The sequence below is a fragment of the Ipomoea nil genome, unplaced genomic scaffold, assembly GCF_001879475.1.
Source record: "Ipomoea nil cultivar Tokyo-kokei standard unplaced genomic scaffold, Asagao_1.1 scaffold0418, whole genome shotgun sequence".
In the NCBI taxonomy this organism is placed as follows: Eukaryota; Viridiplantae; Streptophyta; class Magnoliopsida; order Solanales; family Convolvulaceae; genus Ipomoea; species Ipomoea nil.
In genome coordinates, this window is record NW_017616846.1 from 1,566,765 (window position 1) to 1,710,943 (window position 144,179).

General features: G+C 34.7%; 11 protein-coding genes and 1 long non-coding RNA gene across 17 annotated transcripts in view; 5 read left to right on the forward strand and 7 right to left on the reverse strand.

Annotated features, from left to right (window-relative positions):
* The first annotated feature begins 17,046 nt into the window (after nt 1-17,046).
* On the forward strand, nt 17,047-22,995 carry LOC109172733. The gene is made up of 9 exons (XM_019321971.1): nt 17,047-17,550; nt 18,100-18,186; nt 18,644-18,733; nt 18,845-18,931; nt 19,067-19,264; nt 19,461-21,527; nt 21,618-21,764; nt 21,936-22,336; nt 22,777-22,995. Exons 1-9 carry the CDS (start codon nt 17,500-17,502, stop codon nt 22,886-22,888), a joined length of 3,240 nt encoding a protein of 1,079 aa, XP_019177516.1. The 5' UTR covers nt 17,047-17,499; the 3' UTR covers nt 22,889-22,995.
* A 10,534-nt stretch (nt 22,996-33,529) lies between these two features.
* On the forward strand, nt 33,530-39,098 carry LOC109172734 (NAC domain-containing protein 86). Of its 2 annotated transcripts, XM_019321973.1 has the most exons (7): nt 33,530-33,595; nt 33,696-34,018; nt 36,426-36,703; nt 36,817-37,188; nt 37,333-37,794; nt 37,910-37,986; nt 38,281-39,098. In XM_019321973.1, the coding sequence occupies exons 2-7, from the start codon at nt 33,862-33,864 to the stop codon at nt 38,951-38,953; spliced, it is 2,019 nt and encodes a 672-aa protein (XP_019177518.1). In that variant the 5' UTR covers nt 33,530-33,595; nt 33,696-33,861; the 3' UTR covers nt 38,954-39,098. The 2 variants fall into 2 exon arrangements, with proteins under 2 accessions (XP_019177518.1, XP_019177519.1); XM_019321974.1 differs by lacking the exon at nt 33,530-33,595 and having other exon boundaries at nt 33,613-34,018; nt 37,910-37,985; nt 38,283-39,098.
* A 601-nt stretch (nt 39,099-39,699) lies between these two features.
* Nucleotides 39,700-42,703, reverse strand: LOC109172491 (ATP-dependent DNA helicase pif1-like). The gene is made up of 3 exons (XM_019321647.1): nt 42,480-42,703; nt 41,465-41,559; nt 39,700-41,357 (listed from the first exon to the last, which is right to left on the reverse strand). Exons 1-3 carry the CDS (start codon nt 42,701-42,703, stop codon nt 39,700-39,702), a joined length of 1,977 nt encoding a protein of 658 aa, XP_019177192.1.
* A 2,385-nt stretch (nt 42,704-45,088) lies between these two features.
* Nucleotides 45,089-48,752, forward strand: LOC109172735 (protein ROOT PRIMORDIUM DEFECTIVE 1-like). 3 transcript variants are annotated; one of them, XR_002052784.1, is made up of 2 exons: nt 45,089-45,425; nt 46,057-46,274. XR_002052784.1 is itself a non-coding variant. In XM_019321976.1 (2 exons), the coding sequence occupies exon 2, from the start codon at nt 47,570-47,572 to the stop codon at nt 48,719-48,721; it is 1,152 nt and encodes a 383-aa protein (XP_019177521.1). In that variant the 5' UTR covers nt 46,972-47,007; nt 47,503-47,569; the 3' UTR covers nt 48,722-48,752. The 3 variants fall into 3 exon arrangements, 2 of the variants coding, with proteins under 2 accessions (XP_019177521.1, XP_019177520.1); XM_019321976.1 differs by lacking the exons at nt 45,089-45,425; nt 46,057-46,274 and adding exons at nt 46,972-47,007; nt 47,503-48,752; XM_019321975.1 differs by lacking the exons at nt 45,089-45,425; nt 46,057-46,274 and adding exons at nt 46,978-47,007; nt 47,384-48,752.
* A 7,598-nt stretch (nt 48,753-56,350) lies between these two features.
* LOC109172638 lies at nt 56,351-60,214 on the forward strand. The gene is made up of 11 exons (XM_019321837.1): nt 56,351-56,657; nt 57,822-57,927; nt 58,024-58,037; nt 58,404-58,622; nt 58,736-58,807; nt 58,943-59,032; nt 59,167-59,208; nt 59,303-59,407; nt 59,497-59,662; nt 59,773-59,882; nt 59,983-60,214. The coding sequence occupies exons 1-11, from the start codon at nt 56,409-56,411 to the stop codon at nt 60,067-60,069; spliced, it is 1,260 nt and encodes a 419-aa protein (XP_019177382.1). The 5' UTR covers nt 56,351-56,408; the 3' UTR covers nt 60,070-60,214.
* LOC109172636 (sucrose synthase 7-like) lies at nt 60,091-65,494 on the reverse strand. Its single transcript, XM_019321835.1, has 15 exons — nt 64,884-65,494; nt 64,413-64,567; nt 64,112-64,304; nt 63,892-64,010; nt 63,598-63,814; nt 63,235-63,330; nt 62,979-63,152; nt 62,770-62,886; nt 62,496-62,662; nt 61,785-62,009; nt 61,134-61,700; nt 60,809-60,947; nt 60,653-60,732; nt 60,478-60,522; nt 60,091-60,397 (listed from the first exon to the last, which is right to left on the reverse strand). Exons 1-14 carry the CDS (start codon nt 65,121-65,123, stop codon nt 60,507-60,509), a joined length of 2,505 nt encoding a protein of 834 aa, XP_019177380.1. The 5' UTR covers nt 65,124-65,494; the 3' UTR covers nt 60,091-60,397; nt 60,478-60,506.
* A 2,319-nt stretch (nt 65,495-67,813) lies between these two features.
* LOC109172639 (ras-related protein RHN1-like) lies at nt 67,814-71,026 on the reverse strand. Of its 2 annotated transcripts, none has more exons than XM_019321838.1 (8): nt 70,809-71,026; nt 70,615-70,692; nt 70,309-70,476; nt 69,352-69,400; nt 69,055-69,128; nt 68,852-68,945; nt 68,428-68,525; nt 67,814-68,064 (listed from the first exon to the last, which is right to left on the reverse strand). In XM_019321838.1, the coding sequence occupies exons 1-7, from the start codon at nt 70,845-70,847 to the stop codon at nt 68,428-68,430; spliced, it is 600 nt and encodes a 199-aa protein (XP_019177383.1). In that variant the 5' UTR covers nt 70,848-71,026; the 3' UTR covers nt 67,814-68,064. The 2 variants fall into 2 exon arrangements, with proteins under 2 accessions (XP_019177383.1, XP_019177384.1); XM_019321839.1 differs by having other exon boundaries at nt 67,814-68,029; nt 68,426-68,525.
* Nucleotides 71,027-72,982: 1,956 nt separating this feature from the next.
* On the reverse strand, nt 72,983-78,682 carry LOC109172637 (probable polyamine oxidase 4). The gene is made up of 10 exons (XM_019321836.1): nt 78,107-78,682; nt 77,195-77,310; nt 77,022-77,110; nt 75,877-75,990; nt 75,429-75,516; nt 75,244-75,329; nt 75,050-75,152; nt 74,609-74,706; nt 73,613-74,042; nt 72,983-73,468 (listed from the first exon to the last, which is right to left on the reverse strand). The coding sequence occupies exons 1-10, from the start codon at nt 78,150-78,152 to the stop codon at nt 73,151-73,153; spliced, it is 1,488 nt and encodes a 495-aa protein (XP_019177381.1). The 5' UTR covers nt 78,153-78,682; the 3' UTR covers nt 72,983-73,150.
* A 7,146-nt stretch (nt 78,683-85,828) lies between these two features.
* On the reverse strand, nt 85,829-88,024 carry LOC109172765. Its single transcript, XM_019322025.1, has 3 exons — nt 87,958-88,024; nt 87,810-87,916; nt 85,829-86,905 (listed from the first exon to the last, which is right to left on the reverse strand). Exons 2-3 carry the CDS (start codon nt 87,904-87,906, stop codon nt 86,148-86,150), a joined length of 855 nt encoding a protein of 284 aa, XP_019177570.1. The 5' UTR covers nt 87,907-87,916; nt 87,958-88,024; the 3' UTR covers nt 85,829-86,147.
* Nucleotides 88,025-88,909: 885 nt separating this feature from the next.
* Nucleotides 88,910-91,525, reverse strand: LOC109172746. 2 transcript variants are annotated; one of them, XM_019321991.1, is made up of 3 exons: nt 90,746-91,525; nt 89,350-90,685; nt 88,910-89,211 (listed from the first exon to the last, which is right to left on the reverse strand). In XM_019321991.1, the coding sequence occupies exons 1-3, from the start codon at nt 91,386-91,388 to the stop codon at nt 89,142-89,144; spliced, it is 2,049 nt and encodes a 682-aa protein (XP_019177536.1). In that variant the 5' UTR covers nt 91,389-91,525; the 3' UTR covers nt 88,910-89,141. The 2 variants fall into 2 exon arrangements, with proteins under 2 accessions (XP_019177536.1, XP_019177535.1); XM_019321990.1 differs by having other exon boundaries at nt 89,350-91,525.
* A 35,510-nt stretch (nt 91,526-127,035) lies between these two features.
* LOC109172440 (importin-5-like) lies at nt 127,036-136,114 on the reverse strand. Its single transcript, XM_019321595.1, has 15 exons — nt 134,193-136,114; nt 133,904-134,107; nt 133,542-133,646; nt 133,368-133,433; nt 133,092-133,250; nt 132,913-132,984; nt 132,720-132,835; nt 132,398-132,506; nt 132,253-132,322; nt 132,035-132,162; nt 131,873-131,929; nt 127,913-128,089; nt 127,724-127,807; nt 127,457-127,609; nt 127,036-127,358 (listed from the first exon to the last, which is right to left on the reverse strand). The coding sequence occupies exons 1-15, from the start codon at nt 135,417-135,419 to the stop codon at nt 127,059-127,061; spliced, it is 3,027 nt and encodes a 1,008-aa protein (XP_019177140.1). The 5' UTR covers nt 135,420-136,114; the 3' UTR covers nt 127,036-127,058.
* Nucleotides 136,115-143,886: 7,772 nt separating this feature from the next.
* LOC109172442 overlaps nt 143,887-144,179 on the forward strand; it is a 2,310-nt gene continuing 2,017 nt past the window's right edge. Inside the window, exon 1 of the long non-coding RNA XR_002052749.1 lies at nt 143,887-144,078. This is a non-coding gene — a long non-coding RNA (uncharacterized LOC109172442). The remainder of the gene's footprint in view (nt 144,079-144,179) is intronic.

The following is a 144,179-nucleotide window of genomic DNA, read 5'->3' on the forward strand; positions in this document are numbered from 1 at the left end:
ATAGGAGCATATATTCACAGCTTTGTGTTCATAATTTCATAACTGTACATTCATAATTTCATAACTGTACATTCATAATTCTATAACTGTACATTCATAATTCCGTAACTGTACATTCATAATTCAATAACTGTAAATTCATAATTTTCGAAGCTCTATGTTCATAATTGTAAGTTCATAATGTCAGAGTTCTATGTTCATAATTTCATAACTGTACATTCATAATTCCATACTGTATATTCATAATTCCATACCGAACATTCATAATTTTCGAAGCTCTATGTTCATAATTGTAAGTTCATAATTCCATAAGTATACATTCAGAATTCTATAACTGTACATTCATAATGTCATAACTGTATATTCATAATTTCATAACGAATATGCCGTTAACGCCGTTAACGGCGTTTCGAACAATTTTTTTTTTTTTTAGTTAAAACAGCGTCATTTTCACGGAAAACAACGCCGTTTTAGCGCTATGCGCACCTTGCAAGGTGCGCACGTGCGCATAGCATAATTTGCCCACAATAACGACAACTGTTTCTTTTAAATTAAAAGAAATGGCGCCTTATTGGACCATGATCGATCGTATAACAATTGGCTTGGTATAACGCAGCCCAGACGTTATGCCATGGAACCGTGTTCACCATTCATGGTGAACACGGTTCTAACGGTGTTAGTACACTGTTATCTTTTTTTTTTTTTTTTTTTTTTAATTAATTGCGTGACTTTTCTTCTTTATTTTCACATTTTGCGGTTTCACTTTAATTTGAGGTGAACAAAGATTTCGGACATTCATAAATTATGAATTCATGCGAGCATATTCACTTTGGAACCATGCCTACACATTCCCGTCCGAAATCACGGACATTCATAAATTATGAATCCATGGCTGCACATTCACTTTGGAACCATGCCTACACATTCACTTTGGAACCATGAGATTATGAATTTTCTGTTATAAGATTATGAATTTTCTGTTATGAGATTATGAATTTTCAGTTATGAGATTATGAATTTTCAGTTATGAGATTATGAATTTTCTGTTATGAGATTATGAATTTTCATTACATTCATAATTTCGGACATTCATAAATTATGAATTCATGCCTGCACATTCACTTTGGAACCATGCCTACATATTCCCGTCCGAAATCACGGACATTCATAAATTATGAATCCATGCCTGCACATTCACTTTGGAACCATGCCTACACATTCACTTTGGAACCGATGAGATTATGAATTTTCTGTTATAAGATTATGAGTTTTCTGTTATGAGATTATGAATTTTCAGTTGTGAGATTATAAATTTTCTGTTATGCGATTATGAATTTTCTGTTATGAGATTATGAATTTTCATAAAATTCATAATCTCATAACAGAAAATTCATAATTTGATCAAACGCGCGCCGTTAACTCCACATCCGCGATTTTTTTTTTTTGGCCTAAAAACGACGTCGTTTTGCCTTGTGTTCACCATTCTCGGTGAACACGATTCCATGGCATAATTTGCGAACGCAGCCTAAGGGATATGGGCCTTGGCTTGTAGCAAAAGTAACCCTTCTACTGGTATTGACATAAGCCTAACTGGGCCTGAGCTAAGGTTCCTACGGCCCAATCTTGTATCAAGGAAAATAAAAGTAAAAAAAAAAAAAAAAAATTGAAAGAAGAAATTTGGGCATTATGTCAGTATGTTTTTTGGTGACTATAATTTTTTTTTTTTTTTTTTGAAAGCTGGTGACTAAAATTATATACGGAGTATTTTATGTTCTTAAATTCAATAACTCAAACTTTGGCATTATTGGATTTTAAAAACATCTATGTTTTTTCCCTATTAGAGGCGACAAATTATTGTGTGGTCCATACAGTGCTGTGTGGATCATAGTAAAAATACATTTTTAATATATTAAACGTACATCTTTCAGTATTCAAATAATGTATTTTTCTTGAATACAATTTATATTTTTAATATACTAGAAGCATATTGTTTGTGTATTAAATGTACATTATTGGCTAGTATGATCTACACAATAATGATTTGGTATGTCAAAATTTATTGTGGACCATGGTCCATGTAACAACGTTGACCATATAAAGTAAAATGCATTGTTTGATTTTATTTTAAAAAAAAAAAATTGTTATCGTTTTCCTAGCTCGTTACCGTTGTATGAACTTTGTTTTTTAGTTTTATTTTTCTCACACACTGATTTCATTATAGTAACGCCGAAGTATCATTTTAATTACACTTCATGTCTCTGCTATCCAGTTTCATTTTATACCCACAATATGATCATTATAACAATAATAAAATATATATCATTTTAATTCTACTGCATATTCATTTGACAATATACATACATGTATAAACTTTGCTATTCAATTTCATTTTATACACACAATATATTCATTACAATAATACTAAAATATCATTTAATTATAGTATATGTTTATTCTATAATATACATATTTCTAGCGTGATCACAATATAACAATAGCCATTTCTTTTAATTACTTTATTGGACTATGATACCTTATAATGATTGACTTGCTATAAAGCAGCCTAAGGGACCATGGCTTGTAGAGTTGTAGCAAAAGTAACCCTTCTACTAGTATTGAGCATTTGAGCATAGACCCAGACGTAATGCCATGGAACCGTGTTCACCATTCTTTCATGGTGAACACGGTTCCAATGGTGTTAGTGCACCGTTTTTTTTTTTTTTCTTTTAATTAATTACGTGACTGCCTACACATTCACTTTGGAATCATGCCTACACATTCACTTTGGAACCATGAGATTATGAATTTTCTGTTATGAGATTATGAATTTTCAGTTATGAGATTATGAATTTTCTGTTATGCGATTATGAATTTTCTGTTATGAGATTATGAATTTTCATTACATTCATAATTTCGGAGTTTCGGACATTCATAAATTATGAATTCATGCATGCACATTCACTTTGGAACCATGCCTACATATTCCCGTCCGAAATCACGGACATTCATAAATTATGAATCCATGCCTGCACATTCACTTTGGAACCATGCCTACACATTCACTTTGGAACCATGAGATTATGAATTTTTTGTTATAAGATTATGAATTTTCTGTTATGAGATTATGAATTTTCAGTTGTGAGATTATGAATTTTCTGTTATGCGATTATGAATTTTCTGTTATGAGATTATGAATTTTCATAAAATTCATAATCTCATAACAGAAAATTCATAATTTGATCAGTAACGCGCCATTAACTTCACATCCGCGATTTTTTTTTTTTTTTGCCTAAAAACGACGTCGTTTTGACTTGTGTTCACCATTCTCGGTGAACACGATTCCACGGCATAATTTGCGGCATAGACCCAACTGGGCCTGTGTTAAGGTTCATACAGGCCCAATCTTGTATTAAGGAAAAGAAAATAAAAATAAAAATAAAAACTTGAGAGAAGAAATTTGGGCATGATGTCACTATGTCAGTCTGAGGCAGTCGGAGTTGGTCCAACTGGTTGACAGAATGACAGGCAAAAGTTTTTCTTTATGCTTTTAAGGAAATTTTAGTGCAATTTCAAATTCAAATATTGTATGGGTTAGTTTTGTGATTCGAAGTAATTACTCAGCGGCCTAGTATAACTAATCGAATGAGAAATAAAATATAAAAAAATAAATAGAGACAAAAATTTTAATGTGAAAATTAAAAAATAAAAATAACAGATTTTTTTGGACGATCTCAAGCCAAAAATTTACTATTTCATCGATAGTTTTTGCATATATTGTTTTGTTATTTTCTACATAAAAATGGAAGCCCCCTTTCTTGTTATTGACTACTCTCTTTTATAGTAGAAACTATAAAATACGTAGTGTACATGGTGAGTAGCCTATAGTAATTGCATTTATGGTAGATAATTAATGGGATTTATGGGTAATAAATATGATTTATGAATGAAATATTTATGAGTAATTAATGGGAGGATATGGAAGGATAATTAGGGAGCCAAGATTGACTGGTTGGTTGGTCACTTGGTTACGTCTCAAATGCCGACTGTTGAGTCCGAATGTCACGCCTAACTGCTTGTTAGGTGGTACCGATGGGTACCTATGCTAGGTATCCATCAGTACGATTTTAAAATATATTGTAAATTTTCAAAATAGATTGTTGACTGTGTAAAATATGGTTTTCATATTTAAAAATTACGAGTTTGATTCTTGTTAAAATTCGCTTTTGTGAGCTAATATACCAGCTATAGATTTATCTCGTCACCAAAATATTACTTGTGAAAAGTAATTCATAGTGCTTATAGTTGATTGCACAATTTTAGAGCTTATAATGCTTCAATTGCACATTTTTAATTTAGTGACCCAATTATATTTTCATTACAACTAGAGAGACCAACCTTATCCCCATCTAAGTATTTCAATATAATGGACTCTCATTTTAGGTTAGATGTTATTTAGATTATTCGAATTAAAACTTCAAATTTGAATCAATTTTTTAATTTAAATAAAACTTGATAGATTATTAATTCGAATATTTTTAGTTATGAAATATCTTGATATAAATTTAGTTTTGACATTAAATGTTAAAATTTCTCGTATATTATAATCAATGTAAATCTAGAAATTATAATTCATAAATATATAGTTAGAATTATATATTAAATAAATATGTAACCAAGCTATTTTCATGCAAATCATACATATCCAAAATAAAATATCATTCAAAATAAAATCTGAATATTACCATGACATGCACACATGCCCTAACAACTTGATATTATTATCAGTTATTATTAACATTTGTATTTTAATATATGAAGAAAATAATTGAATTTCAAATAACCATGGATTTTAAAAATTGAAAAATAGCTAAATTGAATATATTCTATAGTTTTGAATAGAGAACTGCAATATTGTATAGTGGTTGGGGTTTAATTACTTTATTTTGAATTTAGTTGTGTGATCTGGGGACTGTGTATAGATCAGTAATGCCAACTAACTATACACAACTCTAAATAGTGTTTGGTTATATATTATGAATTCAATCATGTGATGCCATACCAAAAACCAACTACTCTAACTGCAGAGAATGAATTAGGAAAATGGAAATTAATTTGAAAATGTTTATGATTACTTGAAACCAACTTGTCACTTCCCATAAAAATTGTGAACTGAAATTATTTCAGACATGACGAACTCTCAGTCAAGCTCAAACCCAGATAAAAGAACGTATTTCGTTACGTAAAATCTTATAATTTATCGATATGATATCCCGAGTGCAGATCGATGGGCAGGCAATTCATTCAAATCCGATGAGTGGAAAAGATAGATTTAGAGTATGATGGGGCCAAGGAAGGTGTTGTCTACAAGTAAATGACAAGACTTATAAATGGGAAGGACACAATTTTATCATTTTGACCATACACCAAGCATATGGACGGTTGGCAAGCTAAGGCAATAGGTGAGGCAAGTATGTAGGATGCCTCCTTCCTATTGTCCATTAGGGACACCCCCAATGTTTTGTGGCATACTTCCAACAACAAGTGGACATCACACCCTCCCACCACACCTCTGCCAATGCCTTTTAAGTCTTTCATGTGCCCACTCTCCAGAAAACTATACCTACTCTCATCTGGTCAGCACATCCATACAGATATAATGTAGATGGATTAGCTAGCTAGATAGGGTGCTCATACTCTTTTCAATTCTCCACTATTATGATCAATATGTAATTTCGATATTTTTGGTATCTTTTGTATCAGATACAATAATGTACTCGGTATGTTTTAGGGTTATCGTTAATTTTTGTTTTTTGTGAATATAGCCACATCTCAGGCCCAGGCTTGGTTTATAGTAAATCAGGACCAGTTCACTTTTTGTTTTCAAATTCTGGCCAATGTTTATTTTATTTTATTAAAAATTTTTTTAAAAAAAATTACGGACCGACACCTTATAAATTCCCTAAAAATACATTACTAATTTGCCTAGTATGCCGATGCATACGGATGGTTAGTAGGGTGGTCATATATAATAGGTTCTGGAGTACTAAACATTCATTACTCACTTCATCACTTTTTCTGAACAACTTTTGCTGTTCTTTCATCACTTCTCTTCTCATTAGAGGACATGTTTTTTAGGTTTTTCTGTGACAATATTATGTCACGCTTACAAGTCAAACTAGAGTTGGAGTGACAATAATTCACAGTGAAGAGGATTCATAATTCATACTTACATTCAGACATATAGTAGCTACAACAGTTTTGGTTAGTGTTGTTACTAGTTCAGGTAGCTGTGTGTCTGTGTCTATACATCACTTATTAGATAGCCTTGTCAGCTATGCAGATAACTAAGGATGCCCCTATCATGTGTATATGTCCCTCACTGTTTTCATGTATATGTCTGACCATTTTTTTTAAATACAACACTCATTATCATTATATAATTATTAAAATTTTAAATATAATTACAATAACTAATAACCGCAGAGACTAATAACATTCACAACAGTCAAGGTTTTTATTTGTCACATGCTAAACGGGCACGCGCTAAGAGTTGTTGGCCTTGTTTTAACCATGGGACTCACCAAATGACAGAAAAAAAAAAAATCTGTCTTTTACAAGCAACACTTACCCTCTCTCTCTACCAACACATTAAAAATTGACAAAAAAAAAAACCCTCCAAAAACCTAACCCTCTTAAAGTTGCTCTAACATTTTTTGTACATATGTTACAAATTGCAATTGGGTAAAAAATGCTGGCGAAATCTTGACCTTAAATTGTTTATCTATATCTAAATGAAAAACCATCCACATGCTCTTATTTCATCTCAAACTGTTGTATGAAATGTGGAGGGATCAAAATAATAGGGAAGGGTGCAAGTACTAATGACAAATCTGGTTTTTGGAAGGAGATCAGTATATATATATATATATATATATATATATATATATATATATATATATATATATATATATATATATGTGCTTTCAATCAGAAGAGAGAGATATATGCATGATTAGCTCTTTTTGTCACTGCCCATTTAGATCTAAAATTCTGTTATATATATATATATTTTCAAAATATTAATATAAACAATGTTTTCTTGATGATTCCTCTTTGGTCTATAGTTCTATACACACACACACACATATATATATGTGTGTGTGTGTATGTATATCCAACAATAGACAATAGAATCAAGCAAGGGGATATGATATATCCCCTGTGTATGCTAAAACAAAGATAAACAAGAATTCTTGGAATTTAGTAGGTTGTCTACTACAGCTCCCAGTCTGAAAAAAAAGGTGCAGGAAGTTTCATTGACATCTATACTGTTAACATACCCCTTTCAATCTTTTGTGGGGAATGGGATGCATGGACCTCCCACATACACCATGCATATTGTCAGCTGCAACTTGAAATTAAATTACAATTTAATTAACTAATTAATTACCTGGCCTGCTGGTCCCTACTCTTTGTCATATACCTCTGCCTGGAGGGAATTCTTTCAAATTTTAACCTTCCACCACTCCACAACAAGAGTTATTTTGAAAATTTTACTGACTAATCCTAAGCCTTTAGAACCCCTGCCCAAGAGCCACTGGAGAAGGTAAATCACGAGTCGGCAGTCGCTCGTCAGTTCTCAGGTCCTACCTCTTGCTTGTACACTCTACACAGAAAAGGGATCTTCATCACCTATGATCGATCAAAATCTCCCAATGACCCCCAGATCTCCCGTGGGATTCAAACCCCCACGTTGTCGTTGGAGCAAGCTAAGGCTTTAGAGTGATCGGTCGAACCAACTATTTAGATTTTGGAAGATTGATAATCAAATTGTAGTTTAGCCTAAAATTTGATGTGTAAGCAATTGAAAAGGATGTCTACAACTAGTTAGTTGGGCAGAAGTCTAAAGAGTCAAGCTAGTCCAGTAGTCAGGGAAATGTGGTGATGGCTAGATTGATTGTTATGTAAGTATACAGAAATAAATTTGTGTCTTTTGTTACTAGTTATGTATCATTTTTGGTGCAATAGTATGTAATTGATCATGTGTTGTTGATGTTTGTAACATCCGACAATTGAAATATAATTTTTTATATAGTCTTTAAGTGTTACATCATGACAATATTGAAGAAATGATGTTTACATATGTCCATCCATAAGCACACAATTTACATATTTTAATATAATTATATTCTAATCCATCTTGTCCCTATTGGGAATGCATTGCATAGAGTCACAAGGCAGCTATTCAGATAAAATCCTAATCTTGCAATATCATTATTGACATACAAAATTTAGTTTGTAATTTTCGACACATAACGTCATAAATATGTGATAACTATACCCGTATAATATTATTAACATACAATAGTGCATACTTATGGGTGACGGGTGTGAATGAGACGATGAGATGGGTCTAATCACTTCACTTTAATAAGAAATATTGACTTTGAGTTTTAGAAATGTAGCTACCTTAAAATTTATGAGGAAATAATCTCACTATCTAAGATCTTACCCAACACGAACATGATTAGTCTTGGTATGTAAGGTCCTAAGTATACTTTGTAATTGGACAAAAAAAAAATAAAAATAGTGCATACATATATTACTTGCGTAAACATTGACACAATACAAATAAGCACTTGTGTCCTTCTAAATTGAAGGAATAATTTCAATTCCACCGTTCAATTTATAGTGCATGATATGATATTTAATTTAATTTTTTTTTTTTTTGGCACCAACCATGAATTGAATTTGGACAAAAATATTTCAAATTATTGTGAACCTAAAGAAATGGCATGGTCATTTCTTAGGGTTTGTTAATAACTAATAGAACTAGCATTTTGACCAATTTTTATCATTGTCAAAAGAGTATTGTCCATTAAACCAAATATTATTGTCCATTTTGTGAACTAAAATCAAAATTAATTATAAATAAAACTAGAATACTTTTTATATAGTTGTTTTTGTTTAGTAACGATGAAAACTCATGACCATTAATTATTCAAGGATGTGCAGTGGATAAGTCCCACTGAAAGTGGAACTTGTAACATTGTAATTAACAAGTCAACAGTCTGATCAATTTAATTGGAGTTAAATCCAATAAAACTAGAATAATACTCATATATATTATTGTTTTCATTTTAGGGCAGGTGCCATGTAACAAAAAACCACTACGTACTACATAAATTTCATTTTCATGATCCCCCTCACAAGGAGACCAAAACCTGAAAATTAATTAAAATTTCCTTTGATATAGGACCACTACCATATACTCCATGAAATAGAAGAAGAAAATGACCCTATACTATAGCTCGTTATCTATCCTCTCACTCTCATCGCTCTTTCAACTTCGAATGACATTTCCAACTTGATGTTGTTTGTTTTCAACTTTTAGTCATTTGTTTTCTTTACTTTATATTACATCATGTACTGTGCTCTATGATTTGATCAAAATCTTGGACCATTGTGTAAGTCAGCTTCTAAGCCCCACATACCCACTGGAAAGTAGAGATTGTCTTTACTTTCCAAGTGCCTAATTAATCACCCCTCACCCAATTAAAATAAAGGCCAAGGTTTTTACTAATTTTAAGTTGATTCATATCTAATTAAGTGTGGCTTTTGACATATATGAGACCAAACAAAGGATTATTGGTTTTTACAAAGAGTAATGTTTAATTGGAGGACGTGTAATTAGCCGTTATTGATGGGTTATATATAAATCAGCATTCTGGATTTAATTAAAAACATGTTTGAAGCCTCGATGGTTACTAAGTCCAATGACTGAGAGGGACTAATAACGTCTAAGTCTTGAGACTTGAGAGGCCATGTAACTATGTAAGTGACAAACAAATTAAATTAGGGATCTTGATTAATACGGATCGTAGTCTCAAATGTTAATATCTAGTTTCATGGATTCAGTGAATAGCCCAACTTGGGATATCGACTTCGGTGATTGGTTATAGATACCTAGCTTGCAAGATGCTATCGTTACTATTGACACACAATTACTAATTGTCTCATCGTGTTGTTTATACTAAGTATAAAGTCGTAACACGTCAACTTAAAATATAAGTGTCATTATATTACTGATAGATATTTCATAATATAAATGTCTTATCTCAATCTATATCTTTGAAAGACCAATAGTTACATGCATACTAAAATTGGAGCTTCTTGATTCACCATGCTCAAGTGCCCAATCCACCCAACATTATTCTTGCTCATATATGTGTATCTGTATTAATGGTATTATGCTATTGTGTATGTGCTAGTGATACTCTCCTAACTATCCCTCTACCTGGTGGCTGGTGCATTTAATTTGTCCCTCTAGATAGTCAACATCCCCTCCACAACATAAGTCCACTTTTGGGCCTAGCTAAGTAATTAAATCAATTTACACCATCGATTATTATAAAAGTTAATATACTTTTAATCTCTTAATTATTATAGGAGTAGGCAAAAATAAATAAATAAATAATTGACCAACTAAATAACTGCATTGGCCAATATTTTTTATTTTCGAACAATTATCGATTATAAAGTTAATATATATATATATATATATATATATATATATATATATATAGGTTTTTCAATTAGTTATAACATAAGAATTCAAGAGGTTGGCATTTAAACATAGAGATGTGTAATAGTAAGTTATCAATCAATTATCATTATGAAGTTAAAATATACATATATTTGTTATTTTTGTTAAATTTTTTGGTTATTTCAGTCATTAACTGAAAATCGATAGTTACACACCCTTTTTAATTATATTGACATTTTCATTTTTAACTCTCGACTATTAATTTTGTCAAATTTACTATTTTTATTGTTTGAATCAAGTACGACCCCACTTTCTTTTTTATATTTCACCAAGCTTCACTATTTTTAATATACAAATATTTTTTTTATTAAAAAGTATAACGATTAAATTTAGTTAAATTAATAGTTAATGACTAAAAGTAAAAATATCACTATAACCAATGATTTAAAATGATATTAACTCTTATTATAATGAAATAATTATCATTATTATAGAGATACAATACTTTAGGTTTCAATGCCTTTTTGTAATTAAAAAAAAAAACAATTATACATTTTAGTCACATGTTACTTTTTCAGTTTTTCTTTATTTTTTTACAATATATTGATATGACTAAAATACTAGCCTTTTCATTTTAAAAATACCTTATAAAACTAATATATAATTATTATTAAATCTTTAATAATTATATTTATTAAATATTCATTATGAATAACATTTATAATTAAATTCATAAATTGTATTACTCGGTCATCTTAAACAATAATAATAATAAGGAATAAGGGTCAAATAGGCCATCGAATTGCACACAATAATGCAATTAGGCCACTGAACCTAAAAAACCAACAATTAGGTCCCTAAACTAACCAATTTCAAACAATTCTTTCAATTTATAGGTTTCCAACAAGTTAACAGGTCATCCTCCCAAATTAATTATTTTTAAAAAAATAAAATTTAAAAATTAATTATTTAAATAATTAAAAAAAAACAGAATTCAGCCGATCTGTTTTTTTTTTTTTTAAATAATAATTAATTTTTAAATTTTATTTTTAAAAAAATAATTAATTTGGAGGATAACATGTTGACTTGTTGGAAACCTTCAAATTGGAAAAATTGTTATGAATTGATAAGTTTATGGACTCAATTGTTGGTTTTTTGGGTTCAGTGGCCTAATTGTATTATCATGTGCAGTTGGATGGCCTATTTGACCCTTATTCCTAATAATAATAATAATAATAATAATAATAATAATAATAATAATAATAATAAAGCATAAAGTATAAAGTATAAATTATTATTACTAGTCACGTTACATCATTCTTCTTCTTCTTTATCCAAATACTGTTTACTGAATTAGTGAGTTTATCCAAATACTGTTTACTGAATTAGTGAGTTAAGCCCGTGCGAACACATATTTCATCAGTCTTTTAAAAGTGAGCGAGTGAATGAATCATCAAAAAGATTCATGTCCTAATTAATTAGTCGTCCAAGACTAATCAGGCATCATGTGAAATTAACATTGTTTCATGTCCCTAGCTAGTAAAAGTACAAGAAGTCTCGTGGACCCCCCAAATGTTTGTTTCTTGTCTTCTTAGCTTGTTGTTAATTATAAGCATTTCATTAATTATGGGAGTAATTAGTTTTAGCTAACAATTAAAAAGCTGGGTCCACAGCAACCATTACAAATTGCTCTCCATCTTATTATGGATATTAATTGTGATTATTTCATGGCATGAAATCATTTACTTTCACATGTGATGGATTTAATTTTTATTTTTAAATTTCCAGCTAATAGGTTGGGTGGAATGATGCAAATGCTTATTGATGAATGCACCTTTTGACTTATTGTTTTTCATATATGGGAGCTTTGGTCCATTTTACTCCATAGCAATTAACACACAACTCAATATGAAATTGTTGAATTATTAGAAATATAAAAATATAAAACCATTATAATTAAGAGATCAATAATAATAAACTCTTTAAATATTCGAATATGGTGCATCATGTACATCACACTAGCTTGAACTCAACAATACCTAAAAATGAAAGGAAACAAAAAAAGAAATAGAACATGAATATTATATTTGCCTGTTTGGTAAAATAGTTAGTCTATCAAATAATTTTGACTTGTTCGACCACTATTAATTGTTTGATTTGGTTAAACAATCAATATAAGTGTTTGGTTAATTAGTTTGTTCGACTAACTTTTTGAGAAAGTAACTTTGCATATAATCAACTATTAGCTAATAATTAATTTACTAAACATTTTTCTACAGTCAGCTAATACTACTAACTAATCAAACATAACCATTAACCCAATCAACTAATAGCTATTTACCAAACATCTAAATTATTATTTTTTTATATAACATTCGTTATTTAGTAAAATTAATCTGAATTTGACTAGGATTGTATCTACAAAATGTAACTCTTTCACAAAAGGTTTTGCCCAAAATTCTTTAGCATTATACATTTTATATATATAATGTTGGAACATTTGATATTACACTTGTATTAATTTAATTAATATATGTGATAGATAGGAATGCCACATTTATTAATTGATTAACATATGGGGTTGTGGTGTGCACATGCAAGTTAATTGAAATTCCAACCCTGCCCATCTAAGCAAGCCAATGATAAAACCTATATATTGTGGTCTACCCTGATATAACCTAACTCTTGGTAGCTCGCAATTACTTGAGCACTTAAATCAGTTCCTAAGTGTTCATCTACTTTAGTGCCAAACTATATAAATAATTTATCTGCCACTCCAAGAAACAATGCAGCTAACTAATTAATCAAATCATTCAATATAATAATATATACTTTATTATTTACTATATGTACGTTGCCGAAATTTTTGACAAATTCAACTCGCTGGCTTCACATAATCACATGTGCATCAAACTGTATATATGTGTGAGAAAAATTTTAGAAGCTTCTAATAATTACAATTCATTTCCCTTTTAATTCCTTCCTTCCAATCAAACATTCTAACCATTGAAATTTCAACTCTCTTTTTAATTTTTGATCCATTTGACTTTATTACAGCCTATCTTTACAAATAAGAAATGTTTGTTAGCTGTTGTTCTTTACCTGGGGTGAAGACGTTAGTTGAACGTGAATGCATCGATATTACTCAATAAAGATGTCTTGGAGCTATACTAATTCAAAGAAAATTTGTGAGTTTGTTCGTCATACATAAAAGTCAATTTTAAATAAATGTTACAAATTTCTTTAGCTAACATGCTTCTGTTGAAAAATTTATAGAGAAATTAATATTCATTTTCTATATGCACGTGATCTAATATTCCTGTGATTATTTGGTGTGGTAGAGTATATAAATAATTACATTCAATGTAAGATGATGAATACTATTATTAATCGTGAACTAATGTTTATAACATTTGGTGTATGTTATATATATATATATATATATATATATATATATATATATATATATATATAATGTGTGCGTGTGTGTGCGCGTGCGCGCATATATGTATGTACAAGTAATTAATTCAAAAATATTTGTCTATTTCGAACTAAATACATACATAGCAAATTAAACAAATTAAATGTCAATCTGGACATTAAATTTGAAATAAAAATTGGATAAATTTGAAATAAAAATTGGATACATATATATGTGGGGGGGGGGGGGGAGATTGTTAATGGATAAGCATTATCCATGAGGCAAACAAATTTATAAAAGTAATATGTGGCATAATTTTTCAAAAAATTAACTGATGTAATAACAGTTTTAGAGAGAAACATCATCATTGGATAGTATACAAGTATAATTTTTGCAACACAAAATTCTATTAATTAGCGTGATTAATGCTTCTTCTTGTTACCACTTCCGCTAGAAATTATCGATTTAAGATAGTCACCTAGTGTGTTGCATTGCAATTGGTGAACACAAATTGTTTGTTACTTATAATGAAAAATATCATACTTTTGATAAAAAAAAAAGTAATGCTTTTAAATAAAAATATAATATTTAGGGGTTAAAAGTTACTTATGAGAAAGTATTTAATACTAATCGTGAATAAAATTGAGTGATTATTACTTATGAGAGAAAATGTAATAATTATGATGAAAAATGTAATGCTTTTAAATTAAAATGTAATACTAAGAGTTGAATAGTTACTTATGAAGGAATATGTAATACTTATGACGGAAAACGAAATAGTTATGAAAAATCAAACCCGTCTCACAAATTTCTCAATGAGATTTTGCCATAAAATAATTGTCTCAACCAATGTTGCAAAAAACGTTAGCCGCCCCCTAGGCGCCGGTTTTTTTTTTTTTTTTTTTTTAAAAAATTTAAAATAAAATTAAAAATTAAAAATTAAAAATTTTCAAAATTTAGTAATAAAACATAAAGTTTTCATAGTTATTTCTTAGAAACTATTTACGAAAGTGGTTGTAAAATTGTTCAAAAGATTGTTTAAACCATCTAAATACATAAAAAATTAAAATTAAGAGTTAACGAAGCATTTTTTTTTGAGAAATTAGTGGACCAAGTCGCCTTTGGCTGTTTACAGTGTATAGATTTCGAAAAAATACGCGATTTGAAAAAAAATTTGTCCAAATCAAACAACCGAGTCAAAAGTTATACCTTCCGTAACTTTTCCCACATTTTCAACAAAAAAAAAAATAAATAAAAAAAAAATCTCCGAACCGGCCGGTTAAGCGGTCTAGGCGGCCGCCTAGCCGGTCGACCGCGGAGGAGGCTGCCGAGGCCATTCCTCGCGGCGGCCTCCCACCGTCTAGCGCCTAGGCGCGATTTTTCCAACACTGGTCTCAACTCTCAATCCCTCATTTTATTTGAAAAAAAGAAACTTTTACTTTTATATATATATATATATATATATATATATATATATATATATATATATATAATGGTATTAACAATTATATACCAAATATCATTTTATTAATTTAAAAATATTTTTTTAATATTAACATTAGTGTTGAAAAATCACTCAATTATTTCTAGTTATTTTGTGAGTTTGTTATATTTTTAAAACTAAACCTAAGTACCAGGACTATGTAGTCTAATAGTACCCGGGTTGGACTTTCATTTAAAAGATTATGAGTTCGAGCCTCAGTGGAGGCGTTATTGGTTCAAAAGCTCGAACGATCAACCACAAAAGTGTACCTGTACCCGAAACCGACACAGGTGGGTAGGTAGAGAATACCTAGGGGCGCGAGACAACTCTCTCTAAGGAACTCGGCAAAATAGCCCCGTAACTTCAGGAGAAGGGGTGCCTCCTCACAAAGGGGGTTGCCCTGACCCACAGGGCGCCGGTTGCAGTGACCACAGGTGGGTAGGTAGAGAATACCTAGGGGCGCCAAACTTCAGGAGAAGGGTTGCCTCCTCACAAAGGGGGTTGCAGTGACCACAGGTGGGTAGGTAGAGAATACCTAGAGAATTCAGGAGAAGGGGTGCCTCCTCACAAAGGGGGTTGCAGTGACCACAGGTGGGTAGGTAGAGAATACCTAGAGAATACCTAGGGGCGCCACCGCCACCAAAAACACAGGTGGTGCCGGAAGGTTAAGGAAGTTGGTGACCTGATGACAGGGGAGCCGGCGACCGTAAGAGCCGATAGCTTTCAAAAAAAAATAAACCTAAGTATTTATGAATTAAAATATATAAGTACTTCAAAAATATTTTAAAACTAAATATATAAGCATTTCTTAAAGTATATGTATTTGTAAGGTAAAATATTTTCTAAAATTATTGTAATCATTCCTAAAATATATTTAGGAAATTAAATGCTTATATATTCCAAGTTCGACTCTATGGAGGAGTGGTCAATTATCCTTCTAGGTTTGAGCTAGTCATCATCTATAAGTGACTTATATTTATTTACTTTCTTGTGGTCTTTTGCGGACTAGGATCACAAGGTGAGATTTACCAATGATACTTTCGAATAGTGATGACGGGTTTTCTTCGTCACGAAGTTTATTTACTTTTTTTTTTTTTTTTTAAACCTATGTTGATTTACTTACTTGTGATCTTTTATTATTTACATTTAAAACATAAATATTACTAAATATATGTAGTTAAACATTATAAAAAGAAATTACCAAGTTATATTAGGAATAAAATTTAAAATTTAATATTTAAAAATTTTATTTGTAAAAAGTTTGGGATTAATATAAACAAAAGAATTGCAATATTAATGAATTGATTGATATGGTAGGAGTGTGGATAAATTTAGGATGAATCCTTAAATTATGCACGTAAAAATGTAACGGAAACATGAGATAAAGATTAAGGTATGTTTTAAGGGGAGATTAGATTTTCCAAATCCAAAATAAAAGGAAAAGAATGCATAAATTATGGACGTAATGAAGAAGAAGAAGAAGAAGAAGCAGAAGAAGAAAAAGAAGAAAAAGCTTTAGCACACGTGCGATGGTCACAGTGTTCACACCATATATTGCGTTTCAGTAACTTATATCACATCATCATCTCTCTCTCTCACTCTCAGTCTCTTTCTCTCTCTATCTCTCACTGCACGGCACACGAAGTGAACAATAGTCATCATGGAACTATAGAATCTCTCAAACAACAATCGGAAGAAGAAAAAAAAAAAAAAGAGAAAAAAAGGAAAGACAGAATGGGGAATCAATCATCCAACAGAAGCTGTGATTCCTCTCTCTAAACCTTGGAATTCATTCCCTTCTCTGCCCCATGCTCTGAGGAGAAAGAAGAAGAAGAAGAAGAACTGAAGAAGCATATCCCTCTGCCTCTGCCACTGCCATTCTACTGTTCTTAGTTCATGTTTTCTTGGATAATAATAAGGTTCCCTTGCTAGGAAACCAAACCCTTGTTCCTCTGCTCCAGTTGTCTCCCCCCGTTTTTTGTTTTTCTCCAAGATTGCATTTTTATTTTGTTTGGGTAGTGTACTGTTAACACTATCCTTCTCTGAGAAATGGGCGAGGAGCATTTGGCTTTAGGCCCTTCTGACAGAGCTGTTGAGCAGGTTTTTGCCTCTTCTCTCAACCCATTTTTGGCTTTTCATTTTCCGTGTAATTTCTTCAGTATTTGTAGTTTGCTTTTGGGTTTTTAAGTTTTCATTTTCTGGGGTTCCATGTATGTATGAGTGGTGAGTATTTGGGAGAATTTGAGGCAAAAATTGGGAAATTCTGGTAGTCATGGGTGTTCCTGTTCCTAGGTTGTCTATTAAGATTTAACATGGTTTTTTGGTTTGTTGATTCTTGATGTTGTTGCAAGCACTGGATTTTTACTTACATTTTAGTTTATTCCTGACATTGAGTATTAGAGTAATAGTTTTTGTTCTTCATTGATTTAATTAATTCCTCTGTTCTTGACACAAACATCCCAAAAGTGAATTATTTTATAGTTGTTTTCGGTTTCATAATGCAGACCATACAATGTTGTGTTTCACTGCATTTGCTAATGTTAAAGTAAATGAATGACCTAGGATTCTAGGAAGCTGCAATGTGTACTTGCTAAGAAGAAGAGACAGCAGTATCCTTACATATGATTTTTTCTTTTTAACCTTGTGCAGGCAATTGTTGTGTTAAAGAAGGGTGCACATCTTTTGAAGTATGGCAGGATAGGGAAGCCCAAATTCTGTCCTTTCAGGTTATCCCAGGTAGAGGATTTTAAGGATGATGGACTTCGCTTTTGAATTACTTAATAATATTGCTGTTTTCCTGAGGAACTTTTTCAAAGTATTATGAACTTTCAAGAGGAAACCATGATGGAATTTCAAAAGTTTGGGAGCATTTTGTGTGTGGATCTGTTGATTACTGTCATTTGAGCTTCTGCCTTATCCATCAAAGCTGTTATGATAGTATATCGACACCATAGTTTCATTTCTGGCTTAGGTTCTTTCTGTTAACTGTTAAGTAAATCGGGAATTTCATTGAGCTTTAGTTAAATAAAAATATACTTTTATACAATAAGTGGGAGTGAAATCATTGGGTTTTTTCTAGTTTAATTAAAGATGAAATCTTCATTTTCAATGGCTGCATATCATCCGTTTTCGGTTCTTGAAAGTCGCTGTTTTTATTTTCTCATCTTAGTTCCATCTTTCGAATGAACTCCAGGACGAGAAATATTTGATTTGGTACTCTGGTGAAAAGGAAAAACAACTGAGGCTGAGTTCAGTCACAAATATAATTCACGGCCAAAATCCTGTAAGGAAGCTTTTTCTCGTTTATCTGTAACCACTACCTTATCGAAAAATCCATGCCCAACCTTTTTTGTTTTCCTGTACATTCATGAGGATTTTGTTTTGGTTTATTAAGGTAAATCTTCAGAAGCTGCTAAAACCGGAAAGAGAAAGTCAGTGCATTTCACTTGTATATGCAAATGGGCAGCGATCCCTTGATCTGGTAATTTTTTTAATTGGTATCAAGCCGTTAATTGAAGGGTGCTTTCTAGAATACGTTTCATTTTCTCCATTACGTTAATCTTGTCAAGATTTATGCTTTTCTTCCTTTCTCACTTTTTATATATATTCTATATAGATATGCAAGGACAAAATGCAGGCTGAGTCCTGGTTTTTGGGGTTGAGAGCTGTAATATCAAGTAGTCACCATAAACGATTTCTGGGAACTCCCAAAAGCAAAAGAGGAGTTCAAAGTTGTATCAGCAGTCCAGCTAGTTATATGCGGAGAAGACAGAATCTTGGACTTTATCCAATGGATTCCACAAAATTATCTAAGGTACTTGCTGCCTGGTTTCCTTGTTTTCTTTATCCATACTTTTAGATGCAAGTATTAAGTAGTATATTGGTTTGATTTGATGGGTATTGATAAAGCCTAGTTAGCTTTGCGTATTATTCTATTTGGTGAAAAGCATTAACATTTTATTCTTACCCTTGCCATTGCCCTGGGAAATACGTTCCCTTATTAATTGAAGGTCCGGAGCTTGGCAGGAAGTCCTGATCGGTCATTTTCCGAGAGGGGATGTTCTGATGGTTTATCGTGTTCTTCTGACAGCTTCTTTTCTGAATTAAGTATGTCAAGTATGCATAATGCATTGGATGCAATAAACTCGGGTTCTCCATATGTCGGACCGGATGATTTAAACAAGAGGACTGTAGATTTTGGTCAGGGAGAAACTCAAGCCAATATGCTTAATCTGCTCGAGACATCTGTCTATGAGTCAACACAATCAGCAAATTATGCGCTGAGAGATGTTTTTATTTGGGGAGAAGGGGTAGAAGGCGGGTTTTTGGAGGGAGGGGGCACGAAATTAGATGCACTATTACCCAAAGTTCTAGATTCGACAGTGATGCTTGATGTACAAATGATATCTCTAGGCCGAAATCATGCCTGCTTAGCTACCAAACAAGGCGAAGTCTTTTCCTGGGGTGAAGCGAAGCATGGGAGGCTGGGGCATAAAGTCGATATCGATTCTCCCCACCCGAAAATTGTTGATTCCCTTGACGGGATTCATGTGAAATCTGTTTCTTGTAGCGAGTATCAAACGTGTGCTCTGACAGCTTCCGGTGAAATTTATACGTGGGGCGACGATTTTTCGAATGCCGATTATGCGAGCAAAGATAGGAAGAGAAGCCATTGGTTGCCACATAAGGTTTTGGGTTTGCTGGACGGTGTAAAAATATCGTCCGTTGCTTGTGGGGAATGGCATACCGCAATGGTCTCGACGTCCGGGCAATTGTTTACTTACGGAGATGGAACTTTCGGGGCGCTTGGCCATGGAAACAACAAAAGCGTTGTGTACCCAAAAGAGGTTAAATCCCTCGAGGGCTTAAGGGTGAAGTCCGTCGCATGTGGATCATGGCATACGGCTGCAATTGTCGAAATCATGGCGGGTCATTTCGAATCCAATAACTCGGTCGGGAAGCTGTTTACATGGGGCGATGGCGATAAAGGTAGACTAGGCCATTCGGATCAAGATAATCGACTCGTTCCAACATGTGTTGCGAGGCTAGTGGAGCAAGACTTCGTTCAAGTTTCTTGTGGAAGAACTTTAACCGTCGTGCTATCTAGCACGGGAAAGGTTTACACGGTCGGGAGTGCCGTGCACGGGCAAATGGGTAGTCCACAAGCCAAAGATAAATCAATAACGGTCGTACAAGGGAAACTTCGAGACGAGTTTGTTAGAGAGATTTCTGCTGGATCTTATCATGTATCTGCCTTAACATCAAAGGGTAATGTCTATGCTTGGGGGAAAGGCGGAAATGGACAGTTAGGGTTAGGTGACAGGAAAGACCGAAGCTCTCCAACTTTGGTCGATGCTCTAAGAGACCGACAGGTCGAACACATTCGTTGTGGCCCGAGTTCTACAGCCGCAATTTGCTTGCACAAGTCGATATCGAGCAACGACCAATCTACCTGCCGGGGATGCAACATGGCTTTTGGGATCACTCGAAAGAAGCATAATTGCTATAATTGTGGACTATTATTATGCCGTACGTGCTGCAACAAGAAAAGTACGAATGCATCTTTAGCGCCCAATAAAAGTAAACCTTTCCGAGTGTGTGATCAATGTTTCAACCAACTTCAGAGGATTACTACTCATTTAGGGCCATCATCCGAGCTCGAAATATATACCCCGAGACCACTTTTTATTAATACAAGGTCATATATCGAGGAAAATGACGAGAGGGATCAGGTGAATACTACGTGTAGAATTCCAACATCTAGCAGAAGAAAATTGCACGAAAAGAAGATGATGAATAATCAAGAAAAGGATCAGAATTTAAATCCAGTTTCTTCTGGGCCTGATTTTCCAAGATGGGGACAAGTCCCTTGCCCTCAAAGCTTCGAAACAAATCTAATAGAACACGAAAAAGCCCAGGTTCCCGAGAAGGATCCAATAGTTTCCACTTCCCCGGTTTGTTTGCTCAAGTTCCAAACAGAACCAAACAATACGCCTTCTCCTCCATTAATGCAGCAGCCAGACTGCTCAAAATCAGATGATCTTCTCCTTGAAGAGGTTCAGTCACTAAGAAATCAGGTAATTTCTTGTACTCTTCATTCAAGTATGAATTTTGCAATGAACTCTGGTTAAATTCGATACTTCTTGCTTTTGCTTAAATAATAATAGGTCGAGAGTCTTAAAAAGATATGTCAGTCGAGAAATGAGAAAATTCAAGAATGTCAACAAAAACTCGAGGAAGTTTGGTTATTCGCAAAAGCAGAAGCAACCAGGAGGAAAGCAGCACAGGAAGTTATAAAAGCTTTGTCATCAAGGGTAATCTTTCTGTTTAATATTTTCTCGTGATACAAGCTCATTTAAGAAAATTATCACTAGAATCCATTAATTATTTATTGATGCGGGGAAACATAATTCTCGTTAATTAACCTCAAAGCTTAGTAGCAAAAGAAAACAAGCAATCTCTGATGTACATCCGATTTCTTGCAGCTTCAGTCAATGTCAGAGGGTCTCTCTGTGGGAAGAGAAACTAAAGATCAGGATAGCGGAAACTCGTTGTCTGATCTGAGAGGTGGACATTCAACGGTTGATGATGCTAGTGGGAATTCGTTGCCTACTAAAATATTGCGAATAGATGCAAGGAAAACGGATAGTCTTTGTAATTCTCCAATTATTTTCTCGAGTACTTCAAGATCCTTGCGTAACAAGGACAACTATGGACAGTCTATATCGGGGGAGGAGTCGTGTCTAACCGAGGCAGATTTTGGACAAGCTGAAGGAATGGTATCATCCACACCCGAATGGGTGGAACAATATCAACCCGGTGTCTATATTACACTTAGAACTTCGCCAACTGAAGAGAAGACGATTCTCAAGCGAGTTAGATTTAGGTACATTTCTAAGCACATCTAATTTATATATTTATATCTTCCCTGTTAGGTAGAAGAACATCCTTTTATGTGAAACATAGTTTTATGGTCTTGATTTTTTCAAAGCTAGGTAGTTTTTTTTTTTGGATGACAAGGGAAACTTGCCATCGCTACCCTAGGGTGTGCACTGGGTAAATCCTGCCTTTTGACCCTAACCGGCAAAAGACTATAAGGAGGGAAACCAGTTAGGTTGTTTATAGTTGATCGGCTCAAACCAAGAAGGCCAATAGGCCACTCCCACTGTGAGTCAAAATTATAGCCTTGTATTTAACTATTTATAAGTCAACAGTCTAACCAACTTGGCTGGGGTTGCCTCCAACCTTGGTAGTTTTGTGCATGTTTTATGGAGATTTTAAGTTTTTGTGCATATGTTGATGATGTTGCCGGATGGTGTTTTGCAGCCGGAAAAAGTTCACGGAGAAGGAAGCGCAAAGGTGGTGGAATGAGAACCAGCTAATTGTATACCAGAAGTACAATGCTGATAGATATTCAGAATTGAACCAACGTATATAGGTTTTTTTTTTTATTAATTTTTTTTTTAAAAAAGTTACACTATTTACCAATGTAATTAAGTTCACTTCTGAATTATGCACGTGAATGGATGATTATTCATTATGACTTATTTTTTTGAAATATAAAGATCATCTTCATCAACTTGTATCCGAACATAATACAATGGGGAGGGAGAAAGTATGGTGTTAAACTAATGTTCGGATACATATAGTTATATCATGTATGTGGATATTGGAGAAGGGGAATAATCTAGTTGATCCAAACCTGAGTAATATAAAGTGCCCAAAGTTTTAAGATGATCGATCAAGGTCTCTCATTGAACTCTCAAAGTTATTACTTTGATCGGTCAAGGTATCTCATTGAACTCCTAAGGTTTTAAGATGATCGATCGAACTAATTGAGTTAGCCATGCGAGGCAAAAATTCTAATTTTAGAGACAAACACAATCTAAGTTAGATATAGAAATTTCAATCTGTTCCACGGATATATATAAACCAAAATTCACCTCGCATGGATCAAGTTCTTTTGGATGATATCGGGTGGTGGTTTGAGAGTAGGTCTTAAAAAAATTAAATTTGCAGTCCGTGGAGTTGGTTGTGAGTTTTATATTATTTATTAATATATATAATTATAATTAATAGTAAATTAAAATAAGTACTAGTATGTATTTGATTCTAACAACTTCTATAACTCTTGTTAAATTTTTACTATTTTTAATTCTAAACTAATACGGAATAAGTTTTTTGAAGAAAATTAACAATGTAATTATTATATTTGAATATTTTATATTTTAATATAACTATTATTATTTTATTATATGTAAGTAATTTAAAAATTATTACTATCATTTTTGAAAATTTTTAATAAGTTAATAAGCCGTAGATACCTGCATTGATCTATCTGGAGCCTGGAGGTGGGGTGAGTTTTGAAAAAGTTCACTAGTAATATATGAGTTGCGAATAAGAATGAAAAGTGAAAATATAAAGTGGATTGAGTGACAAATATAGTCACCCCCAACTTATTGTCATCGTACCTTGTCTAAGTTTTGATATTCCATTCAATGGATTGAAATTTGGACATCTACTAGAAGCAATATAATTTGTATTTGCCAAATTGGAGTCTAATGTTTCTTTCACACCTGACCTGCCCCAACCCACACTCACTTTTTTGTTTTTGTGTTTTGGGAAATGAAATAAGTGGTCTTCAAGTGATGAAATCTGAGTCAAAGCTAGCAGGATCATTGATAAAAGCAATAAGGGAATTGAAATGAAGATGTAAGTTGCAACTTTATATCCATTACTATTGTGAAGCTCAGCTCAGATCAGCTGGCTTTTAATTTATTGACTTTAAATGCGTGTAAATTAAAAAGCCCCCAAACCCAGTCAATAATTACCCATTTTATGTCTACATATAAAGTGGGAAAAGTAGTCTATTAGCTTTATGCATGAAAGACAATTCTGCTTAATCATTATCATCCAACACATAACACTTACTAGTTTCATTCTACCCTCACACATTTTAATCATGAAAGAATACCATGCATTATTTCCTTTTTAAAATTTATTTATTTTTTTCTTATTTTTCGTCTCACCACATATTACGAACATAATATAAGCACTCCCTTATGAGTTATAAGATAAATGCATTCCAAAGATTCAGATTCAAGATCTTTTGTTAAATTGAAAGAGACCTAGCCGCGCCATTTGGTTCAACTGTGCAAGTGTAGCTGTTGTACTAAGTAATGTTGCCACCCATGCATAATAACAAATTAAAGAAATAAAGGGAGTTTGGATTTGGATTTCACTCCTTGTATGTATAAGTGTATAATTTAATGTTAAAGTTTTAAAACTAGATCTGCTTGATTTACCTTATCATGGGCTTGGGGCGAGTCCATAGAGTCTAGGATATAGTTCAACGAAGGCGAGAAACTTGAATTATCAAAAGAAAAAAAAATAGAGGGGCAACAAATTTAATCCCTTACTCTCTCGGACGGTTAGGAAATTTTTTTAATATATAACTAAATAATAAACCGAAAGAATGGTATAGGTCCAATAGCAGTAGACAGATTTTGTAACAATAGTTACTATGCTTTTATGGTTAAAGAAAAGTAAATATATATGTTTTGTGGTTTATTCCCAAAGCTCTTTTGGGCTGTAGATTCATGTGACGTCCGTCTTTTCCATTCAGACACAAAAAGAAGAGTTCCAACCCATTCTTTCGGCATATGTTTCTATTTTGGTTGGCACTGAAAGAATTAAAGCTATTAATTAATTGTTTAATCGATTATTTCAATATTATATTATATGATGAATAATATATTTTTTGAATATTATTGACTCTATTAGAACGTAGTATTTGTCCTATATTTTTTCTAAGTACTGTAGCTCAAAGAGTCAATACCCCATCACCGGAATTGGTCATGTGGCCTTCCCTCAAGAGAGCCATTTGAACACAAGGTGCTTGGTATATGATGAATAATATAATATATATTATATAACAAATAAAAATTATTATTATTATTATTAATTATTAATAATTAAGTTAATTATGAAAATCGTTGTTCAAACTTCTTTTCCTTTTCTCAGAAGTGGAAACTCTTTTTGGACCTTCTGATTGTTTCTTCGAGTTTTCCCATTTCAATTGTTTAATCCAATGCAATCATTAGTGATTTTAAAGAATTGGGAATGAATTGAAGATTGTATAATTATATTCAAAATGTGTGTGAATAGTGAGACTACTTTAATATCTCTATGATTTTGCAATCTCTTTTCATGTTTTGAATGCCCATTCAATTTAAAATTATTAGATTTGAGAATCACAAAAGAAAAAAAAAATCAAATAATTATTCGGTGCAATTCATTTATTTTTAGTGTGTAAAAATCCTTTCAATACTGTCGAGACGACTAATTTATCTATTATGTGAGAAAATTAATTTTGAACTAATAATAATTTAAACTTTCATAATGAGATCTTATATGAATCGCTTAAATTAATTTGGGTTGATTGAGTATTTGAGTATTCTCAATATTATTAAAACATACAATTAGCTTAATTATCTGATACATCGGGCAATATAATGAATTTTGAACTAGTAAAGTAGAAAGTTATGAGATTTTATATAAACTCCTTTAGACATCGTCCCACATATATAAGATCAGCTATCTCTAAAAAAATTACACGTATCGATATAATTTCATGCATGTAAGACGATCTCATACAAAATCAACCACGAAATGTTTTATGAATCATGATTGGTGAAACTAAGAATGAATTGAACTTGAAAACATTAAGTATATGTACGTATATAATAAGATTAAGGAGAACCCAAGAAAAGGGAAAAGCACAAAAAGATTGATTGATGAAAAGGAAAAGAGGAGGAAGAATTTTGGCATCTAAATTATATTATATTATAAATATATGTACGTATATTATACGTATACTATACATCAAGTATATATACAGTGAGATAGAAGGGATCATATATTATATTGAGAAATTAAAGACTGCAAGCCTAGGTAGAGACTTGATCCTGTCCCACCTATCCATGCCACCTTGGCACTTTATATCACGTGGCAAAAGTAGGCCCCATCGTGACTGCCCCTATATTTACTGCTTTTCTTTTCTTTTCTTTTTCCTCGCCGATTTCGATCTGTCAGTTAATCTGTCCCAATCCACCACCCTAGCTTCATGTATCTTTCAAGACTTCAATTCAACCTAATCTACTAACATGGCTTCTTTCATGCTCCGATCCTATATATACATTCATTAATGCTTTTATTTCTTCATTTTTGCTTTCATAAGAAATCGAGCACCATTTCAATATATATATATATATATATATATATATATATATATATAAGAATGAATAAACGCATTCATCCATTTGAGTTGATAAAATTAGCTTAAAAAATAAAGAAAAAATGAAAAAAAAAATCATAATGCGTTTTTGAAATTACTATGATGTACTGGGCAAATTTTTACGGTGCATTTACTAATATATTATGATGTATCAAATTTGAGTACTCTTTTACAAATTATGAAGGAATTGCCACATATTAGTTGGTGCATTCTAAAATTTTACATAATGCAATGTAATAATAACTGTGAAAATGTTACTATATTTTTCTCAATTTTCATGATTTTTTCAGCCATAAGATACATTATGAATGGTATTATTTCACATTTTTATACAACGCATTATTCTCATTTTAACCTACCCGTGTGTGTGTGTGAGAATGATCAAATGAGAACTGCTTTCCAGTAATAACTGTATATTAAATAATCTAACTGTCAATCTGTTTTGATCAAAGAGCTATAAAATAAGGGGAAAAAAAAGCAATGATATTTTGATAAATATTTCAAACTTAAAGTGCTCGCACGCAGCGCGTAACAACAAATTAAATAGTACAATCACTAATATGTAATCGTGCAATGCATCATATCGTATAAGTCATTGCACCTATTAGTTGTTGCATGTTCGCGGTTCTCATGGGAAGCATGGTTCTCACCGGACCAACTTGCCCGTATATGTATAATGAATGAGATCTTATGAGAATAATGATTGGCGTGAGAAATATGAAAATATCTTGACTATCCATCTTAAAATACAAATTGAGAAAAATATAGGCTCAAAAAAAGGGATTGATATTTTTGTAATAAAACATGCTATTTTCCCAAAAATATATATGTTTAGATTTTTTTGTCTTTTCAATTGTATCAAACAATTTTAAACTCTTGTATTAAATAGAAAATGACAGGTTTGGTTTCGTTCGAACTCAAAACTGGGGGTAAGAAAAGCAGCAAAGATGAATAAATAAAGTAGATACTCGGCGATGAATTGTCGGTTGATCGGCGTGGGAATTGAATTAGCATGTGAAAGGAACATTTGGTGCAGATTGGCAGTTAAGAAAGCCGCCAATTCTCGTTACACAACAGTTATTAATTCCTCACAAGGTTGGTTAACGTAGGGCAACACATTAAGAGATCCTGACGTACGTAGGACGGTCATGCATGCATCAAATCAGGTATCTCCACGTGGAATAAGCAACCTTTGATTCCCACAAAGGATAACTCCCAAGCATCGAATTTCCTTATTTCTCATATCTATATCATATTTTACTACTAATAACAATACTTTACTATTTAAAAATTAATATAAAAACATCACATGGTTATTTCAGGAAATATATCTAATTTAGGAATTAAATAATTATGTGCCAAAAACATGTACTAATTTGGTCATAAATTTTAAATATGAAAATTATATTTTATTAATAACACTAGTAAATGTTTCGTGCGACGCATAGACTATTATTAATTTAACAAATGAGTAAATTATACTTTTGGTTCTATGACTATAGGGGGCGTGTTAATTTCGCTCCATGACTTTTAAAACAACTTGTTCAATTGGAGTCAATGGGATGCAACATTGTAAATTCTTTGGAAAGTAGTCCTATCGTTTTAGAGTCCAAATGTAATCGGTATTCATGATCAACAATGTTGTAGTTAGGTTGCGCATGTCTGACAATGGTGTAAGAACAATTTTGTCCGATAATAAATAGTGTAATATTTGTAAAATAATGTACAATTATACCGTTATAAAATACATACAAAATATATTAATACTATAATGACCTAAATTTTTCCAATAATGCAAAAGGATAATTGAAATATTGAGTTTTGTTCTACATAATCAAAAGAAGATTAATTAAACGAAAAAAAAAACTTAACCTAATTGTTTTTTTTTTTTAAATGCAAGAAAATGATTTTCAAAGTTCATGATTTATAATCTTTGATACTCAACTTTGAATGCTATGTATTTTTTTGAATGCTATGTATTTAATCGGGCTAATTATTTGACCAAAGTTTATGTTAAATTTTATATTGTATTTATTTTTAAAAATATATTTTAACATATTCGTAGTATATGTTCAACAATTATGCCAACTCTGCTTGGGATGAGGTTTGAACCTAAGACCTTTCTTATAGTAATTAATGAGTAAGTTAATAATATATAATAAATAGCTAATGGAATATTCTGTTATTAAGTTTATACTAACGAAATTCAGGGTTATTTAGGGAAGAAAATAATATATTAGAGGGTAAATAAAGAATTTTTAAAAAAATACTAAAATCAAAATAATATGTACCATTCATTTTAAAAAAATAATTACGCCAACATTTTTGTGTTGCAGTTAAGAGCCTAACATTATTGGTTCTTATTAGATTTGTATGTGGATGTAAATTGTAGGTATACTGTTTTGAACGTACAATTTCATAGGTTCATATGAGATTAGGTTGTAATTTGTACCAATTCCTAATATATATACTAGAGGTGTATCCCAATGGTAATCAATGTCTTCTCATAGGAAACTTTCTGGTTCACGTGCACCCAAGCTATCATCCTGGACAACTCTTTTGATGTCTAAAGGCAGCTTCTCAAACTCATTCCAATCATGGAGTGCATGATTAGCAAGAAGGTCTGCCACAATATTTTGTTTCGTACAATGGATGTTAGTAACCCAGATGTTCCAAGAAGCTTCGCATATACACATACGTTACGAGGGGGGAGGGGGGGAGTGATTTTGAAAATAAAGGTCCGTTTGGAAATTCAGAAAATGACTTCTGAAAAATGTTTTTCGAGTGTTCAGAGTTTGGATACAATAAGAAAATTCAATCAACAAAAAAATATTTTTCGCTGATTGAGAAAAATGTAGGCATTTTTACGAAAAATAACTTACACCAAATTTTGGCGTAAGTCATTTTCCGCAAAACACTAAAAATGTGGTTGTCTCCGCTGCCATCGTTGCCTTCGATTCCTCAGTTTCCATCCATTCTTATATTTTCCAGAATGTAACCAAACATGGGAAATGAAAATATTTTTCGAAAAATGAGTCATTTCCTGAAAAATATTTTTCAAAAGTTATTTTCCTGTTTTCCAAACGGACTCTAATTCTGAATAGGATGACTGTCAGGTTAGCCATAACCAGAGGAACAAGTCAATTTTTAGTTGAATTGCAAAATTTTGGATATTTTAGAGACCTAATTATAATTTTTTAGTTGGATGATCTAATTGCATTTACACCTGTAGTTCGGTGACTAGTTTGAACATTTTTCTTTTCATTTTTATATCCAATTTAATTAATGACACTATGATCTAAAATTATTTATGATTTATTTTTTTTATATTAATTAATTTAGATTTAATGAATAAAATTTATCTATTGGTGCCTTGTTTCAAGTTTGTAAATAAATTCATATATTTTCAATGAACAAAACAAGAAGGATCTGTCAAAATTCTCACCAGATTGGTGGTTTTATATAAACTAATAACAATGATAATAATACAAATTATATACTGAAAAACTAAATAATAATTAATACTTTCAAATGAGAATCTATGACACACATTATCTCTCTCCCTTTTTATTCTTACATGTACCTGCAAAACTCAAGGAAAAAACTCAACAAACTGAGAAGACTACTTAGGGTGTGTTTGGTTGGTTGGTTTTGCACATAGGAATGTGTATGAAAGTGATTGTTGTTGTTTGGTTGATGGATTTTTAGAACACTACTATGGGTTTCGAATACCCATCAATTGAAAAACTCATACCCAAATACAATAAGGGTTTCATTCCCTTGTTCATTCTCAAACACTACTAATAGTAACCATTCCCATTCCACCCTACTACCAAACATGTTAAATACTTTCACCAAAACCCATTACCATTACCAAGTATTTGATACCCATTCTGATTCCGATTCCTATGTGCGAACCAAACACACATTAGTTTTGTGCAATACTTTGATTTTTCCGATTTTATTTGTGTGTCTTTTCATAGGTTACTTGAATTCCGGAGGATATTTTGGTGAAAAAGGGAGCTTATTTATAATGGGGAAGAAGAGTTTTGATTCTTTTTTACGAATTTTCATCAGGAACCCAATGATTAGCGTGGCTTGATTTCATCTAACTTTTCTAATTTTTATGATAATACTTTGTAAATTTTCCCGTTATAAAGTGTATAAGTAGTGAGTCAATGGGTTTTTTTTTGTTTTTGTTTTTGTTTTTTTTTTTTTGGTCTTTTTGTTTTTTCATTGTACTCTCCCTATCCAGAACAAACACTCAAAACTCCAATCATGGTAGATATAAGTAATACTAGTTTTTTACGCGCATTGCGCGATTGGGATAATGCCCAATATTTTTTTTTTAAATAAGTACTTTAAAGTATATTAAGGCAAAATTATATTGAAATTGTTCATGCATAGATAATTGAAGGTTGAATTTGCGTATTTAAAAAGGTAATTCTTCTCCCAAAGGTTGAGTCCCCAATCCCAAGGGCCCCCCACACTCCGACCCGACAGAGCATTGTGGGAAGTTGTAAATCACGGTGACTCAATGGTTCAGCAAACAGAGCATTGTGGGAAGTTGTAAATCACGGTGACTCAATGGTTCAGCAAACAGGGCCAAATGCTGATACGCACAAGGAATCTGCCCACTTTGGACATAATTCCCGCATTGCCGCCGCCGAGGTTCAAACCTTGGTCTCTTCTCCCAAATACTACCCACTAAACCATTGAGCTAAGCCCGTGCGGGTTAAATAGGTAATTCTAAGTTTACAAATGCAATATAATATAGTCAATATTGATTATAATTGTCAATAAAATAATTGTATAGGTATGGTTGAAACCAAATACAAGACATAAGGGAGAACAAATAAAAATTAGGGCATAAAATATTAAATATATACTAATATTGTTTGAGGAGATTCCGACATTAGGATTTGTGGTTAAGTTCTATTAAGACTTTAATATTAGAATTAGATTAATGGTGTAGTTATAATTCTATATTAGACTTTAATATTAGAATTAGACTAACGGTGAATTAACGGAAAAGTTAAATGGATAATCATATAATTAAGGATAAATTAGAAAATCTTAAAAGAAAAAAATTAAAACCTGAACAATATGAACCATTCATTTGATTTAATAATTTGGCGGTCATTTTTTCTACCCAATGTTAATAATTAAATAAATTCGCTGGTCAAATCCGCTAGTATAATCCGCTAATGCTAACCGCTAACTGCTGATTGTCAAACAAGGACATTGCGAGGTAGTTCTCACTTCAATTTGTTGTGTGATTTGAATACTCTCTTTGTCACAAAATCTCTCAAGTAGTTAATATGGTTGGCTTTATTAATTATATTTTTTAATTTTTTCATGGTATTAATAAAATACTTGGTAAATAAATATATAGCATTATTTTATGTTATAACTTTGATATTTAATTAGAAAAATAGTGCACAAAAAAGATAATAGATAATGTAATGAATATAATCAATTGATGAATTTGAATGTAAAAATTTTTACATTTGAGAAAAATAAAGACAATATAACTAATGAAAATATTTATTTTAATTAATTTATTGATAATTAATAATTTGTTTTTCACTGAATAAAGACATTGTAAAGACAATGTAGCGAATATAATCAATTAATAAATTTGAATATAAAGAATTTTTATATTGAAGAAAAATAAAGACAATATAACTAATAAAATTATTTATCTTATTTAATTTATTGATAATGAATAATTTTTTTTTTGAATAAAGACATTGTGGACACATAATTCTAAATTAAAAAAATGCATATGTATTATTTTTTGTTGTAAATACTAACTTATTATTTATATAATTTAATAAGAGTAAAATAGAGTACTAATTATGCCAACTTTGATTGGGATGAGGTTAGAAGTTTAGAACCTAAGATCTTTTTTTATTGAAATCAATGAGTAAGTTAATGGTGAACTAACGACAATTCTTAAAATTTTAATGGAATTAGTAACGGTGTGTGGGTATTTTAGGAAATTTTAGTGTAAAATTTAAATCTGATAAATCTTTTAATCAATCTGAGCCATTCATTTGATTAAAATCTGTGACCGCCATTTTTTCTACTCATTATAGGCCTAACTCTCTTTGACTCTTATTAGTATAGTAGATAGTAGATATATTTTTAGAGTGATGAGGAAATCTGTAACATATAGCTAATAGTTTGTACGAGATAAATCCTACCTTATAATTTTAGTTGGTAAATAACAATAAAGAGGTAAACTAATTTTGGTTGTACATAGTTGATCGACTCAAACCAATATTAATAGCTAGGCTGCTCCCGCGGGGTTGAACTTTTATCCTTGTGGTAGTTACCAAGATAACAGCTTGTTCACATTAAATGCACAGTAAAGGGATGGGAACTTGGGGGTTTAGAATTAGTTGTATATCCTATAATTATTATATTTTTTTGGACATATATAATCTTTAGTTTTATTTTTATTTTACATAAAATATTTATAAAAAAATTGTGGAATTCAAGTATCTTGAAAGGGAGGGTGAGGGTTTTCCAAAAATAAGATATAGTTATTATAAAATGGGGGTAGGGAGAATAAAGATTTAGAGCTTGAGAAGAAAGATTATTAAAGCATAACTTTGATGTGAAAAATTTAATTAAAAAGATAAAGTGCCTAAAGGTGGGTGGGGGCAACCCTCATCTTCCTCCTCCCTCATTTGCTTTTTGGCTTCTTCTCTTTTTTGTCTTCTCATATATAAAACTTCCTCATCATATATCCCCTCCCCCCCTCCCTCTCCATATATACATATATACTCCCTTTCTCCTCATCTCCTTCCCCTTCTTTGGAACTTCTTCCTCTATCACAAGGTCTCTCTCTCCTCTCTCTCTCATATTAAGAAAAACTAACAAAATTTTCCAGAATATATATATAGTTTCTGACTGTTTTAGGGTTTTGTATGTGTTGCAGTGTTTTGTTGGTGGCCGGATTATTACGACGAAGCTGGTTGGTTACCCTTGTTTTGTCGGGTAAACGGCAGCTTAGTACGTGTGGACTAACAACGGAAATACTAATAACTAAGATTGATTGAGGAGAAGTTCCGTTCCAGGTTAGAGAAGATCAATAATATAATATAATGGCACCTGTTTCATTGCCCCCCGGCTTCCGCTTTCACCCCACCGACGAAGAGCTGGTGGCTTACTACCTGAAACGCAAGATCAACGGCCGCAAGATCGAGCTGGAGGTCATCCCCGAAGTTGATCTCTACAAATGTGAACCCTGGGATTTACCTGGTTAGTACCATACATATATACCCACCTTCATCTTCTTCAATTCCATTCTTTTTTATTTTTATTTTTTTATTTTTATTATTAATTTGGATTATATATGGAATGGAGAAAATGAATAATGATGCATAGACGACGTTCCAGGTTCCACCAAGCTCAGCAATATTTTCGGCTGTATACTTTAATTTAATTTTGATTAATTATGAAAGCGTTAAATTAGTTGAGATATAAGCTTCCATGCATTAATGTCTAAAACAAGCTAGTATAGCTAGGCTGGAGAATTATATTGGAAAGAGACCTACTACCTAAGATATTATTAATTCGAAGTGGGTTTCAAGAAAGGTATATGAAATACCTACTGTGTATACATATCTTATTTACTTCCCTTATTATTCTTTTTTCATTTTTATTTAATACTATATGATTGTCTGCATGTATTTATAAGGTTACAAGTTCGACTCCTCGTGATAGCAACCTATTGACCTTAACTTATTTATTTGAGCCCATTAGTTATGGATAACCTAAGCTGGTTTACCTGCTTGTAATCATTTACCGGCTAGGGTCACAAAACCAGTTTTACCCCGTGCACACAATTGGGATTTCTCCTTCAATTCATCCAAAAAAAGTTTCAATTTTACAAAATGATTTTTTTTTACTAAAGATAATAAGCTATATATGATTTGTATTAGATATCATCACTCTTTATTTATTTTTTTTTTAGGAATTATTATTAATAAAACGGAATTGGATCGAGTTGTATAAGATTTGATGTAAAAAAAAAATCGCATAAATATACACACCAAAACAATTAAGGAACCAACATGGCTAAAGGTGCTTCTCTTTCTATATATATACACACACATGTATAATTATTCTGAGTTATTATTTACATATTATTGAACATTTGAATGTGCTTTATTTTTAAATTTAAAAGTTTTGTTGAGTACTGGAGAATGGATAATTTATAATTAATAATTTGTATTTTAAATTCTCTATGCGAACGCGTGGTGATTAGATATTCTGATCATGGTTATCATATACTTTGAACACACTTTAATCAGTCAAAAATCATATGCTTTAGTCCCCAACAAATACAAAATAATACAGTAATATTAATAAAAAGAAATTGATTTGATATTGGCTCTGTTTGGCAAACCTAGCTGAAAAGCTATAAGCTAGGAGCTGATAGCTGAAAAGGAGCTGAAAGCTGAAAAGCTATAAGTTCGGAGCTGAAAATTGAAGAGTTGTTAAGCTAGCTGTTATGATTGAAAGTGTTTGGTAAAATTAGCTTTTTGATAAGCTGATAAATGTAAAAAGACTAAAAAGGACATCTTCATAAAATTTAAATTAGTTTGTTTACATATTAAAATTTAACATTTCGTCTTCCAAAAAAAAAAGTAAACACTTTTTAAAATAACACTATTAGCATGATCATGATCTAGCATCCCATAATGAAGTAGCAATATTGTTGTGAATCTCCTTCATCTCCATAGAGGTGTGACTTAAATTTTTGTTGATGGAGATATTACTACTTGAATCTTGAAGTTCATCAGGCGGTATGTAATCTGGATGCTGCTCAAGCACATTAAACATCATATCATATTGTGAATTCTTCCGAATATAATTATGTAGTGCAAATGTGGCCATATTGCTAATTTAATAATAATAATAATAATAATAATAATAATAATAATAATAATAATAATAATAATAATAATAATAATAAGCTAAAGTTTCAACATAATTGTTTAGCAGGAAACAAGACTAAGGAAGGGATTGACGTGAAAATTGGGATAGGAGAAGAGAAAGGATTTTAATTCATAAGGTTAAAATATGTCATTACTTTAAAATAATAAGGGTAAAGATGGAAAAAAAGTTAGGAAGCTAGTAGCTTATTTTGAAACGCTACCTAAAGTAGCGTTTCAAAATAAGCTCTTATTTTAAGCTAGGAGCTTATTTTGGAAACATTACCAAACAGAGCTTATAGCTTATTAGTAGCTTAAAATAAGCTATAAGCTCCTAGCTTAGCGTTGCCAAACAGAGCCATTGTGTCTGTAGCAATAAAGGAAGTTTGCAGGATGGTCCCTACAATCTTTTAATCTCCTATTTGAAGCCTAGAAAAGATGTGTACTTACACAAGATACTCCAAGTCAAAAAGCAAGAAGAAAGAGCATGATTACATTGTCAGCTTCCAGATATTTATATATCTTTATATCTCTTTACTCCATTTCAAGTCACAAGCCTTCCCTATTCCCTATTATGTACACTCATCATCATCCACTTTTCCTTTCATCAAATATCACATTTCAATTCCCCCCTTTTCTTTTACTGTACAATATTATTATTATTATTATTGTTATAATTACAAGATATTATGTTCTTTAATTAATGTTTTTTCCATTTCATTTTGCAGGGAAGTCATTGTTGCCTAGCAAAGATTTAGAATGGTATTTCTTTAGTCCTCGAGACCGGAAGTATCCGAATGGGTCAAGGACTAATCGGGCAACGAAAGCTGGATACTGGAAGGCCACTGGAAAGGATAGGAAAGTAAATTCACAAATGAGGTCGGTTGGGATGAAGAAAACCCTAGTGTATTATAGAGGGAGAGCACCCCATGGAGCTCGAACTGATTGGGTCATGCATGAATATCGCTTAGATGAAAGGGAATGTGAAATTCAAAACGGCTTGCAGGTAAAAAACAAACACACTATGCATGTATATGTTACATAGATGTGCAATCTAACTATCAGTTTAGACTTTTGGTGATATAATATAATGAATAATATGATGTATGAAATGTGCAGGATGCATATGCACTTTGCCGGGTATTCAAGAAGAGTTTGACGAATACCGGTCCTAAAATCGGCGATCATTATGTTAGTGCGACGAGTGATAGGTCATCCAGCATGGACATTTACTCTGAGGGAAGGTGTGAGGAGATGGAGAGCTCTAACTACGCAATGGCGGCGCCGCCGTCGGCAGCGGCAGCTTCATGCTCATCCATGGCGGCCGCCGCCGTCCATGGATCTCCGTTTCATCATCATGTCGCTGCAGCAGGCCCAAGCACCAATGACGATAAATGGATGCACTACTTATCAGATGAAGCATTTAGCTTCCACACCCCACCTCCCTCCTCCCTTCCAAACTATGCAACCATGCCTTATCCACCTTCAAAGGTACCTACCATCCACCCCTCATGTGTGTGGACCGATTACTTTTTTATAGACTTTAAAAAAATACATCTGATAACAAATTAAAGCATGTGTTTCAATCTCAACTAAAAGTCTAAGCTGATAGTTAAACTATATCATTTGTTTCAGGTTGATATAGCATTGGAGTGTGCCAGGTTGCAGCACCGCTTCATGTTACCGCAGCTGGAGGTCCAAGATTTCCCCCATGTCGTTAGCCATGTTGATTCGAGGATGATGATGCCCCATCATCATCATCAATCAAGCTTCATTAACCACGACAACAACCCGGACATTGTTCAGGAAATCCTTTCGGTTGCACAAGCGTCGCAGGATCTGATGAACCAAGACGGTTGGGGTGGAGGCGGCGGCTATGCTCCAACTGCCGCCGCAGATGATGATTTTTCTTTCCTCCTCCCTCACAATGCTAGCCAGTTTCAAGACATGGGTAACTTCAGATTCATGGATCAGTTGAGAGAAGACCAGAACGGCGGCAGGAACATTGAGATTACAGATTTCGCAGATGAATTCAAGCCGGATAGAATGGTGGAGAACCTAAGATGGGTAGGAATGTCCGACAAAGACCTTGAAAAGGTAAATATATAATAATCTGGCAATCCTTGACCAATAACAATGTCACAATCTATCTAGCTATAATATATATAATAATGTGTTGTATTGATTTAGGTTTTTGTTTATGTTTAAGCAGACACTTTTGGAGGACTACAAGGCAGTTCCAATAGAAAATGTTTCAGGCTTCAATAGAGAAGGGCATGAGGATCATGGTATAACAGAAATGTTCTAAAGTACTATATTATTTCCTCCATTCTCTTCTCTTTTTCTTTTATCCCCCAAGCACCCCCCAGCCCACCATATTCAAATCCCTGACATATAATCTGATACCACTTGTTAGTGTCACATTAAACTTTTATTATGCATGTCAAAATCAAAACTATAACTAACTAGTAGCGAAGACGAATTGAAAGATCTGAACTTGACCTTTTAACAGACCTCTGTCCAACACTTTTCAGACCAGTTTTTTGTTTGTAGTTATTGACAACCTAACCTAGTTTAATTTGCAGGAGAAAGCAGCCAACACAACAACTTGAGTGACATCAACGACGACTTCTCCCTGGGATTCGACAACAACAACAATTTCTTGTCGGATGGCGGGGGCGATTTCTCGGATTCCCCGAGCTTCGAGGTTTACGAGAAAGTGGAAGTGAAGCACGGGATGTTCATCGCGAGCAGACAGGCAGCGAAGACACTGTACCATCAAGTGGTCCCTTCCACCACCGTCAGAATCCACCGAAACCTCCTCGTACCCACCTTTCCAGTATCAAAATTTGAAGCTAACATTGTGGTGGACAATAAGTTCATGGCATTTTCAAGAAAGATGTTGATCGGAGTGATGAAGTTCACTCGGCCATGGCGGAGAATGGTGAGCACCCTAGTGGGGGTCATCGCCATTATTCTCCACACCTGTTGGGTTTACTTTGTGGAATTATTCATGGAGGCCCAGGAGAAGAACTACTACTACTGCTGCAATTTCTCAGGGGAGAAGAAATCTGGAGATTATGATGAGTGGGAGATCAATTTCAAGAAAAACAAAGATTCATCAATTGCAGACAAGAATCCCAGAATGACGAGGAGAGTGGACGACAAGACCACTACAGCAGCACCATGGCCATATCTCACTCTCGTGTTGGCTCTTTCTACCATTTGGCTGCACCAAAATGTTACTTTCTTTTGATTTTTATTTATTTATTTATTTATTTTTTTGAATTACTAACCTCATTTGTTTGTTAATTAGGAGATCGAGGCCTAACTTAGCCTTGCCCTAAATTAAATTGATATATGATGATGTAATACCAAAGTGTTTTAATTTCTTACACATATATAGTTGGGAGTTGATTGGTATACAACACAATATACTGTATGTAAATTTTATTTTATTATTTGAGTCAAGTCAACTTTAATATAATGTTTAATTATCTATTTCTTATTAATTATTTCATTTTATTCAATTGGGAGACTGTATATGCATGTGAGTCTGACTTGGATAACAGTACAAATCTTAATGGACATTTATTTCCAAATTAAAATAAATAAATAAATAAATAAATAAATAAATAAATAAATAAATATATATATATATATATATATATATATATATATATATATATCAACCACTTTAGTGATTCAACTAGTACAGTAGGTGTACCCACGCGATGCGCGGCTATATATAGTATGATATATATACAGTATAGAAAATAGAGTATTTGAACCAGAAAAATTTTGAAATGAAAAACTTGTAATTTTATTACACATGTATGAATTTAGTAATTTTATTAGACATTATTGAAGACTTCATTGTTGAAACAATGTGATGCATGGCTACCTATATAGTACATAGAATATTACGTATAATATAATAAGAATAAGAAACATAATATTTTTAAAAATACTAAATTTTAAATAATAAATTGTGGAATGTTATTATACATTATTGAAGGCTTCGTTGTACACAACATTTTTAGTCGTACTAAGACATGGTACATTTTCCCCGCAAATCAAAATTTTCAAACCCCTGGGGTTACTAACTCTTGAAACAGCTACGTACAATTGCCCATGGTTAAAGACAGGTTTTTTCAACAACTCCACTTTAGCAAGCGTTTGTCCTTGACTTTTGTTGATTGTCATGACATAGGATAACATCAAAGGGAATTGCTTTTGTTGAAATTTGAAAGGCAATCTTGGATCTGACGGTGTAAGTGACATTCTAGGAATCAATACTCCGGTTCCTGCATTTGTACCGCACATGATCTGGCCTTCCAGCACGTGGTCAGCTAACCTTGTAACAATCAACCTTGTACCGTTGCATAATCCTAGTGTGTGATCAATATTTCGCAATAGCATAACAGGTGATCCAACTTTCAAAGTCAAAGCATGATTTGGTACTCCAGAACATCTCAAGGCATTCAAGAATTCCGGAGTGTGCAAATTCGCTAACATGTCAACATTTGAATCTGACTTACACACAGAATCACAACTCAAGTATGTCTTACCCTCAACCGGATTATGATCATTCATGTATTGGTTAACGGCATCTACCACATCCAATGTTGGAGCTAAAATTGCACTATCATTAAGATATGACAAATTGCCAATTCCCAGTCTAAAATTAGGGAATGTGCTATCAACAATTGTAGCAATAGGGTCATCCTCGCACTTCAACAACAAATGTTCTGGAACAGTAATCTCGGACTCACCATCACGTTGACTACCAATTGTTCCGTCACCTATATTAGCTATCCATTTTGCAAATTCCTCAATCTCCTTACCCTCGTTTTCTGATTGAACACTTCTCAATCGTAGATTCTTAGTCAGCCTAAAAACTTTACAGAATTTCCAGAGATATGATGAGCTAATGCTTGCTCGAACTATATCCTGTCTGGTACCCTTTGGAATTACTGGTAAAATTTGCCTGAAATCGCCACCAAAAACAACTGTTTTACCACCAAATGTCATATCATAACTCCTTGGATTTATGAAGCGCAACAGATCCCGCATAGTTCGGTCTAGGGCTTCAAAACAGAATTTGTGCATCATTGGAGCTTCATCCCATATTATCAACTTGGTTTGCACAAGGAGCTCTGCCAGTTGACTGCCGTGACTTATGTTGCATGTGGAATCTTCATTAACAGATATCGGTATAGCAAATCGAGAATGTGCAGTCCTCCCACCAGGTAATAAAAGCGAAGACATGCCGCTAGAGGCAACATTTAACACTATTTCACTCTTAAACCTTAATGCGGAAGACAGTGCTCGCCACAAAAAAGTCTTACCGGTCCCTCCATAACCATAAACGAAGAATAACCCCCCATCTTGGCAATCAATATCAGTTAAAACTTCATTGTATATGACATTTTGTTCTTCTATTAATTGCCTTACCAATTCCTGATTCTCTTTCTCCTGTTCGCCACAGTCGTATGCTGATTCTTCTTGAATAAACCTATTTGCAATAACGTTTAAGGCCCCAAAATTTGCCGTAGGCATTTCAGGATAGTCTTTCAAACTCTTACCATGAGTAGATAATAGCTTCTCAATCTCTACTAAGGCAAAGTTCGTCTTGTGCGAATCGGTCAACACAAAATCTGCATACGTTTATATAAAAATTTGGTGTTATAAGATACCTACGTTAAACTTGACTTAATATTGTGTTATCAGTATTAATAAAATAAATTGTAAAATGTATGATTACCTCTATTCTGCAGTTGTCTACGGACGTTGAATTGTGCATCATCTGATAAATGTTGCCACACAGCATACCAAACTATTTCCGGTTTACCCATGCAACTGCTCATTAGCAATGTCACAAACAATCTCCTCAGTTGATATGCTGACGCCCAATAGATTGCCAAAACGGCGTTGCACGGCCATGATATTATGATGCAATATATAAAAGATTGCTATATTGAAGATATAGGATCAATAGCGTGTTAGATGTATTAAACGATAAAATATATTTTATTGACGTTCCATAAACAAAACAATTACACATTATTAAATATGCATTTTAATTTACCTATACTATTGTTTAAAATATGCATTTACTATTTATTATGTGGAATATTACTATTGAAATATTTCCATCTAATTTTAGTTTCCGTTCCATTTTTAATTAAAATGCAATGATCTAACCATTTATTTTTTCATATTAGTCAATTATGAATCATTTTTATTTGTAGTCAACTATTAATATTCATCTTCTTTTATATTTTCAGTCAATTACTAATATCATATTCATTTTTAGTCAATTATTCTTTTTTATTTTCAGTCAATTAGCTAATTACAATATTAGATGCATTGATATTTTTACTCAATTTTTGTTCCATTTTTAATTGATGATGTAAAATATTACTATTGAAATATTTTTGTTTATTTTTAATTTTTGAAAAATTTTTAATTTACCTTTACTATTATTTTATTATTGATGATGCAGAATATTATTATTGAAATATTTCCTTTTCATTTTTAATTTACCTTTATTTTATGATGTAAAATATTATTATTGAAATATTTCCGTTCTATTTTTAATTTTCGTTCAATTGTTTTAAATTGTGAAAGATTTATGACATATTTTATTTATATTGAATAGATGTAAAGAATATTGATGACCAAAATTATTCCTATGTTCGTTGTGAAGATCGTGGCGTGTATGATCTTCCAATGTGTTGTAGGTCAAAGAGGATTATATTTGAACTATTGTCTCTAACTTGCAAACAGAATCACAACTCAAATATGTTATTGCTGAGGCTTGATTCATACCGTTCATGTATTCATTCACCTCGTCGACAACATCTAACGTTGGAGCCAGAATCGCTCTACTCTCAAGTTGTCTTGCATCCATCTTTCCAGAATGGTATTCAGGAAATGTGCTGTCAACAATTTGTCTAATGGGATCGCCCTCATTTCCCAATACAAAGGAAGATGGTATCATTATATTGCAATCAACACCATTGTCTTCCCCAAGTTTTCCATCACCTAAATCTGCAATCCACTTGGCAAAACTATCTAACTTCTCAACCTCCACTTCATTACTAATACTTCGTAAATTCTTCGTTTGCCTATTCCACCATAACCATAAACGAAATACATGCCACCCTTCTTCGTTTCGATGTCAGCAATCACCTTATCGTAGATGACTAACTGTTCATCAGTTAGTTTCTCAAGCAAAAAATTAGTCAATTACTCAATTATATTATCATATGCAGTGATATTTGTACCTAATTTGTGTTTCATTTTTAATTGTTGATGTATAATATTATTATTGAAATATTTTCGTTTCATTTTTAATTTACATATACTATTGTTTAAAATATGCATTTACTATTTATTATGTAGAATATTACTATTGAAATATTTCCGTCCAATTTTAGTTTCCATTCCATTTTTAATTAAAATGCAATGATCTAACCATTTATTTTTTCATTTTAGTCAATTATGGATCATTTTTATTTGTAGTCAACTATTAATATTCATTTATTTTTATATTTTTAGTCAATTACTAATATCATATTATTTTTAGTCAATTATTCTTTTTTATTTTCAGTCAATTAGCTAATTAGAATATCAGATGTAGTGATATTTTTACTCAATTTTTTTTCCATTTTTAATTGATGATGTAGAATATTATTATTGAAATATTTTCGTTTATTTTTTATTTTCGACAAATTTTTAATTTACCTTTACTATTATTTTAAATACGCCTTTATTATTGATGATATAGAATATTATTATTGAAATATTTCCTTTTCATTTTTAATTTACCTTTATTTTACGATGTAAAATATTATTATTGAAATATTTTCGTTCCATTTTTAATTTTCGTTCAATTGTTTAAAATTGGGAAAGATTTATGACATAATTGTGATTTAATGTATTATACTGTGTAATATTATTGTGAAAAATTAAAATGCAATGATCTAACCATTTCTTTTTTTTATTTTAGTCAATTATGGAATATTTTTTTTATTTTCAGTCAATTATTAATTATCATTTCCCTTTTCAATTAATCTAATTTCAGTTCATTTTTCCATTTTCCATTTTCAGACAATTATTAATATTCATTTCTTTTATAAATTAACCTAATTTTTATTCTATTTTTAGTTGATGATGAAAGATATTATTGTGAAATATTTTTGTTTCATTCCTCTACTATTTATTATTATCTGGGCGGGAAATCAAGTAAATATGATTTTATTTTTAATTATAGTATAGATATAGATTATGCTAAGGGAAAATTGTAAAAAATGTCGCTCTATATTATGTCAATTATCAATGTCACCCCTGAATTATGAGTGGCGTAAATGTTGTCCCTCAATTATCAAAACAGTGCACATATATTTTGTTTTTAATTATAGTATAGATATAGATTATGCTAATTATGATGTTTGTTTAACTATGGACGTAATATGTGTATGATTAATTTTCTTTAATTATGTCGATAATGTGTACCATTACTTTCCTTATTTGATTTAGATAAAATTTATATTATGACTATAAAAAATATATTAATAAAAGTATAATGTGTGAATTAATTTATTAATTACCATAATTATTATGATTTTATTCGAAAATAACCATTATCATAATATACTTCTCAACTTGAATTTTAACTTTGCTATTTTTTCTTGATTCTTAATTCTTCTCAATAGTTCAAATATAATTCTCTTTGACCTACAGCACATTGACCTACAACACATGGGAAGATCATACAACTTCATAAATTCAGAGGTAGATCGATCCTGAAAAATTACATAATTGAAACATTTGAATTGTAGGTACCATTACTACGAACAAAAAAACACTCTAGGTAACGAAAATGTAAGAACTCCAAGAAATGATTGTCATTGCATTTATACACGCCACGATCTTCACAACGAACATAGGAATAATTTTAGTCATCAATATTCTTTACATCTATTCAATATAAATAAAATGTATTTACTAATATAAATAAAATAACATACAATTTTCAATTTACATTTTTACTATAAACCGAACAAAAAGTAAAAAAAAAAAATAAATCATACTGCAAAATAATTTAGAATACAATTTAATAAATTAAATAAATAATCACCCAATAATTTTGGGCCAACATAAACATGTATCCTATGTTATAAAAACTCTGAATTGTTTATTTAACAAAAAAAAAATTGAATTGTTTATTTTAAAAAAAAATCAGCCCATTTATTAAACAATTATACACACACAGACATGGGTAACAATCAGTCCATTTATCATCCTACCAATCCAAAATGCTAACCACAAGCCCAAATCAGGGTCCCACGGCCCATATATAAAAGATCTAAAAAACCTCGTTTCTGGAAACTTCACCAGAAACAAATTGCTCAACCTATAATCTCTACTCATCTCTCTCGATCTCCTTTTTTTCGCCTATTCATTGACTAACTAATTACTTCTCAGCACTGATTTAACCGACTCACAACTCATTCATTACCCACAGATTCCGGCGTGGGCACTGCGTTTCTTCGTTAGATTCCGGCACTGGCACTGCGGTTATTCGTCAGATTCCGGCGTTAGCGCTGCGGTTCCTCGTCGTGCGGAAACCAACAATGAGGAGACGGAAAACCGCAACTTTCCCGCAGTGCGTTTGGCGGTGTAGATTTGCAGTCAGCGAAATATTCTGGTAGCCGCAGGTAAAACTACAGTTTTCTAATTTTGCATTTAATGTGTATAAAATTGTTTTGACAGATGTCTTTATTTTGATTTTAAGAAGATTTTACACATGCAACGATTTTCATATCTACAAATTTAAGAGTATATCAACAAATAGTTAGCTCCGAAGCAATTTTTTTAAAGATCTGTTCTGTGCAATATTGTTGTTAATGTGCGGTTTTTATACATTTTTTATTTTTATATGCATGTATTTTATCGGATAAATTAGGGTATACTGTATAGATTTAACATCCATTGTGTTCAATTTATATGTCAGATTTTTTCAGGTTTATTTGAGTTCAAATGCAATTAAAATTTTAAAATTGTTTATTTAACTATTGAGAAAAAATATGACTTCATTAGTTTACACATAAATGTACTTAATATCTTTCAGTTATGATGTGAAATTTTTTTCAATTACTATTATCAATAAATATTTTTAAAAAATATAATAACAGAACATGTATAAAATAGGTTTCCAGTGATTTAATTTTTTTTCTGTGTGTTTTTTCATTTACCTCAACATTAGAATCTAAACATTTAAATGCAGAAGGTTCTAATATGTATGTGTTTTTTCATTCTTCTCAATCACCTGTAATATGTATGCAACAGGTTCTAATAGCAGTAGCCTCGCATCGCGCGCGGGTGCACCTACTAGTAATAATAATAATAATCTATGAACCAAACACCCTAAAACAACATTTTCTTTCCAAAAAATATGTTCAAGGTAAAACTTTCCCATTCAATTATTCCAAATTAATTACCAAAATGATCATGTGACTATAATAAAATTACCAATTTAGTCATTGACTATTTTTTTTTGACTAATTAAGTCCTTCAACGTTTAAAATTTTAACCAATTTGATCATCCGTTTGTTTTGCCGTTAGACATTTGTTAACTTATGACCAAATTAATAATTTTGTTGTAGTCAAGGGACCATTTTAATAAAACTTTTCGGAAGAAATGGTACATGCGATGACTGAAATGGTCCCTTGACTATAGTAAAATTATCAATTTGGTCCCGAGTTAATAGATGTCTAAAGGCAAAACAAACGGATGACCAAATTGATTGAGGAGTTTTTTTTTTTTTTTTTTTTTTTTTTTTTTTTTTTTTTTGTCTCGAGTTAATAGATGGCTAACGGCAAAACAAACAGAGAATCAAATTGATTGAAGAGCTTTTTTACAATGTAGTATATGAGCCAAGTGTTGAACCCACCACCTCCCCTATAAGAGAACAATTTGGTGCCATTGAATCACAAATTATTGTACACTAAAAGTATTAATTGATAAAAAAAAATAGTCAATAACCAAATTTATAATTTTATTATAATCAATGAAACATTTCCATAATTAACTCAATTATTCCCGTTGTCTTCCTCAGCTTTCCCTAATTCTCCATTTCCCCCCTAAAATTTCTAAATCCCTAAAATAATTCATAACAATCCAACGCCGTCCCTTCACCGCTTCACGCACATCGCAAAATTGCACCCGTGCTCGACGCTCACTGTCTTTCCTCGACGGCCTCTGGGCAGAACCGGCGACCCACAGTCACGTCTGGGCAGGTAAATCAGTTTTACTTATTGCCTTTTAATTTAATTTCTTTGTTTCTAAGTGATATAAAATATAAATGATTAAATCATGTCACATTGTATGTTGAATTGTTGATTTCTTATTTTCTTGGGAAATTATCCAGTTGCTTTCATATTCTGGTTATCACTGTCTAGATAAGGTTTTGCTTTGGTTGAGATCTTTTAGCTGTCTTTAATGTTTATGATACTGTTGCTTTACTTGTATGTTGTAAGTCTATGAGCCATGTTTTGGAATTGGAAGTTTTGGATTTTAATTTATGGTATTCTGTTGTGTGGGTGAACTTGAATTGGCTGATAAAGATTGCAGCTTTTTTGCTCAAAAGTCTGATGTGTAGAAAATTTTGTGCAGTGACTGTTCTGTGTTGTGGTTTCCTGTTGAGGACAAGTCTGAATCTTTAAGTTGATATTCTAGAGATTTGTAGGGATTTCAAGTGAATTGTATAAAAGTGTAAAACTCCAAACATGTAGGCAGTGCCAAGTTTTTGTACGCTAAGGGCATTCGGGTGCTGATAGAAGCTTCGGTTTCCCTGCAAAAATGGTTAAAAAATGGTTCGAAACATTCAGCCCAGCTTCACTTAGGAAATCAGCTCACATGTGGTTACAAATCATGTACAAAACGGGTGGAGGGCGACCCAAGAAGAAGATTTACCATAGAGTTCATGAGCTGGACCGAGTTATGGACCTTCAGAAGAAGCCGTCATTGATTCTACAGCTAAAATCCATAATTGAGTCTCAAAGAAACCAGAGCCTCCTTCTGAGAGACCTCGAGAAGGAAGTTGGGTTTGTTCAGAAATGGAATTTCATGAATGTGATTGAGAAGTACCCTACAGTTTTCTATGTCACTTGTGCTGGTGGAACACCTCCGGCGGTTATGCTGAGTAGAAAAGCTAAAGAAATTGCAGTGGATGAAGGTGAAGTGAGAGCGGAAATGGAGCCCATTCTGATTAAGAATCTACGCAAGTTGTTAATGTTGTCAGTTGATTGTCGGGTGCCATTGGCAAATTTTGATTTGATTCAAAATGAATTGGGGTTGCCTCCTGACTACAAAAACTCTTTGATCTCAAAATACCCAGAATTTTTCTCGGTGAAAGGGGTTAACGGTAGGGATTATCTTCACTTGGAGAATTGGGATTCTTCATTAGCAGTCACTGCCAGGGAGGAAAGATGGGCGTGTGAAAGGGAATCCAAGTTGGAAGAGGGTATAAAGCCAACAAGAACATCCAAAGACGGGAACTTTTCTGGTCCTTTTGCATTTCACGTGAGTTTCCCTGCTGGATTCAGGCCAAACAAGGGTTACCTCGAGGAAGTTGTGAGATGGCAGAAGATGGAGTTTCCATCTCCATACTTGAACGCTAGGAGATTTGACATCGCTGATCCAAAAGCTCGAAAAAGAGTGGTGGGCGTGCTTCATGAACTCCTGAGTTTGACTATGGAGAAGCGGTTGACATCCGCTCAACTCGAGGCATTCCATTCTGAATATCGGTTGCCTGCTAAGCTCCTACTTTGCTTCATCAAACAACACGGTATATTTTACATTACAAATAAAGGTGTAAAGAGTAGTGTATTCCTAAAAGAGGCTTACAATGGATCCAATTTGATTCACAAATGCCCTCTTTTGGTGTTTAGGGATAGATTCATTGCACTGATGGGTAGAAAGGACATCAATTCATTCTATAATATTATTTGAGTCAAGTCAACTTTAATATAATGTTTAATTTAATTATTTCATTTTATTCAATTGGGAGACTGTATATGCATGTGAGTCTGACTTGGATAACAGTACAAATCTTAATGGACATTTATTTCCAAATTAAAATATATATATATATATATATATATATATATATATATATATATATATATATATATATATATATATATATATATATATTATAATATCAACCACTTTAGTGATTCAATTATTTGCAATGATGATATGATGATGAGATGAGACTTATCATAAGGAAATAAATTTGGGTTTTCACTACTAATTATAATTTTTGATCCGTATGGGTAATTCAAATTATAATTTTTGGTCCGTATAGGTAATTCAAATGGTCATAGATGTGAAAGTTTAAAAAAATTATAACTTTTGATGTAGTGATAAAGGGTTTGATATGCCTATATTGATATCAAACTATTACTTAATGAGTACCATACTCCTTTTTTTCTTTTACCCAACCTCACATGAATTCCTGTCATCAATACGTTTGAAATTAAAATTTATATAAAAATACAAAAATTAAAACTCAGTCTTCTTTAAATGACTTAATACTAGTCATCACATTTCAATAAAGTTTTTTTTTTTTTTTTTTTTTTTTAAATTAAGACAAACAAGATTTTGTGTTTGTCACGTACGAGATCAATCGTAAAGAAAGATAGAACAAAAAGCTATCCGCGGTGAGATATTGATAATGCGTGTGTTTGTCAGAATCTTATATACATAGTACGTACTATCTATCCACTTTTTAAAACAATGAATCTATATATGTTCTTCGATCTGTCTTATGACTCAACCAATAACTATCGATCACATTCTTTACTTGAGTTGTACCCAAAGAATGACAAACAAACGTCACATACATCAGAATATAATGCGTATTATTACGTATGTAGTACAAGTTATTCTGTTGGTTTGGATTGGATGTGAACATTAGAATAGGAATTGAATGACAATCTAAAACTAACTCCACCAAGAAAGGAATACACAATCAGGTAAATTCGTCAATTCCTATTATTATTATTATTATTATTATTATTATTATTATTATTATTATTATTATTATTATTATTATTATTTTTGTTAGATCATAAGGTGTCCTGAGCATGTCCTGACAATAAGATGCACCTTTAAGTCCGTACTATACTTAGATTAATTCTCATTCACACCAGGATGGTCCAATTAATTAAGGGACAAAGTGTTGGCCTGATTTATTTTTGGCAAATTATGCTATGAACCCGGGTCCACCTTGCAAGATGGACCCAGGTCCAAAACGCGCGTTTGGAATAACGGTGCCGTTAGTGGCACCGTTTTCTCAAGCAATGATATTTTTTGTGTGAATATAGAATTTTGCAATTGTGAATATTGAGTTCTGTAATTTGCACTGTTGCAAAAATCGCACCTAGGCGCTAGGCGCCCGCCTTAGGCACTCTAGGCGCCCGCCTAGGCGTTCTAGGCGCCCGCCTAGGCGCCCTAGGCGGTCCCCCGACGCCTAGAGGGCGCTTAGCGATTTTTTCAACATTGGTAATTTGGTATATTGAGATCTAAAATTGTGAATATTTAATTCTAAAATTGTGAATATAAAGTTCTAAAATTTTGAATATAGAGTTCAAAAATATAATTATGAATATAGAGGAACGAATTCTGAAGACAAACGACAAATAAGGAAGCATTTTTTTAAAAAAATTCAAACATCTTTTTAAAGCAAAACAACGTTGTTTTGGACCCGGATTCATGGCATAACAATTGGTTATATTAGGAATTTTACCTTTGATATCATTAAGGGGGCGTTTGGTTCACGGAATGTTAGATTCTTGTGTTTAATTTAAAACTAAGATATGTAAATAAAACAACGGTAATAAGATAAATTGATTAAAACGCCCAAAGCCCAACATTAGTAATAAGACAAGGGAATGTGAGATTACCTAAGAAATTGGAGAGTAATCTCACATTCCCTTCTAATAGCTAAAAACTTAATGCGGAAGTTATCTAACATTCCTTGAAAAAGTTACATAACCTAATCAAACATGAAAATCGTATTTTACCAAGCGAATATAAAGTGTTGGTATGGGGTTTATTGGGCTACAGCCCATGCACATTCGACAACATGGGTACAAATAAAATTTAAAAAAGGATGGTGGTTTGATTAGAACGTTAAGCGCTAGTGGAATGCAATAGTTATGCTGTGCAACCGAATGTACCATGCGCATGGTGCATACGGTTCAAAACGATGTCGTTTTGATTAAAAACGCGCGTCCCACTTTAAAAAAAAAAATCAGGTTCGACTCTCAGCAATAGCATTATTGTGGATATATAGTTATGAAATTGTGGATATATAGTTATGAAATTGTGGTTATATAGTTATGAATTTGTGGATATTTAGTTCATTCATTGTGGATATTTAGTTCAATCATATATTGTGGATATTTAGTTCATTCATTGTGGATTTTTACTTCATTCATTCATTCATTGTGGATTTTTACTTCATTCATTCATTCATTGTGGATTTTTCCTTCATTCATTCACTGTGGATATATAGTTATGAAATTGTGGATATATAGTTATGAAATTGTGGTTATATAGTTATGAATTTATGGATATTTAGTTCATTCATTGTGGATATTTAGTTCAATCATATATTGTGGATATTTAGTTCATTCATTGTGGATTTTTACTTCATTCATTCATTCATTGTGGATTTTTACTTCATTCATTCATTCATTGTGGATTTTTACTTCATTCATTCATTCATTGTGGATTTTTACTTCATTCATTCACTGTGGATATATAGTTATGAAATTGTGGATATATAGTTATGAAATTGTGGTTATATAGTTATGAATTTCTGGATATATAAAAATGCTATTGCCGGGAATCGAACCTGATTTCTTCTTTAAGTGGGACGCGCGTTTTTTTAACCAAAACGGCGCCGTTTTGCAACCGTATGCACCTTGCAAGGTGCATTCGGTTGCACAGCATAATTTGCGAGTGGAATGAGGATGGACCGGTCTGTTATCATTCGACTGCAGAGAGGATGGGATTTTCGACCGCTTTAACAGAGACTCTAGCCCAACATGGGTTCAAATAAAATAAAAAGATGGTAGTTCAATTTGGACGACCCATAAGTATTAGGTTGAACGTAATTTAGTTGTAATTCAATAAAGGCCTCAATTACGTCGTTTAGTTTGAGAGAATTGTAATTTCACCGAATTATAATATTCTACTTTTGTTGAATTGCAATTCATAGGGGTATCCTATGAATTACCCCTATGAATTGCAATTCAATGCTTTTAAGAAAATTAAAAAAAAAAAAGTGATGAAATGACAACAATACCTTTAGTTGACCTTATTATTATTATTATTATTACACAATGATATTTTAGTCTTTATATCACTCTTTCCTTCTCATTCTCAATAATTCTATTTCTTACTACCAAACCATGTAATTTGAATTTCTACATTATTCTAACCTTATTCTTTTCCCACCGAATTACAATTCATTTCCTTCCTAATCCATTCCTCCCAACCAAAATCCTTCCACTACAGAGATGAGGAGGTTTTCGCTGCTATGTTAAGCCAACCTAACGCGGTACCCTCCTATCTAAGGCAAAGACCTCCCCTGTGTATTATAAACACTCGGATTTTTTTAAGACTAATTAGTTCATATTTCAACATAATACTCTCAAATAGTCAAATGTATTGTTGAGAAATTAACTAACCAAGTCTGGTCTTGTACCAAAGCACAATTTAAAAAAGAGTTTTTACCCATTTTGGTCCCTTGACTATGGCTCATTCTCAATTTTGCATTCCGACTTTTAATTGCACCCAATGTGGTCCCTCGACTTTTAAAAATTGCCCCGATTTGGTCCTCCGTTACCTTTTCCATTAACCAGGCGTTAAGTTTGGGGATATTTTGGTCATTTCCTTGTGTTGTGTGGTTTTTGTTCTCTCTTGGGCTTAGCTTTCTCTCCGATCAGTTGTTCAAACAGAGAGCCGCGAGACCAGCATCTTGGAGGTAGTCAGTAGTCACCATATCCTCCAACAACCATTACATACATACCTAATTCCCAGGCATCGCTTTGTAGGTAGTCAGTAGTCACCATAGAGCTTGAGTTCGATAACGCCGATGCCATCGTCGAGGAGGAAGCGGCCGACATCATTATTGGAGGGAGACGGTTTTGAGACCAAAACGCCCTGAAGCCAAGCGCGTTGGAAGAAAATTCCGCCTAGAGAGAAAGCGGGATGAGAGCCAACTGTGGTGTGATCACAAGAGCTTGTGCGGTGGTGAGGTGTGATCACAAGAGCTTGTGCGTTGAAATGGGGAAATATGGGATCAGAGTCAACTGTGTTTCTTTTGACGAAGCTGGGAAATATGGGATCAGAACCTCCATTGACGATGGCGACTTGAGAGTTCGCAACAGGTGCGCGATCAACAAATTGGCGATGGCGATCAACAGCCCTAGCATCACTGATTCCAACGGTGGACTCCGATTGCCCATGCATGGCCGCAATGGAGTACTGTCGTCTTCTTCCGGCGATCTCCTCCATCACCTCCCTCTCCTTTTTTCCTCGATTTTCTCTCCCTCTCCCGCTAGGCAGCAGGCGAAGATGTACAGTAAAACAGAGCAGATCGACGGTAGCAGCAAGTGTGGGTGATCGGCGGTGAGCTCGGCTGGTTCTCGTCCGGCAGTAGCAGAACTCCAGCGTGGGTAGCTCCGACGAGTGCAGAACAGAGCCTTCTGCAATGGCGGTGGCTGGCGGAGGTCGGAGTTGTGATGACGTTTAGTGGCATCTCTGTTTCTGGGGTTCAAGGGGTGTCGGCGGGTGGAGATGTCTCTGGCTGCTCCGGCTGCTATAGGGATGGGTAGACGTAGAGAAAGCATAAACCACAAAACACAACGAAATGACTAAAATACCCCCCAACTTAACGGTTAATTGATGGAAAAGGTAACGGAGGACCAAATTGGGGTAATTTTTAAAAGTCGAGGGATCACATTGGGTGCAATTAAAAGTCTGAATGCAAAATTGAGAATGGGCCATAGTCAAGGGACCAAAATGGGTAAAAACTCATTTAAAAAATAAATAATGTTCAAATTAGCCACTGAACGTAATCTGAAAATGCAATTAGATTCCTGAATGGAAAAAAAAAAGTACAATTAGGTCACTAAACACTCTAGATGTATGTAATTTCACCTGATAGCAGGTTACCATCACTTTTAGCAGGGTTACTTGCTTACGTGGCAACTGAATTGACATTTTTAATAAATTTAGAAAAAATCAAAAACAAAAACAAAACAAAACAAAAAAAAAAAAAAAAAAAAACAACGGGGCCACCCCCCTCTTCCTGGGGTGGCTGCCCCATCGTTTTATTTAATTTTTATTTATTTATTTATTTATTTTTTAATTTTTTAAAAATTTATTAAAAATTAGTTAAAATGTCAACTTATCTGCCACGTAAGCAGGTAACCTGCTAAAATTAATGGTAACCCGTTATTCGGTGAAATTGCATACATTTGGATTGTTCAGTGACCTAATTATATATTTTTGGAGTGTGCAGTGACCTAATTGCACTTTTTTTCTTCAGTGACCTAATTGCATTTTCAAGTTACGTTCAATGACCAATTTGAACCTTATTCCTTAAAAAAAAAAAAAAAAAATCAAAAGTCTATTTACCCATTATTCCTTCTAAACTTTTACTCGCTTAAGACCATCACCACACATTATTTTATTCAATACTATTTAAATCGGTACCAATTAACATCATAGAATAATATCAATTATATATATATATATATATATATATATATATATATATATATATATATATATATATATAACTATTTTTACTTGATCGATTTATGACTTAGCTTTATGAGTGAATAATGGAAAGGATGTACTATAGAGCCTGCGACTCCAAAGTAATTAAGGTGAGCCGTGAAGGCATGCATCCAACACTCATTCATGTGTATGTCTACTTTCTTTTTGTCTCTACTCAAAAGCTAATTAATAGGGAACAATGGAGCACCCATTTTCTATTATCTTTCCTACCTGCATTATATATTATATTATTGTTTGTGCTTTATTATTTTAAGGTGTTGTACGTGCCTTATCACATCCAACAAAAAGTGAAAGCCCACAAATATATATAATCGGATTTCTTGATATGGGCAGTGCTATTCTTCAACTACTTCAAATATAATTAGTGTATCATAGATCCAATCACATGATTCTTGTCTGCTTCTTGGTGATCTGATATTATACACAATCATTCACAACTATGAACATGACTAATCTATAATTGGGAAGAATGACTAATCTATACTTTTATTTTATTTTTAAAAACCAAAACCAAACTTCAATTAAAACAAATGTTTAATACATGAAGGAATAAAAGACAATCAACTAAGAGTACCGGTTTGAGAACGGCTCTTGCCAAAGCATGGTTAAACTTGTTCACTGGTCTAGGAATATACTGAAAAGGCACTGCTTCAAAGTGTCAGTGTCGTTGTAGACCACGGCATTCTGTAATCACACAACCTGCCTGCGTATGAAAAATTAATGGATATAGTGTTTAACGACTTACAAACACCCTAACAGTCTGAATATATATATAGGACAAGTTTATTAGCAAAACCCCTCTCCTTAACCTATGACAAAGCTTCCTTAATAGCAAGGGCTTTGGCTAAATGTGGTGAAAGAGTGGGCAGTGGAGAGCACATGGTAAGAGAATGGTGGGTTGCCAAAACAAGCTAAGGAAAAGAATGATAGATGGTAGAACAAAACAATGAATAGAAGATGACAAGTAATGAAAGGCAAAAATATTTAAAGTTGAGTTCACGGGTGAGAGTGAATTGGTTTAACCACTCCCCCGCCCAATAAGGGACAATTCCTTTTTACACGTGCCTACGTCTCTCAAATCCAATAATTCACCATTCACACTCTCAACTTCTTCTTTCAACTCTTGAATCATCAACTCTCTCTATCAACTCTTATACCAAACAGTTGCTAAAGAGGTAAATCGCAAGTCATCTTGTCAATCTCTACCGGCCAGCTAAAGAGCTAAATCGTAAGGTTTTCAGTGAGATTCAGACACTGCCACTGGAGTAAGCTAGGCTTTAAGTTGATGGACTTTCTCAAACATTTTTTCAGCCCAAAGAATCTAAGTTTCCACCACCATGATGCGAACTTATGACCACTCATTTAGAATGGTAACCGAAATGTCATCACACTACATAGTAGTTGGCACCACCATCCTATCTTATATCATATAGATTTTTAAATATTTGTACAAACAAAAGTAGAAAATGACATTTTTGTTTTGAGTGAGTTTACTCATAAAACTGTCCATAACTAAATGACTCAAATTAAGAATGTTACTAAATCGCTCTTACTGCTATAATTATCGATCAAGTCAACAGTTTGATTAAATTGGACGGGGTCATCCCCAATAGGAAATAGTTAATGGGTTTAATTAATATTATACTAATTGATTGATATCATATAAATTAATTTAAGGTATAATAAAATGATTGGGCCCCATGCCACCCCCTCTTCCACTTGAAAAGCTCCTCTTTATCGGCAGTGGAAGGGTAAGCTAAAGCTAGCTAGTGTTGATTCATTTTCATTTACTTGCAGGCCGGCCATAAATCTATCCATGTCGTCTTCTCTATCATCACATTCACCTGCTTTCTGGGCGGCACAACTACTTTTCTTGGTTTTGTTCTGTTGCGGCGGCATTATTGGAGCGCCGCCGCACGTCGGAAGCGCAAAAGCGGCTACGCCGACCGTGAAAGTTGGCAACATCTCGGAGGCGACAGACGCTTCATACTTTAGGATATACTATGGCCAGTCCTTTAAGGTCATCAAGAACAGCCTTGATGGCAAAAGTTATCTCCTCATTCAGGTACCTACATATATACTCACTCTCATCTTTCTTTCATGTTTTCGTATCCCATTTTCGATCGCTATCTTATACGGAGTAATTAATTACATTTGAAATTGATCCAGTTAGTTGTTGTTGCAAAATCTTATTTATTTACAAGCAACTAACTTTTTCAATGTTAATTAGTTTCACGTTTTGCTCACAAATTATTGTGTGTACCATAGTTCTGCTGTGTGAACCATAATAAAAAGTACATTATTCTGTGTGCTGAATGTATATTATACAAAATAAAATGTATTTTTTCTGAATATAATGTACATTTGTAATACACTAAAAGTACATTATTTGTATATTGAATGTACATCAATTGATAGTATGGTCCATACAACTATAATAATGATTGCGTTCTGCTAGCTTGTGGATTATTTAAGAATAATAATGGAAATTTTGATTGGGAAAGAGACTCAGATATTGTACGTTAGTGCACATTTAGATTCTACGGAGTAATTAATTGTCATTTTTTGGGAAGATTTAAGTTTAGATTTTATTAAAATAATGTTATGTTTCATGTACCAAAAAATTCAATTAACATGAAAATGGTAGGTTGTGGGAAAAGGGGTCGGTCATTGCCAACATGTGAATAGGCGCAGGATCGGAAATGGAACATTTAAAACTGATATAATGATTGCAGAAAAGTACAAATAATTATATTCCGTCATTTATATTATATTAACATATTGTGAGGACCTAGACGTTAGAACATGAATGGTCACGGGTCGGACCAGAAAAAAGAATTTGTACTTGTCCTTCCATCGCCTCACCAAAAATATAATGAGCTTGAAACAAGCCTAAGGTGTTTTCGCAATGTTGATTTAGTGGATGAAAAGTTTTATTTAAGACTTAATTTTACGATATGGTGATGTTCAATTTCTTGTCATTAATATGAGAGGTTTAAGTTTAGGTTGGATTGATATGGTGATGTTCAATTTCTTGTCATTAATATGAGAGGTTTAAGTTTAGGTTGGATTTTTGTGCGAATTAATATACAATTTGATGTTGGATTCGGAATTATATTAACTTGGTTAGGAGGTTGGCATATGTATATATACAGTTTGGTATGGAGTATCAAAGCCAGATTAACTAATTTTTTTTTTACCATTTTTTAAATTAATTTCATCACTGCAGAACAATACAAGGATGGCAACCAGGACTAAATATTGCACGTCTAGAATAAAATCATTCGTCATCCCATTAGCAAACTACTCAATACAGTCTGACTACTATTTTCCAGGTATATATATTATTTTCTATACAAATTTTAGAATCTTTATTTTAAATTTATTAAATCATAATTAATACTTTTATTTTCTTTTATTTTGATTTACAGTTTCTTTCTTCGAGGTGAGAATATCAATGCTTTAGTAAGGTTCAAACTCTAATTTGATATTCACTCTTTCGTTTTCATTCATAATTTCATGTAACTGGATAATTAAGTTAGTCAGATTATTGATTTAGTAACTATAACGTTATAAGTTTGACTTCCAAAAACAGTTTTTGACGTTTACCCAATAAATATCCTCGGATATATAGTAAATGCAGATTTTCCTTATCATACAAAAAAAAAGGATTACACGTCCCTTCATTCGTTAAAAACAAGGGATTAAATTAGATAACAAACAACAATCGAGGAACAAAAAGTGGGTTTTATTTATTTGATTTTGTTGTAATAATAGTTAATAAAATTGCATGGCATGCACATATATACAGCTGCTAGGGATATTGGGAAACTTGAAAGGCATGACATCAGATATGGTGGCCTCACAATGTGCACTAAAACTATACCATGATGGGCAAGTAGAGACCATTAACAAAAGTGATTCTCAACAGCTCAAACAATATGTAGTCCACTTCACTGCCAACACTGATGATGCACAACCCTGTAACGTTGCGACGTTCGTCCCCTCGGGCGAGGGGGCGCCTCTCCAGGTGCGATTTCTAAATAACTTCACTCAAACAAACACAACTTTAGCATTTGGCATCAGAGATTTTTTTGTTAAGATCAGATGATGAAAGTCGTTTTTTGTTGGTGGGATGTTTAGCGTGCAGAGTGGATCAAGTATGTGGGAGTTTACTCAAACCAAGAATACAGAGCTAACCAAGTATATAATGCAGTAAGTACAGTGATTATCAGACAAATCCTTAATTAATTAGCTACTACTTTATCAAGATGGTCATTAGTAGTACTAGAATAAAGTTTTGTTCAGTTTTTGTTTTTGTTTTTTTATTTTTTCTCGGTTTTTTGGCAGATAAAGAGCAATTATTTGTGCTTGAGTAAAGCAGCAACCGGCAAGTCTGCTTCATTTAAACCAACAGTAGCTTGGATGGAGTACAACAATGTAATGTTCTGACTCACCATTTATGGCTTTTTGAATCCAGAATGTTGAGATTAACGAGAATAATAAGAAGCAATAACAATGACAGAAAGTAAAGAAAACAATATGTTGACAAACTGTACTATGTTGTTGTGCAGGAGGGGGTATGGTCTTTCACAAAAGAGGATTACAAGCTAAAGGTAAATTTTAATGATATATCATATTTCTTTAATTTTAGTAACATTGTTGGTTCATATAATTTAACATTAAAGTTGGTTGTGTTTTGGGATGAAGTTTGTGGAGGATGCAGGTGGAGTGAATGTGGACGACTCCATTAATAAAATCACATACAACATGTCTATACCTGATGACATTGAAGATTTCCATGCCATCTTATGTGTAAGTTTGAGACTGTTTTCCATCTCCAATCTCTCTGCAGCTTTTTACTGAAACTCTTTTTTTTTTTTTTTTTTTTTTTTTTTGTGTAGACTGTGGATGTAGTGATTGATGAAACATACACCTATGATCCAATGGCATACAATGTCTCCACATTTCTTGGGAACATCGATGTCGAAGATCAATCTTGTCTCGCTTTCATTTCGAATCAAAGCTTGTGGAGATATGATAAAAGGGTACAAAACTACACAGTCCTGGGTGAGTTAGAAACCTCGATCGCTTGTTTTTTTGTGTTTTTTTTTTCTCTATATAAATTAGTACAAGTCTAATGTTGTTTTCCTTTATGGTATATTTATTTTTGTGTCAAGATTGGTATGATGGAGCTGTTTCTCAGCCCCAGTTGGTCTTAGCAGACATGATTGAAGCTTTATTTCCCTCTGGGAATTATCAAACCACCTTCCTCAGAAACATTGCAAAGGTAATTTATATGTAAATATATTAATATGTGTGTGTGTGTGTATATATATACATATACAAAGATGTTCCATCTATTCATAATGTATTATTATATAATACAGGGAGAAGGGGTTATAAGCATCAGCCCTGAAATGTGTGACAGAGATATTTCCACTGCCATGGAGCCAACCATTATACCTTGCCAGTAGAATTTTCTGTCTTTTTTAAAAAAAATGTCTTTACAATATATTAGAATTGTTCATTCCATTCTCCAATCATATTAGGATATTCAAATGATTTTGTGATTCCAGGGTTCATCAGAAACATGAATCTTGTGTGAATTTTTACCACTTACAATGAACATTTATTATTATATATATGTGCTTTTAGAACATAATTTAAAGCCAAATAGAACTGTTAAAAAAAGAATATAAAGATTTGTTATAGCTTTCATGTATATAATAATCATCACATTGCTATATCTAGTTCTGTTTCTCAGAACACAATCTTTCTTTGATCCTTTAAGCCCCAAATAGCCTGGAAATGAAATGAAAGTTAGTCAACCATTTCCCAGTTGATATGTATGCATGTATGTATGTATAATGTATGGTTCTTACCCCTGTAGTGTGGACTGTGAACTCGTGAATCAAATGAAACAGCAACTGCATTAGTTAGCGGTGCATGTTAGAACAAAGAAAGAAACTGCCTTTAATAACAACACATCTGGGGAGTTGGAATTTATCTTCATGAAAAAAAGTCTGAGCCGAAAAAAGGCTAAGTTAAGTAGCTTACCTCTGTGAGGGCTGTGGTTTGGGCTTTTGTTTTGGTTCTGGTTTTGGAGCATCATTGCTTTTGGATGTAATGTTCTTTGCCTGCAGATTTATGGAGGAAATACGTATTAATGTCTTGTTTAATTAAGCTTGAAGGTTATGCAACAAGAAAAATTACCAAGTTTCTGAACTGGAGATTGTAAATGGCTTGGAGATATCTTTGCTTTGCTTGTTTCTGATCTTTAAACAATATCCTCCAGAAGCTATATATTGACCCCATGTTCAAAACCTTGTCTGCATAGATCTTCCATGTGTAACTGCACAAACCCGAATACATGGTTAATTTATAAATGTTGAGTATATAACCATTAATGTGCAATCCAACTATCAGCTTAAGCTTTTAGTTGAGATGGAGCACATGCTTCAATTTGGTATCAGAGTTAGACCAAAGGTCATGGGTCAGAAGACAGACAATGAGACAAGATCCTCCTTGTTTTCATTACCATTCATATATACGCGCTAGTCCCTGAGCTGAAATCCTGCCCCAGTAATCTGGATCCTCGGTGCATTTCTGGAAAAAGTCTGCAATCTTGTTGCTGGATTCCTCGCCGTTGTTGGGGTCTATATGAAAGCCCGAAACCCCATCGACGATGATCTCAGCAGGGCCGCCTTGATTGGTTGCAAAGGTTGGTAACCCACAGTTCATTGCCTCAATGACTGTAAGGCCAAATGCTTCATACAAAGCGGGCTGCACAAAAGCGCCTTTTGTATCTGCAATGGCGCGGTAGATCTCGCCATTCCTTTGTCTGTCGGTCTGAGCTGCTATCCATCTGATTTGACCTCTGAGTTGGTATTTCTCTATCAGATTCTGCATCTTTCTTATTTCGCCTGCTGCTTCTCTGTCTTTGGATTTTGAAGGTTCAAAGCAGCCTCCAACCACAACCAGATTAACCAAATTTCTCAGCCTTTTGTTCCTTCCATACCACTCGGTTAATCCAGTTGTGTTCTTTACTGTGTCAAGCCTTGCCATGGTGAACAGGATAGGTTTATTTTTATCTACCAAGTAACCACTGTTTTAAAAGGCAATCTGTGTTAGATAGTTTTCTGAAGGTGTTTAAAACATAAAACTTCATTTTCAGCACTTGTAAACATACATATGCTCATAATTGTCAACTTTACTGAAGAGAAGTTCATCAATGGAGGGGTGAAATGAGATGAAGCGCCTCTGCTTCTCCGTGTAGGGGAAATAGACAGATTGGTCTGCCCCCGGAGCAGCAATGTTAAATTTTGGATCGAACACATTAATGCCTGAAACAACTCTATAGAGGCCTGGCATTGTGAATGAGCTGTGACTTTCATACTGCCCTGGCCTGTCTTTGCTGCAGAACATTGAAAATAATCGTATTCAACAAGACTTGAATCTTTAATCATTCACATGCTCTTCAAATTATTGCCAGAATTATTAGTTCAAGATTTCTGTTCTACAACTTCAACAAATTCTGAAAAATTGTCCATCATGAGCTCATTCTGAAGATTTCTAGCTCTGATACCACTTGTTAGATCAAGCACTATAGCTAGTAGCGCTTTATTTCCTATACCATCACATTTTCGAGAGCCAGGGTATTGGACTTGGCCCTACAGGGCTACAGGCCTCTCGCCAACAATCCCCCTAGCCACCTGGTGTTGGATTTAGCCCCTCACCGGCCTCCGCCCAACACAATTGTATCTGCTCAGACTTCTAGTTACTAAAATGTTTCTTTTGCATACAATATCGCTGCTGGGTTAACCACTAACAATAAGAGCTTAGGAAAAATAAAGATTCCAAGTGATAAAACAAGAATGAAGTGTGGAATGCCTTGGCTTACCTTCCAGCTATTTCTTGGTATGTGCTTGTGATAATGAAGTCTGCAGAATTCATGGCAATCATATCAGCTGTGAATTGGCATGAGAAATGATATTTGGGCTCAAATTCCTTCCATCTCATGTCTGAATCTTCATATTTTGTCTTCTCAAGAGCATGTGCAATAGTACCCTTGCCAAAAAAACAAAAAGTGTTAACAAACATAGTCATATATATATACCAAGAAAAACAAAATCCCACAGATTGATGCCATATCAAACTGGAAAGAAGGGAGGTACCAGAGTTATCCCAAGTTTCCTGGCCATGAGTGATGCCACCAAATTCCCATCGGTGTAGTTACCGATGATTAGATCTGGATTTCCTTCCATCATTTCAATGATTTTGCAAGAAGCATCCTAATATTTATGACAGACTGAGATTCAGCAAACATCTTTTTACACAATGTATTACGGAGTATTTCAAATGGATGGCAAGCAGATCCAGATACCTGAGTAAATCTCTCAAGGTAAGGATAAATGTCAAATCTAGAAACCCATGGATTAAGTACTCCATCTTCTGTCCTAAATGGCACTCTAAGGATGTGAGAATGTTTTGTATTGAGGATTGGTTCGAGTTCCTGGTTGCATTTTGTTCCCTTTGCATCTGGGATTTGTCGGGTTACCTTACAACCAAGAACAGAAAAAGCATTTAGCAAACCGAGCATCAATTGCAACAAAACTTCTCACCAATGTTATGCCACTCACCACAAGTATTTGAGGCTTGGCATTAAGACCTTGCTGTTTAATTCTAAGAAGCAATTCCTCTTCCAATGCTACCACTTGATCCAAAACATAAACAACCTATATGCATCAGAAGAAGAAACCAAACTCAAACAACACGTCTGGTTCATAGAATCAAGTCGTTTTAGTCACACAATTATAGCATGTGCTCCATCTCAACTAAATGCCTAAGCTGATAGTTGGTGGGACACGTGGACCGTAGTCGCACCTTTGGCATAGCTCTGATACCAAATTGAAGCATGTGCTCCATCTCAACTAAAAGTCTAAGCTGATAGTTGGATTGCACATTAATGGCTATATGCTCAACACACAAATACAAATACCTACCTGCCCACCAGTGTCGGGCATGCCAAGCACGTCTGCCTGTCCAAAGTACCCGTGGACAGAAAATAGTACGACATTGAACACCGTTGGGAGCCTGCTGAAGAATTTCTGTGTGTTCAATGGATCAGGTGCCTGAAGCACCTCAGACAATGTTCTCATTGTATCCAGGACTCTTTCAGCAGTATCACCCCATCCCTTCTCGAAACCCCACTCTTTGAACCTATTAAACATGAACCATAAGATTTCCAGCCTATCTGAAATCAGGGAATTGAATAGAGACATACAAGTTAATTTTACCTCAGCTCAAAGCTCTGGTATGGTGTATCTTTGGGCAGCAGAGAGAGGGCTGCATCAGCTACAACAAGCGCAGTTTGAAGCTTCTGGACAGTGTTGATGGTCTCATTTATCATGAGTTTCTGCAAAGCATAAAGAAATTTTCTTTGAACATTTGCCATGCCACCTCTCCTAAGATCGTTTACAATAGTATCTTAATAAGGTTTAGTCTTTTCCAACATACATCTCCTTGGTGATTCAAGGTAAGCAAGTAATCCACAAGAGCCTGTGCTAGCTCTGATTTAGCATTTAGCTTTGTGCTCAGGAATTTTGCCACATAATCGAGCCCATTACCAATCGAAGACGACAGAGTTAAGTGAGGAATTGAGAAATCTATTGCTCCAAAATCAATTTCCAGTGCATTGTCATCTTGTGCCCTGCAAAGCACATGCCCAGAAGTCCTATCAACCTTCCCAAACAATTTAATGGTATATAAGCAGACAGAAAGTAACAAGCTAGAAGGGAAGGGAAGGTAAAACACATACCAATCATCATCCACAATCATTTCTTTGAATTTCAAGTAATCTGTAGCTGAAATCCCCTCAACAGATAGATCATAAGCATTCACTTTTACATATTCCCAGAATCCAGGATTTTGTCTGGTGGCAAAGGCAATATGTGGAGGAACAACAGCTGCTTCCTACAAAATTCCATTCATAGAGTTTTTTTCAAAACTAAAGCACACATCTTCCCGTGGGTGTGCACCGGGTAAATCCCACCTCCTTGTGCCCCAAGCTGGCAAAGGACCATAAGGAGGTAAACCAGCCTAGGTTGCCCATAGTTGACCGGCTCAAACCAAGAGGGCTGGGATTCGAACTTGTAACCTTGTGGTTATTACAAGTTTGTATTTTTAGCCATCTTAGCTAGTGCACACATCTTTGTTTGTAGAAATACTAGAAGAAGAAACAAATAGGTATAAATGCAGTAAAGCAGTAAATTTTGGGATTCTAGAATACCATTGTAGTGCAGAGAACGTAGCCAAGCAAGCCTTGCAAGAGTTGGTTCCTCTCAACATGATCATCTATCACTTTCTCCATCTCCTCCATCAAATGCTTGAGTTTCATCACTCTCCTCCCTTTTTCTATGTACTTGGCAAAGCACCTTTTCATATGGTACCGGCTTTGCCTTAACGCCTCCGGCATGCTATCAGCTATTGACTCAGACCTCTTCAACATGGGTGCAGCAGTAGCAGCCATTGGATTGTTCAGAGAGATTAAGTTGTAAATATATCCACAAAAGAATGATTTGAATACTGGTTTTGTAATCTTTGTGTGGTTTCCATGGGATTTATAGATGAAATCGCTAAATAATCCTTGTTTTTACAATGCATGCCAACCAGGTTGGAAATGGATTGAGTCAAGAAAAGTTGTAATGTGTGAGGAGGAAAAAGAACAAATCTTTCTAGCAATGGAGTGGCAAAAGAAAGGAACATTTGGCATGCAAGTGAGATTCCTAGTTGGAAGCAAACGTAATCTTTTATTTGTGACATTAGATCGACTAGGTGGTGGGCATGGCCATTATTCTTTTCTTTATTTGGTGCAGTGAGGATATTCTTTTGACCAAAAAACATGACTTTGCACAGAAATCCTATCCTGGGAGGAAATGGATATATGAAGAAGATATAATCCTAAACTTAAGACTTGCCAAAAACTCAATTTCACATTTTGTCTAATTTAATTAACACCACTACTGTTGAAGCTCGATCTCATAATTTCTCATATAGAAGAGTCACTGTCTCATTATTATTCAACCATTTAATTTTAGGTGGCTATGGTTAAAAATTAAAAATAGAGAAAATTACACTTTTGGTCCCGTGAGTATAGAAGTCTTGTTAAATTAAGTACTTGACTTTAAAAATTAACAATTTAGTCTCGTAACTATGCAATTTTTAACACATTTGATCCTCCCAGCCAAATCACTGACAATGTCGCCGGAAAAATGTAGATTATTTTTAATTATTTAATTATGAGGACAAATCGGTCATTTCATGTCATTTCACCAAGCCACTTGGTTGTCCCTTGTTTTTTCAATGTTGGTCTAAGATTAAAGTCTCCGACGGATCCTCAGTCTTGCGGGAGCGTGTCAAGCCTATATGTGGCTGATATTATTCATATTCACAATTTACATACTTAATATTTACAATTTACATTTTATAAAATTGTGAATATTTAATATGTAAATTGTGTATTTTGAATCGTGATCTACTGCGAACATATATACTACTCCGTAGTTGCTTGTTAGTTAAACGGTTCCAACTCAGTGATTTTGGGCTTTTGGCCCATTTTGACAGCTAGCCCTGCGGCCAGCGCTGGACCGAAAATGGGTACTAGGGTTTTGGGCCAAAAACCCTAGCGCAGTGCTTCTCGTATCCTATTACCTATATAACCCCGTCTCGATCTTCTTTCTTCTCACTTCTCTTCATCCAACCATAGTTTAGGCCGGCTGACTACATCTATCAATCTATTCAATTCTGGTTCTAAGTCTTGGTTGATGCTGTGATGGTCACTTCGTTTTTATCCTTTTATTTTATAAGGCAAAATGTGAAGGAGTTGGAAATGATGTTTATTTCCCCAGATGATCGAAGCTGAAATATCTGTGCGCTTTTTTTGTTTTTCTCCTCAAGGAGAAATTCCAAGCCAGATTTTCTGATCCTTCTCTTCATTTCAAATCTCATTTTTATAATCGTAAATTCTTCTCTTTTTTTTGTTTATAATTTTGAAGTGGATATGATGATTATTTCCCCAGATGATCGAAGCTGAAATTACTGAGCGACTTTTGTTTCTCATTTACGAGAATCCAAGCCAGATAATCTGATCCATCATAATTGATTTTTTGCTCATCTTGTTGAATGTATTCTATATTTGCATCTGATTGGTTTTTCACGTTTGAAAGCTTCTGTATATTTTTAGGGATAAAAAAACCTAATTTTCTTCTCACCTAACAAATTTGCATTAGGCAAATCAAAAATTTTCCAATTCATACTCCCAAGTGCAGCTAAACCATAGCCTCGTTAATCCTGCTACTACTGTTTTTTGTTTTAACTTCTATAGAAAACATATTGTCTTGCATGTCTTTGTAAGCAAGTCAGCTTCTTGTTCGGATTTCGATTGTATTATCACGATCTGAACAATTGTTTTACTCAAAACTTGCGATATGAATCCCAGTATCACTCGCCTGAATCTGAATTCTTGGACTGATGCTTCAGGCCCTTAGTTACTGGTACATTTCTTCATTTGATGACTTTCGTCAAACTAGGGTTGCATCTAGCAAATTGGTCATGGGTGACACAAATGAGAAGACGAACGCACTCTGTTCCTGTTATAAAATAATTAAAGCAGAAAGTAATGTTATAACATTCTTAAAAAGATAATATAAGAAGAAAGTACATGAAGTTAAATCAAGATCTCCACCATATGCAGGCAACTCATGTAGTAGGATGGAGAAAAAGTTGTGTTTTTATTTTACAAATTATTTTAATAATTTATAATTTTAAATAAAAAAATAAAAAGAATTAAAGCATAAAGTAATATGTTAAACTATCATTTTGACACCACACCATGGTATCATGGAGCTCAATGTAATTACAAATATTGACAGACTAAAGTAATTACACCACTTTTTTGGTTGTATTATTGTTTAAAAGTTTTTTATTAAAATATATTTTATTAAAGAAAAATAAAAATTAATTAATTTGGTAAATGTCATATCATTTAATTGGTAAGGGTGACAGAATTGGCAATTATAAAATGTAAACATTACCATTTTCCATTAGAATACGGCCCCTTCTCAAATGGGGTGTGACAGGACGACCTAACTTAATACGGAGTATTTGTATCTCAATTCCTTTTCGCAAACTTAAGCGTTAAGGTGTCAACAAAGAAATGCGTTGCGTGTTGTCCATCTCAGATGAATATTTATTCCAACTTCCAGTAAATAAGATATCAAATCATGTACAACTTCTGGTAAGATCCACCAGAAAATACATTTTGCCAACAATTTAACATATACACAATACACTCTTTAAATTCTAAAATATAAAGGGCGGGCATTGGGTAATCCGTTGCTGAAAGATGTACACAACTCCATGTTTGGGTTCTTTCTTGTCCTTAATTGCTTATACAAACACGACATCCCTCCCTGCGCAATAAGAATTAGTTTCAGATGTTATTTAGTTCATTAATGTAAGCGATTGGAACCTTATGCAACAAAAGCGTTGAGATAAGTAACATTTCCCAGGCCAGGCCAGTTGATTCATAGAAATTAAGATTAGTCGATGGAAGTGGCCTTCAAAAATTATAGAACATAGATAATACTTTTTTAACTGAATGGTAAGGAAAAAAAAAAAAAAAGTGGACAAAGTAGAACTCCAAAATCTAAAACCTAATCTGTCTAATGAATAATACTATATTCATAAAACCTAATGCGTCTTCCACTATAATATTGGAGGGGGAAAGGGAAAATAAAATCTTGTAATAGATAAATTAAGCATTTGAACAATACTTAAGTACAGCATGATGCTCTGGTTCCTCTGGCTTGTCCGTCAGTAAGTGTCACCCCTGCTGGATTTTGAACAGGTTGAGCTCTGGGCAACCTCTTAGCTGAACAAATACAAATATTTATTCAGGGTAATAGTTACATGGATTGCAACATAACTAAATGTTTGTGCACAACCAAGAATCAAAATCAACAGAATAAGGCAATAACATTTCTGATACTTTCTGCTATTCTGACAATACTTAAATGAGAAGGTGATTTTCTTATAAACAACCACATGATTGCCCTCAGTTGCAACAGGGAAACAATGTAAACATCTACAAGGGTATAAAGTATTTTACTCCATTTAGCTGAGATATTAAAACATAGACTTGAGTGCGGAACAAAACATGCCCTAGGCAAACATAGCAACAAAAAGTATAAAACATACCTATTTCATAGAAAATATCATTAACGTTAAGAGCTGTTTTTGCAGAAGTCTCCATGAAGAAAAGAGCATTTTCCTCGGCATATAAGCGTGCCTCCTGCAAAATAATTCATTATTCTATTTGAGGAAAACCAAAGCCCAAAAGTATGATAATGGGAAGGTTCCAATTAAAGGACAAGAAAAATAAGAGGGTAAGACAAACTTACTTCAGCAGTCACCTTCCTTTTGTCTTCCAAATCAGCTTTGTTCCCAGCAAGTGCAACAACCATGTTTGGATTACCTACAAGAGTAAGAAGTTATCTGTAACTATTGTCCTATTTAACTGGGGGATACCTCAAACCTATGGATACAAAAAGTTATTGTAATAAAATTAAACAATTCTAGGGAATTTTCAGTTGGCCACCTAGACATTATGTTTTAAAACAGACTGAACTTTTTATTAACAAAGTTGTCCACAGGGAAAAAGGGAAATTGGCATTTTCAATATATACATGGATAAGCACCTTGTTTCTGCAATTCTTGGACCCACTTCTTTGATCGTTCAAATGAATCCTGTTTTAGTTATTTAAAAACAAATGAAAAAATTCTAATGAATCAGCAAAACCAAAATTAAGAACATGTCATCCAAATTCATAGAGTACATGGCACAGAGACTATTACATGAATAATTACTGTGAAGTCAAATGTCCAAACAAAGAAGGGGAGCATGAAGGAAGAAGCAGAATGGGCTTATTCAACTTCAGTATACTGATCCAATGTGAATGGTGGAGCAACTTAATTTAATGCCACGTTATAATAATCACAGTAATAAAAAATCATGTCGTTCTGTGTTGTGTCCCCTTACTTTTTGAAAATCACATACACTCTTGTTTATGTTGGAAAAACACACATATTTGTATCCATGCTTCATAAACCTCCCACCCCCAAAAACACAAAGAAGAAAAAAACTCCTATTTGATAAATCTATCCTGAAGCTTCCATTATTGCCTAACACTCCATGCACAGGAGAAATAAACTACAGTGAGATAAGGAATCTGCACTCTCTGGTGAACTATGGCATTATCAGCTGAGTAGTTTCTCTGAAAAACCTTCTGCTTAATCAGAACACTACACATTTTAACAAGTTTGTAATTTTGTCTCTAATCATCAAAAGTATCAACCTTCAATTACAACTTCTCTTTATCTCACATCCACTTCCACATCTTCCACACAACAAAACACTTCTTCTCTCATAATAATGCAATAATCTCAGTATTTATAAGACTGCATCAATTTCATTTGCAACAGTAAAATCAGGCTTTAATATCTCAAACTTGAAACAGTTCAAAGCAAGCTGCCATAACTTCAAAATTAAGTTTAGCTAGCTCAAACTCTGAAACAGCAAGTCAAGCTGTCATATGCTCGGAAATGGTTCATCAGTTGATCGTGATCATTTGTCTATGAAGGGGGAAAAACAGTACCGTATTAGTAACATCAAAGACGATAATGGCGGCAGCGGCGCCTCTGTAGTACATCGGAGCCAAGCTGTGGTACCGCTCCTGGCCAGCCGTGTCCCAGATCTCGAACTTCACTGTAGTGTTGTTGACCGACACCGTAGAGGAGAAAAACGCAGCTCCGATAGTTGATTCCTTCAAACAATCAATTATAACCATCATCATCAAAATTACTCAATAACAATCGCCAGACTAAAAAAGAATCGAAAAAAAGATAATAAAAATAAGTCGACAAACTCTCGAAAGTGAAATACTGCATGCGTATAAAATTACTTGAAATTCGTAAAATTGGCCCTTCACGAATCGCACTACTAAGCTCGATTTCCCAGCTCCCATGTCGCCCAATAATACCTGATGATCAAATCCACAAAAAAAAAAAAAAAAAAAAAAAAAAAAAAAAAAAAAGCAATACCATTCCGATGAAAATCCGTACACAGTGTTTGTACAATACATGTAATTGGACTTACGAGTTTAGCATTGAAATTAGTGTGACCGCTCGACGCCATGGGAGGAGAATTAGAGAAGTGTAATTAGGACTCTGTTTATTATTATTTCTTCGTGAAAATGGGGGTTTGAGAGAGAAGAGAAGAGAGAAGAGAGAAGAGACGCGATGATGACAAGACAGAGTGTGAGGGACAGAGGGAGAAAAGCGGAGAATTGAAGAAGAGGCCACCGCTCCCAGAGTCCAGACTAAAGGACAAAAATAATATATTTTGGACAATCCAATTAAATTGGACCACTTTTATCTTGATAATCATAGGCTTTGAATCAATAAAAATAATACACAAAGTTAACAACGTCTCTCCTTAGGCTCAAACTCGATCTCACATGAAAAAAATCACTACATGCCATCTAAGCATGAGATGTTTGACTCTGATTTATTTATTTGTACCTTCTTGTAAGCTTTTATTAGTTAGGTCAAATCTTTGTGTGTTCATTTACCAAATCAAATTATCAATTACGTGATGTAAAATACTTTATGCATATCCTCAAAAAATAGTTATATATATATATATATATATATATATATATATATATATATATTTATCTTTTTTTTTGTATAATGTATAAGTTATTATATATGAATAAAGTTTATTTTAATAATCACGGTGGACTTTTATCATTTAAAAAAAATGTTATATATATTTTTATTTTGTTCTCTCAATTTTTATTTTAACACACAAATTTTTGATGTAAATACTTGTATTAAAATTTACATGAAAAAAATAATTTATCAAAATCTATCATAAATAAATTTCCGGGAATAAGATTAATGAGTACCATATAGTATAACTCTTAAAAAAATATAAATATAAATAAATAATATATTTCCCACTGCTAAAACGTGTAGCGCGCGCGACTATACAAATACAAAACATGCACGGCCTATTGGCACCACATTTATATGTGGGCCCAATTATTAACTGCTACATAACTACATATTAACACAACCCACTTCATTCAATCGTTATACCCTACACCACGGCGCACATAGCACTGTGTGTCGCACGCCTCCCAAAACGACGTCATTTTGGGAGGCGCGGTAGAAAGTTGCTGGAATTATGTGTATTTGTTCACACAGTTATGTGTATTTGTTCATACAATTATGTGTATTGGTTCATACAGTTATGTACATTTTTTATACAATTATGTACATTTTTTTTATACAATTATGTACATCCGAATCAGAAAATTTGTGTGTATTATGTTAATAGTTGATGTGTATTATGTTAAAAGTTTATGTTTATTATGTATTATGTTAGATTATGTGTATTATCTTTTAAAAAGAGTATGTATATTTTGTTATATAATTATGTACATTCATGTATACAATTATGTGTATTCTAGTATAACATTATGTACATTCTTGAACAGCGGGTTTTTTTTAAAGAAAAAACTACTGCCATTCACTGGGGCGGAAAATTTCAAAAAAAAAAAAAAAATTAAAACAACGTCGTTTTGCATCTGGGCGCATAGTGCAACGCGCGCCGTGGTGTAGGATATAAATTGCCCACTTCATTACATTGCATTTGTTTGATAAAATGGTTTATAAAAACAAAAAAAAAAAAACAAATTGGGCCTGTTTGAATATTAGTATAGTAGCTGACAATTAATTTTAAATTTCTAGTTGTTATCAGTTATTATTTTTCTTTTTTTGCAACAAGTTAATTTTCTATTTTTAGTTGTTATTGTTTGTTAAGTCAAAACTCATAAGTATGCATATATTTGATAAATTAATTATTAGTCATAAGTCTGGTCATATTTTCTCTCTAATTTTTTTTCTTCTAGTTTTTATCTTGTAACATGTTTATATAAACTTTTTTTAGTAACCTCTCTATTTAATTAAAGAGCTATAATTTATTTTATGAATAATTTAAAAAGCTAAAAATTACTGTGCACTTTATATTTATTCATAATCTTCTCTAAAAACACATGAAAAAAACGTTGTAATTAGTATGAAATCCCAAAATAACATTGTCAGATCATCATACCAAAAATGGGTTTTAAGTTTTAACTCACTTATAAAACCTTTTAACCAAATTTGCCTTTCCAATAATCCAATAAATTAAAATGCAAATTATTGAGCTCACCCTTTTCCTTCCCCTTGAGGTGGGAAGGACAGAGAGCTTCTCCTTCACTCTCACGCCACAACGTTTATTGTGCTCATTCATTCATCTTGATAACCATGAAAATACAATAAAAGGATTCTTTATCCAGCAAACATTTTCCAAATCAGTGCATTACCTTCAGGAACACTTCTAAAGACTACTTACTACTTATTCATTGATTAAGAAAGAAAAACAACAACTCACATCCTAGAGATCTGGAGAGGAACAGCAGCAGCTTCAAGAAATTCCTCCCTGGAGGAAACAAGTTGCACCATTTCCAGACTACCAAGTTTCTTGATAAGATGGTGGCGACAATTGTCAGCAGCCAGAACTCCAGCAGAATAGGCACCGTGCACGGATCCTTGATGATCCATGCTAACTGCTTCGCCTCCAAAGAAAAGATTCCCTATGGGTGCTCGGAGCCTATCATATATGTCCATTGGCTTGCCAACTGCGTCGTATGAATAACACCCAAGGATGTCAGGATCTGTTCCCCAGTGTGACACGAGGTACTGGACCTGGAGAGAAAACCAAGCCAAACTATCCATCAATCTGACCGTCACAGATATCGTGGAGAGATACAACAATCAGACAACTAAGGAATTTAGGAAATTGGAAGAAAACCTACAAGATGCTAAGTGCAAAATAAAAGCAAAACTTACAGGGTTAGTAGCATCAGGAAACATTTTCTTCAGCTGCAACATTACAAAATCAACTACAGCCTCATCTGATAGCTTCTCAAGGTCAGTCGCAAGGCTTCCTGCAGCCATATAGACGAGAACAGGATTGCCTGTAGCCTTGTGGAGATTGAGAAAATAACCACAAGCGTAAGAAGTGGATGCAACTACACCTAACAATTCCACATTTGGCCAAAAGACATTGTCAAACTGCAATGCAATCTTATTCTCATTGCCTACACCAAGATCTGTTATTGCAGAAACCTTCCATTCAGGCAATTTTGGCTCAAATTCAATCAAGTTTGCTTTGAGAACCCCAATGGGTACGGTTACAATAGCAGCATCAGCAACAAAATTTATTCCATCCTCAACCGTGACCATCACCTTATTATAGCCATTTGTAATCCTTTTAACCCTAGTCATAATTGAAACCACAAAGAATAAATTGCTGAAACTCACTGGAAAGTCAACATCGTAAATTATAAAATCTCAAAATAAGTTATAATTCCCTTTTATCTTCCTTTGTGGATGTACATGATAAAGGATTTCAAACTCCATTATCAAAAGCCATAGAAACAGATTAAGGAAAAAGGGTAAAAACACTAAATAAGGGAAACAAAACTTATCAAGCAAGTTACAATCATAGAAAATTAGAGCAGAAGGTCTGGGAATGCTACATTTTTAATAATATTTCCACATGAGTGGATTTTGCCAAAAATAAAAAATAAAACAAATCTGAACTTCTGATAAGCAACTTGGAAATTTGACTACATATAGAAGATGGTTAACAAATGAAATATAATGATAATAGCTTGATTGAAGTTGGGATATATCACAGCATATAAGTTTAGTAATGCAAAATGTTATAGGAGCAAGACCTTTTTGCTTTAGTCTTTCAGATTTGTGCCAAACAGCAGCAAAGATGACTACCACAAAGGATAGAATTACTCCAAATTCATGTTTAGCAAATTGCAAGCTTACCTATGATTCAAACGTATATCAATATCTTTTGCCAATGCCTTCATCAGGGGATAATAGCCTTGCACCATTAGTCCATGACCACCAGTAAGTACTTGTTCCTGCACACGGAGAACTAACCCAGTTACATGAGCTCTAATGCAGGATGAGAAGTACATAAGTAAGCATCTTCAAATGATTTAACAGTTTGATGTATCAAATATGGACTAGAAGTGTTACAAGCACATGTTCTTGCAGATTGAAATGAAATTCTAAGAAACATCTTTTGGTAGAGCATAGAACATGAAAAAGATGAATACATGAAATAAAATTAGTACTAATATTTTAAGGTCCAAAATAATCATATTAAAAAATTGAAGAGAAGCAATCTACAGTAAACTTATCTGGGATCCAAAAATAATCATGTTAAAACAACTGAAGAGAAACAGCCCACAGTACACTTACCTGGTCCCATGATTTCAGAGATATCATATTTGCATCTGCAGCAAACCATGCCTCCATTCTGCATATGTACCATTGCAGCACTTCATGCGCAAGTCCATCTTGTCTACATTTCAAATAAATATGTAACTAGTTTCATGTATAAAAAAAAAAAAAAAAACAAAACTGACTGTAGTAAAAGCTTTTGTTTGCCATACTTCAGTTCAGGATGCCTGTCCAGTATGATTGATATTGCTTGCCGAATTGACATGTCTTGACTGTATTCATTTCTCACTTTCTCAGTCTGCATGACCCAAAACAAGAATCACCAGCTTTCATACTGCATGTATGAAGTACATAGTTGAAAAATAGTGAAAAGAAAAAACATAAGAAATTCAACTACCTCATCGAGAATTTTCTTGAATGCATCTCCAACTTCAACCACTATCTGTTTAGGAACTTGCTTACCATCCATGCCAAACAGCATGAAACTGCAAATAAATAACGCATAGGACTAATGAATAGCCTTAAATTAGAACTGAAACAGGAAGATTAATTCCCAAAGGCTGTTTTCAGAAATATTATTCTGGAGTCTTTTAACATCTGAAGTTGAATCAAAAGTTAACATATTAATATACAATAGCTAATTCAGCCTAAAACATAGCATAATTTATCATATTATAGCAAAATTGTTGACAATCTAGTGGAGGTAACATATTTGATTGATACTGGAATTCTACATTTCTGCAGAGTTTTGCTTAGATTGCATACACAAGTGGCCACTCAGATTAAGAAAACCCACTGGTGCATCAAACTCTTTCAATTTGCAGATGTATGGATAGTCATTTTACCTCTCCAGATCATGGTCATACAGGACAGAATTGTCACCACTAGTACGATATAAAGTGAGGCCTAAGTGACGAATCATAGGAGCCAACGGATTCTCATTGCACACACCATGTAGCCTGACATAGTTGCAAAGTTAATAATGCATTAATGGAGAATAAATGAAAATACATTTACTCAACAAACAAGTATCAAGTACACAAGGAAGAAAATAAAGAAGTTCATTGTTTTTCTGTTTGAAGCCATGAAATCCATCGTTATATTGGGGATAAGGGTCCACTTGAAAGGTCCAAAATGATTCGTAATTCACATAAACGGTGCCTTTAGTGGCGCCGTTTTTTTCACGCAATCGGAAAACAACACTGGTACTACAAGTAAATAATCTGTTAACCACAGGTTTATAAAACCAATAGCTTAGGTCCATAATAAAAACTTGTTAATTTTCAACCAAATATATTTTTAAACTTATACCATAATCATGACTACATGTCAAACACTTAATTTATGAACCTTTAGCTTTAAGTTTATTTACCTACAGTTCACATTTAATGAACTTAGAACAATGTTCGAATTACTTGACATGATACATTTACAGTTAACAAATTATGTACTTATAGCGGTAAGTTTATGTACTTACAATTAACAGATTATGTAGCACTTGCAAAGGTGAATGTTGATCAAACAGAAGAAAAAAGAAAAGGCCGCGCTAATTTAAACAAAACGACATCATTTTTGAAGTGGTCCACAATGTGCATTGTGGGCCCTGGTCCACGATATAATTTGCGCACTGAAATAGTTAACATTATTGAGCCAGCAACGCATCAGGTCCGCTTAAATTTTTATTTATTAATGTATTTATTATTTTGGGTAGAATGGAAAGAATCAGGACCACTTAATAGCAGTAGATGATTCCAAACTAAAGTAGCATAATCTTCAAGTTTAAGTTGAAGCAATTTAACAATGACATGAAGAGTTTGGATCATTTGGTGGCACAAATAATAGCATTCACTACCTACAAGAATAAATTAAGATATTGATTCAAAACGAAAAGTACATGTAGGTATGTGGTCCAAGATAATGTATCATGCAATAAAGATATGCCTCCTACAAATAATTATATGCAAATAGAAGCAATAAATTTAAAACTTACCATGATGCTCCCATGTCAACTGGACAACCAAATGTGTAGTCAGTATGAATGCGCCCACCAATTCTATCTTTTGATTCCAGCAATAGCACCTGGAACATTCAATACTAGGAATAATACCAAAAGAAGAATTTTGCCTGTCTGGAAGGATACTGGTATATAAACTATATACACACCTTGAAAGATGCATTCTGGAGAATACGTGCAGCAGCTATGCCTGAGATACCGCCACCAATCACAATTACTGATGGAGATGAATTATGACGGCTGCCAATGCGGGAGGGAAATGTGCCTACTCATCAAACAACATCCAATCAAGAGAGGCTAAATTTAATATGCAAATTGATTTTTAAAAAGCAAAGAAACTTACTCTATAAACAAAACAAAACACAAACCACCATGCATACAATTAGACGTTTACAGAATTACACACTAAACTTCTCTTCTTTTTTTTTTTTTTTTTGTTTTTGTTTTTTGTTTAATATCATGTCATCTCTGAGGGGAGTTGTTGTTGACCTATTCCATGGCTAACCAATCAGGTGTTTGAATCTGGCTCTATTGAAATTCAGTTTTACCACTGGGAAACAATCATATAAAAACATATTCAGGAACTAATAGAGTGTTTTCACATCATAGATAGCTTTACAAGTAACCAACATTTTAATTATCTTGGAGTGTTTGTCATATTTCATCATTTCTCCTCCAATCATTATGAGCGATTCGTTGCACAGTTGCACCAAAAATGCATTAACTATCAATTGTGCTGTCTTGTCATAAAAGTGCAAAAGACAAGTTTTATAGTGGTAGTAATTCATTCCAAATAAAAGTAAATATATCTATATTTACATTAATTCGCATGTACTAAACACATTACCCTACATAGCAATTATGCTTTTATATCATCCATAAAAAAAACCATCTAATTCGTGATAAAATTCAAGGAATCCGAGAATTCACATATAGGAATGAATTACTCAATCAAAATTTCACGGCCTAATAAATAATAATAATAAATTCTTTTTAAAACGCGGAATTATGAAACCAATGTAAATTTCAATCGTAAAAAATCTCAAGTTTAAGACAGTTACCATCAAGCAAATAACTAGTAAATCTGGAATGATCTTTGAGATCCATGAAAATTTCCGAGCAGCGCGCGATTCGAAAATTGGTAGGGTTTCCCTCGTCGGAATTCGACAATATTGGTGAAAATTGCGAGAAGAAAACAAAGGAGATGGGGTGTTGGATGTGGTAGGAGGGTGAGTTCGTTCAAATTACGGATGTATAGGAAGTAAGAAATTGGAGATTAATTGGAAGGAATGATAGAGCATAAAAATGAGAATGCCGGCAATAAGGCGGCTGAGATTCGAAGAACACCGCAGCTTGTCAAAACAGCTCATAATCCTGCGCTCCTAGTCCGGTGAATCGACTCCAACCTTCGACGATCGCCGTGGTTTTCCCGGTTTGCATAGATCGATGAATTGATGCTTGACTTCTTGCTTGTCTATTGTTTATGTTTACTCTCCTCACCTCTATCTCTCTGCTTATCTCTCTAGAGAAGAAACAGGGAGACTGAAGATAACCGCTGGATGGGGGTGGAGGTGGTTGGCGATGGCTGTATTTATACCGGTGGGACTGGGAGTAGTGTATGGGTAACAGGGCCATGACAATTATAAGTTGGCAACACTTTTATGCATGATATTATCAGTGGGGGTACTTTTGGAATTGTCTCCATATTTAGCTTGGATCCTCACTGGGCCCGTGTTCTCCGGACTCCAGTCTAATAAAACCAAATCAACAGACCAAAACAGGTCAAAAGCTTCTTCTTTTTTTTTTTTTTTTTTTTTTTTTTTTTTTTTTTTTTTTTTTTTTTTAAGCAAAAAAAAAAAAAATCATAATGACATTTTTTTTTTGGCATAATGACAAGTTCGATTATCTTTTCATCATGATTTTGGTTCAAGGGATAATTTTTTTGCGAGTATGAATCATATTTTATGGGGAATGAAAATATAATAGGAATAAAATAAAAAATTTATTCTATTATTTGATTTGTTGAAAATATAAATTTTACAAAATATTCATTTTAGTTAAATTAAGGAATATAAATGTATCATGTGATAAAATTACCCTCCATACACAAACATGTAGAACTGATCATATGAGTTCATTTTATTTTTGGTCCCACAAGTATGGAATCATTTTCAGATTTAGTTACATAACTTTTAAATCATTGTCACCTTTGGTCGATTATTAAAATTTTTAAATTTGATTTCATGACTTTTAAATTATTATAACAAATCTTATGGGCAAAAACATATGCCAAATATTTATATTTTTAAAAATAACTAACAACTCTTTATTAAAATCAAATTTATTTATTATATTTTTTTGATTAAATTTATTTATTATATTAATCAAATATATAGTGTTTACAAATATTATTATCATTAAAGAATATAAGAAAATATATAGTGGATGCAGGTGCATAGTAACAATAATGGAAAAGTTAACAAAAGTTATAACGATATGGGTATTTTTGTCTAAAAGAATATATAGTATAACTCTAAAACCACAATGTACAAAATGATTAACACGAACAACATAGATACAAATTAGGGATATAACTTTTTTGGAGACTTATTATGTTTGTTATTATTACAAGGCGTTTGGTTGGTAGGAATTACAATTCCATTCCCACATCATTCCGGCGGCAAGTAAATTCCTTCGTTTGGTTGGAGGGAATTTTAATTCCGCGGAATTGAAATTTCCTCATTTCCATTGAATTAGAATCTTATGCCCCCTTGGTATTTCAATTTCATAGATTTTAAGAATAAAAAATATAACTTTGATACAAAATTACCCATCTCCATTTTTTTTTAAATCTAAAATTGATGTTTAATCTCTCTCATTCGATTATAGTGTGTCTTCTTCTTATACTCTTAACACAGAACGTCAATTAATATGTTAACATTAATCAAATAGGTGTTCTCAAAACTTCCTTATATATTTTATTGCTTTTGTTATGCAATTTTAGAGTTTAGTTATACCGTGTTACATAAATTTTCAAAAGCAAAAAATTTAAATTTGGTAATTTAGGATTAATAATAATAATAATAATAATAATAATAATAATAATAATAATAATAATAATAATAATAATAATAATAATAATAATAATAATAATAATAATAATAATATGTATGAACATTTTAGACTATATACTATCTATTTCCTTTTAATTCTCATGTATACCAAACATTGAATTGAAATTTTCAGTAATTATATTCTTGTAAATACTGAAATTTAGATTCTCACGTTATTCCCAGTAATTCATTTTTCATAGAATTACAATTCTTTTCTCACGTAATTTCCTCAATCCAACCAAATGCCCCATTAATGGAAGAACTACAGCTCTACGATTCTACTCATATATGATCCTATAAAGAATTATACGTTTTTATTTTTTATCTATTCCAATTTATTTTATTTTCATATACGTAAGATTATGAATAGAATGAGAATAAAATTTGTGATTTTTTTTTTAATTATGAAATTTTAAATTAAAACTATAAATTTGTTGTATTGGATGACAAGGTCATTGATTATGAATTTGAATATAGATGTTGGTATTTACTTTATCTTAAATTAGTGTCTGCTTTTCGGCTAATATCAAGAATCTATGTCCTATATAATTGACGCCATGGTCCATTTTTAAAAGCATTTGTCACCAATAATTTGCCCTTTTATCTTTCATTTTAATTTCTTCCAATGGAGTCCGCGTAGCGTTATCCAATCACGGCACAAAAGCCACACTTTAATCATCTATACCTATGCCGTGTTTGGATGGATTGGAAATAAAGGCTTCTCAATTGAGAGAATATTATTGAACATATAATGTATAAGTATAAATGTACAATTCAATTATCAGTTTAAATTTTTAGTTAAGATGAAACATATGTTTCAGTTAATATCACCGGAGGATAACATTTCAACATTTCCGTAACGAAGTGTTGTTTCTATTGTTTATATATATATATCGCGTTCAGGTGCGAACTACCCGTCCAGGAGAGAATCGGGAACTTTTCAGTGCGTTCAGGTGCGAACTACCCGTCCAGGAGAGAATTGAGAACTTTTCAGTGCGCGCCACGTGTCCAAGTAACTAGGTGTACCTATAGTTATATTCTGTAAGTAGTTGCACCTAGGTGTATGAATGTTAACAAGTCAAAATTACATACACTTGTATGTGAAAGTAGGTGCACTTGTATGTGAAAGTAGGTGCACTTGTAAGCAATTTTACCTACACATTTTACTTGCAAAGGTGCATCTATCCCGCCAACCCCTCCCTCAAGCCATCTTGCGGGTGGTTTTTACGGGTACTAACTACCCGCTAAACTCCCACAAGAACAAAAGCGATGCCAAACAGAACGAACTCAGATCAATGAATGTTAATAAGACAAAATTACATGTACTTGTAGGTGAAAGTAGGTGTACTTGTAAGTGATTTTACCTACACTTTTTACTTGCAAAGGTGCAACAACTACTTGCACATATCTACAAATCTAATAAGAGCGAATAATGTTAGGCTCTTAACTGGAACAAAAAAAATGTTGGTACTAATTGTTTCTTAAAATGAATGGTTCATATTATTTTGATTTTAGTATCTTCTAATGATTTTCCTTATTTACCCTCTATTATATTATTTTCTTCCCTTAAATAACCCTAAATTCCGTTAGTTTAAACTTTAGTAACGGAATATTCCGTTAACTATTTATTATTCTTAACATACTCTTAATTTATATAAGGTCTTAGATTCGAACCTCATCCCAAGTATAGTTGGCATAATTGTTAAACATATATTATGAATATGACAAAATGTATTAAAAAATATATAATATAAAATTTAACATAAACTTTGGTCAAATAATTAGCTTGACTAAATACATAGCATTCAAAGTTGAGCATCAAAGATTATAAATCAGGAACTACTTTAAAATCATTTGATTTTCTTGAATTTTTTATTTTAAAAAAAATTAGGTTAAGTTTTTTTTTTTTTTTTGTTTAATTAATCTTCTTCTGATTATTTAGAACAAAACTTAATATTTCAATTATGCTTTTGCATTATTAGAATGATTTAGGCCATTATGGTATTAATATTTTTTGTATTTTTTAATGGTACAATTGTACATTACTTTACAAATATTATACTATTATTTTTTTTATCAGACAAAATTGTTCTTACATCATTGTCATACCTACGCGGCCTAACTACAAAGTTGTTGATCATAAATACAATTACACATGGACTCTAAAACGATAGGATCATTTTTCAAATAATTGACAATGTTAACATCCTACTAGCTCCAATTGAACAAGTTTACACATCAAAATTTTATCAATGCATGAAAACTTCTAAAGAAATTTGTAAGTTAATTTTTACTATATCATTATATTAATATCTATTGTAACCATATATTTTGAATTATTTATTATCATCCTCTATTGATAGCAATTGTAACAATTGTCATGGACAATTCAAACTCTCAAAACAATTTGTCTCAACAAGGAATGGAAATAAAAAAAAAAATCATTGATTTCATTATTGTTGAAGAAAAGTATGTACCACACTTTATTACTCTTATTAATTAAATAAATTAGTAGCGACAATAAAAAATAATACATATGCATTTAATTAATTTAGAATTAGATGTCTATAATGCTTTATTTAAAAAAAATTATTCATTATAAAAAAAATTAAAAAAATATAATTTCATTAGTTATATTATCTTTATTTTCTACAATTCAAAGATTCCTTACTTTCAAATTTATTAATTTATTATATTCACTACATTGTTCATTGTCTTCTTTTTTACATTATCTTGTAATTAAATATCAAAGTTATAATATAAATTATGTTTATATATATATATATATATATATATATATATATATATATATATATATATTTATTTATTTATTTATTTACCAAGTATTTTATACAAATACAAATATAATAAATATTAATATTGTGTTCAATACTTTCACATGATAACCTACGACACACATCTCACAACACATGAAACATGTAGGGAAAAAACTACCACTACTAAATATCAATAGGTGTTTGTACGCTAAAGAGTTCATATTACAACTAAAATCTCAGTCATATACACAGCAAGGCAAATCTAAAACTTCCTACACTATAATCTCATTGCATGATGAATCCATCTATGCCGCTACCAGTAACCTAATTGCACATGACACACTACCAATAAAAAAAAAAAAAAAAAAAAAAAAAAAAAGGACATTGCATGTACTGAAGATGAAAACAATAACAATGCTACCCAAAAGAGAATTAAGAAGAATTATAGAAATTTAAATCAAAAATAGTATTTATTTAGACTATCGCTTTAAGACTAAGTATTTAGACTAACATTATTACAGAGTTGCAAACATTTATTTTAGTGACAATTATAATCAATCTCTCATATATTATCTTGCATTTATATACTTTAAATTACCGATTTAAATAAACAAATTCAACATTTATTTACCTATGCATGAACATCTCCTATATAATATTGCATTGATATACTTTGAAATACTTATTTAAAAATAATTATTGGGCATTATCCCATTCGCGCAAAGCGCGTAAGAGAACTAGTAACACATTTATATGCACCAAAAGTTCGAGTTAGTTACGAAATTGCCACGGCGTCGTTTTTTTAAAATCACATCTGATTTGTTGATCTAGACACGTGACGCGCTCTGGATGGTTCTCAGTTCTCTCCTGGGCGACCGTTCGCATTAGAGTGCACCCCTATTAGTGCGACATAAATGACAATATTTTTGTCAATTTGGTTGATGATGGAATAGTCATAATGTAACGGCCTAATGCTATGACGCAATGTAAAGCCAAAAAGGCCACAAGTCCCTTTTCCCCACTTTTATTGCAAAACAGCGTAAAATAAGTAGTAGAGATTTGATATTTTGAAAAGAAAATGTCAAGCATGGATAGTAGGACATAAATAGTGCAAAATCAGACCTAGACGTGTCGCTGAAAACAAAATTCGACCTAATTATCAATACTTCAAGGTGTTTAATATAGCTTTTTTAATTATTGTAGACCAAAGAGTCTGAATCAACTTAGTGAGGCCCCTTTCCAGGCACAACTCTATCAATAGTGTCATTATATATATAAGTTTAAATCGTTAACTACATACTTAAACAACTCAAACTCCTCTCACTTGAATCTAATATATTTCAATAAAAATTATTAATTTTCAATCTCATGATAAAAAATAAAAAATAAAAAATAAAAAAATCTTTGGATTCCTTGCCTTTTCCTAACACTTTATTATTTATTACTAAATTTTAAAAATAATAATAAAATGGAATCCATGCCAATCAAATGGCCACGGCTGAATCGGAATCCATGGGCTCCTGGTTGAAAGGATGGAACTCAATCCGGGCCCACGTGATACTACCTAATGAAGTACACATAGTCAACAACACCTCCATTGAGACTCGATCTCATAACATCTCACATGAGAGAAATCTCTACATGCTATCTGAGCACAAAGTGCTTGGCTTTTATTTGTTTATTTATTTTGTTTGGATTGGTTAACTAGTCCAATTATGTATTAGGATTGTTGGAATTTTAGCTTAAAAATGACATTTAAGTGGCTATTTTATGATACAAATATATGTGGGGTTCACTTTTAATTTGGGTCTGGTCAAAGTGGATTTGCACTCAACAAAGAAATTGATATATTGTACGCTCAAAATGGATAATGGATGAATAAAAAATTGATTATCAAATTAGATCTATTTGAGTGGAAAAAAAAAAGGTGAAAATGCTGATAAAAAACACTTGTTTCACATTAGTTTGGGAAGTCACTTTGCACCACTATATATACCATAGCCTTTAGAAGGAGATTGAATTGTATAGACACTTAGACACTCTCTTAGGCGCTGTAAATCAAATCTCAAAATGAACCTAAAAAGGCTTGACTCGTGGTACAAAAGAGCCTCTATATGTTATATATAAAGTAAAATTATTCGATGGCAAGTTGGGGAGAATTGGGTGTGATGGACAAGTTGTGTGATTGGAGAACATGTGGTGATCGAGTCAGTGACCAAACATAATAACGTGAGTAAAGAGACAAGAGATGGATTGCTGGATTTTGTATTTAGGCCTAAATTATACCACCACTTTTGCTCGCCATGTGAATTGGCGTAGGCCCGCGAGCATAGACTGGCTGGGGCTTATCTGCAACTGTATATGCATTCTCCCACTTGTACAATATGGCACCACATTCACCATGTTTACAGCAAAGCATGATATCAATTTTGAGTCACCCACCAAAAAAGTGATTGAAAATCACGTTTTCGACTACTTTTAGCATCAGCAGAAGTGTTGTTGGATAACATTCAACTTTTTCAGTAGTTGAAAATTTTGGTCAATTAAAAAACACGATAATCTTAAATTTTTAACCATCAATGATGGGAAACCATAAACCCCAATAGAAACAAACCAAAAACCAATTTGTTTTTACAAGAGGCAGAAACGTTTTTTGCCCTCACTGAAGCTCGAACCTATGGCTTCTCATATGAATGAGTCACTTCGTGGCATTAGACTGCAAGTTTTTAAGATCTCTTTAAGTACTATTATAAAATCTCATTGTTATCTGGATTGTATCATTATCCATCACATAAGAAGAGGTTGCGGCTCTCACTCAAAACACTTCTACACACTAGATAGTCATTTTTCACCATACAATAACCTCTCAACTAGATCACTAATGACAGTACACTTATGTCAATATCATAATTATATCACAAAAACTTACTCACTCTGATGTGCCTAATAGCCATGCAGGCAGGCTTACAGGCTATGGAGATGAGCACTACATACACACGCAGAATACATATATAACACACACAACAAGAATTACGACTCCTTTTCAGCATCAGTTCCAGCTTTCGTCTCGGGCAGGCTAGACCAATTGACAAATGGCAAGCCTCTCGATGGTGAGATCACAGCAGGCTCCGCTATCAGATCTTTCAGCTTCAGACTCAGAAACGCTAGAGCCTGTGGCAATACTCTTTGTGATGTTGTCACATACTACACTGTTAGATGGATGTTGCAGTTTCAGGCTCAGGGTCAGGGCTAGAGTGGCCAATTGGACTCTCGACTGGTGTCTTTGGAAAACCATCACGCACTTGGCTATCAGACGTTCCAGCTCTAGACTCAGCCAGGCCTGGGCTAAAACGGGCAACGAGCTTTTCCACGTGTATCTTTGTGACATCCCGACGCACTCCAATATCAGAAACAATCCGGCTGACACAATAAATGCCACATCCCACGGCTGACAGACCACCAATGCCGGTAGTCAAGAAACGAAGCGGTGATGAGGCGATTACACTCACAGCTGCTAAAACGGAAGCTGCCTGTCCACTCCGGCCTACACTTAGATCTGTATAGACAAGCAAACCAGTCTTGCAGTAGATTGCGAAATCCTCACAGTTGTTCTTAAACAGGTTGTAAACCCCAAAACCATTCTGAAGCAGATATTCAGCTCGATGAAGTACCTGCTCCATTGGATCAGACCGGGCAAGTGAGCACGTTCCTCCTCGAACTTTGGCAAGAAAAAAAGCTGGAGAAACACCGTACTGAAAAATATAGAGTTCCCCACCATAAAGAAAACATTCAAGGCAGGATACGATTACACCTTCAGTCACTGATTGATCACCACATCTTGGGCATGGGGGGTCTAAGGGCTTCACAGGTGAAGAGCTGAAAAGAAAGCTGTCTAAGACAGTTCCTGTTCCAATCTCATGACCTGCAGCCCGTGTGAAATGAATAACCTTTCCATCACCAACATATATCCCTGAAATAATTTGCAAAGAATGATACACCATAGCAGCATAATGTAATATGGTGACATAAACTATGAAAACTCACAATGAACTTCACACATTCAAGAAAGAATACAAATCAATAAAGGTTATGAGAAATAAGGGTGTGTTTGGTTGGCAGGTTTAGCACTCAGGTATGGGTATAAAAGTGATATTAATGTTTGGTTGATTGATTTTTAAAACACTACTGTGGATTTGGAATACCGGGAAAAACCCATTCCCTCATTTTATATGGGTTTCATCCCATTATTCATCCTTAGCCTAATCATTCTAATTCCACCCTACTACCAAACATGCAAAATACTTTGTTGAGATATTTCCAAGATATTTTCATCTATATTAATAATCTTCTACATACTTACACCAAAACCCATTATTATTACTAAATATTTGATACTAAATATTTGATACCCATTTCGATTCCGATTCCCATTTGCGAACCAAACACACCCTAATAGAAACTACTAGCAAAAATTGCAATTAAGTAGAAAATAAATTGCAATTCCCTCTTCCAAACATATATGCTGATAGGGAAAAAGGCCCGAATCAATATAGTATTGAACTGATTCTAGTTTTGGGCGCGAAAGCTAATGATAAGAACCCACCAGGAGAAATTAAACAAGAGAAGATGGGTCAGAGTTTTCCAGAATGTTCCACTTATAAGAAGAGTTAACCAGATCGCCGTTTCATACCAGTTTGACCCAAAAAATTCCAAGTTATTTCTGGTAAAGCATAACAAAAACAGGCTCTTCTTCAAATAAGTCAAGATAGCAAATGAGGCATCCCAGAAATACGAATTAAAAAAAAAAAAGCAGCTTTAGTGATCTGCAATAATTTACAGAAAAGAAAAACTGAGAGGAAGGAAGGGAGACAAACCGTGATGAGCATAGAGATAGTTGTGCCTCCATGAGTAAACGTGATCCCCCGGATTCAGTTGATCTTTTTGGATCTTATGAGAGAGAACTCCGACCATTGCTCCGCCGGAGTAGTCTGTGCCGCAGATTCGCAGCCACCTGCTTCGCCGTCGTTTACTCGCCGCACGCGCTAAGTTTCGCTATTGCTTATTTGCTTAGTAACGCCGCTTTCAGTCGGGTATAGTATATCATATGGCAAATTATTTTTGTGGACCCGGTCCACGTTGGATCACGTTTATAATTTATTTTTAAAAAATTCATAATTGGTATATTAAGAATATATAATTGATTATCTTATTTTGTATTTATAAGTTAAGATTTAATGACTTTTTATTGTATTTATAAATTTCTATCAACAATGTTATACGTTTTGACTTGAAAACATAATTTATATTTTAGAAGTTTACAATTTTATTGTTAAATTTACACAATTTATACATTGTTTAGAATAAAATGAAATCCATGGTATAACAACTCATCATATACATTGCGGCTTATTGGTATGCCTTTAGTCAATAGTCAATTTCTATTTCTTCTTCTGTTCGCGAATTAGACAATACAGGCAGTTGGTTCATGGACAATAATTAAATTTAAATTTTATAAAAAAAAATTATTTGAAATATTGAATTCATAATTTCATGATTATTGAACAATAATTTATTGAAAATAATTAATATAAAAACTTAAATATTTTTATATAACAAAAATACACACAATAATATAAGTATTTATATTGTAACTTTTCTCACACAAAGTGTGAAACATAAAATACTAGAGAACAGTCACAGATCACCTTCTCAGGTGAAAAAGGCCAATTAGTCACCAACTGTAAAGAAGGCAGCCATATCGCCTTGAAAAAGGTTAGTTGGTCAATTGCCGAAGTCTTGTCAGAACCTTAGTGACTTAATAATCGATTTTTGAACTTCGATGCACTATAATAACAAGTTGATAAGTTTACAACAACGATGAATTAGAACAATGTTGATTTTGTAGCTGTTGAGATTAGCTGTCTTCATTTTATCTGTACACATACATAAACATTAGTGTTTTACAACAACGATGAATTAGAACAATTTTCAAGATTGATGCAAAGTTGCAAAAACACATAACACCAAATATTTTCTCAAATGTAAATACTGAATATGCATGGCAAACCACTGAAACCAACTAAATAGTTTGGCTGTCCAGTTATTCATCACTAAACTAGTACTCAGTAGCAATAAAAGAGAATATGATTATTATATAATATACACATCAATGCAGAGAAGGCATTAATAAAGCCAGAATGTGCAGTTTAAGATGATCCTTCATCACCGGCTGCCTTGTGGTGCGAACTGACTGAGCTAAATGCTCTGCCGATCCAGCTGATGAGACGAAACATACATCATGTTAGAGGATATATAACAAGAAGTCAGCAAAGATAAATTTGTCAGGTTAAAGACTGCTAAATCATATATATAAAACAAGAAATTAGTGAAGATAAGTGTGAGATTCACGAATACCTCCTCCAGTTGCTATTATTAGCTATATCTGGTTCTTGTCCCTCATGGCGCCTCTCGATGATCTCCCAGTCATCATCATCGGAAACCACCACAGATTCCTTTGACTGATTGCTCGCATTTTCAATGCCATCATCTCTAACATTACCAGACTGAGACTCTTGCTCCTTCTCAGCCACGAGCAGCTTACTCTCTGAGCCATCTTCTTCAGTTGAGTTTTGATGGCACTGCTCCCCTTCAACCACAATGTTCATCTCTGCAAATTTGGATGGCAGGTTGCCAATCTTGCCATTAACCTCCTCAGATTTATGTAGTTCATCCTTGTTTTCAAGCTTCACTTGCAATACTTCATCTTTCTGTTGCTCATTTGAGACCATGCTTGAAGCTTTTGCATCCGACAAGGACATCACTTGCTGATAATTTTCAGCTAGATTTTCAATGCCCTTATCTTCGGTGGTATCCAAACTCCGACTTTGAAGTGATTTCAATCCGTCTCCCTCCTCATAAAGAAGCTTTAGAAAACCACTTATCACATTTGTGGCTTGGAACATTCTTTCATCCAACTTCCCCTTTGAACTTGGAGCTTCTCCATCAATATAACCAATAGTAATAGGGAGATCATTAGCTCGGTCAGTCCACAAAGCATATAAAGTCGAATTTAACAGTTCTGATTCATCACCAGCCTTAACCTTCTGTTGGACTGAAACAGAAATCTGTGCTGCAGTTGTCATATAGAGTCCTAAAAAACAAAGTTTTGCATAACTCTCAATAGGGCAAAAAAAATAAATTGCTTGGTCCATAAATACAGCTGTCGTGTTTGGGAAGTCACGATCGAGCAACCACAAGAGGAAGCTAGACGATACTGGATGGTCCAGCATGGTTGCCATTGACCCAGACGAAGAGGATGGCGGGGTGGTAACCACCAAAACATCGGAGTCACCCCATAGTTCATTTCTGTATTTCCTCCAGCTTGAATAGAAAAACGTCAGCCTCTGTTCAGGAACCGATAATCCCCTCCGTGCTGCTTTTTTGTCCTTCCTCAGACCATTCTTTTCGGTCTCAGGCTGCTTATCTATACACTCCTGCTTAAACTCTCTGGACTCATCCCCCTTCTCAAGTCTAAATGACACATTACTTGTCTCTCCCTCCATCATGGGCTCTGTGGTTTTCCCTTGATCTACAACTAAAGAAGGTGGTTCATTGGCTGCCTTTTCAAAATTCCCCCCCAAATTTTCCAATATCATTTTTTCATCAGTATTTTCCTTGCTGCTAGTCTCTACCTCACCTAAAGACATATTCATTTCCTTAAAACCCTTAATCAGATTATTAGAATTTTCGAGCTTTCCCAAACTTAAACTTCCTGACAATGAAGGAAGTTTTGGTTTGTCCATGGAATCGATTCTGTCCTCCATAGTCCTTTTAACTCCTCTGTTAAATTGTATATTATCAGCCAAAAATTTATCATTTATATAAATTATTGATGAATCAGTACCCTGAACCATCAGCCGCACACCGGAATTCACACTGGCAATCCTGTACTTAGCGAAATACTCAAAACCGTTCACGCAGCTCAACAAAAGTTTGGATTTGGGAATCTCGTTGTCAATACATCCAACAGTTAGTATGCAAGTAAGATCAGCAGTGAACGGAGACTTACCAGAGTTAAGCCTTAGCCTCATACTCCTAATAATCCCATCCAACTTGAAAAACCCTTCTTCATCAGGGCTCCTGGGCTTAAGTTCCACGGAGACCGGAATTTTCATCACCTCCGTGGCGTAGCCCCCCAAACTACGCAGCCGGGAGAAGCTCTTCTGCGTACAGAGAAAGAAAATCGACGATGGAGTGAACACCGCCGTGGTTCCCGCAAGATCTTCGCCGAACAGCCATAAGAAAAAGTCCCCGGTGGATGATGATCGTAAATTGGAGGCCGCCTGCGTCGGCGTGCTGACGACTACGATATCGGAGTTTCCCCAAAGCTGTCTGTGGGTTCTCCAGCTAGAGTAGAACGTGCTCAAGCGCTTCTTGAATAGCTCTGTGATCATGGCTGGGATTATGGGGTGGATTTCTCCAAGAATTGTTATGGAAGAGTAGAGTGGATGGAGGTGAAGGTTCGATCAACCGATCCGTCGAAAAGAACGATGGCGGAGACCCACTATATCTCTTCGTAACTCCAAGTCAAGTCAAGATTGTCTTCTTCCCCCTTGTGTAGCATTTATTTATTTATTTTTTCTTCTTTGTTTCCTTAATTAAAAAACAAAACGGCGCTATTGGTCCTTAATTGTTAATTTATTTATTTTTTTGAAAAAAGATTGTTACAAATTTAGTCCTTCTATTATTCATATTGTTCTACATTTAGTCTATGAAGTTTATATAATTATAAAATTTTATGGAGTATTAATAAGTCATTTTTTTCATGAGACTATATTTATCAATTACTCTTCCCTATTTTAAGCTTTCTTTTCCCCCTTTATCATCATCTTCATTGCATAAATTTTTCATTAATAAATGAGTATGCGGTTGTCCAAATCGTTAACAATGGAGAGTAATTGACAAATATAACCTAATGAAAAAAATACTTATTAATAGAATTTGCAATTATATTATTATACAACTCTAGGGACTAAATGGGGTACAAATTTGATAATTAAAAGACTAAATTTATTCAAATCAATTGATAGAAATCAAATTTGTAAAAGTAAAACAATTCAGCGACCAAAAGCGTTATTTTCCTAAAATATGTATATTTTAAAAAAGAAATTGTAATTTGAAAGGAAGGAAAATATTTTTTTCCCTCATGAATATTCTTTCTTTATATATAATAATAATTAAATATTAAAACATTTTTCTTACAAAAGTTTGAAAATGAATTTGGTTATTATTATTTACATTATTTAATTATACATTTAAAATTAATTATTGGAACAATATAAAATAATAATAATAATAAAATTATTATTATTATTATTATTATTATTATTATTATTATTATTATTGTTGTTATTGATATGGCATTCCAATACCTATAATATGAAGATTACCTTAAATGACACGTCAAATTGACAAATTGTACTTCTTTTTTTTCTTCTAATTTTAATTGTCTAAATATAACATTTTTTAGTTCGAGAAATTAATTACACTTTCATGAATAGTTTGATAACTTATTTAATCATTATTTTTTAATTTAAAAAAATTAAAGTGTGTCAAGACAACAATAAATAACAATTGCTTAACAGTTTTGCTTCTAAATGACTAACAAAAACAAAAAAAGGACATTGCTTAACTTATGGTAGTTTTTTTCTAAATGATTAACAAAAACAAAAAAAGGACATTGCTTAACTTATGGGAAAATTTTTCTAAAAAGTTTGTCATGAGTTTTGGCAAGCAGATAAGACAACAATAAATATAAATTGCTTAACTTATGGTAGATTTGTTCTTTAATAGAAATTGCTTAGGATTTTCAAAAAAAAAAAAAAAAAAATTGCTTAGGCTGATTTTTTTCTTTAAAAAAAAAAAACACAATTAGCTAATTATAATGCTATAAGTCCCTACTCCTAAGCTGTGAGTATAACGACAACCAAATTCTTATGCAATATAAATGATTGAATTTGAACAATTTTGAAGATTGATGGAAACACATACATACCCAACATCAAATATTTATTCAAATGTAAATAATACTGAATATGGATGGCAAACCACAAAAATTAAAGCAGTATGGTAAATAGTTTGGCTGTCCAGTTATTCATCACTAAACTAAACTAAACTAAGCTAAGCTAGAAATATGAAGACATCGATAAATAATAAAGCCTGAATGTGGTGCAGCAAACTGAGTTGCAAGCTAAATGTTCTACCTTCTGCCCATCCACCCGATCCAGCTGAGATGAAAACATGCATGCGAATCATGTTAGAGGCTGGAGAAGATACTAATTAATTAAGACAGGTATATATATAACTAATAAGAAGTAGCTATGAACAGATACTGCATTGTAATCGAAGATATATGTATGTATGTATGTGTGAGTGAGTCAGGGATTAGAGAGGCTGCTAAATCATATAAAGTATAGTATAATATAGGATCGGAGGAGGAAACAATTAAGAAAGAAAGATGGAGAGATTGATGAATATATATATACCTCCTCTTCCGGCTGCTGCAGCGGGCTATATCTTCTTCTTCTGGTCTGTGGATGATCTCCCAGTCCCAGTTGTCATCGGGAATCAGCTTCTCAGACTCCTCCACATCTGCCAGTACCACTTGTTCAGCACCAATGCTACCATTAATAATGTGTATCTCTGCAAATTTGGATTCAGGCAGCTGCACTTTAATCTCCCCATTAACCTCCTCTTCCTCAGATTTATGTAGTTCATTCTTGTTTTCCTCATCATCATAATCCTCCTCCTCATAATCCTCCTCCTCACCATCATCCTCCTCATCATCATCCTCCTCATCATCTTCCTCCTCATCATCTTCATCCTCAGATTTATGTACTTCGTTCTTGTTTTCTTCATCATCATAATCCTCCTCCTCATCATCATCCTCCTCACCATCATCCTCCTCATCATCATCATCATCATCATCATCCTCATCATCATCATCATCATCATCATCATCATCATCATCATCATCATCATCATCATCATCATCATCATCATCATCATCATCATCATCATCATCATCCTCTTCATCCTCTTCATCCTCTTCATCCTCTTCATCCTCTTCATCCTCATCCTCCCCATCATCATCCTCCAAATAATCATCCTCATCATAATCCTCCTCATCCTCATCATCATCCTCATCTTCATCTTCATCATAATCTTCCTCATCATGTTGCTCTTTCAAGGCCATGCGTGAAGGTGCTGCTGATGCATTTGCATCATTGCAAATCCAGGAGGACATTACCTGCTGCATATCTTCGGTGGTATCATCATCTAAACTCTGAGGAGGAGGAGGAGGAGGAGTACAGTAGTTGCAGCAGCATCTGTGAAGAAGCATTTTGTTTTCCTGCTTAGAATTTTCCAGCTTTCCCAAACCTCCTCCTCCTGACAATGGAAGTCCTTTTGCTGATTTGTCTATAATGGCATTGAATTTCTGCATAATAATATCATCATTATTACCCTGCTCAACAATCAGAAGCTTCCGCATCCCGGAGTTCACACTCGCAATCCTGTACTTTTTGTAAATATTCTCAAAATCATCCCCGAACCCCCACAAAACTTTCGATTTGGGATTCTCCTTATCAATAAGTCCAACCCTCAACATCCAACTACCATTACTTAGCCTCGCACTCTCAATAATCCCATCCAACTTGGAAACCCCCCATGCATCACCATCATCACTAGGGTTCCTCGCCTTATGTTCCATCAACACCACCGGAATTTTCATCGCCTCCATCGCGTAGTCCCCCAAACTACGCAGCCCAGCCAAGCTCTCCTGCGTAGTACACACAAAGAAAACCGCCCGTGGGCAGAGGGTGAAGACCGCCGTTCCCTCAACATCTTCGCCCAACAGCCATAAAAAGAAGTCCCGGGATAATGATAATGATCTTGATCTTGAATACCAGGCCTGCGCCACCGGCGTTTTCACCACTATGATATCGGAGTATCCCCAAAGCTGTTTATGGGTCGGAGTATCCTCAAACGCTCCTTGAATAGCTCTCCTGTGATCATGGTTGCAGAGTTGGGTTGGGAGAATTAGGGGTTACGTTTCTCCCTCCAAGAATTGTTATGAAAGAGAAGAGTGGAGTGGAGCAATATAATGAAGTAAAGGTGGTTGTTCAATCCAAAGGAACAAACCTACTCTAACTCTGCTACTCATCAACTTAACTAAAGATTGTCTTCCTTCTCCTTATTGTTATGAAGAACTCTATTTATTATTTACTCCGTATTCTTTTTGAAAATAAGCCGGTTTATATATATATATATATATATATATATATATATATATATATATATATATATATATATATATATACTAGTATTTTTTATGGGCGATGCTCAAAAAATAGGTGCACAATATTAATACATTATATTAAAATTTTAAATTTATTTAGATTTTAGATATTTAAATTATTCTAAATAATAATAATAATAATGTAAATCATTTAAAATTTGATATTGTTAAATTTTGGCCTATCAACTCGTTAGATGTCTCACGGTGTTTGCACGGTAGTAGCCCGAGGTTTGTATGTATATGTATATGTGTGTAGAATAAGCAATAAGAAGAGAGAAGGAGAAGAACACAATTGAGCACCACAACCATGTAAGTGTATCATTTCATTAAGCCTTCAACTCTTTATATAATAATCCATACAACCCTTCAATTCTATAACATAACAATGGATTAAATAGAAGGCAAATGAAGGGACTAAAGTTTTAATGGCCATATTATTCTAAGTAATTATAACACTCCCCCTTGGCCATTAAATAATTATACTCATGCCTCGTTAAAAACCTCGCTAGAAAAACCCAGTGGGAAAAACCTAGTTGAGGAAAAGAGTACATGTAGTATCAATCATGTGTTGCATCGGTTGCCTCGTTAAAAACCTTAGCCTAAGAAAAACCCAGTGGGAAAAAAAACTTAGCTAAGGAAAAAGAGTACAACCATAAGCCTTCCGGGCATCATCTTCAAGATTTAAAAGTCTCCTAGACCGAGTTTATCGCTCCCCCTGAAGACAACAGTCTTCCTAGCCTCCGCATCCCAATTTTATAAACATACTTCTCAAAAGTGGATGTAGGCAGGGACTTAGTGAATAGATCTGCCAGATTTTCACTGGAGCGAACCTTTTCAATGAGTATTTCACCACTATTCTGGAGTTCATGTGGGTAAAAGAATTTAGGAGCGATATGTTTAGTAAGGCCTCCTTTAACGTACCCATTACTCATTTGTGCAACACATGCTGCATTGTCCTCATATAGGACTGTCGGGGAATCAACATTGCTCATTGTTCCGCATGAGCGATGGATATGCTGTATCAGTGATCTCAACCATACGCATTCGCGTGTGGTTTCATATAAAGCAATTATCTCCGAGTGATTAGATGAGGTAGCAACTAAGGTCTGTTTAATGGACCTCCAAGATATAGCTGTACCTCCACAAAGAAAAACATAACCAGTTTGCGATTTAGCAGTATGAGGGTCAGACATATAACCAGCGTCTGAATACCCCTTTAAAGTAATGTCCTGGTTGTTTTCAAAATAAAGACCAAGGTCTTTTGTCCATTGGAGATATCTAAAGATATGCTTTATTCCACTCCAATGTCTTCTGGTTGGAGAGGCACTAAATCTAGCAAGTAAATTCACTGAAAAGGCAATATCAGGTCTTGTGCAATTAGCCAGGTAAAGCAAGGCTCCAATAGCACTTAGGTAAGGAACTTCAGGTCCTAGTACCTCCTCATTATCCTCCTTAGGTCTAAATGGGTCCTTTTCCGCTTCAAGGGATCGGACTACCATTGGGGTGCTAAGGGGATGAGATTTATCCATATAGAATTTCTCCAATAATTTATTAATGTAGTTAGCTTGGTGAATGAAAATTCCACTTGGAAGATGCTCGATCTGCAGGCCAAGGCAGAACTTGGTTTTTCCCAAGTCTTTCATTTCGAATTCTGCTTTTAAGCATGAACATGCTTCTATAAGGTCTTCCTTTGTCCCAATAATGTTCATGTCATCGACATAGACAGATATAATGCAGAAGCCACTAGATGACTTCTTAATGAATATACAAGGGCAAATATCATTTTTAACGTATCCCTTCTTCAGGAGGAATTCACTCAAATGGTTATACCACATTCTACCAGATTGCTTCAAGTCATATAATGACCTTTGAAGTTTGATGCTATACATGTTTCGATCTTTATCCCTCATATTGGAATTTTGAATACCCTCGGGTATTTTCATGTATATATCAGCATCTAGTGACCCATAAAGGTAAGCTGTCACTACATCCATCAATTGCATATCTAATTTCATACTTACTGCCAATGATATTAAATAGCGGAATGAGATGCCATCAATAACAGGAGAGTATGTTTGATCAAAATCAATTCCGGGTCTCTGCGTGAACCCCTGAGCTACCAATCTCGCTTTATATCTAACCACCTCATTGTTTTCATTCCTCTTCCGTACGAATACCCACTTGGATCCTACTGGGATCACATCTTTTGGGGTAAGTACGGTGGGACCAAAAACTTTCCTTTGATTAAGCGAGTTGAGCTCTGCCTCAATTGCATGTTTCCACTTCAACCAGTCAGAGCGCTTCCGGCACTCGGTTATTGACCTTGGTTCTGGATCCAGATTATTTTGTGGAATATTACAGGCAACTGCATAGGCAAAAGTGTCGTCGACGACTATTAAATCTCTATTATATGTTTCTCCTGTATCAACAAAATTTATGGCCGTTTCTATATTGACATCAACCAGATCATCGTCATTTCCCAAAATATTTTGATCTGGATGTTCCGCATCCCCAGTGTTCGTATTATTTAGAGCACGTGCAGGTTCACTGGGTTCTCCGTCTTCGGGAGAGTTGTCTTCAGGACGGTTAACATTTTTCTGGAGTGACTGAGATATTTTACCAATTCTCGTCTTCCGTGGATTTAAATCTTTTGCACCAAGTGGTCTCCCACGCTTCTGGCGATGGGGAGTGTCAGTGTGCATACTTGGTCCCACGGGGACTTCAACTCTCGAAGGAGCATTCACAGCAGGGATATGGGACCTAGTCACTCCTCTGTTATCAGTAAAAGCATCTGGCAGGTTATTTGCTAAATTTTGCAAATTAATAATTTTCTGAACTTCTAGTTCAGTTTGACTAGTACGTGGGTCTAGATACTGAAGATCCTTTTCATCCCATGAGATTTCTCGGCATTTCGTTAAATAAGGTCTTTTATCTCCCCCTAATGCCGGGAAATGATCTTCATCAAAAATGCAGTCAGCGTACCTCGCGGTAAACTGATCTCTTGTCATGGGCTCTAGGTATTTAATGATGGAAGGAGATTCATAACCAACATATATACCTAGTTTTCGCTGCGGGCCCATGGAGGTACGATTTGTAGGTGGTATGGGGGTATAAACTGCACACCCAAATACACGCAGATGGGAAATGTTAGGTTCTACACCACGTAGTAGTTGCAAAGGGGAATAATCATGATATGCACTAGGTCGGATTTGAATTAAAGCTGCAGCATGTAATACTGCGTGTCCCCAACATGAGACTGGTAAACCAGACTTCTGCAGTAATGGTCTAGCGATTAATTTAATACGCTTAATCAGGGACTCGGCCAGACCATTCTGAGTATGGACATAAGGTACAAGATGCTCCACTTTGATGCCTAAGGCCATACAATAATCATTGAAAGCCGTTGAAGTGAATTCTCCAGCATTATCCATTCTTACTTATTTAATGGGGTAATCTGGGAATTGGGCATTCAACTCAATAATTTTCGCAACAAATTTAGCGAAAGCTTTGTTCCTCGTGGACAGTAGACTAACATGAGTCCAACGAGTGGAAGCATCAATAAGGACCATAAAATATCTAAATGGTCCAGAAGGTGGACTAATAGGTCCACAAATGTCGCCCTGCAATCTCTGCAGAAATATAGGCGATTCATGTCCAACCTTAGTATGCGACGGGCGTACAATATATTTACCTTTCGCACAAGCCACACATGTAAACATGTTTGGCGAAAGTACCTGCGATCTCGACAGGTTATGTCTAGCAAAATTAGATATGATCCGACCCATCATATTCTTCCCAGGATGACCCAAACGGTCATGCCACATTTGAAAAGAATGTGGATTTTTGAGTTTCATGGTAAGTGCCACAAATGAATCATTGGGTTGTATATAGGTATAATATAACCCAGAGGATAAAGAGGCAAGTTCCTCAACCTCCCGCTTTTGACCAGTGATCATCTGAGTCATGATCAAGAACTCCTCTTTGTTCTTAGTCTTGGTTTCAATATGAAAACCATTTGAACGAATATCCTTGAAACTCAGCAAGGTTCGTTTAGATTGAGGGTACAACAAAGCATTTTTAATTAGTAGCTTTGTACCCTTAGGGAGGATGATGGATACTCTTCCGGAGCCCACTATTTGTACCTGATCATTAGAAATGGTAGTAATATTACTACTTGATTTGTTTAAGGTACGAAAAAACCTCATATCGGTTAGGATAGTATGCGTGGTTGCACTATCTACCAAACACAATGTTGGTTCATGCTCCATTGTGCGAACAACAACTTTGTAATGTTGTAAGATCTTCCGGGTTACTTCTCGAACAGTGGTTGTTCGTTACTAATTAACCAATGCCTTAGCACAAAAACAGCATGTGAAGGTTAAGAAGGAGGGAACCATTCATCATGATAAAATAGAAAAACATGGAAATCAAGTCATAAAACGATATGAAAAACATAAGTTCATAATCCAAAAAAAAAAAAAAAAAAAAAAAAAAAAAAAAAAACGATACGAAAAATAGGTTCATAAACCAAGAGCATAAAACAGATCATTCTTGATCACCAAAGTCTTCAAGCTCATATTTTAAAAGATCATCATCATCATTCATCACTGCATTTGCTTCAGGCAAATCAGTGTTGGTGTGATGAGATTCCTTTCTTGACGGTTGCTTATCATTTTTCTTTTGCGTCATTTTGTAAGCTTCAACCAGATGCTTTGGTGTACGACATGTACGAGACCAGTGTCCCGTACATCCACACCGATAACATGTTTGTGACCTTGATGAACCTTGATCACTTTGTTTCTTATCTTGGGTCCGGGAGTCATTTTTGCCTTTGCTTTTACCACTTCGATTGTTTCGACCGTGACCTCTACCACGACCCTTTCCTCGACCCCTTCTAGAATTGCTTCCCTGCGCAATATGATGTGCTTCAGGCGCGGGGGCAGACCCAGCAGGTCGTGCATTATGGTTTTTCATCAACAACTGGTTGTGCTTCTCGGCCACAAGAAGTGCAGATATCAAATCAGAATGCTTTTCATAATTCTTTGCCCTGTACTGCTACTGGAGTACAAGGTTACTCGCATGAAAGGTAGACAGAGTCTTTTCAATTAAGTCTGTCTCTGAAACTTCCTGTTTGCAGAGCTTTAGTTGCGAGACTATCTTATGAAGGGCCGAGTTGTAGTCAATAACTAACTTATAGTCCTGAAACCTCAGGTGAAGCCAGTCAAATTGGGCTTGAGGGAGGACAATTGATGACTGCTGGTCAAAGCGGTCCTTCAGGGACTCCCATAATGCCAAAGGGTCCTTTTCAGTCAAGTATTCATTTTTCAGGTCGTGGTTCAAGTGGTGACGTAAGAAAATGAGAGTCTGCGCCTTCTGGGCGTTTGTACACTGTGACTCAGCAACAATGGTTTGGCTTAGTTCTTTAGACGCGAGATGAATCTCAATGTCCAAAGCCCAAGTCAAATAGTTGCTACCGTCAAGTGCGAGCTCATTAAATTCTCTTTTGGCGATAGAAGACATGATCGTTCACCGAAGAGCGTGTTGATAACGTGTTAAATTTTGGCATATCAACTCGTTAGATGTCTCACGGTGTTTGCACGGTAGTAGCCCGAGGTTTGTATGTATATGTATATATGTGTAGAATAAGCAATAAGAAGAGAGAAGGAGAAGAACACAATTGAGCACCACAACCATGTAAGTGTATCATTTCATTAAGCCTTCAACTCTTTATATAATAATCCATACAACCCTTCAATTCTATAACATAACATTGGATTAAATAGAAGGCAAATGAAGGGACTAAAGTTTTAATGGCCATATTATTCTAAGTAATTATAACAGATATTTATATTTATGTAATAATTAACATATAACTCAAATATTTAATGTGTATAAATTATTATTAATGAAGAAGATAAGAAAATATATGGTGGATGCATGTGCATGGTAACAATAGTGGAAAAGATAACGAAAGTTATAATAGTAGGGGTATGTTTGTCCAAAATATTTTAATGTACAACCTTTATAGCATAATGTACAAAAAAATTTAACGGAAAAAATGGACATAAATCAAGGGCATAACTTTCATCCACACTTATTATGTTTATTATATTATATATATATATATATATATATATATATATATATATATATATTATTCAAAAAAAAAGAGACACATCTCAAAAAGGAAAACAAGAATATACATAGAATTTAACTAGGGATATAATTTAATTGGGATGTTATACCTTATTTTAAGAATGTATTTATGGTAGAATATGATTCTTCATGTAAAATATTCCATTTATCATGCTTATATTATTTATTTATTTATTTTCAGAACATTTTTCATCCATACTTATTTTAACAATTGACTTTTTTATTTATTTATTTATTTATTTTTTGTTTTTTGGAATAAGGGGAGGGGGTAACCCTAGGAATCAGTTGCCTTTGACAACAAACCTCACACACTCATCTCTTAGTAAGCTGCTCAGTTCCTCCGGAGGAGTATGAATCTCAATCCAGCATTCCAGCCACAGTGTTTTCTCAGTGCAATCTTAGCTACCCAGTCCGCAACTTGGTTGAACTCGCAAGGGGTGTGGTCTAGCCACAGTTCCCAATCCTTCGACATCCAGTGTTTGCATAAGTTGGTGAGCTCGCCACAAGGTCCAAGCGGTTCGGGTCCGTCCTTGAGCCATTGTATAGCATGCAAAGAATCACTTAGGAGGTGAACTTTTCTTACGCCCATCTCCCAAGCCCATTGCATGGCTTTAAGAATGGCCGCTAGTTCTCCTTCGGTTGCATTATTCGTGCGAGTCAAGCAGCTAAACCCACTCTTCCAGTTTCCATAATGGTCGCGCATTACTCCTCCGCAACCTGTAATTTCATCCGAGCTAGTGAAGGTGGCGTCTGTATGGATGTACGTCCAGCCATCCTGTCCTCCTCCTGTGTTCTTTTATTTACTCATGTTCATCCCAGGTTGAACCCGAGCAAAAGATCTTGAACTCTCTTTATTATAATCATGCAGCCATTTGACTTTGTCGACCATTTCCCAACTTAGTCTCCGGACATTCTCTTGGGCTGCGGTCAGATGACATTCTCTTGGGCTGCGGTCCACTGTTTGGTTGCGATCAAACGTTTCTATACGAGCTGTGATAGACAATTTTTATGTCCTCGCAAGTGCACGAGTCGATTATAGAGATAGTGTGCTTTAGCAAGGGTCGATCCCTCAGGGAATTGTACGATGCAATTTAATAACGGAATTGACTTGATAATGTAAAATACTAGAATCAAAAGGCAAAGATAACGAGCAATAAAATTCAAAAAAAGTTAAGCAGTAGTATTAAACCAGAAAGCAGAATTGACAAAATAGATTAAAGGGAACGACAATCAAAATGGATAAGACTAAGTAGAAACGCAGGCAAAAATAAAGGCAGGAAAAACAATAAATTAACCATGAAACAAAATAGGGAATACGAGCTAGATTAACTAAATTAATTCCCTCTATAGATTAACTCATGCTAAATTAATCAAATTCAACACAATTAATCTCAACACTGAACATAAAATAAAGCTTAATTCAATCGGCAAATTAAACATTATCAAAACTAGAAGTTCATGATGATTTTCTTCATATTCCTAAACTAGCAAACTTAGCAACTCATTTCAAATCAATAATTGAAAGCAATTGGGAAGAAGAACAATTGAAAGCAACTTAAATCCTAACATTACTGCATGCAGACTAGAAATTTAGGAATTAACAAATACAGAATATTGCAATTAATCATCATTCTTAGGCACTAATCTTGATAATTAACATAATAATTAAAGAACTCAATTCACAGTTTTGGAATTAAAAAGAATTCCAAACAGTAGAACAAATTAAGGAAAAATAAAGAATGAGAAAAAGAAACAGAGGTATGCCGTTCAGGATTATTGCCCAATAATTTGGAAATAACTTTGCATTGGAGAGTTAAGTTCTAATCTTGACAATAGAAACTATTGGCAAAACAAATTAAATATGCTAACCATAAAAATGTACTAAATCTTGGAATTCGGCACACCACGAAGCAGTATTCGAAAATTAACAACTTAACAACTGAGGAATTTAAACAAATAGAATTGCTAAGAGTTGATGAAAAAGAAAGCAAAACCAGAAAAATATGATGCCAAATTCTCGCTGCTTCCTTGGAAATTCGCAGAGGTTGAACAAAGAGATTCAAGCCAACGACCGCCATGGAAATCGTCGAAGCCGCCGATCGATTGTGGTATCAAGATGGTGTCCCCTCGTGATGAATGATGGTCCCCCTTTTATACACTCAGTCTCCAACCACTTCTCCGAGCTCCGATGCGACTTTTGCTCTCTGCTTTTGACGGAAATTGTTGCAGCCGGAACTCTTGCGCTTTTCACGTACGTCGACTTGTGGAAGAGGCCGAAGGAATCTACTCTGTCAAATGGGTGGTCTTCAAGTCTTGGATCAAATGGATGGACTCACAAACATTAAAACTAACCAAATAATAATAAAATACTAAAAACACAATCTCTATTTATAAAACTAATTACAAATAAATTATAAAAGATTATTAACAATTTAAAATAATAATAAAGATAACTTAGTTATTTGAGATGACTAACGCAGTTTATTAACTAAACTAACAAAATAATAATAATTATAATAATAGTAAATCTATTGCTAATAATAATAACTTATAATGCTAATAAACTACTAAAAATCAATATTTATTTACAGAACTAATTATGAAATTAATAATAAAAGTTAATACAAAATTAGGTAAATATTGCTTATTATATATAAAAACTTATTTAAAATAATACTAAAAATAATGTTTATCAACTTCCCCACACTTATTTATTTGCTTGTCCTCGAGCCAAAACATTATTAAAAAGAAAAGATAATAAAATAAAATCAAGTATTAGACTGAGTTGTACCCAAATAGCCTTTCAAATTTATTTGCCTCATCGATGCAAAATTAATGTCAACTCAAAGAATGTATAAAACATTTGACTAGAAATTAAAAACTTTAACAACTAATATAAAATGTGTGCTCGTGTGCTGCCACCCCTTATATGAACTATACAAAAACTCAATAGAAACATATGAAAATTTCACCAAATTCAACCTAAACCAAATTCAGAAATATTCTATCACAGTGCAGGTGCAAAACATGAAGGAAATCAGGATCAAGGCATTTATTAAAATTAAAATGCAATTGATCGTCTCTTCCAAAGTTCACTCATTATTTTTCTATTTTGACTTTTTTCAAAGAGAACTTCCCCAAAAACCTCGCCATTTTACGCCAGACTTGTTTGGGTTTTCATTTTTGTGTGTACTCATAAACCAGACCACGACACTTATTTATTTATTTATGGTACATGTTTATAGGTGGCTGATTCAGCGGAGTAGAAACTCTTATTTATTGCAAACAAAATAAATAAATAAAACACTCATTTTTATTTTTAAATATTTTTCTTTTCACCTCACTTATGCCATACAGATGATCCTTGAACCAACACACTACACCACAATTTATAGCACTCAAAAATTGTTTAAGAATTTGGAAAAGGTAAAATAAAGTGAAAGATGCATATAAACTACTAAAGAAATTGTATAGAACACATAAGGGTATTTGTGATTTTCAAATTCTATTTATTTTTTTTGATTTTTTTTGTTTTTTGATTTGACAAAGATATTCAAAATATAAAGAAATTAACAACTAGTCAAAAAGCAATATACACACTAAGAGTTGACAAAAGCATGCATTATTTTCATCATAGGCTATTCAAAAGACTTACTAGGTAAAGCTCAAGTTTGTACTTAATTGCTTTTAAAAGTAAAAACTTTTTCGAGAAAGTTGTCAACTATTCCAAAATAATAGAGAACCCTTCCCCACACTTATTCCAAACATTGTCCTCAATGTTGAGAACCGAAATTATAAGAGAAACACAAAGAAAGAATGAAAGAATGAAAGAAATAAAGAAAGAAAAAAAAATGCAAATAAAGGAGAAAGGGAAAGAGAATTGGGTTGCCTCCCAATAGCGCTTCAGTTATTGTCTGTAGCTAGACAACATTGGCATTCAGAGTCCTGCAACTCTATCCGTTCAATACTCTGGGTTGAGGATTCACCCTCAAGGTACCATTTTAGTCTTTGCCCATTTACCTTAAATTTTTCACCTGTTCTTGGATTTTCAATTTCACAGGCACCGTGAGGAAATACTTCACGTACCACAAAAGGTCCTGTCCATCTAGATTTTAACTTACCTGGAAACAATCTCAAACGAGAGTTAAATAACAAAACTTTCATCCCAGGTTCAAAATTTTTCCTCAAAATAAATTTATCATGATAAGCTTTAGTCTTCTCTTTATAGATTTTCGAGTTTTCATAGGAGTCATTTCTTATTTCATCTAATTCATTCAAATTTAATTTTCTAATTCTACCAGCCTTCTGCAAATCAAAATTTAGAAATTTAATAGCCCAATACGCTTTATGTTCTAACTCTACTGGCAAATGACAAGCCTTGCCAAATACCAACCTGTACGGGCTCATACCAATCGGGGTCTTGTAGGCTGTCCTGTAAGCCCACAGTGCATCATTAAGTTTGATGGCCCAATCCTTCCTAGAAGGATTCACTGTCTTTTCCAATATCCCCTTGATCTGCCTGTTACTCACCTCTACTTGGCCAGAGGTTTGTGGATGATATGGAGTAGCCACTCTATGAGTAATGCCATATTTTTTCAGAAGACCTGCAAAAAGTTTATTACAGAAGTGGGTACCTTCATCGCTAATAATAGCTCTTGGTACCCCAAACCTGGCAAAAATATCTTTCAAAAACTGTAGAACAACTTTACTATCATTTGTCCGAGTAGCTACAGCTTCAACCCATTTTGATACATAATCAACAGCCACAAGAATATAATTATAACCAAAAGAAGTAGGAAAAGGTCCCATAAAATCAATTCCCCAAACATCAAAGAGATCAATGACCAAAATATTTGAGAGGGGCATTTCATGACGCTTACTTATATTACCAGTTCTCTGACATCTATCACACTTAGCACAAAATTCAAACGCATCCTTGAACAAAGTGGGCCAATAAAAACCAGACTGCAAAACTTTCAATGCAGTTCTCTTCCCACTAAAATGTCCTCCGCAATTTAAAGTGTGATTGTGGTTCAAAATATTCTGTTGTTCAAGCTCAGGAATACACCTTCTAATTATTTGATCAGGACAAATTTTAAACAAATAAGGCTCATCCCAAAAAAAATGTTTTACTTTGGAAAGAAAATGTTTTTTTCCTTGTGAATTTAAGTCGGGGTGAAATTGACCCGAGACTAAATAATTCACAATGTCAGCATACCAAGGTTCTGTGTTCTGTAAAGAAAGCAATTGTTCACCTGGAAACCTGTCATTAATAGGAATATCATAATTAGGACAGTTATTAGCTGCTTCGGGTAGACGGGACAAATGATCGGCTACCAAATTCTCGCAACCTTTCTTGTCCCTGATAGTCAAATCAAACTCTTGCAGCAATAGAATCCATCTTATTAGTCTAGGTTTAGCATCTTTTTTAGCCAACAAAAATTTTAGAGCAGAATGATCAGAATAAACAATCACCTTAGAACCAATCAAGTAAGAACGGAATTTTTCTAATGCAAAGACTATAGCCAACAACTCCTTTTCAGTAGTTGTATAGTTAGCCTGAGCACTATCCAAAGTTCTACTCGCATAATGAATCACGTAAGGCATTTTATTAATTCTTTGTCCTAAAACAGCGCCTATGGCATAATCAGATGCATCACACATTATTTCAAAAGGAAACTCCCAATTAGGTGCAGCAAGAACGGGAGCAGAAGTTAATTTTTCTTTCAAAAACTTGAAAGCAGATAAGCAGTCATCATCAAATTTGAAAACAACATCTTTTGCAAGCAGGTTACATAAAGGCTTACAAATTTTTGAAAAATCTTTTATAAAGCGCCTGAAAAAACCTGCATGACCAAGAAAACTTCGCACTTCTTTTACAGAAGTAGGGGGAGGTAATTTCGAAATAACATCAATTTTAGCCTTATCAACCTCGATTCCCCTGTCAGAAATTATATGCCCCAAAACGATGCCCTCTTTAACCATGAAATTACTTTTTTCCCAACTCAAGGTTAAGTTCATTTTAACACACCTTTCAAGCACAGACGATAAATGAGCAAGGCAATCATCAAAAGAGTCACCAAATAGAGAAAAATCATCCATAAACACTTCAACATATTTTTCAATCATATCAGAAAAGATCGACATCATACACCTTTGAAAAGTCGCAGGTGCATTACATAACCCAAATGACATCCTGTGGTAAGCAAAAGTGCCAAAAGGGCATGTAAATGTCGTTTTTTCTTGATCCTCAGGTGCAATAGGAATCTGAAAATAACCTTGAAAGCCATCAAGAAAACAATAATAAGCATGCCCAGCTAATCTTTCTAACATTTGGTCAATAAAGGGCAAAGGAAAATGATCTTTTTTAGTGGCGGCATTTAATTTTCTGTAATCTATGCACATGCGCCACCCAGTTACTGTCCTAGTTGGGATTAATTCATTTTTGTCATTATTGACCACAGTAATCCCAGACTTTTTTGGCACTACATGAACTGGACTCACCCATTTACTGTCTGAAATTGGATAAATAATACCTGAGTCCAGCAACTTTAGGACTTCTGCCCGTACAACCTCCTTCATATTTGGATTTAACCTGCGCTGAGGTTGACGGACAGGAGTTGACCCTTCTTCAAGAAGAATACGGTGCATACAAACCGTTGAACTTATTCCTTTAATATCTCCTACTGTCCAACCAATTGCACTTTTATACTTTTGTAATACGTCTAGCAGACTTTGTTCTTGTTCAAGTGAAATGTCAGAGGCAATTATTACAGGATAAGTATTATTTGGACCTAAGAAAGCATATTTTAAAGAACTAGGTAGAGGTTTTAGTTCCAGCGTGGGTGGAACTTCAGCTTCGAATGAAGGATGGTGTTTTCCCTTGATTTGCTCCAGACATGTAACTGAACCTCCTTCAACACTCCCCTCTTTTATTGGGCTTTCGTCGTGTTCCACGTCATCAACCTCGACCTTCAACGGATATTGATCTAAAAACTTAGCAGAAATTATTGAATCTAAAACATCTACAGCAAAACAATGATTATTATTGTTTTCAGGCAGTTTCATTGATTTAAGAATGGAGAATTCAATAGTTTCATCAAGCACAGTCATGGTTAATTTTCCATTTTGAACATCAATCATTGTTTTTGCTGTGGCCATGAAGGGTCGGCCAAGCAAAATAGGCATATCCTGCTCATGATTACACTTTTTATTTATGTCTAACACAACAAAATCAGCTGGAATTATCAATTTATCAACCTGGACCAAAACATCTTCTATAATGCCCCTAGGATATCTAATAGAGCGATCAGCAAGTTCGAGAGACATTGTAGTAGATTTCAATTTATCCAGACCCAATTGCAAATAAACAGAATATGGCATCAAGTTAATGCTTGCCCCTAAATCAAGCATTGCTGTTTCTTGCTTAGAATTCCCCACTGTAATAGTTATTATGAAACTACCGGGGTCCTCTAATTTTGGGGGCAAGTCAATTTGCAAAACAGCACTTACAGTTTTAGACATAAAAACTTTTTCATTATGTTCATACCTACGCTTCCTGGTGTTCAGTTCTTTCAAAAACTTAGCATAGGCAGGCATATTTTTAATCATGTCTAACAAAGGCAAATTCACATGCACTTTTGACAACAAATCATAAATTTCAGAAAATGATTTATCAAATTTTGAATTTTTCATTCTACCAGGAAATGGAACTGGGGGAACATAGGGCTTAGGGGGCACATAAGGATTAACAGATTTATGCAACTTGGGTTCATCCTTATTAACATCTTCATCAACATGCAAGTTTTCAACTATTTCAGTTGGTTGAGAAGTGGTATTCTCTTTCGCATTATTTTCAGTAATTTTACCACTTCTTAAAACAGTCATAACCTTAGCTTCTTCAGGTTGACTGGGTAACGTACCTGGCACATGGCCTTGCAAAGATTCAGCGATTTGCCCCACTTGTACTTCCAGTTTTCTTAAAGAAGTCTCATTTCTAGCTAGTGAAGCCTCATTCCTGGCAAGTGATGCCTCTGTTCATTGGAACCGTTGATCATTTGTTTCTTGCTGCCGTTGGAAGCGTCGATCATTTGCTTCTTGGTGCATCTGGAATGCTTCATGTTGCATCTTGAATTGCTGCTCAGTTGTTTCTTGCTGTTTATTGCAGGCCTGTACCAAAGTATTCAAGGAATCCTCCAAAGATGGTTTCCTTGGTTGAGGCGGAACAATTGGTTGAAAATTACTTTGGTTATTGCCCCAAGATAAATTGGGATGATTTTTCCAACCCGGATTATAAGAGTTGGAGTACGGGTCATTTCTCGACCTTTGATTAAAATTGTTCATTGCACTAGCCTGCTCAACATTGTTATTTCCTTCACTCACAACTGCATTCCTTTGGTTCATACTCATCATGGAGCACATACTTGCCATTTGTTTTGTTAACTCAGACATATAAACTGTCAAATCAGGATTTGAGCTAACTTCATACAAACCTGGTGCCCGTCCCCTTATGCTTTTTTGTTGGGAGTTTGCTCCTAGCATTTCATACAATGCTAAGGTTTCCCCCGCAGTTTTTTCACCCATGGCACCTCTAGCTGCATTATCAACTATTGATTGGCAAGTTTGGGTCAAACCATCATAGAAGGTTTGGTTTTGCAGCTCCAATGGGTAACCATGGTGGGGGCATTGAATGAGCAACATTTTGAACCTTTCCCATGCCTCATGAAACGGTTCGCCTTCAGCTTGCGAGAAAGTCGCAATTTTTCTTCTCAATTCAGAAGTTTTAGCATGGGAATAAAATTTACCTATGAATTTATTGTACACCTCCGGCCACGTCCGAAGGGATCCAGGTGTAAGAGACATGAACCATGTCCTTGCTGCATCTTTCAAGGTATACGGGAAGCACCTCATTCTCAATTCATCCTCCGTTAGGTCATTCAACGGAAAGTTTTGGACTACCCCGTAAAAATCCCGAATGAAGGTAAGGGCATCCTCGGTTGCCGAGCCATGAAAAGACGGTAATTGATTGTAGTGGACCGTCTTTAGCTCATAATTCCTGCCTGCATTGGTAAGCACTATACAAGAAGGTGAATTTCCTACTTGGGGCCTACCAAAGTCTTTCATCAGCCTAGGGTTGAGCCTGGGGTTGGGGTTAGGATTAGGATTAGGATTGGGGTTGAGATTGGGTGGAGGAAGTGCAGCCATGGTTGTGGTTGTTTCTTGTGGTTCAAAAATTGGGTTTTCAAAAAGTAATATTCTTTTTTTTTCCTATTAATATGGTCGTCTAAAGGTAACAATTTAGGGTTTAAAGAACGACGACCCTGCATTAAATAAATAAATAAAATAACAAAAATAAATAAATTCAAACAAATAAATAAAATCACAGGGATAAAAAAAAATAATAAAACAAAATAAAATAAAAAAAAAGGAACAAATGGCAATAATAGTATGAAAAAAACAATCAATTAAATTGCACAGTAAACAAATTCCCCGGCAACGGCGCCAAAATTGATAGACAATTTTTATGTCCTCGCAAGTGCACGAGTCGATTATAGAGATAGTGTGCTTTAGCAAGGGTCGATCCCTCAGGGAATTGTACGATGCAATTTAATAACGGAATTGACTTGATAATGTAAAATACTAGAATCAAAAGGCAAAGATAACGAGCAATAAAATTCAAAAAAAGTTAAGCAGTAGTATTAAACCAGAAAGCAGAATTGACAAAATAGATTAAAGGGAACGACAATCAAAATGGATAAGACTAAGTAGAAACGCAGGCAAAAATAAAGGCAGGAAAAACAATAAATTAACCATGAAACAAAATAGGGAATACGAGCTAGATTAACTAAATTAATTCCCTCTATAGATTAACTCATGCTAAATTAATCAAATTCAACACAATTAATCTCAACACTGAACATAAAATAAAGCTTAATTCAATCGGCAAATTAAACATTATCAAAACTAGAAGTTCATGATGATTTTCTTCATATTCCTAAACTAGCAAACTTAGCAACTCATTTCAAATCAATAATTGAAAGCAATTGGGAAGAAGAACAATTGAAAGCAACTTAAATCCTAACATTACTGCATGCAGACTAGAAATTTAGGAATTAACAAATACAGAATATTGCAATTAATCATCATTCTTAGGCACTAATCTTGATAATTAACATAATAATTAAAGAACTCAATTCACAGTTTTGGAATTAAAAAGAATTCCAAACAGTAGAACAAATTAAGGAAAAATAAAGAATGAGAAAAAGAAACAGAGGTATGCCGTTCAGGATTATTGCCCAATAATTTGGAAATAACTTTGCATTGGAGAGTTAAGTTCTAATCTTGACAATAGAAACTATTGGCAAAACAAATTAAATATGCTAACCATAAAAATGTACTAAATCTTGGAATTCGGCACACCACGAAGCAGTATTCGAAAATTAACAACTTAACAACTGAGGAATTTAAACAAATAGAATTGCTAAGAGTTGATGAAAAAGAAAGCAAAACCAGAAAAATATGATGCCAAATTCTCGCTGCTTCCTTGGAAATTCGCAGAGGTTGAACAAAGAGATTCAAGCCAACGACCGCCATGGAAATCGTCGAAGCCGCCGATCGATTGTGGTATCAAGATGGTGTCCCCTCGTGATGAATGATGGTCCCCCTTTTATACACTCAGTCTCCAACCACTTCTCCGAGCTCCGATGCGACTTTTGCTCTCTGCTTTTGACGGAAATTGTTGCAGCCGGAACTCTTGCGCTTTTCACGTACGTCGACTTGTGGAAGAGGCCGAAGGAATCTACTCTGTCAAATGGGTGGTCTTCAAGTCTTGGATCAAATGGATGGACTCACAAACATTAAAACTAACCAAATAATAATAAAATACTAAAAACACAATCTCTATTTATAAAACTAATTACAAATAAATTATAAAAGATTATTAACAATTTAAAATAATAATAAAGATAACTTAGTTATTTGAGATGACTAACGCAGTTTATTAACTAAACTAACAAAATAATAATAATTATAATAATAGTAAATCTATTGCTAATAATAATAACTTATAATGCTAATAAACTACTAAAAATCAATATTTATTTACAGAACTAATTATGAAATTAATAATAAAATTTAATACAAAATTAGGTAAATATTGCTTATTATATATAAAAACTTATTTAAAATAATACTAAAAATAATGTTTATCAAGCTGCGGTTCGTCCTTTATTCTGGCTGCGGTCAGATGACACTCTCTTGGGCTGCGGTCCACTGTTTGGTTGCGATCAAACATTATGATGAGCTGCGGTTCATCGGTCGGTTGCGATCGACCTCCCCGTGTTGCGATACGGGGCATGGTGCTGCGGGGCCGTGTCAGAGCTATATGCGCTGACCCTCATGTATGAGCATGCGATTGGTCCTGTGGCGCCAACAATGTGCATTAAGTGTTGCGATATGGACGAGTTATGACTATGAGTGCCTTGGGATGTGACCATGGGTTTCATATTGGGGATTGTTTATGATGGGTTATGATTACTGCTTATGCTTTGCCTTAATTGCCTTATCTATTATGAACTGCTTATGACTGTTATAACTGTTGCTGGTGTCTGGCATTATCTATCGAGTCATTCCCGGTTTTAAAGCTAGAGTTCGTAGGATATATCTTCATGCTCAAAATGGTTTTCGTATATCTATATATATTGCTATATGTATTGTATTTCAACGCGTTGGAGTGGGTTACCAGCATCTCTCGTTGAACAGATATATTTGGCTTTCAGGCACCGAAGATTAAGTCACTGGAGCGCGCTAGAACTTGGAAAAGTAGAAGTAGTTAGTTCCCCTTCGGCCTGCGTGCCATGTTTATGTAATTACGCTTTGAGGTTATTAGTTAGTTAGCCTGTGCACTTGGGTTCTCTAGCCCAGGTGTGGCATAACACCCCGAATGCTTGTATTATATATTGGGATTTAATAAGTTTCTACCTTTATTATAAGTTTTGAAATGTCTTGAAAATCTGGGGTGTTACAGTTGGTATCAGAGCCTACGTTTGACCCTAGGAAAAGACTCTTAAGACCGGACTTTAGGACATTAGGCTTGAACTCCAGGTATCTAGGAACATAGGCTTCAGGAATCGTAGGATGCGCAGTGAGATTGTGAAACCCACACATCACCCCCGCACTTCATCCCTCTCTAATATTAAAAAATCTCTTCCCCACTTATTATATCAAGGCGAAACACAAAATAACATCAACCTTTAATCACCAGGATGGCACCCAAGAAGAAACAGACAGGAACACCGAGACACCCCTCTCAAGAAATCTTGACTCAAACCCTACAACGCCTGACCCAAATTGCCCAGGCACTAAGTGCTATCGTTCCTCAACCTCTGCCAACAGACGAGAACTTAGAAATCCACCATCAAGTCTCGGCACACCAACCACCCACCCTCTCGGGAGACGAAGACCCCACAACCCTCGAAGAATGGATTGAGACATTCGACAAGGTGTTCAGGACAACCCAATGCCCCGAACGCCACCGGGTCAGGATAGCCTCCTTCTACTTCAGACACGAGGCCGACAGCTGGTGGGCCCGCGAGGGACCTATGTACGAACAAGACCCCGGATTCAACTGGGAGGGTTTAAAGACGCGGTTACGAGAACAGTTCTACCCCAACCACCTGAAAGCCGCCATGTGCGAGGAATTTCTCAATCTAAGACAGGGGACGGCCCTGGTCTCAGAATACTACCAACGATTCTGCCGACTGGCTCACCTCACCCCCGAGCTAGTACCCACCGAAGGGATCAAAGTCAGAAAATTCCTAACAGGCCTTAAGCCCGAACACCAGAGGGCCTTGGCCACCCAAGAACCGAAGACCCTCGGAGAAGCCTATGCCAAGGCATGTCAGCTACAACAGGTAGCGAACCCGCCTCCAGGGACGCAACTAGGGTATAAAAGGAAACCCGAAAGAAGTCATCCAATTCTCGCCAAGGAACCTAAGAACCCCAAAACTGCCCCACTTGACCAAACCATCGCGCCGACTACCCGGGGAAGGATCCTCACCCTAAGCAAGGCCAGGATCGGAGATAGCAACATAGTCTCCGGAACCTTCCTAGTACACGCCACCCCAGCCACCATATTATTTGACTCGGGGGCTACCAACTCGTTTATAGCAACCGAGTTCGCCGCCCAGCTCGGCCTTAACGCCAGCACCAAGGTCCGACTCCAAGTCAAGGTGGCCTCAGGCGAGGTCATAAAATGTGATCGCATGTACGAGCATGTAATGATCACCATTCAAGGAGTAGAATTTCCCAGTAACCTGATCCAGTTTCAATTAGATGGGATGTAAGTAATCTTGGGCATGGATTGGCTAGGGAAGTTCCAAGCGCAAATCCTGTGCGGAGAGCAGAAAGTGGTCCTACGAGGACCAAACGGTAAGAGGGTGTCGTACCGCAGTGCCCGCCAGGATCCAGGGATCAAGCTGATAAACATGATGAAAATTAAGAAGTACCTGGGCCAAGGAAACGAGGCCTTCTTATGCTCAGTTGAAGACCTCAACGCCAAAACACTCGAACCACAAGCCATCCCAGTGGTAAACGAGTTCACCGACGTCTTCCCAGACAAAATTCCCGGGGCACCCCCGGCCAGAGAAGTCGAGTTCACCATAGACCTCATACCGGGCGCCGCCCCAATCTCTAAACCACCCTACAGACTAGCACCAAAGGAATTGAGGGAACTGAAAACGCAACTCCAAGAACTGCTAGATAAGGGTTACATCCGACCCAGCACCTCCCCATGGGGAACACCGGTACTATTCGTTAAGAAAAAGGATGGGAGCATGCGCATGTGCATCGACTACCGGGAACTCAACCAAGTTACTATAAAGAATAGGTACCCCCTTCCCCGAATAGATGACTTATTTGACCAACTCAAAGGGGCAGGGGTATTCTCAAAGATCGACCTAAGATCCGGGTATCACCAAATCCAAGTGGCCAAACCAGACATCCAGAAAACGGCCTTCCGGACACGTTACGGCCACTACGAGTTTACCGTAATGCCTTTCGACCTCACTAACGCGCCTGCCATATTCATGGACCTCATGAATCGAGTATTCCGACCTCACCTGGATGACTTCGTCATTGTGTTCATTGACGACATCCTAGTCTACTCCCGAGATAAAGAAGAACATGAGAAGCACCTTCGCATATCTCTGCAAACCCTCAGGGAGAACCAACTCTACGCTAAATTCTCCAAGTGCGAATTCTGGCAAGACAGCGTAGCCTTCTTGGGCCACGTGATAACCAAAGAAGGGATTAGGGTGGACCCCGCTAAGGTTCGCGCCGTTAAAGAATGGACCACGCCGAACTCACTCTCGGAAATCCGAAGCTTCCTAGGTCTAGCGGGCTACTACAGGAGGTTCGTACCCGACTTCACCAAGATAGCCCAACCCCTCATTAAGCTCATGAAAAAGGAAACCCCCTTCCGTTGGGACAACCGCTGCATCTCGGCCTTCCAAGAATTAAAGGATAAACTAACCACTGCACCCGTGCTAGCCATACCCTCCGGGTCGGAAGGGTTTGAAGTCTACAGCGACGCATCCAAGAAGGGGTTAGGATGCGTACTAATGCAAAAGGGCAAGGTAATAGCTTACGCATCCAGGCAACTCAAAACCCACGAAGAGAATTACCCCACCCATGACCTCGAGCTAGCCGCTATCGTATTCACACTGAAAATCTGGAGGCACTACCTGTATGGGGTACAATGCAAGATCTACACCGACCATAAGAGCCTGAAGTACATCTTTACTCAAAAAGACCTAAACATGAGACAACGAAGATGGCTGGAACTCATAAAGGACTACGACCTAGACATTCAATACCACGAGGGAAAAGCCAACGTGGTGGCGGATGCCCTAAGCCGAAAGACGAACCATTCCCTTAACACCACGTGGGTCCTATCGGACCATCTGTACAGGGACTTCCAAAGGCTACACTTGGAAATAATAGAGCAGGGGCAAACTCGCCCCAATGCCCATCTACTCAACACACAGGTCGTGCCCACCCTCTTCGAGGAAATCAAATCGGGACAACAACAGGACTCGGAACTAGATAAAATCCGCCACGACCTAACTCGAGGGAAAGAGGGCCCCTTCGAAGCACACCCAGACGGCAGCCTCCGCTACAAAGGGAGGTGGTGTGTACCCTCAACGCACCCCCACTTGAAACAGCGGATCTTAGAGGAAGGATACAACTCCCCTTACTCCGTTCACCCAGGCGGTGACAAATTATACCAAGACATAAAGAAATCGTTTTGGTGGCCGAATATGAAAAAGGAAATCGCAGACTTTGTGGCCAAGTGTCTGAATCGCCAAAGGGTAAAAGCCGAACGATGCAAACCCAAGGGACTCGTACAATCCCTTGAAATACCACAAGGAAAATGGGATTCCATATCCATGGACTTCGTCGGAGGGCTACCCCCAACGAAAACCGGTAAGGATAAAATCTGGGTCATAGTGGATCGACTGACCAAGACAGCGCGATTCATTGCCATGAAAGAAACATGGACAATGACGCAACTAACCCAAGCTTACGTAAACCGGGTAGTGAAATACCACGGAGTTCCCCGAAACATTGTGTCCGACCGAGATTCCAGGTTCCTCTCGCAATTCTGGAAATCACTACAAGCGGCGTTGGGGACGCAACTAAAGCTAAGCACAGCCTTTCACCCCACCACAGACGGCCAAACCGAAAGAACCATCCAAACCCTCGAAGACATGCTAAGAGCCTGCACGCTCGACTTCCGAGGGACGTGGGAAGAACACCTAGACCTCATCGAGTTCTCATACAACAACAGCTACCACGCGAGCATTCGCATGGCACCCTACGAAGCACTATACGGTCAGAAATGTAGAACCCCCTTGTGTTGGGAGGAAATGGTCAACCCGGTAACACTGGGCCCCCAATACCTACAAGACACCATAGCCAAGGTTAAACACATCCGGGAAAGGATGAAGGCCGCCCAAGACCGCCAGAAGTCTTACGCCGACCTAAAGAGGAAACAAGCCGAATTCAACCTCGGGGACAAGGTTTGGCTAAGGATCTCACCCACACGAGGAGTAATGAGGTTCGGAAGGAAAGGGAAACTCAGCCCCCGATTCATCGGCCCCTACGAAATCATAGAAAGAATCGGGGACTTGGCCTACCGCCTCGCTTTGCCCATCGAACTAGAACGAGTACACAACGTGTTCCACGTGTCTCAACTAAAGAAATACATACACGACCCAAGCCACATACTCCAACCTGAGGTTGTAGACCTCGACGAGTCACTGATATACGAAGAGAAACCCGTAAGAATCCTGGACACCAAGACGAGAAACACCCGGAACCGAGCCATAGAAATGGTGAAAGACCTCTGGACCAACCACGGGACCGAAGATGCAACATGGGAACTTAAGGACACGATGAAGGAGCGGTATCCCGAGCTTTTCACACCAGGTAACTAAGGGAAAACCTTTCACCAAGGGCCAAGCTTCGGGGACGAAGCTTCCTGTTAAGGGGGGGAGAGTGTAACACCCCGTGTTACGAGTCCTAAAACCAATTAATTAATTAGCCATCTACCCAGAAAGAAAAGAAATAAATCACAATGATTAATTAGCTTGAAGCCCACCATGGTCCGCGGACCCCCATCCCTAAAGCCCAATACCTAATCCTAGGAGAATTAAACCCCATAGCATATAAATAGGGAACTTAGAAGGCATCTAGAAGCCCCACCACAATAATCTCTCACCACCCAAAGAGCTCCAAGAATTCCCCTAGGAGAAATCAAGAAATCAAGAAAGCTTAAAGAAAGATCCTTCATAGCCAAGGAATTAATTAAGGCTAAGAGGTAACCCATGTCTCAACAAAACCTATTTTCATAGCTATGATTTCCCCTTATGGTTTCCCCCATATTGTTGTAAATGGCGAATTATGATGATTATTACGGATATTGATATAATGATCCCATGAGGAATCTTGATAATCTTGATATTGGGAGTTTCTTGATAAATATGATGTTCTTGATAATTAATTGGGATTATTGATGATTATGTATTGTTCTTGGTAATTATGGTGTTCTTGATGATTGATTGGTATCCTTGGTGATTATGTGTTGTTCTTACCGAATCTTGCAATTAGAAGACGAATCGTATTCTTGTTGATATAAAAGTGATTAGAACCCTAGGTTGTATCGTATGATATTACTCTTGGATTATCGAGTGGGAAATCGCATGTTTGGGAGTTGATTATGTTTAGAAAAGCATGATAGGATATGTGCCGTTCGTTTCTCGTATTTGATCCGTTAATTGTCTACGTGTTGCCGTTAATTACGTTGTAAAGGGTCTAAGCATGGTTTCGGGTTCCACAACGGTTCCCGGGGCGAAAAGTGATGAAAAGAGTCAGTGGGGGGTAGGGGACCCGCCACCTACCCGCGGAATTCTCGGGCAGCACCGGCAGCGGGCAGCCGGCGAGCGGGCAGCTGCCCACCGGGCACCCGCTGCCCGGAACAGTGGCAGCCGGCGGGTGGACCCCCACCCACCGGCTACCCGCTGGAAATTACACTACCTTGGGCTCCCGGGTTCCCCGTTTGATGTTTCCCCAATCCCCGTGGTGTCCCAACGGACCCCGTTTGTCGTGCCTATGTCTAGTTTGATGTTTCGGGTACCGTTCGTAGGTTTATGAGTCTGTTATATCGCATGCTAGTTGAATTGGTATCCCGTTGACCTAGGTGAAAGAAGTATGAACCCCTTAGGACTAATCTTAGTATGTGATGGATCACGTATAGGTTTGTTATACGCTTTATCCCCCTTCCCAATGTGTAACGTGGGTTGCATGTGCTTGCTATGTGTTATGTGTGTGTGCTACCCCAATTCGGTTGCGATCGGATTGGTTATCCTGAGCTGCGGTTCAGAAGCTGGCTGCGGTCAGATTGGTATTCCTGGCTGCGGTCAGATGACATTCTCTTGGGCTGCGGTCCACCGTTTGGTTGCGATCAAACGTTTCTATACGAGCTGCGGTTCGTCCTTTATCCTGGCTGCGGTCAGATGACACTCTCTTGGGCTGCGGTCCACTGTTTGGTTGCGATCAAACATTATGATGAGCTGCGGTTCATCGGTCGGTTGCGATCGACCTCCCCGTGTTGCGATACGGGGCATGGTGCTGCGGGGCCGTGTCAGAGCTATATGCGCTGACCCTCATGTATGGGCATGCGATTGGTCCTGTGGCGCCAACAATGTGCATTAAGTGTTGCGATATGGACGAGTTATGACTATGAGTGCCTTGGGATGTGACCATGGGTTTCATATTGGGGATTGTTTATGATGGGTTATGATTACTGCTTATGCTTTGCCTTAATTGCCTTATCTATTATGAACTGCTTATGACTGTTATAACTGTTGCTGGTGTCTGGCATTATCTATCGAGTCATTCCCAGTTTTAAAGCTAGAGTTCGTAGGATATATCTTCATGCTCAAAATGGTTTTCGTATATCTATATATATTGCTATATGTATTGTATTTCAACGCGTTGGAGTGGGTTACCAGCATCTCTCGCTGAACAGATATATTTGGCTTTCAGGCACCGAAGATTAAGTCACTGGAGCGCGCTAGAACTTGGAAAAGTAGAAGTAGTTAGTTCCCCTTCGGCCTGCGTGCCATGTTTATGTAATTACGCTTTGAGGTTATTAGTTAGTTAGCCTGTGCACTTGGGTTCTCTAGCCCAGGTGTGGCATAGCACCCCGAACGCTTGTATTATATATTGGGACTTAATAAGATTCTACCTTTATTATAAGTTTTGAAATGTCTTGAAAATCTGGGGTGTTACATTTGGTATCAGAGCCTGCTTGTAAATTGATTAATCACTAAAATTAGGGTTCATGATATTTGGGGATTTTTAATTATAAGGTTTAATTTAATTGTGGGATTGATTACGGATTTATCGTTTGTTGTTCAGCGTAATCGTATTGCTATATATAAATTGATTTGCATGTTGTTTTTGAATTGAATTAAATGGAATTATACACGTACTGCAACGTAACATACGTATAATATCTCTTGTTTCTCGCGCAAATCAATTTACGTATAATATCTCTTGTTTCTCGCGCAAATCAATTTACATACATATGTCACAATGGAATCAACTGTTGACATCTGGAAATCTGAGATCAATGGCTGTGTACGTACTGTTCATATCACGTCGCATGTTCATGTTTAATTTAGTTATATATATAAATTGTTTACATGTTTTATTGGGATCAACATGTGTAACCTCGTATATATATATATAACTGTTGATTTGGAATCAAACATCGCATATATGTCATACATGTATGTACTGTAATGTATATATGATTTGGAATTGAATCACTGGAATCAACACTTTCGTTGGGATTCAACGTGGTTGGCGGTGCGACCTAATTGACGGCGGTGAGGCTGGTCTCCATTCCACCTAGGTTGCTGAAGATGATTTTTTGGGTTTGGGCTCAAATAATTAATCGAGGTAATGGATTATTTATTTGGACAAATTAAATTGATTTTATTTGAGTTATTTAAAGTATTATGGACTCGCTTTAAATTTTAGGCTCATTTAATTTGTGCTTATATTTGAGTCTATTTGAGTTATTTAAAGTATTATGGATTTGCTTTAAATTCTAGACTCATTTAATTTGGGTTTATATTTGAGCTGTTTGGTTTATTTAAGACATTAAGGACTTGCTTTAAATTATAGGCTCATTTGAGATCAATTATGGTTGGAGGTTATATCCACTATTAGTTTATATATATGTTTATAAATGAATTATTAGCATAAAGCAAGTGCGTTAGTCGCCAAAGCGGCCGACTCAAAGTAATAGCTAATAATCATTTATGTTTATGTTTACAGCATATATATAAATCAAGGTTTACTTACATAAATGAGTTATTAGCATAAGGTGAGTGCGTTAGTCGCCAAAGCGATCCACTCATGGTAATAGCTAAATGATCATTTATGTTTATGTTTGCAACAGAAATTAAAGTTTATTCACATAAATAAATTATTAGCATAAGGCGAGTGTGTTAGTCACCAAAGTGGCCCACTCAAGGAAATAGCTAAATGATTATTTATGTTTACAAATGTTTATCGTACACAAGTTTTTTGCATCGTTGAATGACACTAAAGGATTGATAAACATTTGTGATCATTAACACATGGTTCTAGCGGTTGCCCAAAGGTAGATCAAACATGTGATTAATGACAATTTAGGAGATTATGATTTTTGTTTTGTTAATATGTAGTGCATGTCCAAAGATGGCCTATATATTAAATTGAAACTTGATGAATAGTCTCATTCAAGTATGTGTGAATGATGCATGTCGGTAAATTGACATTATATTTAAATTTGACCGAAAGGCGGATTTAAATGCAAACTTAAGGTCTATAAATTATAGTCTGAATAAATGTTTGTTACTCAAAGCAATTGATATGTGAGATAAATGTTTGCAGTGAACACTATCGTATCACGTTATAATGGTGACAGTTTAATAGCAGCAAGTTAAAAAAAAAAAAAAAAAAAAAAAAAAAAAAAAAAAAAAAAAAAAAAAAGATCAAGCATCCTATGAAGGTGCAAGGTAATGTTCAGAAAGTGCAGAAATGCTATTTCCGTAACAAACCTGGGCACAAGAAGGCTGAATTCCTGAAGAGGAAAGCTTGGATGGAATGAAAAGTATACACTCAGTTTAAGTATGCTTTGAATCCAATCTTGTTAAGGTTCCTTCTAATACTTGGTGGTTAGACACTGGTGCTACAACACATGTTTATAACATTAAGCAAGATTTTTATATGTTTCAACCTCATAGGGGAAAATGAAAAGTGTCTTTTCATGGGAAACATGATGAAAGCTAGAATTAAATGTATTGGAACTTACAGAATTAAGCTGGATATAGGTTTTTTTTTTTTTTTGCCTTGATCTTGAGAATTGTCTGTATGTTCCAAATTGTTCTAGAAATCTTGTTTCAACAGCTAGGTTGGAAACATTGGGTTTTTACTTTAAGATTGGAGACAAATGTTCGTATCAACAAAAGACATTTTATGGTTTTGGTGTTTTGTTGGATACACTATATTGTTTAAATCTTAATGTTGACTTTTTTAATTCCTTGTTTAATGTTATGAGTGAGGTTCTGTAAAAAAAAAATGCACCAAATGAATCTTCAGCTAACTTGTGGCATAAAAGGCTTGGTCATATATCCAAAGAAAGGATATTGAGACTTACTAAGGCTGGAATTTTGTCTCAATTGGATTTTACTGACTGGAATGATGCATGTGTCGATTGCATAAAGGGAAAGCAAGTCAAACATGTATCAAAACACTCAGCCACAAGAAGCTCATGATTACTTGATTTAATACATGCAAATATCTGTGGTCCTTTTTTAGGATGTTCCGTCTTAGGGCGGTGATAAATACTTTATTACCTTTATTGATGATCATTCTGGGTACTATTACATCTATTTATTGCGTGAAAGATCTCAGTTTGTGGATGTCCTAGAAACATTCATATTTGAAGTTGAGAGTCAGCTAAATAGAAAGGTAAAGACAATTAGATCATATAAAGGTGATGAGTATTATGGGAAAACATCAAAAGTTGGGCAAATTCCTGACCCATTTAAAGAAATTCCTCGAATCTAAGGGCATTTTGTGCATAATACACAATGCTAGGCACACCACATCAAAATGGTGTGAAAGAAAGGTGAAATCGTACTCTAAGAGATATGGTTAGGAGTAAGGTCAATAACTGTACGTTACCTGTTTCGTTGTGGATGTATGCATTAAGGACATCAGCATATTTACTCAATACGGTTCCTAGCAAGGCTGTTTCCAAAACACCTTATGAACTGTGGACAGGAAGGAAACCTAGTTTGAGGCATCTTCACATTTAGGGCTGTCAAGCTGGAGTGATGATATAATCCACATGAAAATAAATTGGAATCCAGAACCATTAGTGGTTATTTCATTGGATATCCAGAAAGGTATAAAGGGTACATGTTTATTGTCCTAATCATGAGTACGAGGATTGTTGAGTCTGGTGATGCTCTCTTCATTTAAAATGGCGAAGTCAGTGGGAGTGTGGGAGCTTGTAATGTTGAGATTAAGGAGTCATTGATGGTACCAAATTCATCAAGTGATCCTTTTTCCTGTTGTTATTCCTATTGCTGCAGTGCAGTGTAGCCTTATGGAAATACTTTGGAACAACAACAACTAGATGCTCAAATTCCACATGAGGAAGCTATTGTAAATGAAGATGAGGTTGAAACTCAAGATGATGATCAAGTGAAATCTCAGTAGGAAGTGGCATTAAGGAGATCTACTAGATAGAAAAGATCAGTCATTCCTGATGACTATATTGTTTATGCACTTGAGCATGAAAGTGACTTGAGCATTGATAATTATCCAGTCTCATTTAACCAAGCCATGCAGGATAATAATTCTCCTTGAGAATTATTTTGATTTTGGTGGCTCATTCTGTTCTTGAGCTCCACCAAATGGTTGTTAAAATTGCCTTTCTGAATGATAAATTAAAAGAGGAAGTATACATGGATTAGCCGCAAGGCTTCATGGCCACAGGAAAGGAAAATATGGTATGTAGATTGAAGATGTCGATCTATGGATTAAAACATGCTTCTAGACAATGGTATTTGAAATTATCATTTGGTTTTGTAGAGATCATCGTTGATCGCTGTATCCACATAAAGGTTTAATGGAAGCAAGTTTGTAATCCTAGTATTACATGTTGACGACATTCTTCTTGCTGCTAATAATAAAAGGGATGTTGCGTGATATTAAGGAATATCTTTCTAAGAACTTTGAAATGAAGGATATGGGTGAGACTTCATATGTGATTGGAATATGAAATATTTCGTAATAGATCACATGGGATTTTAGGTTCATCCTAGAAGACTCACATTAACAAAGTTTTAGAAAGATATAAACTGGAAATCTGCAAAGAGGGTCATGTGATACTTACAAGGCACTAAGGACCACATGCTCACTATAAAAGAAACGAATAACCTGGAGGTTATAAGTTATTCGGATTCAGACTATGTCGAATGTTTGGATACCCAAAAATCCACATTCGAATATATTTTCCACTTGCTCATGGAGCAATATCTTGGATGAGTGTGAAGGAGCCTGTCATTGCTACTTCCACTATAAAGGCAAAATTTGTAGCATGCTTTGAGGCTACAATTCAATAATCATGGCTGCGTAATTTCATTTATGGTTTGGGCATTGTCGACACTATAGCCAAACCATTGAGGATTCATTATGATAATACAGCAGCTATGTTCTTCTCAAAGAACGACAAATATACTAGTGGTGCCAAGCACATGGATTTGAAATTTCTGTCTGTTAAGGAGAAGGTACAAAATCAAAAGAGTATCAATAGTGCATATTGGCACCGATTTTATGATCACGGATCCGTTGACTAAGGGATTGGCGCCCATGACCTTCATTGGCCATGTTGGGAGGATGGGCATACTGGTAAAGTCCTTGTATAACGGTTAACTCTGCCATACATGTATGGATTTATGTTTGATAGCACATCAGGTTGATGATACTCTTAGATATCTATTCAGGTTTTGATTTTGTTATGGTTGATGTTGATCACTTATGCATAATTCAGAAGTGATAACAATGGTCTTGTTTAAGACATAAGGAATAATGTACTTTCGGATTTTACCTTATTATTATGGTTCGAATTCTTATTAACTGTGATACATGGAAGGGAGCGGGACGCTATGTCAGGCCTATAACCGCCATGATTCAATTAATAAAGTTCGATAAGGTGGTGACTTTTACATTTTCATATTAAGTGAGCTCAAATTAAGGATTGAAAATTGTAAAGTCACGCATATATGAATCAAGTGGGAGATTGTTAGAAATAATTTATTCCTAACGTTGATTCATATAATTAAGGTGTCATGCTCATATGAATCAGTGGGAGACTGTTAGAAATAATTATTTCCTAACAATGATTTTTATAATAAAGGTTGTAATTCCATAAGGTACTCACGTTGATGATTAGTGATGTGTAAAAGCGGAATTACTGGGTGAAATTGCCTCCCTTTCATTCTGTTAAAATTTAAGTTTATAAGAGTTAAAAATGTATAATGGATAAGGTTATGAGTTTCACAATCCTAAAGGGATTTCTATTTCTAAAGGAGGTCACATTCCTAAAGGAGGTTCCTCATTCCTCTTGAAAGAGGGTTTCTGATCACATCTATAAATACTCAGGAAAACTCTAGGGATCTTAACGGTTTCAAATCTCTAAGTTTTCTAGTCTCCGGATCAGAGAGGTGAAGCATTATATTCTTGATTCATTCAATTTAGAGATTACATCTTCAATGGAGCCAAGTAAGTTCTATCTTTTTCATTTAATTAAAAATCCATGATCATGAACATTGTTTAGTGGATTGATTTGATTTACATGCGATCATTGTTAATTGTGCTTCCTCATTCAAGTTATAGCGCATAAAGGATTATTTAACAGTACGTATTGTATCATAGACCTAGTGTACTACTACTCTGCAAATACCTACCATTTTATATAATTAAGCATGACTTTGCTGCTGATCAGATCATCCTGTAGCTGACACTTGTATGACTCAAAGCAATTGGGAATTCCTGCAGACATCATGTGTGGCCTTGCAACGTATCCTGCAGTAACTGCGGTAATGATTTTTCGATTGCTTTAAACTTGTCTGCTTCCAAATTTTGTTTGAACATCCTTAGCTGTTGAGTCATTCTTTCCTGTGTTTCTTGTTTGAACATCCTTAACTGAGAGTAGACAACGTTGGATGCAGTTCATAGCAGAAAAACATATATACAAATGAAAATACTATTTGATTGAAGAACCATTTTTCATTACTCTACATATGTCATTTGTTGTATATCAATATGGCATCTGCCAATGATATACAAAATATGTATACTATACATGAATAAGAACACATAAGCTATTCACTTATACTAAGCTTGTCCTCAGCTGTGTTTTATTCCATGTAGTTTTCAATTCTCCCCCGCAAAGCCGGAGGCAATGAATTGCATATTTCATTAAATTTGCCTCCCAGTCTATTCTTGAACCTATTCAACAGGTTAAGCATCATGGTCTTGGTTTCTGGGGGTGCTAAGTCTACCCCCCACAACACCTAGGGAAAGAAGAAGAAACATTATTCATCCATATATGTTAATAGAACAAAAAGAATGAAGAGGGAGAGTGCAGTAGAGATTTTACCCTGGCCATAATGCCAATTATTCTGCTAATGTAATAATCATCAGGACCAGTAACCTTAGTCTCTGGCCTGAAAGAAAGCAGGACAGGAAAATACATGAGTAGTCACATAGCGCTAATTGCTGAATCAACCCATGAAGTACTCACTTGTCAAACATGGAACATAGCAGTGTGTGGGCAGCTTTGGCTTCTTCACTGTTGCGTGTTAATGGCAAACGGAGGAGCCAACTGCCAATATTCTGCATGCATTCAACAAGTCTGAAATGCTTAGCATTTTCAATCACAATATATTAAGCTGTGATGGGTAACATCTAAAGTTCATTAATTGCTTACCTCGTAGTTAATTTCTTCATGAAAGAAGAAACAGATTTTCCCGTAAGCACAACTAGCTGCTTCTTTAGCCATTGTGTGCTCTGTGTTTTTATCAGGCTGCTGAAATATATATTCCAGACTAGAGAGTCCTTCTGCAGAGTAGTTGGAATGGCTTGCTGACAGTTCACAGCAGAAAAACATATAAATAAAACAAATGAACAAACACAAACTATTTGAGCTACCTTGAAGATGCTGCTCAAACATTTCTCTCCCAAACTCGCAATATATGCCAATTGCACGGGCAGCAATCTGCAGGTAGAATGGAAAGCATCTGAGCATAAGTGGAAACAAAACCTTTATTTGTGTGTGAGGTATTGTAATAACTACAGAAGCGTGTAAACAGAAACCTGTTGAATGTTTGGATCTGTATCCCTGCAAGCTTCGAACATGAATGGGATACAATCTTCATATTGTCTTAAACCCCGTTCTCCAAATTCCACAGCAATGTAACCAAAAATGTCAAATGCCATTCTTCTTTCTTCTGGTGTTGTATCATTTTGCTGCAGAAACATGCCTAAGAAACATTAGTCAAATTCTAACAGGAATATTGTGTAATATGATACACACAAGTAAATTAAGATAGTAGTTAAGTGAGTTGCAAGGAAGTGACATACCCACATTGTTTTTACGTAAGCAATTTCAGGGATGATGTTTTGAGCACACAGCCTTTTTAACAAAATTTGCAAGCAAATACGAACCTGTTTCAAAATATTTATGAAAAAACAAATAAATTTCATACTAGTGGCCAAAAAATACTTGCAGATCAATACTTCATTCAGCTCAAAAGGGAGTAAAACACTTGCTTCTGTGCAAACATTGTGCTCCTCCTGAATTTCCTCCTTGACCAGTTCAGCGTTCGTAGAGTCTAAGCTACACTGTTCCACACTCTCTCTTTCCTTTTTCCTTTCGAAGCATAGCAAGAGAACCATCAATATGCTGCCAATAATTTCATCCGTATCTGGGGCCCACGCTGTAGCAATCTGAAATGGAATTCGAAAAATATAAGATGCACTAGTATTTCAAGAACATTAATTACTGTTTCTTTTCAGAAAAAAAAAATAAAAAAAATAAATTACTGTTTAAAATGAAGGAGAAAGAACCTGCATGCTTTCTTTCAATGCCACCAATGCTTGCACTTGAAATTTTATGCCTGATGCCTATGAGAAGCAATTTCATGTATACTTTGAAATCTTTAAAGGAACAAACCAGTTTTATGTCCTTCAGATTTAGAAGCAAGCATGAGATAATTTACCTCTAAGGTTTCAACCAAAGCTGGGATTATGATCTTAGCTAAAGTAATGATTGGAGAATCTAAAAACTTTGGAATAGAAAGCTCGTTTTCCACAGCAGTAGCAGCTGATTGCAACAGCAATGGCATTACTACAGTACATTGATTAAACATATAATGATTAGACCTTATAGAACTACAGAGTTTGAACATAGAATGGTTAGACCTTATATAAAGCTCAAAATCTGTGATTAGGAAACGCCAAAGCTTACCTGGTATTGCAGCTACTCTAACTTCTTCATTCAATTGAAATTTAATAAGTGGGCATATAACCGTTAAAACCTGCACTAGTCAATAAATTCACAGATTATTTTTGTTTCTCTGGGACTCCATTCTATTGCTAAGAAAATTACAACCTCCTCAATCCACAAATGCAGTCCTCCTTTAGTATGAATTTTGATAATTGCATTACAGGCCCACGATATCTTCTCAGAAACAATCCTTATTTCCTCAGGACCCCTATCAGAAGATGTGTATATTACCAAAAGAATGAAGACAAAGTTCTAGCCATTAGAGCATATGAAAAAGTTGGAAAAACATATTTCAACTCAACTTCAACATTTTTTATACAGACAAATAGTCAAATAGTAAACCTTACACGTCATGATCTAAACTGAGTAAGGACATCCTTTCCACACATCACATGTAAAACATTTAAATTTAACACTAAAGTCCAACCTAAAATTTTCCATTGGGTCATCTTCCAGTTTTGCTGATTTAATCCACAGAGGCATATATTTCTTCATGTAAGGATGAAAATCCTCCCCTAAACATGTGCATATTCTCCCCCATGCCTGTAGACATAGAACATATGTAAGAGTGCAGTGGTTCAGTGCAGGCCAAGACCAAAGAAAATAGTGTATTGACTTACTTTTAGTAGATGACTTTCCACTTGATAATTCATATTGACACGGTTATGTTCTGCGAGGAGAGCGTCAACAATCTTGCAACATAGCATAAATGACAATAGGATCTCATTAGCATGAATAACCAAAAGGATTTAGTTTAGCTTACAGTAAACACAATTATATATCACCTCTTCAACATCAGTAGAGAATACCCTTTTCCCCACAGCCACTGCAACCGCAGTGATGCAATCTAGGGTTTTTGCCACTAGCATAGAATTTGAATTTTCCACTAATATGAGTTTTAGGCAGGGCATGGCTGTGGCATAGAATGGTAGAAAATCATCCTGTATATTCACACAATCAATGAGATTAGTTACCGGCAAAGTTTTAGTAGGACATGACAATCCTTAATTGTGGAAGATGAGATCAAATTAAGTCCTGAAATAAATTGTAGAAGTTACCTTGGCTAAATCAGCTAATGATGCTAACTCACTCAAAGCTGTTTCTTTAAAAAATGTGTTTCCTATCTGGACTAGAAAAAATGTGTTTTAACAATTCAAATCACAAATTGATGACAACTTAAAAAGGAAATTTGAATGCAACATACCTCCGAAGGATTCAAGAATGTAAGCAATTTGTTAATGACTAATTCAAGATGATCCCTAAATACTTTTGCTGAACTCTTCTTGCAGAATATTGACATTGCTGATGTTGCATATATCTAAATAATAATAAAAAAAGGAAGATAACAATATAAATTAATTATTACTTGCCCAGGTTTTAATAGGAAAAATAAAGCTCATATTTGCAAATCAACACAGACTGAAATAGCATAATTTCTGTGTTAGAACGAAGCTAAACATACAAATGCATCTTAAAACTTATATTTGCAAAATAAACACAGAGATTCAAAAACAACAAATTTAGTAAGAGGGAAATCGAACTACCTGCACTAAGGGGTTGGCCCTGGTTGCTGATAAAAGAGGAATAACCTTTCCATAAAATTCCTCTTGAAAATAAGGACTCAAGTAATTTGAGAATTCAAAAATTGCATGGATAGCTGCCCAGCACACAAGAGGGTGCTGATCAGAAATTAATTCCGATGCTTTAGTGAGATAGTACTTCAGCTGTTCTACTAATACCTAATTAAAAAAGCACACCATTAACTTAACTATAAGGGAATCTAACTTAACTATAAGGGAATCTAAGTAATAGAGTAATTGTCAATCTTTTACCTGTGAAGAAGTAAAAACTGGTGCGACTAAGCGAAGGGCAGTAACTGCAGCATACCGTTTTTTCCAATCAGAATCTTCAAACAAGTGTCGGAGAAAGTGAGTATTGCACACAATTGCGTCTACACCCAGTACTCTGGCCAATTTCCTCAAAGCATTTTCCACATAAGATTACAAATTCATTTTGCCTGCACCGATATCACAGTCGTCCCAAATGCACATAAGCATTTCAAGTAATTGGATCAGCAACTCTTCAATTAGATAAATGGGTAGATTCTGGATCATTCCATAACTATCAATTCCACCCTCAGGCACTTTGACAAAGAATTCAATTGCTAGTTGCCTCATTTTTCCGTTTGAATCAGTATCACTTGATATTATAAGCATTGACTCTGCCAACGAGGCAAACTGATCCGTCAATAACCATGGTTTTCCACTCGCTAATAGCATCATCCCTAAAAGAGCGTCACACACAAGATTTTGATCGTAGCCGGAAACTCCCAATATGCTTGTCATTCCTGTCAGTAAACTTTGGTAATTCCTAGGGGTAGTAGATGAGTACAGCATCAGCATAGCTGCAGCACCAACGGCTGCTATTCTGGCTCTGTTATCGTCGGAGTCCTCCATTATCCGTTGAAACTCCAGACTTATAGTATCCCCATCCGGACTAAAAATGGCAGGAAACTTTGGAATCAGTTCAAAAAACAAAGAAAGGGAGCAAACCGATTTATGCGTGGTTGGATTAGAAGATAAGTGCCGGTACATAAACTCCAGCAATTCTGGCCACTCGATAAAAATCAGAGCAGCCATTTTAGAAATATATCTGCAGTATTTATGAACCATCTCCCATTCGTTGCATCCATCATCAAGTATATCTACAAATAATATTTTAAATCTTTGCTGGAAATCTGGGTTGATATATTTCCATTTATTTGTCAGAAAAGTGACAGCAAGCTTAAAACACAGCGATCTGGTTTCCTTATTTGAGCAGTTTTCAATTCCATACCAGAGTTTGTGAGCAAAAAGCTGACTAAACCTCTGCATGGCGGTGACGCAGAGGGCAACCGCATCACTGCGGGCGGCTTCGTCATCCGAAGAATACAGGAGATGTATAAAGTCAAAAAATTGGTTGATATTACCCGCAAAAATTCTTTTAGTTCGACCGATTGAAATCTGTTCACAAGTAGACGGAGACTCCATGAGGGAAGAGTTCTTGGAGCAGATGACACCCAGAAAGAAAGAAAGAAAGAAAGAAAGAAAGGAGGAGAAATTGAAAGTGGGTTATGGCGGGAGGTTAAATATGGATCCCATCAGCGGCCATTTTAACTGCCAAGATTTTTATTATTTTTTTTTTTCAAGAACATTAATTACTGTTTAAAATGAAGGAGAAAGAACCTGCATGCTTTCTTTCAATGCCACCAATGCTTGCGCTTGAGTTTTTATGGTTGGTGCCTATGAGAAGCAATTTCATGTATACTTTGACATCTTTAAAGGAACAAACCAGTTTTATGTCTATTAATAAATTTCAGTTTCAGAAGCAAGCATGAGATAATTTACCGCTAAGGCTTCAACCAAAGTTGGGATTATGATCTTAGCTAAAGTACTGATTGGAGAATCTAAAAGTTCTGGAATAGGAAGCTCGTTTTCCACAGCAGTAGCAGCTGATCGCAACAGCAATGGCATTACTACAATACAGAGTTTGAACACAGAATGATTAGACGGTTTAGACCTTATATAAATCTCATAATCTGTGATTAGGAAACACCAAAGCTTACCTGATATTGCAGCTACTCTAACTTCTTCATCAAATTTAAAATTGACAAGTGGAAGTACTCCATTTAAAATCTGCATTAGTCAATAAATTCACATGTTATTTTTGTTTCTCTGAGACTCCATTCTATAGCTAAGAATATTGACAACCTTTTTAATCCACAAATGCAGTCCTCCTTTGATATGAATAGCAAAGCAGCATATCGTATTACAGGCCCACAACATCTCCTTCAAGATAATGCTTCTTTGCTTCAAATTCCTATCAGAAGATGTGTATATTACCAAAAGAATAAAGACAAAGTTTCCAGCCATTAGAGCATATGAAGAAGTTGGAAAAACATATTTCAACTCAACTTCAACATTTTTTATACAGACAAATAGTAAACCTTACACACCATGATCTAAACTAGGACATCCTTTCCACACATCACATGTAAAACATTTAAATTTAACATTAAGAAAAAGTTCCAACCCAAAATTATTCTTTAGGTGATCTTCCAGTTTAGCAGACTCAATCACCAGAGGCACAGCAGCACTCAGGTAAGGACGGAAGTCCTCCCCTAAAGATACGCATATTCTCCCCCATGCCTGCGGAGATAGTACATATGTAAGACTCTGGTGGTTCAGTGCAGACCAAGACCAAATAAAATATTGCATTAACATACTTGGAGCAAATAACATTTCACTTGATCATCCATATCAACACGGTTATGTTCTGAGAGAAGAACGTTAACAATCTTGCAAGACATAACATTAGGGACAATAGGATCTCATTAGCATGAATAACCAAAAGGATTAATTTAGCTTACAGGAAACAAAAAATTATATATAATTATATAGTCACCTCTTCAACATCAGTAGAGAATACACTTTTTCCCACAGCCACTGCAACCAAAGTGATGCACTCTAGGGTTTTGGCAACTAGCATGCAATTGGAAGTTTCTGTTATTAATATAAGTTTCAGGTAGGGCATAACCATGGGATAGAATGGTCGAAAATCATCCTGCATATTCACACAATCAATGATACTAGTTACCAGCTAAGTTTTAGTAGGACACAACAATCCTTAATTGTGAAAGATGAGATCAAATTAAGTCCTGAAATAAATTGTGGAAGTTACCTTGGTTGAATCAGCTAATGAGGCTAACTCACTCAAAGCTGTTTCTTTCAAAAATGTCTTTCCTGCCTGGACTAGAAAAAATGTGTTTTAACAATTCAAATTACAAATGGATGACAACTCAAAAAGCTGCATCTCTAATCAATATATGTGCATAAACAATTGAATGCCACTTACCTGCAGGAACATAAGCAATTTGCTAATCATTTCTTTCATGTATGGTTTCAATATATTTGAGCAGCAATTCTGGCAGAATTTTGACATTGCCCTTGCTGCATATGTCTAAATAAAAAGGGAAGATAACAATATAAATTAATTATTACTTGCACAGGATTTAATAGGAAAAAGTGGGGAAGTAAAGAAAAAGAAAGCTAATATTTGCAAATCAACACAAAGACTGAAACAGCATATTTTCTGTGTTAGAAGCTAAACATACAAATGCATCCTGAAAACTTATTATATTTGCAAATCAACACAGAGAAACCATGAACCTTAATGCTTTAAAACAACAAATTTAGTGAGAGGGAAATCACAATTACCTGCACTCTGGGGTTGCCAAAATCATCCATGACTTCTGATAAAGCAGGAATAACTTGTTGATGACACCGTTCTTGAAAAAAGGGACTCAGGTACTTTGAGAATTCAGAAATTGCATAGATAGCTGCCCAGCGCACGCGAGGGTGCTGATCACGAACTAGTGCCATTGTTTTTTCCAATGACTCTTCCAGGTATTGTACTAACATCTGATTTTAAAAGCACACCAATAATGAACCATGAACTTAACTAACAAGGGAATCTAAGTAATAAGAGGTATTGTCACTTCGTTACCTTTGAGCAACCTGATGCAATTAAGCCAAGGGCCCCTGCTGCAGCATAGCGCTTTTTCCAATCATCATCTTCAAAGAAATCTGGGAGCGAATCAGGAGAATTGGGCACAATTACATCTCCACCCAGGACTATCGCCAGTCTGCTCAAAGCATCCTCAGCACAACAGGACATAGCCGTTTTGCCTGCATTCATATCATAAACATCTGCTTCGTTCCAAGAAATGTCATCCTCAACGCACATCAGCATTTGAAGCAACTGTGTGAGCAAGTCTTCAATTAGATTACTGGGCAGATTCTGAATCATTGCGTTACTTTCATCTCCGCCCTCAGCCACTGTGACGAAGAAGTTAACTGCTAGTATCCTCATCTTTTCGTTCAAATTAGTATCGCTCGCTACCATAAGCATTGCCTCTGCCAAGTACTTAATATGAAGTGTGAAGAAGGTTGGTTTTGCTTTGGCCAAGATAGTCATTGCATCAAGGGCATTACACGCAAGATCTTGATCATAAACATCATCCCCCAATACCGCGATCATTCTGGTCAACAGACCATAATACTGGTCATGATTTGAAGGAGTAGCTAAGTGCAAAATAAACTTCGCCGCGGCACCAACAGTGGCGATTCTGGCTCTGTTATCTTCAGTATCTATTAACCGCTTAAACTCTAAACTTATAGTCTCGACATAGGGACTAAAAGTATCAGGACATTTTGGAATCAGTTCGTAGAGCAAAACAACAGAGGCCCATCTTGTAAGTGTTGAGTTTGGAGAAGATAACCATTCGAACATCAATACCAGCAATTCGGGCCAATCTTGCTTGGGAAAAAGCAGAGCAGCAATGCTTGAAACACAGGCGCAGTGAATCTTGAGGATCTCCCATTCCTCCTCATCCTGGATGAGCTGGATAAAGAAGGTCTTGAATCTTTTGTTGAGAATATGGTCGATGAGGGGAGATTTTAACGCAAGATTACGGGAGAAGAGGGTAGAGCAGCGAAGTCTGGTTTGGGTATCAGGACTGCTGTTGATGGCTAAGGCGAGCTTGTTAGAAAGAGCATTCGGATACTCGTTCATGACGATGTTGTAGAGGGAGTCGGCGGGGTTGCGGATGGCTTCGTCCTCAGAGAAGAGATAATTGACGAAGTCGAAGAAACCATCTCGGTTATGTTCGCTCAAGAGTTCTTTGATTTGGGAGTGAATTTGATTATTTTCAGAAGTAGACGGAGACTCCATGAGAAAGAGTGGAGGTTCTTGGAGCAATGGAGAGATGACACACAGAAGGAAAGAAAGAAAGTGGGTTATGGCGGGAGGTTAAATATGGGGGGATCCCATCAACGGCCATTTTCAGTTTTTAACTGCCAAGATTTTTTTATTTATTTATTTTTTTAAACAATAGACTCAAATATTATTTTAATTTTTTAGTAGCCGAGTGCCTGAATTCACAGTTAACTTCCCAAAAAAATCAAAATCCCTAATCATCTCTCTCAAATCGGGCGATCCATTAATATAATGAATATGTTGAAGGCTTTGAAACAATCATCAATTCAACCAAAGTCGGCTTATAATCCGAGATCAAACCCCCCGCATAGCATATATATATATCGGAAAACTTAAAAAGCTAAATACCTGGACATTTGATAGTCTACATATATAAAGCAAGCATCATCTGTAGCAGTGCCTACACCTTCAAACACTTGCTCATGCATAGAGCTTCTTCTCGCCGGCGAAGAGTTAGAGTACAATTTTGCGGCCACCGGGTCTTCATTACTCCACTCTCTGGATATCTCCGATGCTCGGAAGCTTCTCTATCCCCAGCTTCCGGAAGCTCTCGTCCACCGAAGACTTCCGTACACTCCTGCACATGTTCTGGAGCTTCCGGCGAGGACATCAGCTCCATTTCTTTTCGTCTTGGAGCATTTTCTCTCTCAGGATTTCAATACAATTTACGCGCGACGTATACAGTATACTAGTAATACTACTATTCTCAGAATTTATTTTTAAATTTCCAATTTTTATTTTTTAACTTTTCAAATTTACTACGTAGTATTCTCAGAAATGAGTGGAATAGCTAAAGAAATACTCCGTAGCTAATAAGAGGACACATTGGTTGGAACTTGGAAGGGATAAAATAATTGGCCTTAGTCTCTTTGTCTCCGATCGGATATGAAGAGATGAGGGGTGACTTTTTTTAATTTAATTTTAATCTATTTAAAATTATTAAAATATTTTGTTTAGAGTGTTATTGAGTCTATTACAATATATTAAATATATATTTATACAATAATATTTTAAAAAATTCATGGGGCACTCAATAACGAGATAGTAAAGAATTTTATCGAAAAATTGAAAAAATTACACGAAATTCGTTAATTTAGAGATTTAAGTGCACATTTATTTTTAAATTTAATGATTCAATTGCATTATCGTGTGTAATTCGATATCTAAATTGAATAGTATTCTTTTACTTTTAACTTTTAACTTTTCAAATTTACTATTATTTATTAAAAAATTTAATACAGTTAATTTTCTTTTATACGATTATTTTTTATTATTATTATTATTATTATTATTATTATTATTATTATTATTATTATTATTATTATTATTATTAAATAACCTTAACATAACATTTATAAAAGAGTGTATACTCTCTTGAAAGGGATAACCAAGTGAGTATAATATGATTATTTTACTTAAAGATCACGATATATGAATTCTTGCTAACACCCTCCTCCTTCTTCAGTTAAACCTGTCGCACGTTTTATTTTTTTTTTGCTATTACACTATAGGAGTGAAAGTTTTGATGGTTGTGAGAAAAGAAAAGTAAGGGCAAAATTTAGTGATTTGATCTAAGTGTTTATCATGTGTACAGGGTATACTAGGCAAGTGTTTTCTTCTCTGCTATACATCCATACAAGTATACAAGAATCCTATGTATCATGATGACAAGATGCCATGCAACATGCCCTGCATATATGGAGGTAATGTTCTATTTATGTCCATAAAGTTATTTCCCTACTCAACATCCTCAGCTGTAGAATCATCTTGTCCTGGATTTCTGGTGTTGCTAAATGTTTCCCAGCCCACAGAACCTCAGCCATAACTACAATGATTCTGGGAATGTAGCATCATCAGGACCAGTAACCTTAGTCTCTGGCCTGAAGAAAACGAAACAAATCATTAGCATTATCCAAAATTAATGAATCCAATTAAACCCAAACCCAAACCCAAGCAGTAGTACTCACTTGTCAATCATGGAACAAATCTTTAACAACCTTGCAAGACACAACAAAATAAGACATCATTAATATTAATAACGAACCAAAAAGGATTAATTTAGCTTATTGGACAAAAACAACAAAATCATACTCACCTCTTTGGCATCAGCATAGGGCGGGGTTGACGACGGCTTTATCCTGGGAGAAGAGGTCATTGATGAGGTCGTAGCAAGGGCTTGGGTCATCTTCGTCAAAGAGGTTTCTCATCCTGGATTTTGACGCCATGAAAAAGAAAGCTCAACAACTCAAGTAGAAATATGATGAACTCCAAGAGAACTTCTGCAGGCTCCAAAAGAACTCAATTCATATTGGGAGAAGAGAACATATCTCTGTTTACTTCAATTTTTTTTTTTTTTTAAGATCAGTTTTTATTCTTTATTATCCTTTTTTTTTATATAGTTTTTATTCTTTATTATCTTTTTTTTTTTTGTGTGTCTATTAAGATTTATTTTTTTAAAATTTATTTTTGAAATAATATTCAAATAGGTCACTAAATTACACACATTAATGCAATTGGTTATTCAACTTTAAAAAAAAAATGTAATTCAATCCCTGAATAGTCCAAAATTATTCAATTACACCAAAATTGGCTTCTTCTATTGATTATCACTGAAGTTGTGATCATCTTATTAAAATATTATTTTTAAATTTATTTTAATAATTTCAAATAAAATAAAATGAGACAACTTTGTCTATGCTAGAAATGAGGAAAAAAGACTATAATGTGACAAAGGGCTGGTCCATTTCCGAAAATAGGACACTTTTTTTTTGGACTAAAATGTGAAAAAAAAACGTTTGGGACATGCGTTTTTGGCATGTCCCGAATTTTTTTTTTTATTTTTTTATACTTTACCAAAGACGCATCTGGAAATTGCGTCTTTGGTATTGTATACGGCCGTCGCATTTACGAAATGCGATCACCGTATATCAATAGCATACGTTAAAATGCATGTACGAGATGCGTTTGGAGTATTATACGTCCAACGCATCTCGTACATGCGTTTTAATCGCCGGTCAGCGGCCGTAGAATACTCGCGAGAAGCCGCGTTTGGGACTTGTGGTTTAGGTGAAACGCATGAACCAGATGCGTTTCACCTAAAGGCGGAATATTGCGCTAATCAACGTGAACAAGTATAAAGGTTTACAAGATCTATCCAAGTAATACGTTTAGCCTATTTGGTAGATTTGGTGACAATGAAACTCCTACTTACCTTGAAAACTTGTGTTTGAACCTAACGCCTTACAATTTAACTTTTATTTAGACGTGTTAGTGCTTTCAACATCAATAACAAATACAAATGAACAATGCACTTATCCAACTAAGGCACTTAGCTTATTTGGTAGAATTGATGCGAAAGAGAGTTCTCTATACCTTGAAGACCCGTGTTCGAATCCCAGACCTATTTGTAGTTGTGATTTTATGTTTGAATGTTGAAAATTGCACACCGTTCCAAAATTAATTATATATGTTGAATTTTAGAAAGTATGCAAAAAAATGTTCATATGTATATGTTAAGAATAAATAAAAAATATGTAATATATTTCTGATACATTTTTTCATTATTTTTAAATTTAATCTACCCATTGTGATAATTATTTTTGTTTTCTTTTGTGTATCCATTCCGTGTGTATTAATTGCATGAGTGGAACGAATTGTTATTCGTTTGAAATAAAATGAGTATTGTATAAAAATGTGAATCAAAAAATAAACTTGGGATTGATTTTAACTAGGATATAATCATATATTTCCGGAATATTGCAAATTACATCAAGTAGATAACAAATGTCGATGAATATCAATTATGAGAATAGGATGCTATTTTTTTCGCGAGAATTAATTACAGACCACTACAAGCTTATTCTTCTCGTATAATGTACCTGCGCCACAAAAAAATACCAAAATTCGTAAATTTAAACGTAAATATACCTATATACACACTATAATTATGTATGTATATGTATACATATTCTCTTACTTAAACTCTTACCTTCTCTTTTTCTTCTTTCTCGCATAAATATACCTCCTCATACAAACTGATAATATATTAAAGTGTGGCATATTACACTTCCTTTGTATCAAACTGAACAAATATATTAAAATTTAATTTCACACAATCTGTTACTATATATATATAGTAAAATCCATACCTATAGTCATGCGCCCATGCATACACATACAGCTCACCATTACTGTTCGATGGGACTATTTGTGGATGGGCGCACCAAAAACACAACTCTCACTTGCGCACCACTGTTCGAGGAGTGGACTGCGCACCAAAAACGCAACTCTGAGTTGTGTTTTGACCGCCTGACAAGTGGGACTACGCACCAAAAACGCAACTCTGAGTTGCGTTTTGAGCGCCTGACAGTTGGACTGCGCACCAAAAACGCAACTCTGAGTTGCGTTTTGACATGCCCGAAAAAAATAGCATCCTATTCTCATAATTGATATTCATCGACATTTGTATCTACTTGATGTAATTTGCAATATTCCGAAAATATATGATTATATCCTAGTTAAAATCAATCCCAAGTTTATTTTTTGATTCACATTTTTATACAATACTCATTTTATTTCAAACGAATAACAATTCGTTCCACTCATGCAATTAATACACACGGAATGAATACACAAAAGAAAACAAAAATAATTATCACAATGGGTAGATTAAATTTAAAAATAATGAAAAAATGTATCAGAAATATATTACATATTTTTTATTTATTCTTAACATATACATATGAACATTTTTTTGCATACTTTCTAAAATTCAACATATAAAATTAATTTTGGAACGGTGTGCAATTTTCAACATTCAAACATAAAATCACAACTACAAATAGGTCTGGGATTCAAACACAGGTCTTCAAGGAATAGAAAACTCTCTTTCACATCAGTTCTACTAAATAAGCTAAGTGCCTTAGTTGGATAAGTGCATTGTTCATTTGTATTTGTTATTGATGTTCTCCGGCGCTGACCGGCGATTAAAACGCATGTACGAGATGCGTTGGACGTATAATACTCCAAACGCATCTCGTACATGCGTTTTAACGTATACTATTGATATACAGCGATCGCATTTCGTAAATGCGACGGCCGTATACAATACCAAAGACGCAACTCCCAGATCGTCTTTGGTAAAGTAAAAAATAAAAAAAATAAAAAAAAAAAAAACCTGGGACATGCCAAAAACGCATGTCCCAAACGTTTTTTTTTCACATTTTAGTCCAAAAAAAAAAGTGTCTTATTTTCGGAAATGGACTAGCCCTTTGTCACATTATAGTCTTTTTTTCCTAGAAATGAAGAAATGGCCTTTGTCTCCAAGCTAGAGGCGAAGATGCATTCTTCGTACCCAGTAGAGACGAAGCGTTTGATCTTGACAACTGATTTATAGGAGCAGATCACGAGTCCAAATCTTATTGAAAGCATGTTGAGGTTAGTCGGTGTTGGCATCCTTTATATGAAAGAGACATAACCAAAATACTATTAGCATGTCATAGGGCTCTGTCTCTAGGCATGTCAACATCTATCCACTTTTTTTTACCATGTATTTAATCTCTTAAAACTGTGAACAAGAAGTTCATTGTAGAGGATTGTCATGGTTTTCTATGGATACTTAAATCACTTCAATTGGGCTAAAGAGATACTAAAAAATAAAATAAAAAATTACTCTTACCAATTTGCATATTCTTTCGTATTTCTTAAGAAATTCCTAAAAATCAAATATTAATGATTTGAACACCATATCCCACCAAACTAAATGAGATATAATCATAATAATTATAAATATGATATTAGAAATAAGTGCAATTTGTTGTAATTATTGCTTTTATCTCACATCGTTTCCCGGTAAAACGATTATAGTATAGCAAATATAAAAGATAAAGAGCCTAAATAGAAAGAGACATATACTAGAAACATTTTATTCAACCATTCTCATACAATGATACATCTTGTAAATACAATATACATATAATAATAACAATAATAATGTTAACCGTTACAACCGTTACGTATTGAATGCCAATAATGTCCACAATAATAATATATATTATAACACTCCCCTGGACATTATCTTATCATAATCCCGCCTCGTTAAAAACTAGCTAGAAAAACCTAGTCAAAAAAAGAGTACATAATATATGGGTAATTTTGCGTTGCCTCATTAAAAACCTTATCCTAAGAAAACCCCGTGAAAAAAAAAAAAAAAAAAAAAACTTAGTTAAAGGAAAAAAAAAAAAAAAGTACAACCATAAGCCTTTAGGGCATAATCTTCAAGATTTTAGAGTTTACCTATTTAAGTATTTATTTTCAACTTTTTCCCATCAATCACGGTTGGAAATCACCGTTTTCCGACCTCATTTCCGACCACCCAAAAATTGGTCGCAAAAAGTGAATTTTTTTTATTTTTGCGACTGATGGTTATAGTGGTCGGAAAGTGGTCGGAAATTCCAACCACCTTTATATGGTGGTCGGAAATACTTCCCAGAAATTTAATTTTTGTATATTGTTTCCGACCACTCTTCAAGGCTGGTCGGAACAGACCACTAAGTTTTCGAAAAATCCTTTTTTTTTTTCTTTTTTGTTTTGTTTTTTTGTTTTTTTTTTTTTTTGTGGTTCAATGATATGAAGACTAATTGATTTATCTTTTCATCATTAATTATTTTACTCTTACTTTTTTTTTCCAATTTCAACTGAACACGAAGCAAAGAGTTATGGACTTATGGTAGATACCATCTCATCATTCTTGCTATGAAAATAAGGTCGTGTCATTTTCATGTAGATACATGAAATTATTTTCTTACTTCAATTCTTTAAAACGTTTATTCTTGTTAGGACTCTACAATCATAGTTCTATTGAGTTTCATCATCCTACATACTGTATTGTACTACGTATTTTTTTTTTAATCATAGAATACAAACATTCATATGATATTATTAGTCTAGGTCTTCTCATGGCATCCATTCCTAAGTGATATGCTGTTGTTTATTATGAGCGAACCATCTCTAACACTGCTACAATCTACGCTAGTGGCCATGACTGCCCTTTCAACGACACATCACTTTATTTCTATCAAACTAATGTAATGGATTGCATATCGTGTCTTTTTTTATATCACATAATACAAATATTTATCATTATAACATAACAAAAGTTCATATATATATATATATATATATATATATATATATATCACACATAATTGATTGAATATGCTAGAGAAATGTATTGTTCCTGTAAACCTAGCTTTTCTCTAGAACATTTAATAAATTGTGCTGATATTGTAAATTGTAAGTTATATAGTATGAATTTTGTAAAACACGAAACTATTATATATATATATATATATATATATATATATATGTGTGTGTGTGTGTGTGTGTGTGTGTGTGTGTGTGTGTGTGTGTGTGTGTGTGTGTTAAAAAATAAAGAAGTCAAAATGTATACCATTTATAAATATTATTAATAAACATTAACAACTAAAAATGAATTATATCATTATAATTTGTAAGTTTGCTTAACAAATAGATTTAGCATTTGCCACCAACAATTTCATAACAATTTCACAATTAAAAGAATATCAATGTAGTAAAGATATTTCTAGCGGTAGGCGACTTAGTCTCGGACAAATCTACTAAGTTCGTTTATTCCAGAGATACCATGGGCTCGGTTTGGAGGCCGGCAATGGGTATGAATGTGCGGGAACTTGAAGGGCAAAGGTATCTTTTTCGCTTTTACCACGAAGGTGATATTGAGCATATATTTGAGAATGGCCCATGGGCTTTCGATCAAAATCTACTAGTACTCAAACGTATTGTTCCGACGAATGTTGCTTTTTGGATACTGATTCATGGTCTACCCGTGGGGCTTCGATCTAAGGCTATTTTGGAATTCCTGTTGTGTTGCCTCTTATCGTCTTAACGGTAAACCGTTAGCCATTATTTGCTTCATACCTGACTTAGAACCCTAGATGGTGTCCAGGATTATATTAGGCACAGAGTTTGTTGGACTAACAATTTATAGTTATTCAGTCCAACCAAGCCACTTAATAAGCCTAGTCCACTTGCACCACTTAATTAAAACCTTAATATATAATATATATTATATATTATTAGGGAAAATATTACAATCACTACATCTATGAAATGCATATTATTCCATAATAATGCAAAATAATTAATTGTTATTATATTTTATTATAATTATAATTAGTCAAAGTTTGTAATTTGTCAAATGCATATTATTTCATAATGTTTATACAAAATTTTAATGCAAAAAAAAAAAAAAAAAAAAAAAAAAAAATCTGCCAAATTTTCACTCCAAATTGGCGCCATTCTCAATTTAGCCCCAAATTTTCACCCTAAAATTTTGCTCCTTCACTTCTTCCTCCTTCACTCTCATATTATTTTGCCCCAATTTTTTGCCGGTCCTGTCAGCCCTTCACTTCTCCCTCCTTCAATCTCCCATTCAGCCTTCCTCCTTCAATCTCCCATTCAGCCTTCCTCCTTCACCGGTAGCAACTCAGGACCCACCTACGGCAGCGACGATTGAACTTTTTCCCTCACTGTCGTCTTCTTTCGCCATCCTCCGCCGCTACGCCACTTCCAGTCTGTAAGTCTCTGTATCTATTTTTTCTTCAACTGCCTGTAAATAGTAAATACTGTGCACATAAATGATATACATACGCTTGTCTCAGTCTTTCTTTCTGAATT

Excerpts from the sequence above, each read along its gene's own strand:
- LOC109172734 (XM_019321973.1), top strand. The coding sequence starts at position 33,862 with ATGGCACCTGTTTCATTGCCCCCCGGCTTCCGCTTTCACCCCACCGAC. Across the intron at positions 36,704-36,816 it reads AAATTCAAAACGGCTTGCAG|GATGCATATGCACTTTGCCG; the intron begins GTAAAAAACAAA and ends TGAAATGTGCAG. Across the intron at positions 37,987-38,280 it reads GAAGGGCATGAGGATCATGG|AGGAGAAAGCAGCCAACACA; the intron begins TATAACAGAAAT and ends AGTTTAATTTGC.
- LOC109172636 (XM_019321835.1), bottom strand. The coding sequence starts at position 65,123 with ATGGCTGCTACTGCTGCACCCATGTTGAAGAGGTCTGAGTCAATAGCT. Across the intron at positions 64,011-64,111 it reads CCTTGAATCACCAAGGAGAT|AAACTCATGATAAATGAGAC; the intron begins GTATGTTGGAAA and ends TATGCTTTGCAG. Across the intron at positions 61,701-61,784 it reads GTTGACAATTATGAGCATAT|TGGTTACTTGGTAGATAAAA; the intron begins GTATGTTTACAA and ends CTTTTAAAACAG.
- LOC109172637 (XM_019321836.1), bottom strand. The coding sequence starts at position 78,152 with ATGGATCTCAAAGATCATTCCAGATTTACTAGTTATTTGCTTGATG. Across the intron at positions 75,991-77,021 it reads GTTGACATGGGAGCATCATG|GCTACATGGTGTGTGCAATG; the intron begins GTAAGTTTTAAA and ends CAACTATGTCAG. Across the intron at positions 74,043-74,608 it reads GATATACGTTTGAATCATAG|GGTTAAAAGGATTACAAATG; the intron begins GTAAGCTTGCAA and ends AATTATGACTAG.
- LOC109172746 (XM_019321990.1), bottom strand. The coding sequence starts at position 91,388 with ATGATCACAGAGCTATTCAAGAAGCGCTTGAGCACGTTCTACTCTAGC. Across the intron at positions 89,212-89,349 it reads AATAATAGCAACTGGAGGAG|CTGGATCGGCAGAGCATTTA; the intron begins GTATTCGTGAAT and ends TCGTCTCATCAG.
- LOC109172765 (XM_019322025.1), bottom strand. The coding sequence starts at position 87,906 with ATGGTCGGAGTTCTCTCTCATAAGATCCAAAAAGATCAACTGAATCCG. Across the intron at positions 86,906-87,809 it reads CTATCTCTATGCTCATCACG|GGATATATGTTGGTGATGGA; the intron begins GTTTGTCTCCCT and ends AAATTATTTCAG.
- LOC109172638 (XM_019321837.1), top strand. The coding sequence starts at position 56,409 with ATGTCGTCTTCTCTATCATCACATTCACCTGCTTTCTGGGCGGCACAA. Across the intron at positions 59,408-59,496 it reads ATTTCCATGCCATCTTATGT|ACTGTGGATGTAGTGATTGA; the intron begins GTAAGTTTGAGA and ends TTTTTTGTGTAG. Across the intron at positions 59,883-59,982 it reads TCCTCAGAAACATTGCAAAG|GGAGAAGGGGTTATAAGCAT; the intron begins GTAATTTATATG and ends TATATAATACAG.
- LOC109172735 (XM_019321976.1), top strand. The coding sequence starts at position 47,570 with ATGGTTAAAAAATGGTTCGAAACATTCAGCCCAGCTTCACTTAGGAAA.
- LOC109172440 (XM_019321595.1), bottom strand. The coding sequence starts at position 135,419 with ATGGAGTCTCCGTCTACTTCTGAAAATAATCAAATTCACTCCCAAATC. Across the intron at positions 132,836-132,912 it reads TGAAATGTTATTTGCTCCAA|GCATGGGGGAGAATATGCGT; the intron begins GTATGTTAATGC and ends CTATCTCCGCAG. Across the intron at positions 131,930-132,034 it reads CTTTGGTTGAAGCCTTAGCG|GCACCAACCATAAAAACTCA; the intron begins GTAAATTATCTC and ends TGCTTCTCATAG.
- LOC109172733 (XM_019321971.1), top strand. The coding sequence starts at position 17,500 with ATGGGCGAGGAGCATTTGGCTTTAGGCCCTTCTGACAGAGCTGTTGAG. Across the intron at positions 17,551-18,099 it reads CTGACAGAGCTGTTGAGCAG|GCAATTGTTGTGTTAAAGAA; the intron begins GTTTTTGCCTCT and ends AACCTTGTGCAG. Across the intron at positions 19,265-19,460 it reads ATTCCACAAAATTATCTAAG|GTCCGGAGCTTGGCAGGAAG; the intron begins GTACTTGCTGCC and ends TATTAATTGAAG.
- LOC109172491 (XM_019321647.1), bottom strand. The coding sequence starts at position 42,703 with ATGATACCATCTTCCTTTGTATTGGGAAATGAGGGCGATCCCATTAGA. Across the intron at positions 41,560-42,479 it reads AGTTGTGATTCTGTTTGCAA|TTGCATGGGTAAACCGGAAA; the intron begins GTTAGAGACAAT and ends GCTAATGAGCAG. Across the intron at positions 41,358-41,464 it reads TAGACAACTGCAGAATAGAG|ATTTTGTGTTGACCGATTCG; the intron begins GTAATCATACAT and ends AAACGTATGCAG.
- LOC109172639 (XM_019321838.1), bottom strand. The coding sequence starts at position 70,847 with ATGGCGTCGAGCGGTCACACTAATTTCAATGCTAAACTC. Across the intron at positions 70,693-70,808 it reads CTAATTTCAATGCTAAACTC|GTATTATTGGGCGACATGGG; the intron begins GTAAGTCCAATT and ends TTTGATCATCAG. Across the intron at positions 68,526-68,851 it reads TGATATTTTCTATGAAATAG|CTAAGAGGTTGCCCAGAGCT; the intron begins GTATGTTTTATA and ends GTATTTGTTCAG.